We start from the raw sequence: 144179 nt of genomic DNA on the forward strand, positions 1-144179 counted from the left end.
AAAAAAATATTCTTGAGCTTCCAGCTATTTCAACAGCACCTCAGGAACTGATGATTCCTTAAAAATGTTCTGAATCAAAGTGAGTGATATCCAGTTAAAAATATCACTTCTTAGGAAAATGTTCTGTTGGTGATTTCTCAGTGTCACATGGATTCTCTGCATGGAGAAATGAGTACATGAACAAAACAAGGAAGATAGCCCTTAATCGTGAAACAGGCAGGCCCGACCTTGTCTCAGCATTTAAGATGAGATCAAGTGTGAGGAAGGATTTCTCAATTATTTTTTTGTGCGTTTCTTATTTATAGTATGCTGTCATTCAACTGGCAATTAGAAATTCTTCCCCTTGTAATTGCCGCCTGAACCAGCAATTACCTCCAACAGTGTAAGTGATTTAACTTAGCTCTATTTAAAAAGAATAATTCAACAACAGCTGAAGGCCTGATGGAAGAGAATCTTAAATGACAGTACCTGAAATCAAATGTCTTCGATGTACGCGGTGCTGAATATGAAAAAGCCCTTCTTATAGCAAAAAAGCTGCTTTCAAAAAGTATTTACTTGCAGCCGACTTAGACAAGTGCCTAATTCCTATATGTATTACCACAAAATAGTTCAAACTAGTTATACATCTGTATAAGAACACTTTTTATATACATCTGTAGCTGTCCTGAAAAATTCAGTTTGCATCCATGTCTGATAAACAGATAGGTGCATATTTGCATTGTAAATCCTGGCATTGTAGCAGTGGTCAAGGGAATGAACAGCATTTTGAAGTTAACGTTTGTGGTGGTGTGTCGTGAGAGCTTTCAGGAGTATCTGATTTTTCATGAAGAGCAGCAGATACCTACGTCACTGGCAGCGTTACTTTTCTCAAATTCTTCAGTTGTGCTTTTTAAATTAAAACAAAGCTTACCTGAACTGTTCAACAGCATTAAATATGTTACTACACCCCAAGCTCTCCGCGCCGTGAATATGTTACCCTTTCATCTAAGCAGAGAGCAGCTAAAGCGACAGCTCTCAGTGGTGACTGCTCTGACTGCAAATCCTGACTTTCCTTGCCTCCCACCTTAACACATCTGCTTTAAGTGATTGCTTTCCTGATAACTGCCGTGAAGAAACTTTTACTGTAGTAAAAGTGAGGCTGAGCAGGGAGGAACGAATACTACCTTAACAGATCCTTTCTCTCTCACAGTTGGCACGCAAACTTGATGTTCACAGAGAGGGTGCTCTCCCAGAGTCTGAGATGTGTTTATTTGTCGCTGGGGTCACCTCTGGATAGATCTGAGCAAAGGAGATTGGAGGCAGAGGTGAGAATCAGCATTTTGCTGTTCTCTGTGTTACTTTGAAACAACGCTGACATTTCAGTTACACCGTGACCTATCCTTGAAGGTTCTGCTCTATACGCAGACAACTAACTGCATGGCGTGATTAGTAGAAAAACTGGGCACTTTTTGACTTCATTGAGAACTGTGAGTAATTACTGACATTCAAACTTGTATCTAAAAATTGTTTAAATGACGATTTCTATGCTAAACGGTGTAGAACAAAATCCTCGTAAGCCCATAAACCCTGTCTGAGTATAGATCAAAACTGAGGCAATAATTCAGTTTCATTCTGAGTATACCCTTATGTGTTCTGTGCATTGTTAGTGTCTTCTTTTTGGTTAGGACAGAGCCTGCAATCTATAATTGTAAGTCCAACACCTAGTGCAGTGAGGGTCTGACTGGAATACCTTCAATTCAGTAGGAATGTCAAATTAATTTGTTTAAATAAATCCTCACCTTAGTCATGTAAAAGATCAACTGTGAGGCAAAGTTCTAAAATCCTTTCTGGTAACAGGAGTTTATCTGAGAAAAAATATAATAAAAAGTGTTCAAAGTCTCCTAGAATTGGAATATGGTCTGTGAAAACATGTTGACAAATGATTAACAGAAAAAATCCCTATTGGACCCAGGACAAGCAGAAAGAAAATTTTATAACAGCTCTCAGTATGTAGTTGTTATCCTACAATATTGCATGCCTTTGTAAAGAATTTTTAGTTCATTCTTCTTTATATGGAGTAGCAGATGTTAAAAATATCATGCAGAAAAGCCCTGGAATATTTATCTTATATTATTTGTTCTTTAGAAAGAACTCAAAAGGGTAGAGGATTGATCCATTGTTTAGAAGTTAGACCAAATTATAAAGGTAGAGGATGAAGATAATATTGTTCTATTTTTTTTTCCAGAGAGACATGATTACAGTAATTTTTACCAATAGCTGAAAGGATGCAAAAGAGACAAACCGTAGCTTGAGATATGAAATTAGAATCTCTAAAATGAACTTCTGTGGTCAGTGACATACCTGTTAGGGCCTGGCGGAGACAGGTAACTTGTTGGTAGAGCGCACGAACACCAGTGGTAATACAAGGAACATTGCAAACCATAATAAGCGCTGCTGAACAGCAGTCCAGACACTCTTTACTGCTATCAATTTACACGGGTTCAAAAAGTAATGCAAAAAATTCTTGGGAAAAAAATCTATTTAAAACTATTCAGTACAAAAAGGTCTTGTTCAGTAAGTCTATAAGCTGCAGCCTGCTATAGACTGGAGGAGTACTCAGTGGAAGTTTGCCCTGTTCTTATTATTATTTAAGCAAATCTTATTTGCCAGTGTTCAGGATGCTAAGCTAGATGGACTTTTTGCTTGATCTTGTACTATTGTTCTTATATTCTTGCAGAAATTAGATGTTTCAAGTAATAAAAGACCCTGAATTTACATCTTATTGATTAAATTGTGGTCACTGAAATGGAACGGAGTATAATGAGCCTGGATCTCTTACTCAGTTACGATCCTCTCCCGGTTATGATAAGAAAAATATCACAGTCCAGCAGAACAGAACAGCAGTTCTAGGAATAAACAGGAGAAAGCCAATTTAAGATAAGTTGTATGAAATAATTTTCTCTCTTTTACTCGCTTGTTCCGTTACACTTGCTAGAGCTCTTGCTTCTGCAAGTATCCTGTCATTTCAACTCATTTCACTTTGGGGTAGTTTGAAGAATAATTTGGCTAAAGAAAAGTACAAGATACAACTATTTTGCAGAGTTGATCTTGTGGGCAGATGTTATGATTGCTGCTGGTCATTTGGCACTCCATCATTTATTTGTTGTGTAGATGTGCCTTTTTTCATGTCTGTATTGGGTGAGGGATCTCTACCCCTAGAGATTATGGCAGGCGCATTCAAATTGGGTGGATTAATTAAAGGAGTCATAATGAGTTTTTCCATGAACACTGCTAAATGAGAGTTGAGTGTACTACTTGTTTGGAATAGCTCATTTGATTCTGGAATTAGAAAACAGAGTCACATGGGATGCTTAACAGGGTGATACCTTTCATTGTTTTAATTTTTTCAGAGGGAATCATAATTAAAATTAATCAAGAGTCTCAAGGCTCTAAGAGTGTGACTTTTGTAATGAATTTTAAATTTGCTTTCCTATTAAGATTTTTTTAATGACTGAAGTATTCAGGAAATATTCGGGTAATCTTCAAATATTTACAAATAACTCCTGTCTACTATTTGTGATCCTCCTTTTGCACTGTTCTTTAACCCTGTAAAGTCAAAAGAGCCTTTATTTTATTTAAAATAGAACCTTCTTCTATATGTCTAACAACTTTTCTTTCCATACCCTGGAATACTTATTCATAGCCATTGGTATTCTATTTATCTATTATACCCCCAAATTTCTCATTTCTTTCTACATAGAAATCTGTCTTTCTCTAAAGTTATTCTTATTCTTTTTCTGCATAATACCACATTTTTCTAATCTCTTTTCCTCTTCTCTTCTGCATATAATAATAGTCTCTTCCTCTCTACCTCCTTACTGGAATGATGTTTTGTTACTTGTTTTCACTGACCTCAGTGAACCACTCTTGAGTTTACATAGTCATGCTTCCCTCAGTTTTAGTTCCAGAAAAGGATCTCAGGATTTCTAGCCAAGATACCGGACTGGCATATCTCTCCCTGATGGGAGAAGATGCTATAAATGTCACACAAACATTGATAGTGAAATACAGTGACAGAATCACTAAAAGTTCTTTCAGACCCTGGATTAATAAAATATCCTGTGATCTTTTCCCACTGGAATATCTTCTGCCACTTGCCATCCTCTTGCCTCTGACCTCCTAGTGCCAATTATTTGATTCATACTTTGAGCCTGGAAACATTAAACACACATCTAAAGGGTCAAAGACTGGAAGAAGCACTAAAAGGAAAAGACAGTACCAGTTTGAGATACACAGGGAGGTACAGAATTAGCTCAGTTTGAGGATGGTAATAGAATGAAAAGGATGAAACAGGGAATTATGCTTCCCTATACCATGGGAAACCTGATTAAATCCCAGCTTTTCCATAGATCTTCCGAGTGACTTTTGCAAGTTGCTCGGATCCTCAAAGGCACTAAAGCATTGCAAAGTTTCAAATTCATGCTTAACATCTCATGAAGTTCTTGGCCTGATCTATGTGTCCCTCATATAAAGCACAGACAAGGGGATAGCTGCACAAGCTATCCAAGCAAGAAAAACAGAAGAAAGGGAGAGCAGGTTATGTTTCTAACGTGGTATATCTTACAAGAAACATGCCTAATTCAGCATAGGATCTCAAGCCATGAACTCTTAGGTATAGAGGTGGACTCCTTCACTGGCAGCTGTTCTTCCCAAGTGGCATTGTAGTCAAGGTCACCGAGTCTCAAGTAAATGTCTTAAACAATTCACACATCTGTATAGAAAATTGGGTCTTTTGTTATAGTCATGTTCAGAGAAGGCCAAGAGGATCGAGTATTTATGGTGTTCACCTACTTTATTCATCAAGCTCAAGAACCCACTCTGTATCTGAGCAGCTCTGAGTATGTACACTGTTAGAGGAAACTCAGGCACTAGGAACAGAGACAAGTGTGTCTATATAGAGATGCAAAGGAAGTCTGGATAGTGAGCTTGAGCACTAACTTTCTGCATTCAGCATTTCTTAGTTCACTTCCTGGCAGTTTTGAATCTGTCCAGCTAGCTCTAAGACAAATCTGCTATGGAGAGAGCTAGCACTAAGCGCTGTGGATGTAAGACAACCACTTGTCTTCAGTGGCCCTCACGTGGTTCCAATCCCATTTTATTCAGCAGTATCAGCATGGACCTGGAGGACTTAGCACTACAGGCAGGTGAATGAAGTTTTTTAGCATGCTTATGATGTCTAAATAGTGACTAAAGTGATAGACAGGTACACCAAGCGTCCTTGGTTTAGCTAAATCAATGTCCTTCTCTGCTCTTTGGAGAGAGTTAGGAATCTTGAGAAGTGATTCAGGTCTGTGTGACTTGAGTCCTCTTCTGTTTTCCGTAGACTAAGAGAGGGAGCTGAAGTGACTAACCTCCTAACCTCACTGCATCAGCCAGATGCCTGGATCTGGGCCCCTAATCCTCTTGGGGCTAATTTCCATCCTCACACTGGCGCTTACCTGGCTGTAAGAAACAGAGCTATTGGAATGACTGGGACTAGAGCAGAGGATGTGCTGTGCCTACAACGAAGGATGAAGTATTGCTACATTTGGCAAGGAGGCCAGGAGCTCTTTCTCTGCATCTTCACATACAAGAAAAGCCACTGGGATATTTTTGCCTGTATGGGGACGTCATCACATTATTCCCTTTTTTATAGTTTTCCATTTTGTTTACACCAGTGCTGTAACCCACTTGCTCTCCACATAAAGTTCATCACTTGGAAAACAAGATCCACTTTTTTTTCTTAAAACATGCGTGAACTAAACTATTCTTACAAAACAGACTATTATTAGTTTTAAAAAAAAGTGTCTTCTCAGTAGTTAAGAACAGACGTTTATTATAACTGTTCATTAACAAAATGACCATAAGTGTTCCTAGCAAGAATATTGCATTGCACAAAATCTTGTTTCGTTAGCACATTGCTCCCTAGTCCAAAATTGCAGGGCGGAGACCAAATACCCTGCACTATACAGGTTGCATATTCTGGGACTTTACCATGCTCAAAGCATCATCTTGGCAAGTCATACAGAATCTGAAAACCTGACTCAGCCCTTTCTGAGAACAGTGGTAAAAATCCCACTGTTTTCTCACAGGGCAGCTATTCTTTACATATTTCATAAGATGCACCAATGCCTACAGCTAAAGGTAGAAATAGCAACCTGCCATTCATTTAATTTGCCCATACAGCTTTAACATAGTGCTCAAATTTGAAAGCCTTTGAAGAACGCAATAATCACCCGTAATATTTTTACCAAGGAGATGATAGTATCCCTTAACTGCCCTGTATGCAGTAAGCATTTCATAAGAGGCTGCCAGGACCCGTCCTACTGCCCATGAGGGAGCAGGGCACCAGGGCAGCCCCAGCCCTGGCACTGGGCACCACTGCTGGAATGAGTGCAGGCTAAGGCCAGGCCAGGCAGTCTCCATTGTATCAGGGTCCCAATCAGGCCTGGTGAAGGTAATGAGGGATCAGGCAGTCCCACAATGACAGGAAGGTCCATGGCATTTTAGATAGCTAAGTTGTTTAAACAACAATAGCTAAGTTGTTGTTTAAAATCCAGCAGAAAATGGTTTAAGGAATCAAGGTGTACATATAGTACCTGGCTTTTAGCAGGGTGGGACACTGCAGAAGGTACAGAATTGCAGCTATTAGATGTATTTAACACTTACAGGCATAGAGAAGAATGAACTTCCTCTGGCACTTGTGCACAATACTACCATCTATGACCACATTTACCACCATTTTTTTGTGAGCAGCAGGTCACACAGTCCTATTTGGCTTCTCTAGCATTTATATTAGGAAATTGTCACCAACACAATCTAAAGATTTCCTAGATTGCTTGCACAATAGTATCATGCTCTCCCAGCAAATGTCTGGATGGATGAAATCTTTCATGAGGTTTCATGAGGTTCTGTGATTAGAATTTCTGTACTAAGACTGATGCCGTTTGCCTATGTTTCAAGTCAGGCTTTGAGGCACTTTAGGCCGATTTAATCCTGTCAGAATTGTGTTAGAAGGGAAAGAGATTGTGCTAATAGTCTGAACACCCTAAAACAAAAGCGTTTTTGTAAATGTAATGCTGATCTACAAAATACCAGTCAAGCAGTTTAGTGTGGAGTTCAGACCCTAAGCACCCCGCACTCGTATGTATAGATTCCTCTCTCTCAGGTGTTGCTTTCAAACTTTCACTTTTCCTTCAGCGGATATCCTTCCTACCACTGCTGGAGAGGGAGAAATTCACTTGGAAATAGCCACCTGCACTAACAAATAACCTTAGGTCTCTCCATTTCCTTCCACACACTGCTAGCACAGCCCACACTCTGGGTAGTTCAGCACAGTGCAACCCATAACCTGGATCCCAAAACTGGATGTTACCCCAGCAGATGTTATTGCCTGGTAAGCAGCCAGCGTACCCAGTCTGACAGCTATGCTATTGCCCATGCTATGGCAACGCATACAGGCGAGTTATGGCCATCAGCCAGAGCTCTGTGGAATCAGATTCTCTGTTCCTTAAGCTTTTCCTTTCTCTTAGGGATTCAAGAAGATGATTGCCACTTTTTTACAACATGTTTTCTGCTTTATAGGTAGTGAAGCATGGCTACACATTTATTTCAGTTCAATTGGGGCGTATAACTGCTCGCTAGATTTGTCTCCACCTTTTTTCGTTAGTTTCATCATCATTCACTCCTCCCTATGTTTTATGGGCACACCTTAGATAAGCTATCGCTTCAGTCTTTAGTCACCTTAGAGCCACACCTCTGCCGAAAAAGAAGATGCTTGTTATCGTTCAGGTGCTCTTGCACCAGCCTACTTCAAAACTGGCACGTGGCCAAATAAAGCAAGTTCCAAATGCTACTGACCTTCTACTCTAATGCAGCAACTCCGTTAAGAGTTTTATTGAAGTCCAAACACGTTTTAGTGAAGCCCAAATTACCCTCCTTCAAGAGTAAATGCATTAAATTCTTGGCTTGAGATATGCCAGCAATCAGATGGATGGTCTAATTGCAGCTCAGGCTCCCCGAGGTCCCTGAGCTTCAACCAGAATCTCTTGGCGCAGAGCCCAGACAGCTGGTACCAGGATCAACAACAGGCCATCTCCAAACTCCCTCGCTTCACCAGAAGATCAGTGTCCCGCCGCCCCCACAGCTTCCATCAAAGTGACTTGGAAAGTGGTCTGCCACTGTTGAACACCAGGAATCTTCAGGCCAGTGTTCATTTTGGCTGTGGGTACATACTTGTTATTTGAAGAAATGAATAGCATATAAAGAAAAAAAAGGTATTTTTAAATTCTACCGTGGCACAGAGAACATGCTAGCTGTCCTTGTGTTTTATCTCATTTAGGTCAGAGAAAAAAACCCAGCAAAGAGAATTTCAAAAATATCCTTTTTAATATTTAACTAACTTTATCAGGAATAGTGGAGCTGGCAAGAAATAAGTTGGACTTGGAATGCTGCATGCTATTTTTACATAACCTTTATTACTTAATCATATGAAATGTCATTCCAGTCTTGATCAAGAAAAGATAAGTGTGACCATTTATGTGGAAAAAAGGTATTCACTTTCTATCTTTGGATATTTTATGGCAGTCTCTTATATGTGTGTATCAGTCGTGTAAAGTGTGTGAAATATGCTTTATGTTCAACAAGAACAAAAAAAGAAACAGAATTGGCGTATTATTGTCTGTCAACAACTTCCTGTATGGAGTTTTGAGATTTATTTCACTGATAGGATATTGTGAGAGGTGTGTGTACAATACTTTGGGTCAAAATCATTTGTTTAGAATAGAAATACAAACTTTTAATAATGTAAGAGAATTTAGGAACTAGAATTTTCCAAATCCTGGAAAATATTCCAGGCCTTTTCATTATCAAAGTGGATGATTAAAAATACATTAAAAAATAAAAACACATATGTATTAAATTTCTGAAAAATCTACCATGGGAGAAATGGACACCAACTATCCATTGACGGATGGTAAATGAACAAGTGTCCACTGCGAGGAAAAGCTGGCCTGAGAGCAGGGCAGGCAGAGAGCTGGACAGCCGCAATGCTCCTGCCCAGCATGCCAAGCCCTCCACCTACTTGTTCGCTAGCTGGAGAACATTTCGCTATATAGCATCTGCATTTTCCCAGTGTTCTGTTACAGCATAAAATTATCAGCTGCTGTGAACAACTGGTCCTCTAAAATATTAATCCAGAGCAATGTTTGCTCTACAAAGTGATGTGTATAGATTAGGATACTCAAAGGCTGATCTTTCGATATTTTGTTGACAGAAGTAGGACATGGCCAGAAAGTACCCTTTGCATTAAGAGTTGATTCTGTGCTGCTGTGTGGACTGATACAGTTCTAAATAAGAGTTTCTTGAAGTGATTGATTTAATAACAAATGTGCAAGGCTAAAGGACTCAGTTCTTTCGTCCCACAAGTATGATAATCTTCTGTGACTCTTTTAAATTAGCAAAGTCTGTCCGTAGACACAGAGATTTGTTCATGGATTTTCTATGGGCTGTAGAGGGTCATAGGCAGTAAATGCAGTTTGCCTGACAAACTATGGAGACAGTAACATGGATTTATCATTGACTCAGAGGTTTTGAAATGAGTAATTACAAGAGTAGCCTTTATTCTGAAAGTAGAATTATTTTAAAGGAACTCTTGACCAAAATTCTAATCGCAGAATGGAACGGTTCTTATTATCTGTGGTGGAGCACAACTACTGCCCCCTCCGGCCCCGAATCTCGTGCCCAAGGTGTGGTGGAGTACAATTGCCTTATTTCAAGCTCCAGCTGCCTAAAAATAGCTGACAGCACCCAGGGTTGACCAGGAGGAACTGGGCAACACTGCTTGTAAATGGTGAGGCCAGAAACAGGCATGGGAACAGCAAAAAGGGATATGTTTTCCCCTGCACAGCTTGAGATCAGCAAAAAGGTATTTTCTCTTATGTGGCATGAGATCAGTAAAAAAGGTGTACCTCCACACCAAATATTGTATGACCATGAGCAAAACTCCGTGCCCACAAATAGAGCTGCAGCCTAGAGACCATTGAGCTCTCCTGCATGGCAGCTAGCGGCATAGCAGTGAATCCCGCTTCAGCTGGGATGCCTCTCAAGGTTACTCCTCGAGGTCGAGAGAGGTTATACCTGAAACAGATCCTCAGTAAGCGGCTAATAGCATGCTGAGACTTTGCAAACTTTGCTAAGTGTATCTCAGATTGATTGTGAACTGTTGACCAAGTCTGGACTGGGTAGGAGTTTGGAAAGTAAGGGAGTCCACCCTGAACCCCAGGACTCAACGGGAGGATCTTCTTGACGATTTCATCTGACCCTGTCCTCCATGCAGTAAATAACTAAATGAACCTTGCCATTGAATCTCGTTAAACCACTGTCTTATTTACCTTTAATTCTTGTTAAACCACTGTCTTATACCAATGAAACATACAGCTGCTTCTCTCTTATGAGTGTAGTGCATTACTCCTCAGTCATCTGCGACATTATCTTTAAAGAAAATATGATAGGTAACTACTGTAGTTATTAAAGCAGTTTTCTTTCTGTGTGTTGCTCAGTAGGAATAGGTATTCTTTACTAAGTCTCCTGCTGTGCCTTGGCGAGCAGTGCAGAACTGCCAGCCAACCAGCTGCATTTTGTGTAGTCCTGCTGGGAACAACGTGCCAATATTTGTGTAAACAATTTGTCCCTGTTGTTTTACTGGGAAAAAAATCATGTCTCTCTTTTTCTTTCTTTTTCCTTTCTTTTTTTTTTTTCCTCCCTCAACTGTCTCTAAATTTGAGCCTTCCTGCATCTTGAAGAATAATCACATTTCCAAGTAAGCAGGAAGTGGAAACTAATCATTGAGCAATCAGGGGAAGGACCTGTGCTCTAGTAGCATGCCTGAGTTCTGCTAAGCCATAGCTGTGGGAAATGCAAGGATACCAGAGTAACTGCTTCCTCTGAAACGCTGTCTGCGAGACCATGTGATAGCAAGAGTTTACTACAAAGAATGGTCTGCTCACCATGCTGTAGAAAAGAAATTACATCAGATCTTACACCCTCTTATTCAAAACACCTATACTGTAAAAAAAATTCTCCATTTAGCTCCTATAGTTACAAGGCACTGGGGAGCGCCTTTCTTCTTTGGGTTATAGACAGAGGTCACAGGAACACAGGTTTTCGAAATAAAAGTTTCATGTTAATCATCGTTGTGAATTTGTTTAGGTTGTAATTACCCTTTTTGTGTAGGAGTGCCATCAAAAACTGGTATGAACTGCCAAAGCATAAGAATCCCAGGCAAGGTAACTAGTAGACACTGTGTCCAATTTTTCAGAAGGCTCCTAGAAAACCTTAACAATAACAAACCCCTCTTTCCAAATTTTGTGTTCCCCTGGAAAAGTTCAGGATTCCTCTGAAAAAAAATAGAGTCCACTTATAAAGAGAACAAACCTTCAAGCTCTGTTTCTTCCATTTGCTCAGGGTCTCTAGGCAGAAATGTTGTGCAAAGGCCAAAAAAGTTGGTGGGAACTGAAAAGCTGGTGGTTGTGCTGGACAGATGTCCATTTCTCTGAGCAGCAAGAGGCATGATGACTGTGAGCAGCTGGCTGCAAGTCGTAGGACTCCTAGAAGATATAAGGAGGCATAATCTCATATATTTTGGCACAGTTATAAAAAGAAGTAGTGTTATTCTAGCAGTTCAAGTAAGCAAAGTTCTGTAAGGTGAATATTCAACCCCCCACACATATAACAGAAAGCCAGACTTAGAAAGGTTTACTTGAGAGAATGCCACTAACAATAGGAAATAAGTTTTTTAAATCCTTTTTTCCCTTGATTACAGTGGTAACAATGCTGATGTAATAACACAGAAGAGAAATTTAGAGCTATGCTAATGAAAATCGATTCAACTCAACTTGACAATTTAATGGAAAAAAAAAAAAAAAGCATAGCCTCATGCCTCCCAATATCTGCTACTGCTATTGGGAAGCTTTCAAACTCCAAGCTGATAATTCCATTAAAAGATTAAGCCCAGGAATAGTGAGATGAACTGTCAAAATGAAAATCACAACCAGATACTATTTTAAGCATGGTTCTGTCTGTCAATACTAAGGTCAAAGTTCCAAAATTATTTTGGGGACAAGCGCAATCTTACATTCGTCATTTCAGAGCGTTCCTAAAAGCCCATTGTTTTAGAAAAAAATTCTAATAACCTCTTCCACAAAGAGTCTAAGTTCTTCAGAAACTTCAAAAGACTTCACTGGATTTCATGATTAAAAAAAAAATAACAAAACAAAACAAAATCAGAGACAGTCCACACTAAATATTAGTCTATATTGGTTTATAGACAATTTCTACACAATGAGATCACTAGTACTTACTAAAAATCATAAAGCTACAACAACTGAGCATAGCTCATAAACATTTTTTGTAGTTTTGTGCTGCTTATAATAATGAAATGCAGCACTTATTCAAGGTAAAAGCACCAGAGCAACTGTGCTTTTCCAAAGAAAAGCCATTCAATCCCTTTCAAAAGAAACTGAAGATCTCACCTTAAAATTACATTGCCAATACAAGATGCAGCCACTGCTCAGGTGAAACAGTGCAATGAAGTATTCAGACAAACATTTGAAATAATTGCTTCCACAAAGCCCAGCTCCTGAAGAAATATCTAAAATTATTCACCATACCAACTGGAATATCCTAATGGAAAGGAACAGCCAGAAATGTCGTCCAGCCTGTTAAAATTCCCCAAACATGAGCCTTCTTATAAAGCTGTCCTCAGTAGCTGTGCATAATGGGCAAAAAAATCATGAGTAGAAACATTCACTGATTCAGAGAATCACAACCAGGACAATAGAAAATAATCTACGAAAAATGGAAGACCTCGAGCCTTTTTGCAACCAGCAAGAATTAAGGCACTGTATGTAAAGTGTGTTCAAGTTCTTGAAGAAATGCATTGTTAAAAAAGACTGCTTGTTAAACATTCCTGGAAAAGCTACAGATGTCCAGTAATATCCAGCTATGCTCCACAGATGATAGCCATTACTACATTACCTGGTCCTACTGAAATCCATTTAAGTTTTTAGTGAGTGGAGAAAAGGTGGATTCTGGCTGTGAAAAGTGCTCACTGATGTGTTACTTCAGTGACAGCAATATGACATCATTGCTGTCTGTTTGTCCTGGGAAATGGAAAGAGGACCACCTTTCAAAATCACATGTAGGAGTCCCTAAATAACCAGGGACTGGTTAATAACCCCTAAATAACCCAGCCCTGAAGAAAGCTGGGTATTAAAGGAAGGGCCACTGCTGGAATGAAATAGGGGGTCTACTGACCAGTCCTGCGTCTGCTGCAGTCATATGCGTGTCCCTATGCTGATGAGCAAACTCCAACAAATTTCACACTCTAACTCTGTGAAATCTTACACCCTTTCACATCATGTATGCAAACCTCAAGCTCAGCACTTGAAGTGAAGGCTATACAAAGAAGAACAGTTACACAGGCAAGAAAGAAAAAGAGATGTCCTTGTTTTTCAGGAGACAATCACTGAAAAGAGGTGTAGCAGGAACAGGTTCTAGACAGGGACAGTACTAAATGTACCAAACGAAGCAGTACAATGGGTTGCAGTTTTTATGGAAATGTGTGATGAGTTTCCCAAAAGGAAACTCTCATCAGATTGGACTAATACCAACAATCATGTTACTGATTTAGAGCATGGTAAATTATCTCACACTGAGGTTTGCATTGCTGTAAAAATAGATTGTACTTGACATAAAGAAATGATAACTCGAGTAGCCCAACAGCCATTTCTGTCAACCTTATGTTCTGAAAAACTAGAATGCCTTGTTTTCTTTTTATCTAACAGAAAGACTTAGTAGTAGTGATTAAGGTCCACAGTAATATTAACTTGCTTTTGTAGGCAATGGATTTAGTCAAGGGCAAGGTAGACAGTTACTTGGGGAAGTAGATATAGAAAAAAACAGCTGTCCTTCTACCCCTCAACCCTTGTTTATGATGCCAGAGCCTTGCAAAGTTGGTTTGTCTTTGGTGAGTGGGCTGGTGCATACCTCTGGGGAGAGGAAGAAGAGGAGCTCCTCCCAGGCACCAGGCACCATCCTTATTTCCCTGTCTCCTAGGTCGTTGGAGCAGCAAACCCAACTCCCCACATTTTCTTACCAGCTTCCTCTTCCCTCCTGGTAGCGGGAGTTGCTCATCCCTGGGCAACCTCCCTCCCACCCAGCCCCCAAGCCCATTTCTTGGAATAGGAAAATTCAGTTTTTCCTCCAAGGCTGGAGCTGACTCTGATGATTTGGCTGCATGTGTTCAAGGTGGGGGACTGCTGTGCCAAGTAAGCTGTGTACTGAAGAGGTCGTCGTGAGACAGTCCTAAGGAAAAATATTTGTCTTCAGGGATAAACAAATGCAGTGATTCAAGTTTAATGCCAGAGATCTTCCTATGATATGGTATTATACCTAACTTGTAAAATGGAAGATGCAGCACAGCCTGAATTGGAGGAGAGTGTATTGTACCTTTCTCTCAAATTTTCCCTAAAGGTTTACATTTTCCTTACCTACTTAAAGGTAGCTCCCGCTTGTTCATTTAATTTCATATTTCCAGTGGAGAACATAACTCTTCTGTTACTTAGAACACTACTTTTAAAACTCACCCTAACAGGAAACGCTTTTTTCTATGCATTTAATATAAATGTGTTCATGTGTTTAACTCTGTTTCAGTATCCAGTACCATTGAAACAAGTGAAGCAGTAAGTTTTGGGGATTTCAAAACCTCCTTCTCAGACTGCAAACTGAAATTGATTCCCTATCTCTTTCTTTCTTAGTATGAAGCATGTGTTTTGAGTTTGAAAGTATTTTTATTTCAGATCAATTATGTAGTCAATTTTTCCTTTAAATTTTTATTTCAGTCAACTATGATATGAAGACCAGTAAAAAATTCTGATTTTAGCTTAAAAAAATGTTTTGTTGTTTTATGTCTAATCTCATGGCTGTTCTAAGACCAGAACATCTTTTAATGCATTTTAGCAGGATAATAAATTACAACACTAGTAGTCATCTATTTTTTATTTTTACTGTATCATTCTTTATCTGGAAACGTAAAAGAATGTCCAGCTTCCAAACATGCAATCATCAGAAGAGATTTCTCATCCTTTCTCAGTCAATGTAATCAGTACATAGAGGAAACCAGAAAGCTGCCTTCACTTGTACGGTAATAAATCTTTTATCATTGTTCTTTTTTTATTTCATTGCAGTTTAGGAATTTCTTTAAGAAACTAGAACTGTCTATCTGGAAATCAGTGGAAGATCCAGGTCATCACATTAGATAGAAGAAAGGCGTCCTTGTTTTTAACCATCAGCAGCTGAAACTGCCATCAGTGTTCAAGGAGTTTGGGAAGAGTTGTGCTGGATTGATAGTGATCCACTAACTCCAAAATGACCAAAGAAGAACAAACACTATAACCCTCAGCAAAAACCTCAGACACAAAAGAGGAAAAAATATTTGGTGGCCTCCTCGGAGAGTGCTTTTATCAGTTTGGTGTTGGAGGGGAGGGTGGTCAGGGCTGTGGCTTGAAGCACGGGCATGCATACTCCTCCCACTATTCAAACATAAAGTCTGGAAGGTCCTAGAAGGATTTGCATGAAGCTTTTTCCCAAGAATTTAGTAATACATAACATTTGCCCTCATCATTGCTCCTCACTCAGAGGGCCCCATGCTGAGTTTGTTTGAACAAGCCGCAGAGGAGGATGTGGGGAGCCTATAACCTAGATGATGGCAGCATCCTGAATTCTGCTGCTCCACTGGAGCTCCCTGGTGGAATATATGCTGGAGAGCAGCCACCTCTTAGCTGAAGGCTCATGTATTTACTTCAATTCCTCAATTTTCTGAACATAATTATTTTCTGACACACAAGCAGAGAACTACCCCCAGCATTAGATCACTTTCTATCGCTTTCTATCTTCGGTTGTAAGAAACCGAAGCTGGAGAAAAGATATAGGAAACCAGGCAATACATGCAACAAAGGTGATATGTACAATTCTACTACCTCTATACAGTTGTGAATAAACAGGATAACAAAAGGTTCCTGTTCATCCAACCCATTATGCAGGCAAAAATTCTATTACAATCAATGACACAAAATCCAGAATAGCATAGTATAAAGTATTTTGACCATCCAACAAAATGTACCAGAAAAAGGGGTTTGATTGTTATTCTGAACGCCTGTGAATATAGGGGTGTACAGAAAAATTTGGCATGTCCGACAAGACCCCCTTTTCAGGGTCTATTATGTGTTTAAACTAACTTCAGCGAAGCGCTCAATAGCATAACCTGGCAGAGAAGCAAGGGGGAAAGACAGCTGGGTTTCTGCTGGGAATGCAGCTGGCGCTTTTAGATGGCTAAAGCATCATTTGATTTTACCCTTTTTTTAAGGTTCTTGATTAATTTAGACATTGTTATTAATCTAAACATCACACCCATAGGATCAGACTGAGCTTGAAAAAGATTCAGAATTCTCTGTCTATCTCATTGTCTTTGCATTAGAACCACTTTAATGGGCACCACTAATGGTCCAGAGAGAAGAAAGGTGGGTCTGCTGAGATCTGGGTAGTGGACATAAACAGCCGTGGAGGAGCACAGAAAGCTAAGACTCCGTTGCCTTCTTGAAAATAAGAGAATCGTGTTTAAGCAGAGTTGCTAAGGGAAATTGCAGCCTAGAGGGAGCCAGCTGACTTATCCTTCATCCTCTTTCCTTTTGCGCTGCTGTTTGGTCGCATCAGAGCCTCTGAGGGAGACCTGCCTGTAAAGTAGTTGCAGTATTCAGTGTCACCTGGAAGCTCAGAAGCACCAGGTCTCTCATTTTAGATAGAGCCAAAGAGACAGGAGGAAAGTGATTTAGTGTCAGTACGGGGCTCCAAGAAGCCCTATGTTCGGACCTAGTCTAGCAGTAGCCTTGGAAATGAAGGGAGACCAGTATGTAAGGCTGGACAAATAGACATACAGCAGTATTCTTCATACACAGTGTAAACAGATAATTTTTGGAATTTTGAATAATTTTTTTTTGAATTTTGGAGTAATTTTGCTTTCTGGAAGCAAAGTATGCAATTATGCATATAAGTAGCTTTCCAGTCAACTAGTTGCCGTTAATTAGAGGAACCAGATTTTACTTTCTGTGTGTTGTTAGGGACCCATATGCCACTAAAGTTGATTATGTATCTGATGCTGCTGTAGCATTTAAAGGCACCAAGTGGGGATCAGATCTCTTGGTGTTCAGAGCTGAACAGAAGTGCAATACAAAACAGTCCATGAATTACAGCACCAGTGGTGCATTGTGATTATCTTTTCTAACTGGCTGCATAACACAGGACATAGGATTTCCCTGAATTCTTTTTTGAAGAGCTCCATCCTCACAGAACTCACCCTCTAGGCTATTGGAAATTGCAACCAGTTCATCAAACAATTGGATAAGGGAAGGAGGGAAGATCATGAGCTATAAAAAAGGTGAATTGTCATACAATACATGGAGATTACAGCCCACCACCTGCTTTTTATATTACCACCTAAGCAATGTTCTCTGACTTTTGTCCAAATTTCAACAAAAGGAGGAAACAGGCAGAAAGTAGCTAAACAATTTCATTACCTTCATAGCTGTTCTGAAGTCTTAGAGACATCCGTAAAAAGTAAAATATCCCAAGAATTTCTGAAGTTCCATTCATAGGTAATAAGGTAATAAGACACACCCAAATTCATTTATTCCTATTGTGAAAAACACACAGGATAAGATTCAGGCCACCTACTTTGGTGCCTATGATAAATCTGAGGAGTTATTAAGAAGCTTAAGATGAATAAAGAGAATCGTAATGCTAGCTCTCCAGCTTGATGTAATCCTGAACATGACCAAGTTCAGGTGATGAGCACATTTTATGCCGTGAAGTCCTCCAAATTTTCTTGGTCAGAGCAGCCACTGAAGTTCCCATCTAAGTCATTACAATTCAGACCTGAAAAGGTGAGCTTACAAATTTAGCAAAGAAGAGGAAAAACTCTCTTCTGCCTTTCTATAGTTGATAAGCACTGAATAAAAAGAAAAAAAAAATGAATACTTGTTTACTACTGAGCACTCAACCACTAGCTTACATATCCTTCTTAGTGTGCGTCCTCCTTCTTCTTTTCATCTTGTGCTTGTGATTTGTATTATCTTACGCTATGGTTCATGCTCATGCCTCTGCTCAGCACTTCCTTGACTAGCTCGGCCTCTCTCGGGAGGTGACCACCTCCTGCCATCGACTGGACACAGACCCTTGACTTTGGTGCTCTGAGGCACCTCACAGCGTCAGGTGAGTACTCCAAGGCACTGGTGGGCTAATTTAGGTGGTCAGAGTTCACATTTTAAGTTGGGATTGGATCAACTACTGCATGCTAGGGTAACTAGACACTCCTCAGTTATTCTGGATGAATTTTATATCCAACTTTCTGGTTCTGTTACATTTTTTTCTTCACTCTGGGCCCCTTGGAGCCTGGGAGTCCTGTTGAAAGCAATGTATTACCACATGATTGGAGGTTGTAGGAAAAATCCTCAGCCTAAAAAAAGTCTCTGAAATCCTTGTCATTTTCTTTAAAGTAAGCAAAAAGCTATATTTTCATCTGGCATGCATCATTAAGGCATGTGGTACAACATTTCACTGTAATATTCAGAAAGGAAAGGGAAACTATTGTGAGGATCTTTGCAAGTAGCCAAAAAGACTATTTGAGGAACAAGAGGTCACCAAGCAAGCGAAATATGTGAACTGAAACATTCAGACAGAAAATATTAAGATTTACCCTTTACTACCTAGTTCTTGTTATACCACAAGTTATAGAAATGTAAGACTAAATGGGACTTTAGAAAGTGTTCCATTTTATCTCTCTGGGTTGAGTGTGGCTGGATTTAGCATGCCATAACCATTCTCGGTGTGAATTTATCCAGGTTGTTCCTATAAAACCGATGGGGTTCCATAACTTTCCTATATATAAGTTTATAGTTTATAAGTTTATAAGTTTCTATATATAAGTTTAGCTTGTTCGAATGCTAAACTACCATTACAGCTAGAAAGCTTTTCATAAGATCTAAGAGAAATCTTCTTCATTATGACTATCTTTTTTTTTCCCCAACCTGAATATCTGATCTCTGTTCTCATTATAGTGCATGTTCAGTACTTCCAGGCTATCATTCCCACTTTCACACTTCATTTCCTTGTTTGTCTTATTTTCTACACTTAAAAAAAAAAAAAATCCAATTTTTTTTTCTTCCTGATGGCAAAATTCAATAAAGTACTTTAGCTGTGATGTCAGCTTCTCCTAGTACAGGGGAACTATATACCTCTGCTGTTGGTTTCATCAGGACTCTGGGGAAGCCAGAACTTTGTGGTGGATCTGTCTGCATATTTTCTTGGGCACACTTGAAGGGATTTGAATCACAAACACTGTCTTATATTCGAATATGTGTTTGAAAATAGAATGAACATTTAAAATAGAGAAACTGTAATCAGCTAGGAAAGACAGAATTGTGGTTCAGTGTTTTTTGGGGTTAAAACACACACTGCATATCCCTTTTCAGACCCTCAGGGAAGACTTTTTCTTCGGTCACCCCTGAGGCCTGGCTCTGTACCTATAGCTTTCTCTGTCTCTCCCTTACCTACCACACTGCTCTCCAGGTTTCTCTCTGCTAATGCGGAGAAGAAATGCTCAGCTGCTCTCAGGTGAGGTTCCCCTTACCCAGTGCACAGCAGCCAGGCCAAGGCATGCGTAAGTGGGCTCAAAAGTCAGACCCTCTTTGCCTGTGTTTAACAAATAAACATTAAGCAAACAAAACAAAACAAAACAAAGCAAACCGTCTCATGCCACTGTTAGTACCTCCCCACCTGTGATATGGCTTTTTGTAAGGGTATCACATTTTTTACTCATATTCTAGTTGTACTCTCCCACAGCCCCTACGCAATTTTCTGCTGCGTTGCCGGTTGTTTCAATTTTTGATTTGGGCATTTTGCTTCCTCAGGGCTGTACCTTGCACCTATCTTTCTATATTGTTAATATTATGCCGTTTCTCCAGTCTGCCTAGGTCAGACTCATGACGGGCACATGGAGGACCTAGGGCAACATCCTTCCGTTTGACAAGAAATAATTAGAATGACTCTGCCATTTTTGTTTTAAAAGTTGTTGTGCACCCATGTGATGCTGCTCTTATCAGGACTGCACTTTCTCAGTGTGTTTCTAAGAATGGCCTTGCATGTTTCAAATCTTCAGTGTCCAGCCAAGACATATTCATTTTATTTTGATAATATAGAACTTAAGCTCTGACCCTTATTTCCGTAAGATCATTTTTTCTTAATGTTTAATAGAACTTCTTTGTTTTGTAACATTAGTTTTAAAACACCATAACCCCCTTGTATATTCTATATAGATTTGTGATGAAAAAAACACATTAAAACTGTTAAAAATGTAGGAATTTTCATGGCTGTGGCTCCAGGATCTGTCTATTGCTTTAGATAACAATATCAGAAAAATCTGATAATGTCAGGTACACTTCTTGCAAAAACTAGGATCTAATTAATCTATTACTAACTTTTTAAATGTTCATGACAAAGTTGTATTCTGAATCTCTGTTGGCCATTTTTACCTGGCACTTTCCTAATGAATGACAAGTTGTATGTACACTTTTTTTTTTTTTTAATTAGAATACCTTTATCAGAAAATTCTTACCAAGGAGAAAGAGAGCTACTGTTGGACTTTTGCCTCCATTAGGAGCTCCTGCACCAGGCTATAAGAGGTTTCTCTAAGGAGATGGTGGAATTAAACACTATCATCTCATACGAAAGCTCATCTTCTATTTCAGCAGTGTAATGTTATCTTCAGGAACATCTCTCCTCGACTATATTGACTTAGATATTATCAGCTAAAATTCCTTTCAGGCATGTCTGTTATGACAAATCTGCAGCTCTAAGATAGGCATCGTATTTAGAACGTATCTGTACATTCACTATCCTCTTTCTCTTAGTATATACGGAGAACTGAGACCTTCTTTGTTTTCCTTCCTCCAGAGCATCGTCTGTTTTTTTTCATGTAAATTCCGCGTACACCCCCATAGACTCAAAACAATTCAGAACCTGTCCTGTAGTAAAACAGATGTTTTCTATAGCAGACTGTATGCCTGTAAAGTCACACAGCAGCCAATTTTCTTTGCCTAAAATGTTCACATATTTTTTTTTTTTCTGCAAGAGAAAATTTATTTGGGAATTGGAGATTTATTTGGGGTTTAGATTTGCGGGTTTTTGTTTTTTGTTTTTTTTTTAATTTGAAAACTAAGAGTTCTGATAAAATGTTTTAACATTAATGTGTTAAATTAATATTGGCCCAGAGTCCAATGAAGCAGGTAGAAGTTATTCCAGAGAAGGATTTCATTCTTAGTTACTAATTAGATATAACCACTGGCATAGAAATGTCCTTCTTTCAAAGGTAAGACCTAGACTGATGGTTAGACTACACACTTTTTATTGAAATGAAATTAAATGTGCTGCCTGGCATGCAGAATAGAAGGAGATAAATAACCAAAAGAGCTCTTGTCAACATGAAGATGCTTGTGGCTGTCATCACAGGGACACTTCCTATCTCTCATTGCTCCTGGTCACTATTCCTCATTTTGTGGTCATAGATGAGCCACTGGGCCTATTTTAATGAAATATATACTTCTATGGATAAAATCATTTCATCCTGTCATTTCCATTCCAGCGCACTGGAAATCATTACTAGGTCTAGCCATTTTCCAAATTTTTGTCAGGTTTCAAAATTTTTTTGGAGCCACTCATGAGATTCAAGCGTATTTTTTGTCCAGCAGGCCTCGAGTTTATCAGGATGTCTCCAGGGTGACTGCCACTGGCCTCTGCAGCCAGTCTGCAATAACACGTCAACAGTATTCATGCACTAAAGTCTGAAAAGGCTCCTAACATCAAGATCTTTACGCAGTGTTCTCCTAAAATGGGAAATTGAACTTTGGCTCTTGGACTCCCTCCGGACATTGATGACATTGTCATTTGTCAAATGACTCTGAGAAAAACAGTTCATCCTTAGCTTCCATGCTAATGAAATCTTTCACCAAATACCTGCATGAGAGAAGGACGCTATTCAAATTTGCTCTGGAGAACTGCTGAATTTGCAGCAGTGAAAAAAGCTAGAGGGTTTTAATGCAAAATGTGTGCCTCTGATGAGACCCATGCTCAGCACAACCTTTACGAGAATATGAGTGAGAGCATTGCAGATGGAGAGAAAAAAAAAATCTGTCACCCTTACTGAAGACTTTTAATAGCGAAAGATGAGGCCTCTGTGCTATATGCTGCAAGTGTGAGAGGAAACTAAACTCCAGAAGTGCCTATTCTGTTTCGTTACCTATAAAGAGGACAAAAGGTGACTAGTTCAGATGTAGACCCTCCTACACTGCAGGTATCTGAAGATAGGTGCAACTAATGTCAACAACGTATTTGTTTTGACCATTTAACAGTGCTTGAAGGTATTTTAGTCACTTACTGGTGCAGCGACAGAATGTAGTTTTATGATTCCAGCATTCATGATTCTGCATTACAAATGAAGATACTTTAAATAAATAGTTGATAAATAACATACAATGTTAAAGTTATTAATTCATTATTATTAAATGCCTCTACATAATCATGTGCAGATTTAGAACAATATGATACAACCTACATTTTTCTGTTTTCACAGATACAAAGCTGTGCAAGTAGGGTGCTTAAAATGACCTCTTCGATTATCAAATAGTGATAAAGTAAGAGGACCTTTCAGTTCTTCCTTGCATAGTGTCAGACATTTAGAAATGTCCCTGGGGTATATAATGAGCATTTTCCAAAGTACACATATGTCATAGAAATGTCCTCTTCTGTCTTTGCATATGTCTTTCAGGAAGCTTTTAAAAGTTACATTTCTTCCTCCCACTGCAACAGTTTTCACATAATTAGATCATCACTAATAACATCTCTACCTCTGATCACTGGGCCGTATGTGATATACAAAAAGAAAGGAAAAGACCAGTATTGCACAAACTATAAGTCTATGTTCACAGTGATGTATCATCTATTTTTCCTTTTTATTTGATGTTGTTTTCCCCAAAACGCCTTTCAGCCTTGGATCTTGGGAGTGGCAGGACGTTTTCAGGATTTGCCCTTGCTATGTAAGGCCAGATGTTCCAGGATGAAGACACAGGGAGGATTCTGAGCAAGGTGGCTGATCAGCAACTTGAGCAAAAAGAGCAAGTTGTGGGTACTGTAGCTATAAAAGGCCAGAGACAGATTAATAATTTCAACAGAATAGCAGGGGGCAAAGAGGGACCAGAAAGCTCATCATTGCTTGCTCACATCTGAAGACAGTGTTTACTTTTCAAGATGTTAATCTGTCTCAAGCATTCCCCACAAATCAGAGAAGGATATTATGAAATAAACCTCAAGTCCGTGTTTAAAAACTGCCAAAGCCTCCAGACCAAGGAGCTTGTAAGTTATCAACCTTTAGTTGTCTCAGTTTTAATTGCTAAGAATTAAAGATCCAAGATACAAGAATTGTCCAGGGAAAGTCAGGAACACATCAAATTCTTGACTGAGAATGTTCTAACAGTTTACTAGCATATATGATCCCTTTCCAGAATAATTGCCAGGCATTCTTGAGTTTAATAGTATAGCGGCTGCCTATACTTTCAACAGCTAGGAGGCAAATATTGAGTAAGATTTATTTCTCTCTGTCACATGTCACAGGATATTCCAAGAGAGCTGGGTCACTTGGAAAGGCAAGTGGCACTGCTGAGATAGATCAGATATGTAAGGAATGGCTTAACTATGAAGTGGAAATCTGAACAGAATACAGGGTTGAGTATTTATGAGGGGTTTGATCACAACTGTCTGAATCCAGCCGTGAATCTGCAGTTCAGTGGGACTTAAAAACTGAGCCGGTGCAAATGAAATCTAAGACCTCGGCAAAGCCCAGCACTGAGGCATGAGGTGTGACTACTCAGCTAGCAGGACCATGACAGGTATGTGAGCCCCCCTTCTCGGAGCTGGAATCATAAAGGACAACACGTGGTTTCAGGCCAGCACTTCATCCCAGAGGTGACTTTCCATCAGGGTGACTCTGGAGCGGTGGAGGACATGCCGATAAATAAATAGCCTGACAAAGCTGTGTGAAACATCAGTAACACAGTTTACCAGCTGCACAACACTTATTTTAAAGTAAGGGATGGGAGTGACAATGACTCCTGGAGGAAATCTCACCACACATTCCATGAAACTACTTCCACAACAGATTTAATAATCATGAAAACATAAAATGAATTGCCAAACTAAACAAAAAGTTTGGGACACGGAACATGATAGCTTGAAATAACTCAAGTTATCCCACAGAATATCTTAAAGAGCTACACCCTTACAACTAAGTCTCTAATGAGAAAAATGGTCAAATGAGCAAATGGGAAAACAGCGTCATTGTCTAAAAAACATGCAGATTCACTGTTCAGTTACAGGCAGACTCAGACAAAATCAGGTTTGAGACATGGCAAATGCTGGAAAGGGGAAAAATAGAGATAGAGACATTTGTACAAAGTATCTGTAGATGCCAAGAAAACAAGCCCTTAAGGAGACTAGGAATTTTGCTTAGAATTACAACGTTGAGAATAAAACTGGAAGGATAATGTTTAATTCTGGAGGTGGACATGTGGCTTTATGTAATAAGAACATCATTCTTTAAGGTATAAACTATGTGCTGCCTGAAGGTATGAAGGTATTCCCCATATCAACATGTTACTCCATAGTTATCAAATGAGGTTTGCACTTCCTTTTAGGCATTTGAAGTTGGACACCATCAAAGACAGAGACCCACTCACAGTGCTTGTCTACTATGGAATAACACTTAGACACTATTGGCATTCATAAAATGTCTAGCTAGTCCTGTAGTTTCTTTGCATCTGACCTCATTTCTTGTGAGACCTGAGCATTCAGGAGTTTACTTTTTTTCCCATCTACTTATATTGTATGTATGTGGAGTTCTTAACATATCTGCTCAGGATCTCCTTTCCCAAATACCTAGGGAGCCTGAGATCTGTGCTCATTCCATTCAGGAGAGTAGTAAAAGCATTTTGTTTTTGTTTTTCCTTCCCTCTCTAAGAACAGAACATTTTTGGGGTGGAGGCTCAGCTCAGGAAGAAATGCTCAGCTTTCAAGTTCCTCTTTAAGGGGAGTGGGAGCTGAGAAGGATGAGATAATTTCCATTTTCCCTTGAATTCTTTGCAGGACAATACATATTATTCTGGGGGAAGTGTCAGTTAGAGTTGCATGAATTACAATAGTGCTTTATAAGCAACATGGAGAAACACGAATAGCGTTATAATTCTTACAATCCCAACAGTCTGAAAAGTCCTACTACGTCCTCGATATGCTGCATGTGTCAGGATCAGGCACATCATGCTGCTAAGATTAGTTCAGGACACCATCAAAATTGAAATTGCTTTAGGCATCTAGATTGAAGACATTTGAAAGTCAAGCTGAACTGACCACAGAACAAGATGAGAAGGTACTGGACTCAGTCAGAGGCTAAACTGGCTGCAAACCACAAAGATAATGACAGACAGCTTTGCTACTCTGGAACAGCAGTATTTCTTACAGAAGATATGCTGAGCAGCAGGCAGAGCTTTCCTGGGAAAATTTCAATATTGTAGACTGATTTCCCTAGAAAATCTCTCTCTCTTTTGCTGTACCACATTTTGCTGCATCTCTAAAAACATAAAAAATGAGGATCTTCTCTAGATGTGATTATGACCTGGAATCTGAATGAATGAACAAATATCATGCAACAGATATGAGTCAGCTTCCATAGGTATGTGATATAAGATTCCACATAGAATAAAACAGATCTCTTCAGACGCAGTGCAATATCTCAGCAGCAGAACAACCTCTTTCTACAGTCTCTTCCATAGGGGTTATTACACTACGGCAACAGCTCCCATGGAAAAGAAATTTCCATATTTTCCATGAAAAATTTTCCTCTCCAGGCTCTGAACATACCTACATGTTTTCTTTGCTATTCAAAAGTCAAATATTATCCAGACACTACACAGCTATGCTACAGTACAGAGCTGCTCTTACTCCGTGTGAACTGCCCATGTCTGCCGAAGGCACTGCAGTCAAATGAAGGCAAGTCTGCTAGCTTAGCTGGAACATGACTGCTATATTGAAAGGGGAGGAGTGCTAGGTTGCTGTGAAAAACGCATTTTAACCGTTTCCGTATTTTTTGCGTCATATCTTTTTGACACCAAAAGGAAAGGTTAAAATGTTTGTTTATTAGGAAGTTTTACAAGTCAAATTATAATTGTGTGCACTTTTACTCTTTCTTCTCTTCTTGACTGTGCAAAGCACTGTGGGAATTGGCAGGCCTTACTATATGGCTCTACTGGGAACTGGAAATGTTCAGAATGAGATGTTGACAAAATATTATCCCATTGTTTCAGATTTTTTAAAAATATATTGTGTTGACTGTACACCCTGTACTAGAAAATAAATCCTTTTAGCAGAAATATCAGACGTCCCTCATCTTCTTGCTAAGATTCCCTGAATTATTTCCAACAATATAAGATGCAACTCTTGAATCAGGCAGCTGGAGAGTGTCAAACACTCCAGTGAGAAATACAAATGAATCAGTTCAAAGACCTAATAGAATTTATTCAATAGAATGTATCACATTTTGACTGTTCTTTTTAACTTTCTTAGGTGAATTGGCAACAAGGCAGGAGAAAATTTAAACTCACCATAGCAGAGAGACCATTTGCTAGTCTTAGTAGAAGGGTTAGACCCTGAGTTATTCGCTATCTTTGTGTGAGAAATCAGGGGACTACAGCAGCGCTCAGTGCGGTTCATAGCTCTCTCAGATACATCACAGACATCCCATGGGCACCAGCTGCAATTAGAGCATTGATCCAGGAGAGACTGAAGGCTTTGGGGGTTTCTTTTATGGCTTTGCATTGGGTATTTCTTTTTCACTGGTAAGCCAGACCTATTCATTAAGTAACAAACTTTTGGAACAACCAGTTCTTTATCTAGTAGCTTAGCCCTACATCTATACCAATAAACTGACACTTATATCAATAAACACCTATATCAATAAACTGACATAAATTCAGAGATCGCAGCCTGTGTTCAGTTAAAATATTTGTAAACACACCAAAATTATGTGAGTCTCATCTGGACTGATAGCCAGCCAGCTAGCCCCCACCCACCTCTCAATAATCTGCACACACAGTGTCATTTATTCCATTGCATCAGCATGTGTTGCAGATATAGAACTGAGGAAAATCAGTGTACTGAACATAGTGTATATAGTTTATGCATCTCATAGTGATTCTGAGTTTTTGTAAAAAAGGGAAAAAAATTATTAGATATATCAATGTTTTCAAAAAATTCTGTTTAATAGGACTGAAAATATAACAGTTTTTCAATATTTCAAAAATATTTTCTCTTGGTATTATGAATGTTGTTTTTCACTCTCTTCTGCTTCCTTTTCTTTTTCACCTCTGAATGCAATGACGATGAATGACTTCACTTCTTTCCTATTTATTCCTTTATTTCTTCTTAATGTAACAAAATATTCAACTTTGAAAATGTTACAGCATCATTACTGTGATACTATTACAGAGTAAAGGGACAGAATTTCCTTTTTTCTTCTGCCATTCAGTGCTGTTTCCTGGATGGGAGAAGATAGATTAGAAAAATAATTGAAAGGAAAACCCTAGATTTCATTTGCTTGTTCATATCCAGTGCAGAAAAAAGAACGATTAGGAAGGAGCAGAACAAATAAAAAGAATCCAAATGTTCTATATTTTGATATTTTGAGAAAAAAATAAAAAAAAATCAGCTGAGAACTTAAAATATTGATATACTCTTTGCGTTTCAATGTTTATCACAGAAATAGTACCTTTTTCCCCATGAAAACGTTTTTGACTTTTTTTTCCACTTGGAAAGTTTCATAAACCTGCAGTTTAAGAGGAATACTGTTTATAAAGGAAGACTCAGAGCTGAAAACCCAACAATCATATTTTTTCCTGCAAGGCTACAGTTAACAAGGATATTGATCTGTGAAGTGTTGAAGCTGTAAGAAAAAAAGCAAGCACAAAAATTTAAAGTATTGAGAAACACATGTGTTAAATTATTTCTTAGTTAAGCACATCCACTTTTGGTTATCAATTACTACTCATCTCTACGTTGCTATTCCATCGCATGGAAAACATGTGTAATTCATTGTACAAACATCCAAAGCAGTATCTAGAACACTACTGTCAGTTATGTACTATGATGTACACAGCTCTACCGAAACAGCTATGTTTCAGTTATTCTAATTTCCAAAATATCATGAGGAGAGTTATGTAGATTGGATTTTTTTTTTATTCTGATTGAAGTAAGAGGATAAATAGCAGGATTAATCAATAAATGGAAACTTAAGTAAATGCAGATGATTACAAACACCCGCTCTGCAAGAAGCTTGCTTTTTATGTACCAGAACAGTTAAGCTCCTGCAGAATCATGTGGTGCATACAGAAAAGTCTTCACAATGGGTACATAATATGAATAATATCAAGGAATTGCTAGATTCCTTAATAGAATCTAGTTGCCCTTACTTAAATGTTGGTCCATTTCTACAAGAACATGCTTTCAATTGTGCTTGAAAACACTCAACTTGTTAATTTTTTCCACTAGAAAATAGTGCTATTACCCAAAGACTGAATTGCAAGTACGCCTGCATACTGTCCTGGATTATTTTACATAACATGAGCATGGGACAGTGCCTGATAGCAGCTGGGATGCTACAGAGCAGGGCTGGCATTCACAGAGTCCTCGGTAGGCTAGAGGACAAGGCCAACATGAACCATATGAAATCCAAGGACAAATGCAAATATCTCAATCTAGAACAGAATAACCTCATGCAACAGTACGGTCTGGGGGCCAACCAGAAAGTGGCCTTGCAGAAAAGGACCTGGGAGGGTGATAGTGGGCAGCACGCTGAATATGAGTAAGAGTAAGCCCTTAGGCAAGGCCAGCAACTTACCGGGCTGCATTAAGAATATAGTTATCAGATCAAGGGAATCCCTCTACTGAGTTCTCATGATGACACTTCCAGAGAAATGTTTCTGGTTTTTGGCCTACCAATAAAAAAGAGCCTTAACAAAGCGAAGAGCCATGAAGACGGTTCAGAGGCTGGAGAACCTGGGGATGAGGGTGCTGGGTTTGTTCAGTCTGGAGGAAAGACGGCTAAGGAGAGGATCTAATTGTAGCTTTCTATTACCAAAAAGAAGGTTACAGAGATGATGGAGCCAGACTCTTCTGAGAAGTGCACAGAGAAAGGACAAGGGGCAACAGTCACATGATGAAGCAAAGGAAATTCCAACTGGATATATGGAAAAAATCCTTCCCAGTGAGTGTTTAAGCACTGGAACAGGTTGCCTAGAGAAGTTACAGAATTCCCATCCTTGCATATTTCATAATTTAACAGGGTAAAGCCCTGAGAAGCTTGATCTGACTTTGCAATTAGCTCTGCTTTGAGCTGAGGGTTGGACTGGAGATGTTCAGAGGTCCTTTCTAACCTATTTTTTTGTATTATTTTCTTAGAGAAATGGCAACTAGTTTTACCTCAACTGTAAATTATGAAATTGGTCTGGAGTTCTCAAGGCCTCAGGTGACCTGCTACTCTGGAGTGCCTCTTTCTTATGGAAACCCTATTTTTTAATATAAAATAATTTCATTAGAAGACTACTTATTTGTGTGACTGGGATAAGGTGGAGTAGGAAAAGAACCAGCTCTCCTAGATGGTGAGTGATAAGCTGATACATCTCTCAGGCATACCCTGACCAGGGTGTTCTGCTTCAACTCCTCCAGCATAGGTATCTGAATAAACCTTCATTCCATAACATTTCAACCTCTGTCAATGAACACAAAGGATGCCACTTTATAATGGGCACATCCATAAATGGAACCACCAGTCATCCAGAGCAGAACAGGAGAGCTTGATCAGCAACCACAAATTTCAATATATTCCTCTGCTGAAAGGACAGACAATCAGAGAGGATTTTCTGATTAAGTCACTTTATTTTACACATATAAGATAGCTCAACAGAGGGTAGTAGCATGGTAAGATCTAAATGCTCATCTCCATCAGATTTTGTAGTCAACACTGCCCTGCTGACATTGATAGACAAATTTCTAAAGGTAGTGTGCTCAAGGGAGCGTGTTTGGATTCCCCAGTGAAAAACTGAGGAAGTCTGAGCTCTGAGCACCCTTGAATCAACAAGATCAAATGCTTCACATACATGCATTGGTAGAACTGATAGCAGCAGTGCTAAAGAGAAAAATTCGAGAACCTGCTGCCAAAGACTCTGAAAGATCTTGTTCTGTCATTGAGACAGTGATGAATAACAGAAATAATTCAGTCTCCTACTGTCATTTCTATAAACATTTCTAGTAGTATGAATCTGGATAGTATGACCAGCTAGATGAATGTGTCATTTTCACGGTTTGTGTCAGACATCTCCGTGCCATAGTACAGCTGGTCCTGAGACTGACACAACATTCCACTTGGCTTGAGATGTATGGAGATGATTCTCAAGAGGAGCTAGATACTTGTCTGGACATTTTGATGCTGGCTGGCACCATGTCATACTCAAGCTTCAACAGTTCCAATTTTATTACTGAGTCACAGTATCTTGGAAAAAGATGAGAGTCTCAAGGGAAGATAGCTTTAGGAGCCCTCCATGATAAATCTACTACTCAGAGATTCTCCACCTGTTGTTAGTTATTGCTCTGCTAGATTACCAGTTCTGCAGTTAACTATACTGCCTTCTTTCAGGCATATCTAACATTCTTGTTGTTGTGAGTCTGAGAGATCTAAAGCTCACAGAAGGATTGCTGTCCTGGAATGTGTGGTGCATTACTTACCATGGCCAAATAGTATAGGTATGTCTGCACTGGGCAATGTAGATGATGATCCAAACTGTAAACTTCATATAGTGAAATTCAGCCATATGTGGAGAAAGTACCTTAAATCCACAAACAATATAGCCACATGCCTGTGGCCAAGTGCCAGAGATAATAAACATTGACTCTTAACAGGATTCAAGTGTTCTGCTTTTGTGCCATGTTAATACAGCTTGCTATGGATCTCAGCTAGTATCAGTGCCAACTGGGAGCATATAGGAGTCTCTGCACCTGTTTCTTGATGTCTCTAGAATTTCTGTCATTCAGGAGGATGATCTTTGTACATGAGTAGCTGTGAAAGTCTAAATAGACTTGTCGATGTTCTGGGTGTAAGGGGAATCCTTTTTTCACTAAAATGTTGCCAATGGCCAATAGACAACTTTGCAGCTGTCTTCCCTGCTCCCTCACTTTGTGCATCGGAAGCAATTCAGCAACCAACAGAAAGAGCTGAAGGGCTTCCTTTGATTATAACAAATATTGTACTGAAGGTTTTTGAGGCTTCCTTCATTTAGGAGTGTATTGAAAGAAATGTATTGAACGTTCCTATATTTAGAAAATTCCATTCTTACTAAAACTTCCTCCTCCCTCATCAGTGGTATTCGTCCAAATGTTACGAGGGAAAAGGGAAAACATTCATTATCAGGGAAATGTGGAAAACACAAACAGACTGTAATGCAAAGACCTAGAAAGACAGTAAGAGAGAAAAAGTTAGTAGGTATGTGTTTCCTAAGCTATCCTTCTTTTTCAGCAGAGCAGAGTATAATGTTTTCAAAAGAAACAGAAAAAAATAATCAAAATTCACTGAAAGATTCTACAAAGAGAACTACCTATATTATTTGCCAAATCAAAATCCAAGACCAGTACAGCTTTAACCTGTCCAAAATCAAAATTTGGAATTGGAATCAAGAATTCTGCACTATGACTTTTGGAATGATCTTTTGAAAAAGCCTCCAGAAATTCTCTTACAATTTCTCGTGCTAGCTACAAAATGCCTTTAGTGTACCCTCTATATATTAGCACCACCTAGAGTGCATCACCAGAAACGACTCCAGTAACATAAAGCTGATTTTCTTTTCAAAGTATGATTTTATTTCAAAGGAACATTTCCAGACCTACTTCCTCTCAGTGACAGTATTTTTATTTAAATATCTAAAGGAGATGGGGGAAAAAAAGGACATCACAAAACATGTTAGCTTTCACTGAGCGCTCTAATTCAATGCGTGTTGTTTCTGGCTTGACCATCAGTAGTAAGAAAGTTTCTCGATCAGAATATAGTTAATGATGCTGATGATGATGTCCGAAGCCGAACAGAATCCTGTTCATCCTCCCAAACCTGCTTTGGCTTTCCATGAAAATGGGAAAAGATTGTTATGTTTTCCAATAAACTATTTAATTAGGATTTAGATGGTAGGAGTAAGCAAATCAAAAGGGGAAGATGTTAAAGATATTGTAGGTTTATTAATTAGTTGCTTATTATTAGTTGCTTATTTCTATCCACATTTTAATCACAGCCTGTTCATACCAGACACCTAATTTTATGAGGCCAACTCCCGTGTGTTGTTATAGTAGCAATAGAGGCTAGTAGTAAATTCATGCTATGGAAATACTTGATCTTCCATTGCTTTCCACCTAGGGAAAGTGAATGAAAAATGATGCAAAGTTTTAATCTTGATTTATTTACACTCATTTTCTTCCAGTATAACTGAATAAGAGATACTTTACCATTGCTTTAGTCTGACACGGCAGAAATTAAAATCAAAATTATTTATTTATAGTTAAAGAATCACAGAATGAATCACTGAATAGCTGGGGTTGGAAGGGACCTCTGGAGATAATCACAGAATCACAGAATCGTTTAGGTTGGAAGGGACCTCTGGAGATCATCTAGTCCAACCTCCCTGCTCAAGCAGGGTCACCTAGAGCATATTTCCCAGGATCGCGTCCAGACGGCTTTTGAATATCTCCAGCGAAGGAGACTCCACTACCTCTCTGGGCAACCTGGTCCAACGCTCTGTCACCCTCACAGGAAAGAAGTTTTTTCTCAGGTTCAGGTGGAACTTCCTGTGGTTCAGTTTCTGCCCATTGCCTCTTGTCCTGTCGCTGGGCACCACGGAGAAGAGGCTGGCCTCATCCTCTTGACACACCCCCTTCACATACTTATACACGTCTATGAGATTGCCTCTCAACCTTCTCTTCTCCAGGCTGAACAGGCCCAGCTCTCGCAGTCTTTCCTCATAGGAGAGATGCTCCAGCCCTCTAATCATCTTGGTAGCCCTCCGCTGGACTCTCTCCAGGAGTGTCATGTCCCTCTTGTACTGGGGAGCCCAGCACTGGACACAGTCCTCCAGGTGAGGCCTCCCCAGGGCTGAGGAGAGGGGCAGGATCACCTCCCTCCACCTGCTGGCAACACTCTGCCTAATGCACCCCAGGATCCCATGGGCCTTCTTGGCCACAAGGGCACACTGCTGCCTCATGTTTAACTTGTTGTCCACCAGGACTCCCCAGCTCCTTCTCGGCAGAGCTGCTTTCCAGCAGGTCAATCCCCAGTCTGTACTGCTGCATGGGATTATTTCTCCCAAGGTGCAGGACCTTGCACTTGCCTTGGTTGAACTTCATGAGGTTCCTTTCCGCCCAGCTCTCCAGCCTGGCCAGGTCCTTCTGAATGGCTGCACAGCCTTCTGGTGTGAATCTGCTCCAGCTCCCTGCTTGAGCAGGTTCAGCTACAGCAGGGTGCCCAAGACCGTGTCAAGTTTGGTTTTGAATATCTCCAGGGAAGAAGACTCCAATGCTTCTCTGGGCAACCTGTTCCAGTGCTCAAACACCCTCAAAGTGAAGAAGTGCTTTCTTGTGTTTAAGCAGAATTTCCTATGTTTCAGTTGTGCTTTTTGCCCCTCGTCCTGTCTCTGGATACCACTAAGAAGAGTCTGGCCCCGTCCTCTTTACACCTTCCCATCAGATACCCATAAACATGATCCCCCCGAGCTTTCTCTTCTCCAGGCTAAGCAGTCTCAGTTCTCTCAGCCTCTCCTCATATGAGAGGCGCTGCAGTCCCTTAATCATCCTTGGGGCCCTTTGCTCCAGTAAGTCCATGTCTTTCTTGCACTTGGGAGCCAAGAAGTGGACACAGTTACCCCAAATGTGGCCTCACCAAGGCTGAGTAGAGGGGAAGGATCACCTCCCTACACCTGCTGGCAAAGCTCTTCCTAATGCAACCCAGGATACTATTGAGCTCCTTTGCCATGAGGGCACATTGTTGTTTCGTGGTCAACTTGTTGTCCATCAGGACCCCTAGGTCCTTCTCTGCAAAGCTGCTCTGCAGCTGGTTAGACCCTAGCCTACACCGGTGCCTGGAGTTATTCCACGCCACGGCACAGGACTTTGCGCTTCCCTTTGTTGAGCTTGATGAGGTTCCTCTCCGCCCATTTCTCCAGGCTATTGAGTTCCCTTTGAATGGCAGTGAGACCATCTGGTGAATCAGCCACTCTTCCTAGTTTTGTATCATCAGCTAACTTGCTGAGGCTGTGTTTGGTCACATCATCCAGGTCATTAATGAAGTTGTTAAACAGTATTGGCACCACTGTTGACCCCTGTGGGGCATCACTGGTCTCCAGCTGGACTTCATGCTGCTGATCAGAACCCTCTGGGCCTACCAGTTCAGCCAGTTTTCAGTCCAGTTCACTGACCACTTATCTAGCCTGTACTTCATCAGCTGTCTATGAGGATGTTATGGGAGACAATGTCCAAAACTTTACTACAGCCAAGATAAACAACATTCACTGCTCTCCTTCAAGCCAGTGATCTTCCATTTATCCCCCAAGCCAGTGGTTTCATCACAGAAGGCTATCAGGTTGGTTAAGCATGGTTTCCCCTTTGTAAATCCATGCTAGCTATTCCCAATCACCTTCTTATCCTTCACATATCTGGAAGTGGTATCCAGGATTAGTTGTTCCATCCATCACATCACCGTGGATTGCGGTGAAGCTGACCAGCCTGTAGTTTCCCAGATCCTCCTTCTTTCCCTCTTGGAGACAGGAGTGACATTTACTTTCTTCCAGTCCACAGGGAGGTCTCCTGATCACCATGACATTTCAAAGATAATGAAGAGTGGCCTTGCAGTGGCATCAGCCAGCTCCCTCAGCCTTGTAGGTGCATCCCATCGCGGTCTATGGACTTGTGCATGCCTGGAGTAACTCAGTGGTGAATCAGGCCCTGTATCTGGCAACAACACTCTTCTCCATGGTTTGTGGCTGTATCAGTTAATCTGTAAATTCTGTCAGTGTCCAGAAATGCTCAGATGGAATTACTTCTCAATTCTGAATTACTGATCCACATAGGTGCATTGTACATACATGCAGTACTGATAAACAGATGATTGGCACTGATACCACACTTTTGATGCTGCTTATTTTCATCTTTTAAACAAACAGAACAAGTTGTTTGTATAGCTGCATAAAGATCTTATTACCTGCTGTTTTAAAGACTAAACCAAACAGGAATATAGGCTTAACAAAATAGAGCATTTTCTTGCTATGTAAATATATATGTAAAAATTCAGCTGTTAACAAGTGCCTGTTATTAATCCCTGGCAAAGCAAAGCAAGGAGCCTGAAAACATGGTTTCTCCCTCCATTAATTGAAAAGTGTACACTGAAGAAGTACAGTTGCTGATCTGTATTGCAGTATGTGGTCCTTTTTAAGTATGAGAAGATACACACTACTGAACGGGACTAGCACAGGAAACAGCCTCTTCTTTCCTCAGAAGACCACACTCCTGATCAAATGGAACATAGCTCATAGTAACGCAGCTGATCTTTATTCTTCTCTCTCCCATTTTCCACTTACCCAGTGCTGGTTGCCTTTCTATTATAGCTGGGATCCAGCTACTTTGGCTGTAAGAAAAATTCTTTTTTAAAGGATGGAATGAGTTAACCACTTTGTCTCTGGCCCTCTTCCTCATTTCTCTTCTGGCCTAGAAATACATCTGAGGTCACTTAAACTGACCTGTTTCCCTTCCCTTCTGTTTCCCTTAACTATTTATTATTCCTAGGCTAAACCTTATAAAGCTTACGTATTGTAAAGTCTAAGCATTGTTAACTGTTGCTAGTCAATATTAATTAATTATAATATTGTACACCAATAAGATTTATGTTATTGAAATTCCTAATCTGAAGAGAAGGAACCAAAAAGAAAGGGTTTTGGACCCTTCAGTCCTGATAATAATTCTTCTCTTACCCGCTATAACCAGATGTGGATTATGACCGAGCATAATTTCTCAATACTCTCTGACAATGCATGCCAAATAATATGTCCACCAAAAAAGTACTTCTGTATTACCATTGCATTATGACTACACTAAGAGAAAATAATTATGTCAGTGGGGAGACTCCAACCTGTATCACTTTTTACACAAAAAGGAGTATGGAGCTCTCAGCCAAAGCTGACTGCTGCTATTAAAATTATAGAAAAATGGAAAAACATTATGGTCAAGGAATAGCCACACAAAGATATCCCATAGATGTTACAATTTGCAGTGAAGCACCTATAACCATTATAAGAAAATAAATGCACTTTGCATAATATCATGAAAATGCAGAACATGCAGACATTCTGAGTGTAAATTATTTAAAATAAAAACCGATGTCTTAGTTATATAAATCCAAATTTGGTCATTTTTGAATAGAGAATTTATATATTTAGAGTTATGACCACTGAGAAAGAAAAAATATATAGATGCAAATACTTTGAAGGCATATAAACCATTTTCTTGCTTCAAGGTGAACACAGTGATTCACAAGCTGAAAACTTTATTATTGAGCTCAGTCATTCCCAAGTTTATTGTTTCAAGACATTCTGCATATTTCCCTGAACCATATGAGACTGGAACCTGCCTGAACAACAACATAGGACTATCTGGACCTTGATGTTGTTCTAGAATGGACGATTCTACTTCTATGACACCGTAACAGTGCAATCTTATCTCCCTATGTAAATCCCAGACTGTAGCATCTCCAGGTCATGTGACAGATGTAAATTTGGTCTGAAGACTGAATGCAGAGGTCAAATGGGATTTTTAGATTTTCTCAACATGCATGTTTTCCTTCTTCTGAATTTAAGCAGCTAGCCTAACTAGAAGTAACCCAGTTGAGACAAAGAAGGGATTTTATTTAACACCTCAAGATGGGCAGCGGAGCCAGTTCTGAGAGCAAAGAGTCGGCCAGGAGATCCAGAGAACTGGAGAAGAAACTCCAGGAAGATGCGGAAAGGGAAGCCAGGACAGTCAAACTACTATTACTGGGTAAAAAGAATAGAAATTGTTGATAACATTTTTTCCACTGAAGGGTTATTTGGTACTGAAGTTACATTTCAGTAAAGGGAACTTCTCATCTTTTACTATTTCATTTGGAAAAGATAGTCCTGTAACAAATATACAAAACATTTTCTAGTTGCAGACATTCTTTTTTAAATCATGAAGTTGCAGACAACCAGTTAAGACACAAGGTACAGGTTGAAAATGGTGATGTAATTAAGTGTATTCAGTTTTAAATACTACAGATCCTTGACCTTGACAAATGAAAAATACTGTCAGAATAAATATTCTTCTGTTTTCTTATATATGTTCTTCTTTCTTCTTTCTTTTCTGCTTCTTTCTTCTTCTTTCTTTTCTTTTTTCTTCTTTTTCTCTTTTTTCCTCTTTTTCTTCTCCTTTTTTCTTCTCTTTTTTTCTTCTATTTTCTTCCTCATTTTTAATTCCTCTTTTTTGTTAATGGGGCTATATGCATTCATTTGCAGGAGGATTAAGTGAAGAACTGATTAAATAGAAAATACGTACGTACCACCTATTGAACATATTTATTTTCCAACTCTTTCACTTCCCTTTTTGCAGAAGCAGGAAGTGGCTTAGTAGGGCTCTTCTCAGTGTATAAAAATGATATTTTGGATAGGGGAATGGAAGGTGATGAAATGAAATGAATGAAGATGAATATTCTCACAGACTACTATTTCTAATGCATATTATGAACTACTTACTAATAGCCAGCTTGTGCAACAGCAAACCAAAAATTTTTTATTTTCTTCCTTTCCATGATACTGCGCAGACTATGAGGACTATCCAAGAGCATAATAATACTGCTACTTTCTATACCTTTCTTCTAACAGTCTGATGTCTGCTGTTAGAATTTATATTTGTTTCACCAAATGAATAGGAAAACTGCCTTTGACTGAAATGTTTTATTTTTTCTTCACGGTAACCACAACGCTTTACAAATGCTTTTAAACTGACATTTGCTGAGACTGAGCTAAATTCCTTAGCTAAAGTAAATCAGCTTAATTCTGTTGTCTTGTATTTTATGTAATCTGTTTATACCTACTGAGAATCTAACTATGATTAGTAAAAAAGAAAGAAGGGATAAATGTGATCTTGTAGCTTCTTAAATAACAACAGGAAAGTAACAATTTCGTATACTTTATCATCTACCATGACTATCCCGATTGCAGTTTGCAAAGTTGTTCAGTCTTGCGGAGAACATGAAAATCTTCTGTGCCGAATTGATACAAACTATTGCCCTTACTCAGGCAGGCTTAAGTTGGTCAAATACAGGAAGAGTATATTATTCTATGTTTTTTTATATGTTCTTAGGAAAAGGAATCAGCATACTGATCTAGAACTAGGGTCCATCTATTCCAATAGCCTGTCTCTGACATCACCCAATACTGATCTATTAAATAGATGCAACAAATTCTGTATGAGGAATTTATATGACAAGCAGTTCAAGAATAAATTTTGTTCCTCAAACCTTCATGTCTTGGTGGTTGTCTGGAGGTTGTCTTGCACCAGCATACAAACTAAAGAACCCCTCCCAGAAAATGTGTATTTAGTATTGAGAACTTTGAATATGTTTCCCAATATATACAATCAATCTTTTGTAGAATCTATTAATATTTTGGTCTCAAGATACCTTCAGTAATATGCTTTGAGATTAACCGCAAACCATATGAAATAGAACTCTTTTCCATTCATTTCAAAACTGACATATTTCCATTTCATCAAATATATGAGCACTCTTTTATGAGACAAGGCAAACAGCAGAAATTGAAATACTTTAAAGGTTTCTTTATATTACATATGTCTACAATATAATTTTTATTCATATTATACATGATAAAAATTCAAGTTTGTCAATATTTTAGAAGTTTTTTCCTCCTGGCTAACTGTTTTGACATAGATCACAAGGAACCAAACGTCTCGTAAAAAGCATATTAGAGAGGAAAAAAAAAGATTATAGAATTCAGAGCTTGCATTTGTTTAGTCTTGGAAAAAAAAGGAGGAATAAAACATAAGTCTGTTTTGAGCCTAGTACAAAGTTACTCTACTCCTGGCAGTGGGTGCATCTATTTGAACATCTGGAATCACAGCTGCTGAGCCAATGTTCGTAAGGGGCCTCATATATCCCTTTCCACAATCAACCAATGAAATGGCCAGATAGGAGAGGATTAAATCTGCTGCATTCATGTCTAGGTTCAAGGTTGGAAATTTTCTAAATTTTAGATTATTCTGATCTGAGCCTGTTATCTTTCCATACCTATCAGGTGATCTTAGAAATAATTCAGCTTTTACAGTGTGTAAATCAAGGGCAGCTCCATGCAAGTCAACCAGACTACTCCGATTGTGGAAGAAAAGAAAAAAAAACCCAAAAATACTACAGTTTAAGCACTGAATGAAAATCAGTTTAAGCACTAAGAAACATGCACATAGCCATGTTATGCATAAGCTTTTGAAGAAAGTTTAATTTACCTCCTAGGAATGAAAAGGCAGTCAATTTATTATGATATATTCTAATTGTGATTATTCTGAGATTCACAGGAAAGGACAGATGAACAGATTTTTATTCATTCAGACCATATGTTGTTTCTATCTTACGGACCAGATGCCACCATTGTTTCTTTTGTAGTAGGTAGACTGGTAGAAAGTACTCAGAAAAAAGCTGTATATGCATATTATAAGTTTTTCAGTTTGATCACAATGTTCTTATGATCAAAATGTAAAAAAAAAAAATCTATTTTATCAATTTCCTGAGAAGCTAATTTAATAACTAGTCTGGTCTCTCTGTGTCCTCTGATAGGTTACTTTACAAAAATAAAATTATGCACAGAAACTAAAGATACCATATTTGATTAGGTTAAAGTTCCATGATCTGGGCAAATATATTATTCCTGATGAGCTGATAGTTTGCTATTTATAGAACAAGAGCAGGGAGAGGAGGCAACAGGAAAATGTAGTTTTCTGATGTTCTTCACAAATTGTCCAGGCGCCAGAAGTTTTAAGTCTTCCGTGCTAGGTGCACTTACGCTGCAAAGACTGCCCAGTTCCCTGCCTTGTCTGCAAATCTATCCTCTGCATATCTGTACTTTCAAAAAATCTGATTGGCTTTATGAGTCTGGAGTAAACTCCAAGGTGAAAGTTTTATTTCATTTGTATCGAAAAGCATAGTGCGGAGCCATATCTCACTGTGTCACATTGCATGTATGTGTTGTAGGAAACCAGCCTGCAATCTGTTTGTGTGTGAAGTACAATTCGCATGTGAAACATTGTAAAAACAGCTGATAATAACAGCACTCCAAGAACAGTGCCGGCGTCATTTCGCAGTAATAAGATCTTAGCTTCAGTTTAGATAATCATTAAGACTTTGAACTTACTTCTTTTCGAAGTATTATTCCACGGCCTCATTGCCTCCAACTTCAAAGTGGTGAGATTCTTTCCACCCTGGGGGTGGACGGCATCGTACGCCTTCATCTGAGCTGGTCGCTCCCAGCTCGCTTTACCGAGAAATGCTCACTTTTAGAGCAAAGCTCACTCAACTTTGTTTAAACAACTACTTCAGGCTAACAAAAATTGTGTCTCAGAAGCAAGTATTTTTCTCCATTGACTATAAGGGGCTTTCATGACTAGTCTGAATATACGTGTTTACTGTGTAGGCATTTAAAACCAGTAAGATGAATCAAACCCTGCTCACTTAGCACTGTACTGAAGTCGGGCTTAAGTTCCTGTTATTAAAATCTACACTGGAAGCAAAGAATGGACTTAGAGTCCACAATTCACCCAATAATCATATCAGCTGGTGGGGGATGTTTAAGGATGATATGCCATTAGGAGGGCAGAGGAGTTAATAAAGCACTTATGTCTTTTCTGTAGTTTCTTTCTCCCATGAAGAAAGTTTGTTCAGCTTGGAAACACGACGAGCAAGATCGCTCTCTTCTAATTTCCAGTCCAATTCACAGTTTCTAGAGGTCTGAACGGTGTAAGCAAGGCTCAGGCAGATGTGGGAAACCTTTTCTGACTTTTAACTTGAAGATATTCTTTTCCTGTCTGTTGCTGTGTTAGTCAGTGTCAGTAGATTTTTGTGACAGATTTCAAACAAAATATTCAGACAACAGTTGTTTTTTTTGTTTACTACCTTTACTTCTAGAAACTTTCCTAAACCAAACCTTTATTTCCACATAAATAAAAATTACAAAGAGCTAATAGCTCTTTCTCTGAGACAGAAAGGCAGCTTGCTAAACAAAGCCCCTTTCTTCAGCAGCTCAACAGATGCTAGTCTTGAAAGGGGTTTGCACTGTCTTTCCACAACTGTTCAAATAATTTTCTGCTTAGAAAAATAGCAGAGTCAAGTTGTAACTGAGGCTTGGTGGTTTGTTCTCCTTTAAATTCAAGAGATTTTCACTAACCTTCAAGGTCTTCTCCAGTCTGATCCCTATTTCTGCTCTATCTGTATGTTTTTGTGGCCTGCACTATAGGCTGGCCAGACCCAGAGGCAGCTAATTGCCTGTATCTTCACTGCACAGCACTTTTTCTCGAGCCTTCTCTGCAACCTCCAAGTGCCCTGAAACGTAATGGTCTTGGGATTTGGGGTGGGTTTTTTTTTTTTTTAAGTTCAAAATATCCAAAACAACGACAGAGCCAGGTTACAGCTTGCTAGGTTGCTGTTTTTACAACACAGCGCTGAAGGCAGCAGGAACGTGGTATAAGAGCACACAGATATGCGCCGAGGCACACTGCCTGTTGTTATGCACAGGATGCCTGTCCCACAGCAAAAGTCATGTTAATTTGCAGTATCTCTCTGGAGAAGATGTGGCAGCAAACACTATGTCGGCTATTTTCTTCCTGATGGAAATTGTTTAGTGATAGCCAGGAAGAAATGTGGGAGCTAACTAGGGTGTGGGCAAGGCAAAGCTATGGAGAAAAATGGGAAGAGAGCCAAACTGGGAGTGTGAACACACTGCCTGTTCATCTATTTTCCAGCTCACGTCAACTTGGAGAAAGAGGTGGTCAGTGCCACTACCACTGTTTTCCCCATGCTGCTTTGTTAAACAAAAGAGCTGTATTTCCTAGGTATGTTTAGGACAATTTACTCAGGAAATGCTTTTTCTGTGACTACTACATGAGTGTACTTGTTGAGCCTAGCGTTAAACACTTCAGGGCATGCACAGGAACTACACTTCTGGTGCCTTGCTACTGCTGGGCAGAGAAGTCAGTTACACGTTGCATTTTGGTTACCTATGCAGATTTAGCAAAATTACTTTGGATCATCCTTGACTTGCTTTTACAAGAAAATTATCTTGAGTTACAACTCCATTAGCACACAAAATGTTTAGTATCCTGTTAGCTCATCTAAAGATTGTACTGTAAAAATGGAATTAATCTCACCTAAATTTAGGCCTCTCAGTGTCAGGTGTGAAACCGTAGTAGTCATCAAAGCTTTCTACATAGCTGATGGTGGCAACCAGGCACCCTCAAAAGGCCTGTCTTGATAAGTCTTTTAGCTATCTGCATCCCTTTGTGACTCTAGAAAAGCCAATATAACAACCTTCGTCTAGACAACTAATTTCAGTCAACTGAAGTTAGGTGAAATGAACCACACTTAGCATTATGTGCATTTGAGAGGGTAACATAGTAACTTTGGCAATTTTCACCAGCTATGTGAATGTAAGTGCTGATTTTTACAAGCTAAATTCGTAAAGACATATGTAGGTCCATAAATAAGTCTATTAGTGTCATATACATGAGTTGTCGTAGAACAGAGTTCACTTGTAAAAATTACTATAAAAGCTGGTGGTCGTTTCATACCACATAATTTTAACCATCTCACAGTGGTAGCCAGTGGAGAAAAAAGGGCATGTTCAGATGATGATTCAGATTGTAGGTGGATGAACCACTCACTCTCTGAGGTTGCCTGTTTCTCTCCATTGACTCTAGGGCATATCCACACGTTAGGTATTTCCACTGTGAATCTTCCCACTTCTCTTCCCGCAATACCCCCACACCTCTAACAGTGCAAACAGATGATTACGGTAATAGCTATATCTTCCTAATTAGGACTTACATAGAGTTTATCATTTACCAGGAAACTCTGGAACATCATTGCTGTTAGCTACGCTACAAGCTGTGAAATAGATAACGTTATTTAAAACATATTCAGACTGTTTTCTAACTACCTAAAAACATTCAGTTGTTAAGTGTAATGTGTTTATATACACATGGCTAAGCACAACAGACCAGAATTGATGTAAAGACTGAAGTGAAGTTTTTCCACTAATTTCTGTCCAATTAGTTTCATAAGGAATGAATTTGATCTTCCAGTAATTTTAAAGGATCATGCTAATTAATAATTATTAACAACTGAAAAATAGTACAACAAAGTATGAACAATTATTGAAATTCAAAAATGTATCAGCTGGTAAGCAAAGTAAATCCATTCAAGCTTCTTTTTAGCATTTAAAGATATGTGACTTAGGGACAAATACTTAACAAAAAACCCCACCATTCTCAAAAGTCATTGTGCAAATCAGTCTAAAAAAAACCACAATGAGAACCTCCAAGACACATTGTTGAGAGTCACAGGCTGATCTAGCATATCTTTAAGAAATCAGTTATTTTTAGCCACTTATTTTCATTTAAACACAAAGGCAGAACTAAAACCATGAGATTGAACGTGGAGAGAGTCACAGGTTTGGTTCAGAGATGGTTCAGAACTGGTTTGGGGATTTGACTGTCTAGGCAATTCGACCTCTTAACTCTTCATTCCACAAAAATCCCAGGCACTATAACTCATTCTTGCTTTTATATCCAGATATGATTTTAATGAATATTTATGCTAGTGAAAAATGTTTATTTTATTCTCAGAGAATAAACAGCATCCCTATATTTGTGGTATTCAGGTATCTCTGGTGAATGCCATAATCACGGAACTATATAGATCAGATTCTCTCTGCAGCCCAGCGGTGTAGGTTATTGGGCAGACAAAGTGGAAGAGCTCCTGCACGAGATGTGGATTGGTATTTCCACGTGTATTCATATCTAATGAACTGATTATGAATCTGAGAGCTAGGAACCCTCAAGTTTAAATCTTAGTTTTGTCATCTACTCAGAACATTGATTTAGGTAGTCTGTTAAGCCTTTCCTTTTTTCAGTTTTTCAGTTTATCAAAGACCAAAATTTGATTAATTCACTACAAATTTTTGACGGGAAGTGGCATTGGGAGTGCCATCAATGCTGAGATATGCTGGCCATCTCTAGCTGACATTAGTGGCAGTGGTGATATCTTTCAGCTCCTGGGATCAGGGCCAGAATTTCAGGCATACACTGATGTTTCTGCCCCTTTATTTCTGAGGTATCCTTCTTAAGTAATCTTGGCATCCAAATAGAAAGATAGAAATCAAAAATAACATTTGAAAAAGCTGGAAGATCTTAAGTATATGAAATTCAAAATACAAGCTATGGCATGTTAGCACTGGTTCCTGTCAGGCTGAGCTATACATCTGCATTGAGAGAGACGGAGAGATTTTCAAAAGTTAATTAAACTTTCTAAGCTTTGGAACAGGACTGATTTTGGCCTAAGGCCTGGATGCAGTGCTAACCCTTGTATTTTATTTGGAAAATCTGTGCTCTCTTATGGTTGCCCTTTTTTCCTGCCTCTTGAAGGGAAACATGAGTGACTAAAAGCCTCCAGCTCCCTGTGCAGTCATTTACGGGCTATAATGGCACGCAGTCCTCTGTAGTTTGTGGTGGAAGGATGCAGAGAGAGGTAGAAATGTGGTGTTGTCTGCCCTGATGTCTCAGCCTAATGTTCTGGCCAGAGGAGACTGCACATGATAGGGGAGGAAGAAAGGAAGCAGATGCAAAGTAAATTGTTTCTGACCGGTTTCCTGGAGTGCAAATACTGCTACAGCTGACACAGCACTCTGGAGCAAAGCTAAGTCTGTGTTTGGTTTGCTATATTGACTAAGGTACTTTTAGATCACAAAGTACAGATGAACAGACATAGAAAAACACATCCATAATATACAAGTTTTCCTCCTATTCATACAAGTTTTCCTCCTGTTCTATTTTAACTTTGTCTTTCAGATCTAAAAGAGAGGTTCACTTTGATATTATGCTTTCTGGCATCTTTCCATGAGATGAATGTCTGAAGTCTTGGAACAGCTCTCTCTTTTTCTAGAAAAAAATGTAGCAAATGCTGCCTTGCTGATGGGCTTTACCAAGCTCTTCAGAAGAGTACTGGGAGGATAATGAATGATATAGCAAACTTGCAAGTTGCAAATGCAAAACCACTGTTGACAAAGTGGTCATTTTTTCCAAACTGAGGCAGATGGCAGCATCAGCCCATTTTGCATAGGCTTGGTGCTTTTCTCTGGCACTTTCTGCTATTCATATCATAGGCTTTGGAAATGATTTGCATATGGTTTGCTGTTTGTTGTGATTCATCTGTGTGAATTAATCTCTGTCATTTAAATGTTATTAGCTTTACAAAATCTGTTTAGAAAGTGGGCAATGAGTTCATTCCATTCATTGAGAAGCCTCCAGATAGAATATCGTGTCCCAGATTTTACCTTTTGTCAAAAGTATCCGACACTTTGTCCACGGAGGTAAATGATAACCTGCAAAGAGTAGAATAATGAAGAATCCTGTCTCATGGATTCATATCCAAAACTGAATCTTCTTTGAGGTGCTTTGAAAACCTGGGTCAGGTTTGGCAAGTCTTGCCAAGCCCCATTTCTCATCACCTTCACTGATAGATGATAGCCACTCACACTGATTTCCAAAGGAGAAGGCTTATATTGTGCATATCATTCACTTTGCAACAGGCAGCAAGGCCAGACTCATCATATCTAATTCCATATCTGACCAAATCGAAGCCCTAGTTCTGCAACTGACTGTTCAAGTAAATGCCTGTATACTCTGACAAGGACAGAGATTTACTGCAGAACCGTTCCCAAGCTGAATCTATTGCAAGACTATGGGTTTCCCATCTCTGTCCACACTGCTTCAGAGCAGATGAGCATGAGGTAGAAGAAGTGGCAAAGCACCAGTGTCATTTGCTCATGTGCTGCCTCTGCAGCATGAGCCAGAGCACATACAAATCTCTGTACTCCATTTTCCAGTTGTTCAAAGAGACTAACTAAAGAGAACGGAACTGGCTATTTTGGCTTACAAAACATGTATGACACACTTGATTTGGGCAGCTACAAATCATATAATGAATGAAGCAATTCCCATCAACACACACTATGAGAAGGTGTATTTTGTTTCACTGAATTAAACTCTTCCATGTCTTTCAGACCAAACTGCCTAGATGACAGGGATGAAATCAAAATGTGACACATATTTTACTTTTTAAATAATTAAGAAGAGCATATATTTTTTCTTTTAATTAACTAAATACACTTTTCAAATGTTCCTTTCCTTTCAGAATAAATATTTGTACCACAATTTCACTCATTTTAAGTCTTTGAATCAAAACAAGGGAAGATTACAGTTGGCAAAAATGGGATCTAAAACACCTGTATGTTTCTTCATAAATGCACACTTATGTATTCCATGGAGTTATTTTTGATACTTGCTAGTTATTCATGTATCACATTTCCTCAACATTCCCCTTCTGCAGGTGCTGGAGAGTCAGGAAAGAGCACTATTGTAAAGCAAATGAAGTAAGTATATGAATATTCATACGAGTTGTTGGATTTCAATATTTGTAGTATAAGTTATGTAGCTAATATACGATATTTATATTTATGAATAAAATGCAACGAAACATCACTAAAATCAAGTTCTCATTCAGCTATATGAAGAAAAATACCAAGTGACTGAAGACACACAGCTGGTCTGGTAATTAAATCTGTCTAATCAAATCATGCACTGGTCCCGTTCCAATTTTCGTGGTTTCAGTAGAAGTTACAGTACTGTAGTGAGAACATAAGTGTAAAAGACAACCAGCCGTTTCGGATCCACCTAGCCTAGCATTCAGTCTCCGGCAATAGCTAATAGAGGATGTTTCTGGAAGATTATGAGAATAGACAAGCAAGCACACAGTAACATTTTGCCCATGTTACCCTGCCACTACCTGGCGATCTGCGACTCAGTCACCATCCTGAATCAAAGACAGTATCATTGTGCTTAATAGTCTTCAGACAATTTGTTCCCGCATTTCTGCTGAATCTCTTCTTGAACCTATGTAAACTAACAACAACCACAGTATTACATGGCAAGCAATTCCATCATTTAATTACACATAATGTGAATTATTTCCTTTTGTTCAATGTTAATGTGGTCCCTACTTGTTTCATTTGATTTCACTGTATTTCAAGAGAAAATATTGAATATTCGCATTCTATAACAATAGTGCCAAGCCATTTTTTTTCCAAACTGGGCTCTGTAGATCGTTCTTGGTCTCCACAGTACTATTTTACCTCCTTTCTATGGCCAGTAAGATTATTCTTAAGCTTCGCACCGCCCAGACGACAATGTATTTAGCTGCAGGCCTATACAATGAGCACCTGCTACCTGCCATCTAACTGGTGTAGGGGCAGTCATGAGAACTAACTTACTTACAAAGGAAAGAATCACCCCGCAAAGCATTCATACAACAATCAAGCTGGATAAAAGCAGGCTGGACCATCTCAAATGCAGGAATCCCTGTTCAAATTCTGAGTGAGCATATGGTTAGGAAGATTTTAAGACTGTACTATAAATTAAGTGCAAGAATACTTGTGGTAGATGCTTGCTCAGCATGGACTAGGTGCACACAGATTGAAATCAGGACCTGTATTTCCCTTGGCTTCAAAGAGATGCCAAATTCTTTCACTCTCCCCATCCATGTATTTACAATTCAACATCACACTATTTTTCATGGATAATAAAACAGGCTAAAATCTAAATCACGTTATTCTTTTAAGGGTAGACAAAATATTGATTGTGTATCTGGTTTAAACAGATAAACCACCTGAGTTCCAGAGATCAGACTTAGACAGGCAACACAAAATCCTCCTTTACTGTGTAAGCAGCTAAAATATCACTGTTTTATCTAGCCTTATTTTCACAGACAGTGTCCAGGACTGTTTCCCAGACCTGGACAAATGCACGAATAAAGCACAAAACTGCATAGTCACAGTCATTGTAATTGTTTAAGCACAACCCCACTTTGTAGGCACCAATCTATTCTCATACAAACATTAAGTATGGTGGTTTACTAAATAGCTCACATTATTCCTATTTTAAACTCTCCTGGTTATTTCATATCTTCACCAACAAATTTTAAAGAGTGAAGTAAAAAATACTGTGTCATAAGAGCAATTTCCTACTATTTAAGCAACTCATTTTCTAATAAGCCAGATTCAGTAATGGCACAGCAGAGTCCATCAAATACTTTGCTAACCTTTTTTCTAGTTAAAAATGGTGGATGATTTTATTTCTGTTGTGACCTCACATCAGGGAAACTTCCCTATTCAGCAAACAAATGAAATATATATTTAGTCTCATTCAAATTGTACTGAACCCCTCACCATGTAGGAATAGATTAAAGAAACTCCTCTAAATTGGGAATTTTAAGAAGGCTGATAACCCTTAATAGCATGGAGGGAGAAGAAAACTGCAAAGCTGAGAGTTACCATTAAAGCCCTGTGCATATATGACCTGTCAATCGAACTGTAAATATGAATTATTTTCCGAGAAAATTTTTGATAGAAATTATGGCTTTTCATATAAAATGTCGACTTTCAGTCAGGCTCAAGGCCTTTTTTTCTGAAAAGGGAAACCTTTCAGTAAAGAACACTATTCTAGTTTTTTTTTTAAGCAAAGTATAACATTTTCCAGAGAAGGCTCCAAACTGTTTACAAAGAGGTGATTTTGTTGAAAATACAATTTTGCACCAGAATCAACTAATCAGTGTTATTTTACTACTCTTAATATAATTTTCTAATTCATAAACTTCATTCTTTCCAGACTCAACATTTTAATCAAAGTTAAATCCTTCCACTAAGCTTTACACAATATCTTACAATGCATGAAATACAGGTATGCTGTAAGGCTTTAGAAAAGCTAGGCTGGTTGTGAAGGAAAACTGAAAAGGAAAAAATAAGCTTCTACAGAGCTCTCTGGTTCTGGGTGGATCATTTCCAACATGTGAGCTAACTTGTTTAAAGTCAAGTTGAGTATTTCTGTGCTATGCCATAAAATATAGAACTCAGAATTATAATAGCACAACAAATGAAAAGCATGAAACAATGAAATATTTGTTAACTCATCATGCCTGTTGAGACTGAATCACATCCACCTATCTGCTGAAAAATTCCCCTTGCACGAAAAAAAAAAAAAAAAAAAAAGAAGACTAAATTTTCCCTCCAATATAAACAAAATTTAGATATTATGACTGGTAACCTAACATCTCATTCCCTTACCAACCTGCATTTATTTTTTAGCGTGTTTTTTTTTTTTTTTTATTTTTGCAGGGACGATCAATTAACTAAATTCTCAGTTACTAACAAGACTTATTAGGATGGTATCTGGACATATTAAGACAGCATCACTGTTTCAAAATCTTTTCTTAAGAATATTGTATCTCTAAAGAGATCAGCAAAACTCGCTACTGATTCAATAGACTGGTTAACATACATTCTGCTAGAGGACATAAATAATAATAATAATAAATAGTCTCAAGCAAAAACAAGTTTTCTCCCTGTAACTACAGAATCTAGTTTTATTTCAGGATTTTTATTTTCTTACTCCTTTTGTTCTTTAAAGAAAAAGTATTAAAAAAACCTTATAAAATAATCATTTAGGGTTTGTAAGTGTTGAGGCTTTGCCTTCACTCTCATCCCAGATTTTTGCAACCGCAGCCAGAACGCCACATCTTCCACATAGATCCTGTTACTTGCATCGGTGTGAGACACACAAAGTATTTAAGCCAAGCTCAGGTTTGCTTGTTCTGGGGTGCTGAGTTTCTGTGCGTTTCTTTCCACTATTTATAGAAAAACATTTGCTTTTACAGGCAGTAAGGGTAACAGTGAGGAGAATACACTTCAGTACCGGTGTATACACTTCAGTACCTGTACAAGGTTCAGCATTTCTTGATGACAGCTGAAACTGATGAAAGGCAATCTGACCCATTAAAGGGGATCACCTACATCAGTGGGAAGCTCTGTGCTAGCTGGTACTTGACACACAGCCAGCCCACAGACTAACCACAACTGATAATCTAAAAGTAGCCAGTGCACTATTATTTAGCTACATTAGTTCTCCCGAGAGAATAAGCCTCTCCGCTCAATAAGTCTTTTCAGCTCATTCAGAGCACTGTGTTGACACAGGGATACGTGGATGTTTCAGGTGATGGCAAAAAAAAAAAAAAAAGTCCAGCAGTATATCACCTTGCAAAACATAGACAGCTCCTCTGAATCTTTCTCTCGAGTTCAAAAGGATTTATCTGTGTCTCGCAGATTTATTTGAATTCATGCTGAAGACAGCATTCAAAAAACTGAGTTTCAAAATGGAATTTACACATCTGCCTGTTCTAAAAGTGGTTGTCAAAACACTTAGGGAACTTTTTTTTTTCCCCCCCTGCAGCACTACAGATGCTATTCCTACAAATACAGGAATGTATCTTTTGACTTTTGTAACATTTGTGGATCATAGAGGTGTTAAGGTTCATGCACATTCTGCTGTGATTTTCTTGGGGATTTTTAGGAGGTGCGTGTGAACTATTTTGTGACAGGGCAGACTTCTCCTCCTGCAGAGAAAGTTGCCCCATGACAGACATCTGTACTGGTTCTGGGCTAAACAGTCAGATCCTTTCACATTTTCCCTTTCTGCTTATATAACTGTGTTCAGACTATATCTCTGGCAAGAGGGGGAAAAAAAAACGCAAACCAGGAATTGTTTACTGAGTTAAGTGGCCTTCAGCGTTGAACTGCTGAGGTGAGCAACAATAGAGCCCTGGTTCTGGGAGGTACTTCCTAGCCCAAGCAGTTTGTACTCTGCTCATTGAAAGTAAACTACGCCAAAACAGATTAAGTTTTCTTCCTTTTCACAACTAACAAAAAAAGCCATCTCTCTAAGTCATGGTAATCTCTGCATACTGATCTTAGAGCATTTTAACCATACGCCATTCCCCAGTCAGATGAAATTATAATCTCTCTCTCAGAATTAGATTAATTGAATTTAATTATTTAGTTTCTTTATTCGTGATTTAGAATATGGGACAAGCCCTCTGGAGTAATACATACATCCCCAAACCTTACAGATAATGAAAGGGACACCTTTCAGTAACTGGAATTTTTTATTACATAGTGAAACCGACTTACAAAGAAATAAGAAAAACAAAACAATTATTTCTTGAGGAAGTACCCCACAGTGTAGAAATATCACTCAGTAATTTTTCTAGTCTAGATAAGATTCAGGTGAAAAATGAGAGTGACTAAATAAATGAAGTGAGAACCCAGGACAAAAATAATAGATTCCCAGTAACAAAAAGAGTAGGGGTCTAAGTGCAACTAGACATCTTGCACTGCCATCCCACTCACAGGAATGGGTCTGGGACTTGTTCTCTCTACATACCATAGGTTATCTTCTATTGACCCACAGGTAAAACGGTACCTGTCTCTCAGACTGGGGAGTCAAAACCTAGCCGCATAAATCTAACCACATAAGGTTACAGAAATTGTTGTTCATTAACTGTGCCAGCAGAACAGGTAGATCTACTCTTACCTTTGATGAATGCTTTTCCAAGGGCCAGACAGATTCAATCTGTGTTTTTTTACACACACCTCAAAAGCATCTGATCCAATTTTTCTTGACTTTCTCCTTTAATGCATACCATAAACCCTTTTTTTTCTGTTTTCACAACAGGATCATCCATAAAGATGGTTTCACATACCAGGAACGCATGGAGTTCAGATCTGTGATTTACAGTAATGCATTGCAATCTATCTTGTCTATTGTGAAAGCAATGACTATGTTAGGGATCAATTACGAAAACCCAGCTAGAATTGTGAGTATGACGTCCCTTCTCTTGAAATAGGCTTTTTTTTTTTTTTTTTTTTTGTAATATAATATTTAGGGACTAGTAGAACAGAGTAAGAGAGTTAAGTGTTTGCTTGATTATAATGAAAACGATGTATTATTTGAGTTATACCTGTGACAAGATATCCTTCTTTATTTTTATTTTCGTAAGACTGACGCCTGAGGTATAACCTTTGTATAAACTTGCATTTCTGCATTAATTTAATGTATTGAATGCATAAATTGCCATTTCTGTTACAAACAAAATGTTCAACCTGCAAAGACATAAGAAAGAAAAAAGCCTTTTCATAGATTCTTGGCCATTTATTCATTGCTATTGGGAAATGTAATGAGTATTTCCATTTTATGAATAAATCTTGGGGCTGAGCCATGTAAGGAAGGGTCATTTAGACATGTTTGGAACAGTTAAGTTTTACATTGCTCCTGGGGCAGAGATCTCCCCCACTGTATCGAAGCAGCACTGTCACTGGCACTGCACAGAAGTACAGATTGTCCTTCCTTATGTCATTAGCAACTCTATGCGCTAGTGCACAGCGGAAAAGCCACACTTTCCTTTCTCTCCAGCCTCTTTAAAGCAGCATGCATTTTAACACTTTGCAGATTTTACTAAGAGGTTTCAAATATGATGATCCATGCAGTGTTCAGGGAATAGTTTTAATTAGAAGTTTGATCAGGGATACTAGAAGTTTAGGGAAGCTCTTTAATTCTATCTTTTGTCTCCCTGCACAAAGGCCAGCTATCATATAGTTGTATTAGGTATGAACGTTCCATATCAGAGAAGAAAACTTTTGGCTTCTTTTGACAAGTCAACTGTCAGTGCCTGCTCCTTCCTAGTAAGACGACCTGCTACCTTCTGGCTGTCACGCAGAACTCTCAGGGTGATCAGCTGGAATTGCAAGGACAGAAGTAACAGGAAAACACATCTCTTTCTCTTCAGTGTGATGATCAGGCTACTGCTTGTAATACAGATCTTCCTGAAAATTTCTCAAAGGCCTGCCACAATATCAACTGATTCTAGTTTTGGCAAATTCTGCCAGTTCCCTAGAGGTTTACCTTAAAGTGAATTGCATGTACTTATCTGAAATGCGCTTTCGGTTCCAGCAGTTTACATTTCATTACAACTGGACCTAAAAGTGTACTGCCTAGGGACCCATTTGCTAGATTGTACACAGCCTAAGACAGCAGAAGCTAGCAGAACCTAGCCACAGGTCCTAGCTCAGAGTTTCCAACATTCACTATCAGGTCCAATTCTGCGTTTAACCTCTGTGCTTGAGACATGTTCTGCCTATGTCCAGATACTTCAGCCTACTTTCTCAGCCCTACCAAACTTTTTGAGAAGTTTATACATGTTCACTCATCTTTTTTCCCTAGGGTTATCATTAGCCAATACAGACTTATGGTATACCAACTTATCAAACTTATTTCTTTAGTCATAGAAATCATAAAATCAGAGAAAAATTCAGGTTGGAAGGGAAATCTTGAGGTCCTCTGGCCTAACCTGCTTTGAGCTGGATGAATTAGACCAGGTTACTCAGGGTCTTGTTCAGTTGATCTCGATAAGGATGGAGATTTCACATTACAGCTTTTCTGGGCCCCTGCTCCAGATTTTAACCACCTTTGCCGAATTTCACAGGATTCCTGTCAGCTCATGTTTGCAGCCTGCTTAGGTTTCTCTGAATAGCAGCCCTGCACTCCAGTGTAACCACTCTTTCCAATTTTGTGTCTTCTACAAACCTGCTGAAAGTGCATTCTATCCCACCATCCAAGGCATTAATAAAGACAACAGTAGTGGCCCTAGTATCACTTCCTGAGGGATGCTACTGGTAACTATCCACCAGTTGGCCTCTATACTGCTGATCACCATGATTCTGAGCCCAAGGAGCAAATCAATTTTTCACCAACCTTACTGCCCACTTATTCAGTGCGTATCTCACCAGTTCGGCTGTAAGGGTATTGCATGAGAACGTGTCAAAGGACTTACGGAAGCCAAGATATGCAACATCCGTTATTTCTCCCTTTGTTCACAAAGCCAGTCATCTCATTGTAGAAGGTAACCAGGTTAGCCAGGCATGATTTGCCTTTGCTAAATCCATGCTGGCTGTTCCAAATCATCTTGTCTTAAACCATGTCAAGGGCATATGGAAAGTTCTAAATTCACATTTCTTTAGTCCAATATGAGGTAAATGCTTGATCAGAGTCCATTGGGTTGGGCAGTCCTTACTTAATCATGTTTTTTCCCAGCACTTTCTCTTTACTTGGAGCAAACAGTTACAGAGATTATCAAAACTGTAAAACTTTTTTCCCAGGTATCCAAGCTGAGAACTTGCAGCAATTTCCTGCTTCGGGTTTTGTATAGTGTGGTCAGTGTTTCAGGAGTTAACCATAGAGCAGCTTCTCAGACATAAACATCAACCGAGTATCAACCACTTCTAAAAGGTGATTGCTCTAAGCCACATTGTAAGCAGCAATATGACTTGAAGACTACAATTTCAACATGAAATTTAAAGTGTGAAATGAAACCCATGCGAAAAAGAAGTCTTGCCAGTTTGACAAATATCCATAGGTGGCCTACGACTATGCAAAATAAATATACACTTTTTTTGTGTATACACTTGTATGCATTTACTTTTACAAAACTGAAGTTGCAATGATGACTGCAAGCAGGCTACAAAATTCTTTGCAGAAATCCATGCTGATTTCAAAGAACTGATTTTTCTAGGGATTTTACAGCCTTGAGAACTGGGAAAATGTGTATTAAACAATTCAGTTTATCTTTAGGCATTATACATAACCAAATGCAAAAAATACTTCTATTTTAAGTTTATCATTTAAAGCATGAGCCTAATCGTACTTTCGCTGACATTGACAATACTCCTCTAGGAATACAGCTGACTACAGCTGTATAAAATATGTGCAGTGCCTGCCTTCTTTTGCCCCAGAACCACATACGAACAACCTAGATCTGAGTTTTAATGAAACTGGAAAATTCTATCGCATATAGTCAACTGGCAACCAGACATTGCCGCTTCTTCCAAAAATGAAGTTAATTTACATTTTCTGTAAAATGATGACGCATGATTTTGTGTGGTTTTGATATGAGCCTTAATTTCAGCTGAACTTTGTTCTTGCTCAGTTCTGGTCCAGATTCAGCTGCCTAAAGTCACTGAGGCATTGACTAAGCCTTTCTTGGGCGCAGGAAACAATCGGTTCTTCCACATTCCAGGGCTGCCTCTAGTACTTCTTAGCGAGCCTTACAGTTCCTCAGTATGCGACTGTTCTGGAAAGAAGGATCCATAGCAATCTATTTTTGCTAGGAAAACCATCTGAAGTCTCTCTAAATGCCACAGAAAGTCAAAACATTATATATACACCAGGGTTATGATAAACTAAATCTGCTGCTATCTTTCTTTTTACGTAAGCAAAAAAAAATCTGCAATTACCAGCTTTTGCGCAATAATCAATTAACTCATTAGCTGGAACACTCTGTGCTCAAGGCTTGTAGGCTACTCTGCTTTCAAATCCAACATGTGATGATATGTGATATCCTGAATGACAGCACATTCTAATTCTTATCTTGAAGTTGAACAACTATGCACCCTGGAGAGCATTTGCGGAGAGCAAGGAGGCACATACACAAGAAAACATGAGTCAGTTCTGTTGGTCAGAGCACTGAACTAGAGGATGAGTGTATAGAATGGAGCTGTTTTTGTTTAATATGAAATGGAACATTTTGTTGAATGCATTCCCCTCCTCCTTTTTCAATTGAATGCATTTTTCTAGAGTCTTTCTTTCTTTTTCCTTTTTTCTCCATTCTGACTTTTAAAAATTTTTCCAATTTTTTGAAAACCTATAGTATTTTATTTTTGAGCGGTCTCTGATTTTTACAAAGTTTCCAGGAACTGCATTTTCTAATGAAACATAGAGAAAAATTACATTCCTAAAATAAATTAGTTACAAATTATTGTGAAGATGTCTTCTATTTTCGAATAAAGCATACTTCCTGTCAAAACACTGTCTGTCAGAACATATTTCTACTATTGAGACTATTGACTAAAAGTCACTTCAGTTGTCTACTCATGGCTAGGAAGCAATTATTTTCTGTAATTATCCACTGCTGTGACAGTGTAGCAAACGATCCTATTTTTAATCATGCTCTTTATGTAAAATATATTTCTAAGCCATTAACTACTGAAAAGAAATATTTTCAATGTAATGAATAGCCTGAAGTCTTTTTAGGTTGACTGCAAAAGGAAGAAAATAGAGAATAAATCACTTAAAATATTTGGAATTGTTTCAATTACAGTTTTCTTCTTCCCCAAAGAAATCACATAGGAAATGCATTCACTAGCTATAGTCACTTTGCCACATTTCTCATTGTGCTCTAGAGCTAGAAAAAAAAAAAAGATCAAATATATCCAAATGTTATTTTTTTCCAAATATATTCAAAAAAATAGGAATATATTTCTGCTTTAATATAGTTAAGATATATTTAAGCATCATTTTAAATTTACTTCATGATACATAACTATTCTCATTTACAATAAAAGCCTTCCTTGCAGGTTGGACCTTTTGTGAACACCTGTGGTAAGATGAAACAGCCCTAGTATGCACAAAAAAAAAAAAAAAAAAGGAAAAAAAAAAGAAAGAAAAATTCTGTATCATGTAAGTCTAGCCTTGGTACTAACTAAAGGGCACTGAGTTTGTAAGAGGATGCACAGGCATGTTTACATGCACAGGCAAGGACAGCTAAATGGAAAAAAAAATAAGAAAATAAGAAATTTCTCTGACCCTGTATTTCATTGTAAACCAAGCATCTTCACAGAGGTGGAGAGGTACAGTATATTTCTACAATACTTACTGAAGTTTATCTTTAGGAAGATGAAAAACAGCTCTGTGCCATGGCAACAGCTATGGAGGACGGTGACATGTCTTCCAAATTGGTTGAACTTATTAAACAACTGTGGAATGACCAAGGGATCCAGGCCTGCTTTGCAAGGGCAGCAGAGTATCAGCTCAGCGACTCAGCAGCTTAGTAAGTAACACAAATTCCAGGTGTAGAGCACCTAGGTATTACCATGATGGAGAGTGTAGAAGCTGTTATATCTAGAACGCTTCCTCAAATGTAGGACTGTGCATGAAAACTATTGACTGTCAATCTGAAAGAGAACTAGGCCTATTGCTGATGGGTTTATAATATATTAGAAACATTTAACTGAAAGCATTTATCAGCAAAAACAAAGAAAAATTTCATTCTGTGAGCATGCTTAAACTGTAAAAAAAAGTCTTCTACTCCTAGCCAGTTCTGATGAAATAATTCAAAAAAGTGAGTTGAAACAGCTTAGATTTAACCTAGAGTAGTACTTTGAATTCAAGTCTAACTGGTAGATTTCAAGCTTCTAAGAAGTTTGACTAAAACTATGAAAAGGTTCCTCTAAGCCAATCTGCCTGCATGCTGCGGTGTACCCTGGGCAGCTACCGTCTCAGCATCCTGATGGGTCTTGGTCAGCAGTGCTGTAGCTGATGTCCTAATGCATTGCCTCAGTTTCCTTTCTGTGACTAGGAGGTGGCCAGTACATAAGTCAGGGACTAGGGCTGCTCAGTTCTGACTCGGTGAAGAATCAGGATTCAACTGAGGTACCTCTCCCGGTTTCAATGTAGTCAGGCAGCCCCCGGTTTGGTTGCTTCTGCAGCTATTCTTACAGGCCGGAGCCTCTGGGTAGTTCTGCTCTGCAGTTTTTTCCACAAGGTCATACAAGATCTTGAGGAGAGGTGTCATCTGGGTCTTCATTTCCTGGAGTGCAAAAGTCAGGCTCTGGTACTGGGGAAAAGAGCAGTTCCAGCTCAGGTCCGTTTTATTTCTGCCTTCTAGTAGCTGCAGTTCTGAGTTTTTGCTGCTCTTATAGCTCCTCCTACCGGCAGGAGGTACCTGCATGGAAAAATTGCACAAACTTTCACTTAGAAGAGAAAAGCACGATAAGAATCTGGGCAAGAGTCAGGCAAACTGAATGTAGTAATAAGTCACTCATTTCAGTTATTAAAGGGGATATACCATGAAAAAATACCTATAAAATTCCCCATCTCTTTATATCTTCAAAGTAAGAAAGAAGACTTTTCTGCAAGATACTAAACAGAAGTGACTAGGAAATATTGTGTGTGTTGATTTGTGCCTTATTTAGCAGTATTTTATGGTAACATTGTATTCCTAGGGCAATAACTAATGCAAGTGCAGACCAATCTTCTGTTTTCTTTCATATACTTTCTGATGGGCCACATTGCAGTTTCCAGGACTAAAAGCTCATAACAAGCCAGTAATCGTAATTAGAAGGAAAAACAGAAATAAAAAGAAATAAAAAGAAATCAATGTAAAAAACTAAAATGATTAGCTGTTTATTAGCTAAAATTTTAGAACGTGCAGTATGCCCAATAGATTAAGTTTTGCTGTCTAAAAAGAAGATAGGATATTCTAAAATAATTCCCTGCCAGTGTTATGGGCTGTGTCATTTTTTAACTTCAGGTAGCTTTAAGAGAGCTAGTCATACTCTAGAGGAGCCACTCATCATTTATTGCAGCAGTTCCATGAAAAGCAATAGAGTGATATGCTTTGCACCTGTTTGGGTACTTCTGAGAATCTCACTAATCATCTACCTTCATCTTTAGGTGTCTAAATGATCTTTGAAAATCTAGCCCTTGGCTTCTGAATCATTAAAATTAACTTCATTTTTGCCATTGTTACTGGGCTTCTAGTGATCCATTCAATATCAGTTAGAGTCAGTCAACCACCTGATGTTACTTTTTAATTGGTTTTAAAACCGAAAGCCTGCATCTCAGGTCTTGTGAATCATCAAAGCTCCACTTGCTCCTACACAGAGTATTGCTGTATACTGTGTAAGTTCTGACCTTCTGTGAGTCTTTTCATTATTAAGTCTTGCTAATAAGTTTGATTACTATATTTTCTGACTGTTAAGTTTGATTACTATATTTTCTGACTGTTTTTATCAAAAAAATGAGATCTTCTGAGTAATGCTAAATCTCCTGTCTGTCAAATGTTGCTAGAATTTCCACCTTATATTCTTTAGCAATTGATCTAGTTTTAAGGTGAAATAATGCAGTAAATGAAGGAATGGGCAAAATCAGCATTATAAATTGTGGCCTTAACTCTCATATAACTACCAATAGCAAGTATATGGCGCTTCTTGACTGCTCAGCCATGCCTTTCAGGGTGCTTCATGTCACCTAACTTACAGAATCACAGAATCACAGAATCGTTTAGGTTGGAAGGGACCTCTGGAGATCATCTAGTCCAACCTCCCTGCTCAAGCAGGGTCACCTAGAGCATATTGCCCAGGATCGCGTCCAGACGGCTTTTGAATATCTCCAGCGAAGGAGACTCCACCACCTCTCTGGGCAACCTGGTCCAACGCTCTGTCACCCTCACAGGAAAGAAGTTTTTTCTCAGGTTTAGGTGGAACTTCCTGTGGTTCAGTTTCTGCCCATTGCCTCCTGTCCTGTTGCTGGGCACCACGGAGAAGAGGCTGGCCTCATCCTCTTGACACACCCTCTTCACATACTTATACACGTCTATGAGATCGCCTCTCAATCTTCTCTTCTCCAGGCTGAACAGGCCCAGCTCTTGCAGTCTTTCTTCCTAGGAGAGGTGCTCCAGCCCTCTAATCATCTTGGTAGCCCTCCGCTGGACTCTCTCCAGTAGTGCCATGTCTCTCTTGTACTGGGGAGCCCAGAATTGGACACAGAGGAGCCCAGAATTGGACACGGGCTTTACTTCCGCAAAGTAAAGATCAAGCATCTAAATTAATCTACTAGTTTGTGTTCTCTCTTGTGTCAGTGGCGAGCAGGCCCACCGAGGGTGCCGTTGTAGTTGCCTAAAGCTGTAGGAAGAATCTGAAGACGCCTTTCTTGCTCCAGTAACTAGATAATTAACTTGGACTAATTCTTAGGCAACTACGATTGGGTGTGCTGACTGAATTCAGGTATTTGTGGCTTGAAGCTAGTAGCAGATGTTTATAATGAATTGAAAGGGTTTACTGTAGTGCTTCCATGCTTTTTAAGTTACAAAATTTATTTGGTTTCTGCCTCCCACAGAGTTAAACTGAGATAAGCCTGCCTCAGGCTCTGCTCAGAAAACTGGAGTTACATTGCAGTGTTAAAAAATAGATTGTTTACTGGGCTGAAATGATGGGTGAACACTGAATTACTGAGATCAACCTCAGCACTCCTTGCTGAGTGGATTCACATTATTCAATTTAAAATATGAAAATCCCATTTCTAAACATTGTTTATTAATCTAATGCAGAAAGATTCTAGCAGTTTCTTTTATTTTTACTTTTTTACTTGCAGATATATTAAATTTTGCAGGCAAGGATGATGAGCTGTGAGGTTTGTTCTGATAGTTTTCTAGCTAAACTGTACAGCAATACTTCCTGCTGGGTAGATGGTGCGCAACAGAAGAAAAAAAAACATAAAGCCTAAGAAAACATTAGAGAGACTTACAGGGTTATTTTTTTTTTATAAGAAGCAAACAAGGGACAGATTACAAATGGAAAAGAGCCAACTGAGACATTGAATGGGCTTGAAAATGGCTCAGCTATTGTATGTGGTTTCTTTTTTTTATGATTTGAGTATCAGTTGTTAAGAGTATATTTCTAAGTTACTCCAACTTCATCTCTTCTTTTTGCCAAATCATAACCATTTTCCACTGATTCCTAGATCAGCCAGTAAGATTCATTGGCTCTATTCAGTCATTTCTAGAAAGTTGCTTGCTCCTAGAAGAGACAGCTGAAGGGTTGGTGGTGACTGAGAACAGAATTCAAAGATCTGGTTCAGTTTCTCGTTTCACAAAGATTTCAAGTCTGAGGCTAGGCAAGGCATTTTATCTCTATATGCTTCTATTTCATTGGACATAAAACAAGATAACTGACTGCTTTCCCAGGGGATGTGAAAACACTAACCTAGTAGGTCCTCGTCTTGTTTGAAGCTTCTTGTTATGGTTGCAAAATAAAAGTTTTAAAATATATAATAAATATTAAATAATAATGTTAAAAACAATGTATCTTTCTCAGGTAAAGTTATCGGTCTAAGTAAAAGAGCTCCTACCGGTGATTTCCTCCAGACTATTATGCCCTCTCTTTTCATTTAGGAAAAAGATATTTTTACAACCGACTGGTGGCATTGTCTGATACGATGAGATAATTTCTAGCAAATCTACTTCTAAGAGATGCTTGAGGTTCTTCCCCTATGATGGCAATTTCCAAGTCAAATGGACAAAAACTCTTTCCTGCTAAGATGCTTTCTTAGCATTTCTGAGGGAGATAAGGATTTCCCTGAACTCAAACTGTCTGAAGCACATTTATTGTATAGGACCAAATTACCACTTCTGTATACAAGAAAAAACTGGATCTAGGTTGTGGCTCTAGATCATATAAAAAACAATATTTAATTTAAATATGTAATTCTCATAAAATATTTAGAAGTGGCCGAATACAAATGGATAAATGACCATGTCACCTTTTAAATTCACCAGATACTATTTCTTCTTACTCTCCTTAGTTATCTCAATGACTTGGATAGGTTAGCAATGCCTGACTATGTGCCCAGTGAGCAAGACGTTTTGCACTCCCGAGTGAAGACAACTGGAATTATAGAGACTCAGTTTTCCTTCAAGGATTTGAACTTCAGGTATGAGAGCCACGTTTAATAGTGTTTTCTCTGATTTTAGCTTTTTAAAATATTTTCTTTTCAGTGAGGTTGACCTATTATAATATTGCTAATCCCATTGTGATGTCCTTGAATCCATTCTTATTTAGTAGTTCGTAACAGTCAAAAAAGGAAGATATTTTAATATCAGTATTCCACCTTTAAGCATATAATGGACTGTTACTACGAGATCTCAGAATATCAGGCTCTAAAAGGATGTATTTACATTTGTAAGTGTCTAAAAAGCATTATTTGTATCCTGCTATTTGAATAATTATTTGTGACATTTATGAAATTTGCCTGCCCTTAACAGCATGCAAAACATTTGCTGACTACTAATTTGCATATACTCTCAACCTTTCCCTCTCTTGAGAAAGGAAGTAACTGCTCATAACACTGGAATTCATTACAGTTATCAAAAAAATCATAATTTCTGTCCCATGAGAGATTTCAGTATTAGCATACATGCCTTCATCCTCATTTAAGATGAAAAGCAAAATGTAAAAAAAAAAAAAAGGAAAATAATGTCTCTGAGAAATTTGATTGAAAATAACTGACACTTTCAAATACTCAAGGTGTTGTTAAGTTTGGTGATCCAATTTAAAACACTTAATTCCACACTAAATCATGTTGAGTGAACTGTGATAGTTTCAACGCTTTATAATTCCACTTTGCTCTATTTCCCCTTTCCATTTAATCTTTAATTTAAAGGCTGCAGTGCATTTTGAGGAAAGCAGTATAGACACGAAACTGTCCATAGAGATAGATGGACATATGAGGCACCAGGATTAAAGTTTTGCATTTATTTTCAGTGGTTTTTTTTTCCTGCATGTGGTAACTAAACACCCCACAAACCATCTATCCTACCAAACAGATGCTTTGAAACAACTGAGTTTACTTCCAAAATGAGATTCTGAAGTAGATGACCAACAAATAAATGATTATCACCTATAAATATACTGATCACTCCTGAAAACTCAACACTTATCCACAAATGCTATGTTACAATGTCACAGATGCCATGCTCTTTTTCTCCAGTTAACATATTTCGGATAGCTTGTACATTGGAAATCTGATTACCTTCACAGTTACAATCATAAAGCACTACACAGGGAGGGATTATCAGACTACAAACCCTCATGACCTAAATCCTACCGGCCTTAATATTAGAGTTAGTGTCTAGGTCCAACTGAAATGCAGCACAACTAATTGTTACTATTTGAGTGTCTGAAGACAACAGAAAGGTTCACAAACACTAAAAAGCACTCACTATATTTGTCCTCTCCGTTATGCATCACAGTGGTGTATATGATTAAATTCATTGGTGTCTTTATGCACTTAAGTAATGTTAGGTAAAATCACTATAAAACAGTCTGAGGGTTTTAAGCTGCTACAGAGATGCAGAGCAACTATAAATCCATCTTAACCAGCAAATTACTGCTACTTTGCATTGCCAGAGCAATGCAAAACAGCTGGAGTATCCTGATGACTCTGCATTTACTTTGGTAAGTGCCATAGGGAAATCTACAGAGAGAGGAACATTTGCATATTCAGAATGAGTTTTGGTTGATGTACTTAAATGAGGCTTGGGTCACAAAACAAAACATGGATAAAAAACATGCCTCATTCGGTAAACACTTTTTCATCTTCCAAACGGAATGAGGCAAAAAAACATTTTGCATCCAAAAGTCTAAATTGTAATACTGCTCCAGGTACTGAATTACAGTTGCATGGGTATCATCACTTGGTATTTGTTAACTTCTTAGCGGTTGCTTTGTTGTTTTAACATGATTTAGCTTTACTGCGTTCTTCAACTTACTTCACTAATCACCCTGACTATGACTTCCAGAGCTGAGAACATATTCAATATTTAAAAAAGGAGGTCTGATATTCATAGGTCCTCTCTTGCTGTCGTTCTCATTGATGTGCCAGGAATACTCACTGGTATCAGGCAAGTTTTAATTTAGTCTTCAGGTCTCACCATATGTAACATTAAGACAAATGCACATACAGTTAGTCCCGTATCTGTGGCTAGATTTCTCAATACTGACAGAAAAATACAGAGCTTCCAAGATAAACTTTGACTATCTTGGTAAAAGAAAACACAGTATCAGAACTACACTTTATACTTTTCCCAGAGTGACTTCAGTTTTATATGTATACATGTTAAGTTCCGAGCTGACATGAGAAGAGGTAAGCAAGCTAAGCTTAGCATAATAAAAAATGTCCATAAGCATTTCTTCTGGCCTTGATCTTGTCCTATTTTAACTGACTCCTCATGAATATTCACAGTACCATATGCTAAAAACTTGCAGGAAGTGCATATAGATTCATATGATTACGTATGCTTGTGAAACTAAATTTTGAAGATTTTCTTTCCTTAGAAACCTGATTTAAGAGTTCCATACCACAAAACAAGGAAGACACACAATACCACGTGACTTTTGGGCACTAATCTCAGCCAAGAGTCAAGATGCTTTATTCTTTCTGGCCTCACTCCTCAGTAGGCCTACCGAACTCAGTGAATATATGGTTGAAAGAATGCCATTACTGATACCAAAATCCTATTCGACAATAGCATCCTGATTTCCTAATAACTCACATTCATAGACACCTAATGCTCAGACAAAGCGATGAATGTACTAGAAAAAAATCATTTTCTCTAATTATCCCCTCAGCTGCAGAAATAGTTCATCAGTATCATTGGGAAGGGCTTTACACCTCCTAAGCAGGATGAATAAGGATAAGCAATAACCTTTGCTTCCATGAGCTGCCTTGCTGACGGTGAAGAAAAGAGAGGATCAAGATACTGCAAAAATGGTGTTTTAGTAACAAATTACTCTTGCTCTGTTTATTAGTGGCTTGGTTTTCTCATATTGAATCTCAGTATTTGCATTGCTAGAAAAATTGAGCTGTGTTTAATTCTCAGATCCTGCAGGATGTACACCCAAAGTGTAAGATCTAATGCATTTTTTTAAGGAAAGGATAAGGTAACAAGGGATTGGGAGGTTTTGGAGTTTAAGTTCAACAACTCACAGCACATAGAAAATCATTATGCGCACAAGAAAACACAAAAAGTAAGGATAGGATTGGCGACACAATGAGTAAGACCAATTAGGACATACATTTGGCTTCTTACATGTTTTTTTCTCCTTTCTAATGCACTTGAAAAATATCCAGGTTTTCCTAATTTTATGTCGGAAGAATAATGAAGGGAAAGTCCTATCCTTTTCACTGAAGAACAATAAAAATAAGTCAGAGTTTTAAAGGCTAGTGCTAAGTAGAACAATGGTAGCTTTGACAACAGATCCAGCTCTGCTGGGCCTCAAACTTCGTGTTGCATTGAAAGTCTAAACTAGACATGCTCAGTTTGTTTTGGACCCCATATAGAAATCCCTATGACTTTACTCAGAGGTGGTAACTTCTGGTAAAGAATGAGATAGATAATGCAGAAAAGGACAGCCCTGCATTTTCTTCTCTACAAGTAAATGCATTCCTGCTCCCCATGAATTGTTTGAACAGCTGATGCAACTCAATGAGATTGATAGGGCAGAGACTTGCACACACAAACACATGCTGCAGATTATACAAGTATCTAAGCAACTACACAAGGACATTGAACAGATAACTAAACATACATCTATGCCAGTCAACTAAACGTAACCAGTGGGTTAACCAGTAACTGGCTTTCAATAATATGTTTTATTGATCAACATGTCAGTTCACTACAAGGAATACTAACAAATAAATGATTAAGGGGTTGAGGGTCTTCTGTCAAAATTTAATGTATGAACTCTGTTCTGAAAAAATCCTTGCTTGCAGGGTCTAGTCTGCCCTGGCTCAGTCTGCTCTCAGCTTTTGTACAGAGCCCCACTCCCTCAACAGGGAGTGTTGCCTGACAGTATCTTCCATATGCACTTATTTAAGCCTTTACTTTGCATTTTGTGCCCGCTATAAAGTTGTAAATAAAAAATACCTCTCCTTGACCTGTTGGGACAGAAGTAGACTAGCATTTGGAAAAGCTAAATACTTTAGTGCCATTCATCTCTAGCTGCATTCTGCACGTTGACGGCATGACTATACCCTTAATAGTCAGTGCTTTACATTGTATGTGTTATTTTTCCTGCAAAGGATGTTTGATGTGGGTGGACAGCGATCAGAGAGAAAAAAGTGGATTCACTGCTTTGAGGGAGTTACTTGCATCATATTCTGTGCTGCACTCAGTGCCTATGACATGGTTCTGGTGGAAGATAAAGAAGTGGTGAGTCAGAAGGGACAAGCAACCCTTTTTGCTACTAACTTTTACTGTACTCTCTGATGGCATATCAGAACTATTCCTGTTCCCTGATAACAATTTAAATGCCATTATGCTGTATTGTAAGAATATTACAGTAAAAATGACATATGAGGATGAGATTTGTCAGACTGTCATGCTCACCTTTGGCATCTCAACAGAATCGAATGCATGAAAGCCTTCAGCTGTTCAACAGCATCTGCAACCACAAGTGCTTTGCAGCCACTTCCATTGTGCTGTTTCTAAACAAAAAAGACCTTTTTCAAGAGAAAATAACAAAAGTTCATCTCAATATCTGCTTCCCTGAGTACAATGGTAAGTTTGGGATTTTCAGAAGAAAAAATATGTAAATGATTAGCGTTGGCCATGTAGTAAAGGCTATGTCTCAGGTCACTGATATAGCATCTTGCCCAAATATCTAGCCTTTTTCTCAAAAGAATGGAAAGGGACAGATATTGCCAGAATTCGGTTCATCTCACCTACTCTTGAGGCTTACCTGAGGGTAGGATGAATTCTCTCTATAGATTTTTTTTTTTTTTCTCCACCAGTTTATACAGGGAGGCTAAAGGACTAGAAGGTTTAGATGGCTAAAGTCAGGTGCGATAAAGGCAGGCAGCATTATCAGGGCAAGCCAGTGGCCTATCGCTCACACACACTGTATCTGAATCCAGGTCTTTTTGTACCTGTTTTGTAGACACGTTCCATAAAGGAAGTCTGCCTCTTTTTATATGTCACAGTATCTACTAGAGATAGATAACAGCAGCTGTTTTAAATTCATGTAAGAGAATATATAAAGGTGTGTCACAAAGTGCCAGAGAAAAACAACAAGCTGCAAGTATTTCAGTGTTAACCTAACGTATTTGTGATGGGGAGTGTCCGGAATGAAACATACTTAAAAATATATATATTATTAGAAGATGGGTTGCGTGTACTTCCTAAAAAAACAGCTGCCCCAATCCCTTTTCTAGGGCGTGTCAACACAGCAACCTAGAATTGCTCATTGTTTCATGGGATAATCAATCATCATGTGCTAAACTCAGTGCAGCTATGGCAGTTTACACTAGCTGAGGCTTCAGAGACACAACGGGAGTCACCAAGGGCCCTCAGCAACAAGTATCTGATTCACAGCACGCTCTGTACCTACAGTGATTCAGTATTCAGACCCATATCAGTATCAGTACTCAGACTCGTTGTTGCAAGGAAGTACTACTGAAAAGCAGGAAAACTGTGTAAAGAGCATATAAGCCTCTGAATTTTTTGCTTTTTCCTTCTTCATTTCTTTTTTGCTTTTTTTTTTGTCCTTCCATCAATCCTGTCTGCTATAGAACCATTTCCCTTTGTATTTTTATTTCTGTTTCTCTCACTTTCTGCCCTCTCTCTAAGGTACTTAATTACTTCACACTGTCTTACTCAATTGTGAGCATTTCACTTCAGAAAGGAGGCCTTCTGTTTAGGCACTGAAATTTAAATTTGAGTGGGCTGTCTACACACAAAGCTTCCATGCATAAGGCCTAAAGTTAAATTCCTAAAAAATCCCCTGTTTCTTAGTAACTTTAAGGACAACCAAGCTGAAAAATTTCTTCTCTCTTACTATTATCTTCAATAGGACTAAATACATTTGAAGATGCAGGAAATTACATCAAGAAGCAGTTCCTAGACTTGAACATAAGAAAAGAAGACAAGGAGATATATTGTCATTTGACATGTGCCACAGATACGCAGAATGTCAAGTTCGTTTTTGATGCAGTCACAGACATCATAATCAAAGAAAATCTGAAAGACTGCGGGCTTTTCTAGCCATTCATTCCCTTGCTCCCAGTCTGACTTCATCTCTGCGCACTTCTTCGCTCATCCTGTATGCTGACTGAAGTAAAAAATAGTAGGGAAGAAACAATATTATTTAGGCTCTAGTTAGCTGTCAATTGAAGTTTTGGGCTTTAGTTAGCTTTATCAATTGAAGCCCGAGCACTGTAGAACAGTAATGACTTTCTATAGGCCATAAGAAGATTAAAAAACATGTTCCTGCTCCACAGAGATGCTAGCTGCTGATAATTCCTGCTGGAATCAAAGGGAATTTCTCATTGAAATTCATACAATTTGAAGGTAACCAGCACTTCTTGGGAAGTGGGGGATAACTCAATACCCCATGTTTTCTAGTGGGGGGGAAAAAAAGCATATAACAGAGATTAGATAATGTGTTTTTATTTGCATTTAAAGTCTTAAGAAAGCCATAAAATAAAAAACAGTATCACTAGATAATTTCAGCTCAGTACTTTTGCACTGAGCTTGAGTACTTGAGTACTTTTTCCATGCTACGTTCACAACTAAAAATGACATTACATTAATCTAGCAGAAGCAAACCCCCAGACCTATCTGGTTTATGATAAAGAGCAGTGCAAAATCTACATGTTCTATTATACTGTTTTGGTAGAAGAGCTGAGGGACACATACACATAAACTGTACACATGTAAAATTCACAAGGCCTCTTACCCTGTTTGGAGAAAAAACAGTAAGATGTAGGCAGATGGCAGGCAATTTTTTGGAAATATCCCTGAGGGAAAAAATATTACAGTAACTATCAATTCCTGCATATGCCATAAGGATAAGTGTAAACATTTTTTTAATACTTAAAGACCTAACTTTTTTTAATAATTAATAGTCTCGCTGCTAGACAGCTTCTCTGGTGCTCTGGTGAAAATGACTATTGAAATAGTGTAGAGCAAATGCAATCTACCAGTCCCAGTAGCAAAAACACATTCTTTAGGCTCTGGTACAGAGGTCCATTTTCTATGCAAAGAACTTGCTAAGAACCGCTTTACTCTTATTCTGATTTATTGTGACTATAACTCTGGAAAATATTTAACTGTTTTAAATGGAATGGGAGTTAATAAAAATAGTGTACTGACTTTTGAAATTTGACCTTGAAACAACTCTCAGATTTTGAAATCTGAACAATGATAAAATAAGCTGATTTTTTTACGACATTTCAATATAATTTTCAGCATGTGTTGATTATATTCTGGTCAAGCTAACTATTGAAAGACCTATAATAAGGAATCTAGTCTGTCCCTGAGCAGCAGAATCCTGCAAGCTCTCCACATAAGCAAAGACCAAACTGGTCTGTGCTGGTCACTCACCAAAACTAGGAGCTGATGCTAAACACTATAAACAGCACAAATCCTGAGGTAGAGCCCTACTGTGAAACCCTATAATACCACAATCTTGGAAAATGCAGCCCAACCGTCTACTGAATTTTAAGACTTAAAACTTGTCACTACTGCCTCTTGCTGTGTGCAGACTCACAGCTTCAGCAGTCTTCCTGTCAGTGTCCATCTAGAAATCAGCTGTTTAACAACAAGCACTTCTGATCCAGTGGTCTAAGCCAGTGGACTGCCAATGGGGCTGCCAGCAATGAGGATGACTTTGATGGTGTGAAGACATGGGAGTCCTCAAGTAGATACAAGGGACTGGGATAGCTGAATCTTAGCTGAATCTGAGCTACCAAAATAAATGTGGAAAACTACTGCCTCCTACCAGGAACATGTTTGACAGTTGAGGATAGACTAAAGGGATTGATACTGGTGTCAGTTAAATTGCATATGAACTGCATGCAGACAGCTGTAGAGATTAAATAGTATATGAAAGGAAGAAAATGTGAAAAATGGTGAGAGTTTAAAGTACAGTAAGATAAACTTAATAGAAGGGATTGTTAGGCCTTGGTTTGGGAATAGCACCTTGACTGACACCTGCCAGACTAAAGGCCAGCTTCTCCTCACTTGATTTGGAAAACTGTATGCAAAGCCTTAGCTAGAGCTGTGCAGGGAGCAATCCCGCGTGAGAAAGATGGCTAAATACAATTTCTACTGTCTAGATTTCTATTACTGCCCGATCTGTAACGCTTTACTTGACTGATTCCTTGTTTGTATTGAAAATAACAGATTTCTAGTGCTAAGGTTTCTGAATTCATTTCCTGCAATAAATCTCGTTTGAAATGGACAATTTCAACTGTGGTGGCAGCAGCATTAATTTCTGGATGGCTAGATGGCATAATAAAAGCCAAGGTCTTACGAAAATAATCAATCTATGAACAAACGCATCTCAGTCATTGTTTGTTTTTTTTTTTACTCCCTTAATCCACTTCAAGCAAAAGGCTAAGAAGCTGGATGGACTTTACATTGAAGCCTGAAAGTTAATAAATACAAACCTGCACACGATAGTTTTCCTTACTTCGTGCTTTAGGAAGTTAGGCTGGCCACTAGTAGAAACAAAATACCTAGACATATTATTGGCCTGATTTGCCTGTTTTTTTGTTTTATTTCTGAACCTGAGTTCCTGGCAAATCAATGACAGGAAGGAGTTCTAGACTTTGCGGTCCTCTAGGGGGAATAACTGTGGGAGATGTCACTGCAGTCCCTGTGCCAAAGGGGCTGGCGAGGCTGTGAAGCTGCAGGGCAGGGCGCAAGGTGAGTAACTTGAGCGCTTTGCGGTATGCAGAAATCCCACGGATGCTCCAGCTCTGTTAGGTAGAAGGCCTGGTAACAAACATGGCCGGCGAGCCCTTGAAGCTGAAATCTGTGTGTGGTGAGAGATGCACTGCCTGCACTGCCAGACCCCTGGTGTCAGGAGCAGGGCTCTCCCTCAAGCAGAAACATCAAGACACAATCTTTGCAGTCTTTGCCAGACATCAATTTTCCACAAAACAGAGCACCTCACTGACAAACAAAACAAAGACAGGCCCCACTTCACCTTGCCTTCTGGGCAAACTCATCAGTATGTTTAAATTTAACACAGGGAGAGCTTCGTTTTGAGTGTGACGGGTTGAGGCTCGGAGGAGCTTCCCCTGTCAGTAAACCAGCCTTCGCCACAGCAGCAGCAGCAGCAGCAGCAGCAGCAGCAGCAGATTGCTGCCACAGATGGGGATCGCTCACGGGCCCAGCTCCGTGCGCAGATGCACTTAGGAGACTTGCTGTGGCCAGACCAATCCAAACAGGCAGCTAAATCCCAAATAATCATTTTATTTTTACATTTAAGGGACATAATTTACGCCACTGACAACTACCGCGGAATACTGATTCACGCTCCACCGCCTAGCGATCGACACCCGGGGAATGTTAACTGCCAAAAAGTCTAGACAGGCTCATCAGCATCCTCACATCTGCTCGCAGGCACATTCCGAAACCCCAATTTAACGACCAATAAGCAAACAAAACCCCCACCTAAAAATTCAGGATAAATAACAGTAATCAGAGACGCAGAGCAAGCGGGGGGCCTGAGTCGCTATCAGCCTGCCTCACGCTCCCGTCCCCCCCCCCCCCCCCCCCGGCACTACTGCCTGATTGTGCGTTTTCCCCCCCGTCGCCGACCGCGCCTCAGGCTCCCGCCTCGCGGGCGGCCGTTAACGGCGGCGGCGGCGGCGCGCGCCGCCCGCAGCCGCCAAAGGGCGCAGCGGCACCGCCTTCCGCCAACGGCCGCCGCCCGCGGGGCCGGGCGGGCCGGGAAGTCCCGCCCCGGCTGCCGAGGTGTCGCCAGCCCGTTGCCAGCTCCTATTTCTTCCTGCCCGTAGCGGAGAGGCGTAGCAGGGCGCAGCGGTGGTATTCGCTGCTGGGATCTCAGAGAAAAGCAGCCCTCGTTGGGACAAGTGGGTGCAGGCTGCGGAGCCTGCCCTTGCCTGACTTCCGCCAAGCTCCGCTACAGGGTGCGAGCTTACTCCGCCCACAGAGATTTTCTTTTCTTTTTTTTTTTCTTTTTCCCTGAGGAAGTCTTTCGTACTCCCAAAGCCCGCATCTTCCCCGGGGAGCGGCCAGCTGCTGTGCCCACAGGGCTGCGTTTGCCCTGGGAGGTGGAAAGGGGTGGCGAAGAGGGAGCGCTCTGTCCTAATGACAAAGTGTACATCTTAATTTTCATTTTTCTGGAATTATTTGTGAGCCACAAGAAGATTTAATGCCCAGGAGTGCGAACATGGTGCTCTCACCAAGTCTAATGTCCTTCAGGTGAATGGCAGACTAAAGGAACGTAACATTCCTAAATAAAACTCTTACTCCATGTGGAGTATAATGCGGTTCACCTCTTTCCCGCTAGAGATTTGAGTGCCCCCAACAGCAAGCTAGATCACTCACTCTTCAAGACTGGCTAATCCTTTAAGTGCCTTAATTCATCAAGTGTCTCCCAGCTTGTGGAGTCACTGAGCATCTAAATTCAGGTACCTACATGGGGTTAGCAGTGCCAGATCTGCAGTAACAGCACTTGCCGTTGATACCTAACTCTGCTTTAGGCCAGCCAACTCCGACAAACTTCCCAGGAAGGCCCAAATGGCAGCATGCAATAAATAGGCTGTAGTTCGGGGGGGAAGAGAGAAGATCATGTTATCTGCCATATCCTTTTTGCATTTTAGCAGACAGTCTGAGCATTTGCTCAGAAAGCAGAACACCCATTTCTAAGCTCTCTTCCCGGATGAAAGACACTTCAGTCCACAACTCCAAAAAACTGTAAATGACTTTGTTACCAGGCTGTGAGTTCCCACAGAGAGAAAGCCTCTTCCCGTTTTTGCTGAAAAAGGCTTATTATGCAGAAAGAAATCTTTGAGACCAGATGGAAACAGGAAACGACTTCTAGAGAAAAGATAGCCAAGGGTTTCCAGACAATCCTCCCAGAAATTTGTCTGCATTTTGCATAAGAAAGGCATTACATAATAGAAAACAAGAACAGCTCTATATGGGAGATCTGAACTTCGGGACCCCTTTGCTCCCAGCAGAGTAGGAGAATATCTGTAGTCTGACAGACAGGAAGAAAGCTATATTCAGGGCAAAGATGGAGGTTGGAAAATCACAGCTTTAGGAATCCAGGTGCCGGCTGTGTGTTGGACGGCCCTCAGACTAAGAATGGAGAGCAGTGTGCATATCACCCAACTATGTCTTCTTTCATTGCTGGTTCCTGTCGCATAAATTATGCCCTCTGGTTTAGATTAGGGCCTGAGGTAGGGTTAGCGTCTGGAAAAGTATAGCCTTAGAAAACCAAGATCGTGGTGCATTATAGAGCTTCTGTTGGGTATAGTAAACTACATCCTCAGGAATGGTAGTCCGTTCTGAGGCTTGGAGGTCTCTCAGAGGGAGGACTAAAGATGATTTCAGAAGAATCATTCTCTATCGAAGACATAAAGCCAATACATGGAAAACTTAAAGCCAATGCACAGACTACGACAGGGGTATGGTTTTAGAAGCCTACAGACTCTTCTGATGAGACTAGTTGGAGAACATCATAGTGAGAAAGAGGTCAAAAGCAGAAAATAAATGTAAACAAGTGTGCTCTAAATCGGAATGCTCAAGTAAATAATATTGAGAATGTTAGGTACAAGAAACAAAACAAAACAAAACAATGAAAAGGGAAATTGAAGAAAAAAACATGACGTCTTACGAACTGAAAAGCCCTGCAGGACACAGCGGGATCAAAGCTTCTCAGCCTACACTCTGTCAGATTGTAGCTGTGACCCTAACTGTATGCTGAACCCGTAGGCTAGAGGTAAGTGACATAGCAGGAGTCAACAAGGAATGAACGAAGGAGGAGACACATAACCTCCAAGCTGCAGGAAGAACTGGCCTCCTAAGCCTGTACTGTTCCAGGCAGAAAAAGCCACCTTCAACAGTTTGAAGCTGTCGCTCTAATTCTCAGGCTAAGTATAATACATTTCAAAGGAGCAAAATAAATCATTAAAGTTAAAAAAAACTGGATCCCTTGGCATCACTTCTGCTTCTTAGAGTGCCCTGTGTAGCCCCATAGCCTCGTAAACACAGCCTTGCCATTGCTGGTAACAGACCACAGACTTTGTATTAAGTTAACACAGGCTTCAGGGCTTGACAGGTATTGTCGGGACTTGTTTGAGCTTGCTGGAGCTTTTTATTGGCTTGTTTAGCTGTAACAGCAATTGTCTAATAGGCAGGTGGCTGTTAACTCATTTGTTATAGTTTTGCGTAGCTTTTTATAATTGCATGGTGTAATGCCTATTGTTAAAAGTTTTGAAATCAATAGGAATAACAAGTAATTGTGCTGTATAGAATGAACTATCTATGACCCTAGACCAGTGATGCAGCATAAAGAAGTAAATGCATGGTGCAATAGCAGTAGCCTTAAAGGTTTGGACATGGGATGATATTAGAGGCCCCAGGGCTCACTCACTGGTGATGGTACTGCAGACTTAGGAGCTGGGCAAAAAGAGTTTTAGGGATAACAGGAAGGACAAGAAACAAGTGTCTTTATATATGTAAACTCCAACATATATAATAAAGACGGAATGTAGAATTGCAGGCCAATGAAGAGTGTAGAGTATATCAACAAAAATGACCCCAAGTGGATCCTAGAGCAAAGAGGAAGTAGCCATCAACATCACGCTCTTCCTAGGAAAGAGGAGGAAAAATCTGCTACCGTAAACATCACAGTCCTCACAGCAAATATCTCAGGTTGACAGCTTGCTGTGACATTCCCTCCTACGGACTATAACCATTGACATTAGGACCCAGAGGAACAGTGGAGGAGCAAATGAATCCAGAGGAAAAGCCATAGATAATGGAAAGGTTTTTTAGTACAACTTCGATGAAATTTATTTTTTTCAGTACAACGTCAATGAAATTTATTTTTTGTTAAGTGGGTAAGTTAGACTCTATCTAGACTAATATTATTAACAGTTTGTTGTACTTTGGTTATACTGTTGACTGTTTAAATCAGACACTAAAATCTTGGCTTCAAATATAAGATATGATCTCTTTGTTCATAATAAGATTTTAAGCACAGCATGTGTGGCATAGACACATTTTCTGGGTTGCTGTGTATCCGACCGGTAATCTCACCCCTGTCCCTGTGCTTTCGATGACTTCTGGGAATGTATGCATTCCAATGGGATGACAGAAAAGATTCACCACCTTTGATATCACAGCTCTTCATAACTCTTTTTGACCTTCTCTTTTTAAGAACTACGGTTCTGATTCTGCATAATTCCATTTCTTCAGCATTCATTGTGGTATGGACTCTTCCAGAAGGTAAAAGAGAACAGAAAGAATTTGTGGCAAAGATGATTATTTCTTTTACTTACTTTAAGGACTCTTCAGTGTGCAGCATTAACCTACTTAAGGAATGCTCAAGGCTCATAGTTCGCAATGCATTGCCATTAAGTTGTCATTTGTAGTTAGTGCTATTATTACAATACTGTAAGTGTGATTTTGATAGTCCATGAATGCCACTTTTATTTTGATGTGAAACTAGCACCCAAAACCTCACAGTCTTTTGTGTCAGGAAATGTAACGACTGGTTTAGCTTTCTCTGTAGAATTAGAAATCCAACTCAGCTGGCTATGTGAGATCATTTTGTTTATGCGTTGTACTACTTTTACTATATTTACATCAATGTACAAATTGTACTGACATTGTATCTCGCCGTTACATAAAGGACATGAAGTACTGTGCCCCAAACTTAAATATTTCCGAGAAGGCTTCTGTGTTTTCAAGGGCACTAGGGTTTTACTTTTTATATCTGACTGATTACTAATATCAATATCCCCACAATTTCAAGAAACAAACTAAATCTCAACTACTTTTACCTTTTCTGAAATTCAAAAGCTACAACTGAAATGCCTATGAGGACAGTTTCATGACCACTGAGCTGTGATATGCATCACTTCGGTGACAAGATATATCTACACGTATTCTATATTTCCCTTACATAGATTTCTATCAGTCTTTATCTTCTTTCCCCTTTAATCGTTTATTTTTCTTGTCCCTGTATTCTTTCATCTATCTTTGTGCATCTGATTCTAGCAAGCATACAAAGAGATGAAGAGACCAGTACCAGCACTGGCCTCCATTTATCATAACAGAGGAAAAACTTCTATTCTGCCCTTGAGAACTGGTAATAGATCATGTCTTAGAGAAAAAAAACAAGTCACACTGTGATGTACTTACTTGTGCACAGCTTTGTCTTGAAAAACGAAACACTTAACCATCCCGAGGCCCTGATACAGCAAAATCATCAATTACTGAGAATGTGAAAAGACCCATTGAAATCAGTGATATTATTCTGGCATTTTTTGCCCTGCTCTACTAGAGCTACTGTAAAGGGGACCAAAATGGCAAAAGAGGCCACTCAAGAAACACCCAAGGAAGATTTTTCTGCTTGGGAATTACAAAGAGTTTTTCTACATTGATCGTAGGAGCAAACAGCAAATGTCAAAAGGTCATGCTCCCTCTCAACCCTCAGTCAGCCGCTCATTCTAATCAATTGAATTAAGGACTTTGCAGTCTGTTTTTCAGTCCACTAGGACATGTAAATCTTATTAGTGTCAATAAAGGTTATAAGCATCTCAGAGAAGATAGTACACCCTCCTTATAATATATATCCGTAAGGTGCACTACATGTCCTAAAACCATTTCTGTAACGTTATATATGACCAGCCATAAACACACCCCTTTCTATAACATTTTAGAAACATAGGAATGGCATATACATCACAAGAGAGCGAGACTCGGATGACAAACTTTGTGAAAGCTTCTTATGCTTGCTACAGTCCATTAAAAAGAAAACATAAATTATGAAGAAGTACATGGGAGGATTACCCAAGACCTAAGACCCAAGGGCATTTACATACTGAAAACCCACTGATCAAAACTTCTAGCTATATTTAACCAGGGGCACAAATCCTGCCCACAGAGGAACAAAAACTGTACAGTAAAATGATACAAACAGGGAATGCATCCGTATGGGATCTTGCTCAGGAGATACAAAACTACAATTGGCTGCCTAGCAGCCCTCTTCGGTGGCTATGTCTGTGATAGTGGATGTATAGAGAGGGAATGAGATGGACTGATATCCTACTTAGTTTATAAGGGGAAAAACATGGCACAGGTGGGGATATTTCTGCAACTTGTATGCTATAATTGTAGCTGTACTGAAGAGCTGCACTCCAAAGAGAAATCAATTCATCCCTCTTATCAACTCCATTTACCAGTAATTCAGGCTCTACCATGCAACCTGTTGTTCTTTGCATCATAGAAATAATTCTGAATGCTTTGAGTCTTTTTTAATAGTATCTTAACTAATATAAAATTAGTTATTTTATTAATGTAAAATTAATGTCAGTAAGAGCTTAGGTGCAATGCTGAGGAATTTAAGTTCTCATCGCTAGGGTGGCATTTAATTCACCCAGCAGTTAACATCCTAAATTCAAGCATCTTGCTCATTCCAAGCATGTAGGCTTCCTCTGCGACAAAAGGAAAAAGGCAGGAACGTCTGTGGAGCTTCTTGGGATGTGACAAAACATGCTCTACCCTGATCATACCATCTAACAAGAAGTTGCCACAAAGTCAAACATAGTTAAAACTAAGATAGTGTACTATTGTGAGTTCAGAGGAATTGAGGCCAGAGTAGCATGTAAGCATTTATCTGTAGCCTCCATAATCCCTCTGAGGTATGAGGTGTTAGTCATTATCAGCACAGCACCTGGCTTTGAAGTAAGAAACCTAAAAATGTTTCTGTTTTTTCTAGAGCACAGGTAACCTGGAAGACATTTCCTACTTACATGTGTTCTGTAACCCCTTCTAGTAAGAGAAGAAAGGGCTCGTCTGATCATATTCATTCATATTACAGAGATTTGTAAAAAGGGAACTTTAATGTCTCACTTTTCTTAAATATATTTTTCTCCCTTTAAAACGGGCACTTTCCTAGTTTGTGAGCTACGTCACAGAACCACACAGAATAGTTGAGATTGGAAGGGACCTCTGCAGATTATCTGGTCCAACTCCCCTGCTCAAGCCAGGTCAGCTAGAGCAGGTTGCCCAGACTGTATCCCCAAGGATGGAGACTCCACATCCTCTGTGGATAACCTGCTCCGATGTTCAACCACCCTCACAGTGGAGAGTGTTTTTTTAATGTTCAGATATAATTCCTTGTGTTTCAGTTTGTGTCTGTTGCCTCTTGCATGTGCACTGGGCACCTCTGAGAAGAGTATGGCTCCATCTTCTTGACACCCTCCCATCAGATCCCCCCTTCTCCAGGCTGTACAGTCCCAGCTGTCTTATGCTTGACTTCATATAAGAGGTGCTCCAGTCCCTTCCCTTAATCATCTTTGATGCCCTTTGCTGGACTCATGTTGCGGTTCGTCCCAGGAGAGCAGACACACCCGTTAAAAGGCATATGGGTAAATAACATTTAAACTGGGGGGCATAACTAGACAGGTTCGGGATGGCGGTGTAGGAGTAATTACTGTAATGAAGGGGTTTACAACAATGTCGATATTATCAAAGGTAACCTTTTAATAACAATAATAACTATAACCAGTGAACAATGTACAACTATTCTATTATGCAAATATTTACAGTAGGTTCTGGAATAGGATACAATAATGCAAAGGTGCGCACGTACGCGAACAATAGATCTCAAAAAAAAAAAAAGGGAGGGAATAAGAAGTTGCCCGAACAGGCCGCAATGGGTAGTCACGCCTCTCCTGGTACTAGGACCATAAATATGATAGCAAGGCCATATGGATCAGTGCGTCATCCCCCGGTACTGAGACTGTAAGTAATCAGGCCACACCTGTGGGTGTGCCGTCTCCCAGTGTTGCTACCTATGTGCTTACGGCTCCGCAAAGTGGGCAGAGCTCCAGGCCAGAATGGCGAGGCGTTCGATTCCTTCGGGATCCTGCAGTGGCTCCTGGTTGAACGTCCCAAACTGAGAGGTGGTGGGGTGAGCCCAAGGGAGAAGTCTGCCGCTCCAGGCCTTCTCGTCTGCCGTCCTGCGGCTTCCGACGAAGCCGTGATAAAGGCTGCTGAGCTTTCTTCTGCATGGGTCTTCTCAGCTCGCGCTTCTTTCCGTCGGCTCCAGTATTCACTCCTCCTCCCCACACACCAGCTAAACTAATGTTCTTTTATAGCTAGCCAAAAGGCGAACGTAGCCATACTCATGCCTCCATAACGTGTTCTGACTGGTCACTTTTAGATCCTTAATTAGACTGTCTCCTGGTGGGGACTGTCTCCTGGTGGGGACCTGTTTGGGGACAGCTGCGTCTCTTTCTAGAATGTTGGCAGCAGCGGCTACGACCGTGTGCTACGGCTCCTCCGATTGCTTGAGGCCGCTTCATTCGGGGTCATGGAAAGGTCAGTTTGATTGGCAGGACCTAACCCCCATGATACTCTATGGGCAACAAGGGTTAACCGGCTACAACTCGCTCCATGTCCTTCTTGTACTCTGGAGCCCAGAAATGGACCCAGTACTCTAGGTGAGGCCTCACCAGGGCTGAGTAGAGGGGAAGGACCACCTCCCTCGACCTGCTGGCAATGCTCTTCCTCATGCAACCCAGGATACCACTGGCCTTCTGTGCCACTAGGGCACATTGCTGGCTCATGATCAACTTGTTGTCCACCCCCAGGTCCTTCTCTGCAAAGCTGCACTCCAGCAGGTCGGTGCATGAGGTTATTCACCCTCAGGTGCAGGACCCTGCACTTGCCTTTGTTGACCTTCATGAGGTTCCTCTCTGCCCATTTCTCGAGCCTGTCCAGGTCCTTCTGAATGGCAGCACAGCCCTCTGGTGTATCAGCCACCCTTCACAGTTTTGTATCACCTGCAAGACATCAGCTGTAGTCACAGGTGGATCATGTCACGCCGCTGAGTTTTGATTAGAGCTTACCATGGATTAAAAGTTAGTGGATTGTTCAGCTCAACATCAATAACATGATGTATTCTAAGGTATTTTTCCTCATGCTTAGGTTGATCTAATAACTTTTTTTTTCTCTCTTACTGGGCTATCATTGGAAAGCCAATATAAATCTCATTTAGCAGTTCTGTTTAAAACTGATGTTCAATATATATTGTATTAGTAATAGAATAGCAATTAGCAGTTAATATATATGTTGTCTCTTTGAGAATTTCCACTGAATTTTTATGGATATATGCCTGTCAGTGCCTAAGTTTATTCTCTTCCCTATTTCCTTGCTTTTATTTTACATGGCATCAATAATGACCCTGCTGAATAATGTGCCTGTTTAACCTGGGTGCTTCAATTCAGTGTTTACAATAGAGAATAGTCAGAAAAACAAGGGCCATTTGTTTCTCCCACTGAAAAAATAAGCCAGTAGTTAAACGGAGACTGTAAGTAGTGATACTGGCAACATTTGTGTTTTCCTATTAGGTTTTTATAATATGAAAGCTAGATTTTAATGAAATACATTACACATTTTCTCTGCAGTAAAACTATTATTTACTTCTGACAGCTCGTTTATAACCAATTTTTTATTATAAGTAATCTTAAATTCTAAGTACATTTTTATTTTGTAAATCCACAGGAGGCAGAAAAAATACTTGGAATGCTTTATAACAGATATGGGGCTTTGGACAACAGGAACTAGAGAGACAAAGTGAAATTAGCAAGACTCAAAGGAAAGGGAATGAAAAGAAGGACAGGTACATTCCCAGACTAAAATATACCTATTTGTCTCCTTCGAAAACCATTTTTATTTTTGTAATTGTGCATGTTATGACTTTAAAAATCTCAAAACTGAGACCAAGCCTTTTGTTTTTGTTGAAGTGAAACATTTTGATGGATCTCAGTTTCCCTTTTCATATGTGAAGAACTTCCAACATCTATTGCAAACTTAGACAAGGACAAGCGCTGAAAATTGCAGACCCTTCAGTGGTGAGGAATGTCCATTCTCTGCATGGCTGTAGTGAACAGCACTTATTTTCTCAGTGTCAGTTTGCATGCTATTGGAATGATCTACGTGGGCAGAACACATTCAGAAATGTTTCGATAACTCTGACTTTGCACCAGCAGAGAGCAGTAGTACCCCCATCATTAAGGGCTAGATGCTGAAAGGTGTAATCACTCTCTGTTCAGTGTAGGTACTTCATGGGGCCTGTAGGCACTAACTCACTGGTGGAAACTGGAAAGCTCTCTCAAGATCAGGTTTAGTGCTTTATCCTAGTCCTCTTGACTCAGGATCAGCGTAGGAGATAGTGCTCAGTATTTTGCTGTCCTCAATTATGTGTTTCTTTAGGTTGACAGGAACAGTGGGGATTTCTGCTCACAATATTTGCTTAAAATGACTGAGCTCACAAATATGAAAGAATTGCTGCTTTCCCCTTTCAATATTTACCATGGAATTGCTTTTATAGTCTATTTACTGAATTTAGGTTTATTACATCTTCATCCATAAAACAACCTTTACATATATATATAGCTTGGTGTTTATATTAGAGAAAGGTTTCTACCTCTTGAAAAGCCTGTTCATGCAAACAGAAATCTTTTGGTTCCACCGGGCCCCACTAAATGCCTGTTTACATTATCTCTGTGATCTGTAACAACAGAACACCCAGCTGAGCCCTGACAGATTTACAAGAGCAATGAATCCTTGAGGTTAAGATATCAAACATCCACTTGCTAATTGTGACATTAATCTCACCCTGTCTGCTGCTGAGATGTTAATGCTGTGCTAGAGCCACATTGCCATTTAAAGTCATTTCATCCTGTAGTGCAAGTCATGTGGTTCTGACTACTGGTACGGATCCAACAGATGGATTGTGAAGGAGGCAAAAGCAGAAAGCAAAATGCAAATGGACTTACTGATTTTAAAGCATAGCATATTAAAAGATTGCCTCTGATTTTAGATCCCTGGTTCTCAAGCATGCAGAATAAGGTGACAGCTCACACTGTAGTGTAATCAGGTAGCTCATGCAGACATCCAGACGTGGGTGCTGGGAAATGCTTCTCTCTTACCGTTTACACAGGGCAAAGGTATTTAGACACAGACAAGCGGCTCCTGAAGCAAAATACACTCCTCTGGGTAGAGTGGTGAAGTTCCCTACAAAGTGAGAGGGCAAAATTGAGCGAGTCAGAGTGAGATTGCAAAAGCCGGCATTCTTAAGATGCAGCTCAATGCAATTGGCAGGAAATGCCCTAGAAAGGTTTTGCTAGGAAACAGATTGACTTTTTTAGACTTAAGTGGTGGCCCAGACACCCCTCTCAAAATGAATGTAATACTGAAAAGCCAAACTGTTCTACCTAGGTATGTTTGTGAAGATAAACAATGCTACTTCTAGCACTTTGCTACAAGTAGTCAGCACCTGCTAGAGTTGGGCCCTCGAGTATATTCACTTGATAAATGGGTTCTCCAAAAAGAACAGTGCATAGGATTCGTGAAAATAAGAAAAAGTGCTATAAGTTTGAATATGCCTAGATATTTTCATTTTTTTATGTTAAAATTTTTCATGCTAAAATCACATAACATCTACCTAATGAGAGGGAACAGCAACTTATCGTGTAATTTACATATCCAATCAAAATAGCTCCAAAATCTCCATATTAAGTAGTTACCAAGAAGGGAATGGTTGACAGAAGGTAACGCAGAAAACACATTTCTGAGGAGATGGAACATGTGGTAGGTTTAGAGATGACTGCAAGAATATTGTCATAACTGAAAAAAAAAGGCTTACATATGCTTTCATTGAAAGTTCATATATCAAATTCTAGCAGACATGAGACCAAGACAGAGAAGTCAGGAAAGCTAAAGCCCATTCTAGGGAAGCAGCTGCTTACATCTGGATTTGACTGAGAGCTGTCATAACTGAAAAAAATGTTAACCAAGAAAATTAGCATCTCTTAGCATCAGATTTCTGAAAGGTTCATCCTGTTCTCTTTCTCTTTATCCCTTTGAATAGTTTATTAAGAAGTGGGTCTTTCCTGCTCAAATTGCAGCAGGCACGTGTCATTTTTTTTCACATACGCGTTAATGGATTTGTCTTGTTAGCCTCACTGTTTAGCTTCTACCTCCTCAAGGTTTCAGTGTTGTATGGTATGGTACAATACAAAAGAATAATGTTAATGTAATCAGTCCTGTGAAATGAGATTAATAATGATTGCTTAATCTGGCAGGCTGAGCTAACCACTAAAATAGAAGGTTCCTCATGAATAGAAAAGATTCTATATTGCTGACACTGAATCAAGCTAGAGTTTTTCTTTCTTAGGTTCATTACCTTCCCTTTCTTCCTCAGAGCAAATTGATTTGCAGTGAAACATTCTACACTTAGGCAATTGTGTTTGTCAAAGGAAAAAACACGCAATGGGATGAGGCCAAATCTTGCCTTCAGTTTCTCCCAGACAAGCCTGCGGCCTTCAGTGCAACTGCATCAAATCTCCATTTCGTGTTTTCAAAATGCTAAACAAACATTTGCCAGGTAACCCTTTCAGCTGTATGGGGAGGGATCCAAGTCAGCAATACTAGCCGTAAAAGAAAAAAGCTCAAGTAGAGCTGTAGATTAGTGGTTTCTCCCAAACCTTGTGAAAAGCAATCCAAAGGTTTTTTAACCTTCTGGAAAGGATTTTTTTTCTTTTGCCATTTTCCACTTCCCGTAGGGGTAAGATGACCTGGATAATCATGCTGAATGCACCGGAATCCTAGCACTGATTGAACGGAGAGTCTCTGGAAACTGTATTTTTAACTTTGACCTCTCAGCAGGCTGTCCAAAGTGAGGTATATATTTTAGGCCATCTCTATCTGGAAAAGAACTGGCTAAAACATCTTCGCCTACAAGATGAAACACAGAGAGTCACCTCACATAAGTCAGAACAAAGTGGTGTGCCAAAATGTGCATGTGTGCATACATTCAAACATCTTTATATGAAAATATGAAAGGTTTATGGGTTGCTCTTGATATTTTCCATTACAGTGAGCCTTCCCAGGGGGAAAAGAGGACCAAACCCTCCATCTGTATGTAATAGATATTTTCTCCCAAACAGTTCTGAACTGTAACATCCCATTTTCTACAGCCACAGAAATTACAGAGCAGTTAAGAAGCTGCTAACCCAGCAACATAAACAACACAAAACTTAAAACTCATAATGGCTGGAAGGTTTTTCTTAACTGTAGCTAAAGTGTTTCTTGTGCTTCTCATAACTTATAATAGCTAAACTTTACAATCCAAAATTGTGGGATTTAATGAGATAAGGTTCTTCATTTGCTTTAGAACTTTCTATTTAAGGGATGACTTCCTTTCACTAGTGCCTTGGAGGTTTAGGATGCAGCAGAACAGGTTTGCGTAAGTGTGTACCTGTCTTGCATGCTAGTAGAAGGAGACTGACGTCTGCTCCTAAAAATTAGGTTCCTCGAGTCTACTTAGAATTCTTTTAACATCAACCTCAGATATAAGGAAGCATTCTAGTAAACCAGAAACCCTAGTACAATTCTTATTAGTTTAAGGGGCACTGCATATAACATTAAGTGTAGGGAAGCTGGCTTTGAATGATATACAGACTGATAGTCTGAGCTGGAAGTGCTTATGACTGATACCAGTACTCAGCACTATTCCTGTCCGTGACTATATCCAGTGCTGCCATTACCAAAGGCAGTGTCTATCAAAAGTGTTTTCAAATTCCTGATTAAGAATATTGCAGCTGGAAACATTTTAAGCAATGAGTGCCTTTCCCACTACAGATGAGCTGTGAGAATGGAAGTGAGATTTCAAAAGAATTTCAAGATTTTAATGTTTGACTGCATTCTGATAGGAATCAGTGTTCCAGATTTTTCCTTGAAGAACAGTTTCAAAAGTAGACAAACAAAAAAGCTCAAGTCGTTCTCAATGTTTACTTTTGTCAAAACTGAAATATTTTCACACTGACTTTTTAAGTTATTATATTTTGATAGTTAAAAAAAAATCTCTTAGGAATTAAACTAAATAAAACAAAAATCAAAATGCTTTGCTTTGAAGCTGTCCAAACAAAATGTCTGAACATAACGGGAATCCTTTTCATTAGAGAAAGTCTGGAGAGATCAATCTGATTTTACAATATATTTTGGATACAATTGACAGCATATTCAAATGCAGAATCAGTACATGAAAATTGCTCTCAGCAGTTCTGCTTGGGATACAAAAGTTCATCTAATTTACATCTACCAGGATGCTTATTCACTCATTCAAGACGAGAGACCAATTTACAAAGCAAAATTACATCCTCTGAGTAGAATAAGAACCCTGACATGAGACTCACCTTTGCAATAAGTATTTTCAATGCAAATAAGGTTTCAAAGGACTGTTCTGAAAAGAAAAAGAAAAAGACGTAAACAAGCTTCTTCCTGTCTCATTCTTGAAGTGTACTATATGGCAGTTTAAATAACTGTATGAAGAAGGAAGGCAAAGGAAATGTTCTTAAAATTAGAAAGGCCTTTACCTCTTTGTTTCTCCCTGTGCTCAGTGAAAGTGCGAGCAAAGTGTTGTCAGTGAGTTCACGCCTTATGAAATGCGGGTAGAGTGAGCGGGCTCTACTGTGCTTTCCTGGTCAGTGGCAGAACAGGGGTGATGATTGATTTGAAAGTTTAATTAAATTCCTCTCAAGCCAGCATAACTTGCAATGTGAACCTCTTTTTATGAGTTTTACAGTATCGTATAAATCACAACTGCATCTATTACACAATAACTTGTGATTATTTTATGACTTGTAGTAGATCTCTTATCTTTCTACAAAGACTGCTTATGATAAAATTGTATAGAAGATAGGCCTAATACTGCAAGTATTATAGTTCAATACCTTATGCTTATGTACCCTTTGCAGTATAATTAAAGCAGACTGCTCTTCTAGGAGGCGTTACCAATGTTTATCAAAAGGACTTTTTGAATTGCTACGTTGTACTTAACCTTGTGTCTATACTTAAAGAACTACTCATTATATAAACACCCTATTAATACCACAGTCATCAGCTTGTTCTCATTGTCACAGAGAGGCCCAGCACAGTACATAAACAGAACAGAAAACAGACTGGAGAATAAGGTGCATGTATCTATAATAAATCTTCATGCTCTCCTTTTCCGCACACTAACATTTTTAGGAGCCTCCATCCTGGCTGAGATAAAGCCCATATTTTGCTGATGGAGGAAAAAAGGAGGCAGTGTTTCTTCTTGCTTGGAAGGCATTCAGATGCTATGGTGACAGGCATAATAGAAATGCCTACATAGATTAGAGCAAGAGAAAGACAGAAGGGCTGCAGAGCCAGAGCTCTGCAGATAATCATAACCTAATAGGAATATTAGATCACTGTAACTTTTTCTCTCAGTTCCTCTGGCTGAACTGCCGGACTCTTTGTCAGGGCAAAAGTTTTTAGGCTGAAAAACTATTTTCCCTCTTTTCAGTCACAAGAACATACCCTTAACATCTGAATTGCTAGGAAGGTGTTCTGGACAGATAGCCATCCATCATGCCTTGAGGCTCTCAGTTATATCACACAACCTGTGCTGCCTTCAGGGAATATTCTGGGCATGATAACAAATGTGCAGCTGTAAAGTCTGATACAATTGCTGATGTTATTTTACAGTAAGACTATAGGGGGAAGAATGTGAAACCAAACTTGCATCAAAATATTTCAAGTATATTCATGATTTTCTTTTATTTTCACACAGTTTAGTGGGGATTTTGCTGTTGCTATATTTTCCTTAAGCAGAAGATATTTTGTGCACCTTGCTGCCTTTTCTCATCCTGAGTTGTGCTGTAGACATAGACCAGATTCAAGGGGCCTGCTACCCAGCCACTACCTGAGTTTACTCCAGTCCTTCTCCTCCTTGTAGCACAGAATGTGGGTTCCTCCTTCCATGGCCATTAGTGAAGCTCAATTGCCTGTACACTGCTGTGTAAATCCTAGATGATTACAGGGGATTTAGGAGAGTTATTCTGGATTTACAGCAAATTTGCCGATAGCAGGATGTTCTCCTTCACCCCTAACATAAAAAGCTGTAAAGCAAATAAATTTCCAAAGACAATTCAAGTATGTGGCTAACTTTTCACGTTTAGGAACTTTCCCTTTGTTTGTAATGAGATGACCCACATGAACAAACTTGAAGCCATGCGTAAGCATTTGCAGGGATAGTCTCTGATGTGTTATGTAACATAGTAACATAGATGTCCAACTACAGAACTTCACGTTTGCAAGACAGAAAGGCAGCTAACACTACATATGATGTAATTTCAAATGAATAAAAGCAGAGCATATAATCAAAATAACTGTGGAAATTAAGAACATATTTTATATGCAGTTCTTAAAAATCCTTTTTAAATATTTTATAAAGTAAATATAAAAAATATACTGCTTCCTAGCAACGAAATTCCTTCCAAGCGTCTGCAGCTCTCAAGGTCTGATGTCTGTCTTTCTGTTTCACTTACCAGAATTTCAGTTGTCTGAGGACCCAAAGGCCTCTATGTTTTTGTAGGCATCAAGGACTTACCATACATTATTTTCTACTTTTCTCAAGAAATTGGAAAGCTTCATGTGGCTAAGGTTTTTTTTTTTTTTTTGGCTTTGTTTGAATCTATTTTATTCTGAAACTGGAGAAAATAACAATGGAAACAAAAAGGGATCCAGCCTTACTTTAATTCAGTGCACTTAAAAAGATAAACCCTCTGTTAGCTGACTGCTGGTACCTTCAACATATAAGATGTTGTAATTCTGTGTCAGCATGCTGGGAAACTATTCTTTCCAAAATAACTTGTGTATAAAAAGCTGGATATTGGCTACTGAAGGAACATGATGAATAAGAGAAAGTACATCATAATGGATTTTTTTTCACATTCACGCTTTCCACAATCTCCAAACTATACATGCAAACAAATATATGCCCCTCCCCCCAAATAAAAATACAGGTTACAGAAAGCAAAGTAAAAATTTCTGCTTAGACTGTTTTATAAGAAGAAGAGGGAAAAATCGCTCCTCAGAAACACCTTCAAAACTAGCAGGAGTTTAACTGAAAGTAAAAGTTGGAACATTCAAACAGTGTAACAGGAGTAAAGACAAACGGGCCGTTTCAGAGATCAAAAGTTACATCAAATTATACCTCTGTCATCAGACAGGTGTAAGGAAGAAATGGGTATGTCCTGTCGTAATACACACCATACTTCAGATAGGAAACGTCTATAGCATGGCTCGTTAGCTTACACTCATCAGCAAATGGGCTGTATTTACCCATCTTCCAGACCTCAAATGGGCTTTTGCTTGGGTATTCACAATATAGACACAAGGGGAGTACAGCCAACTGCAACTGCATGTAAAAAGATACCTTACAGTTGGAAAGATTTAGGTAGTTTTGTGAAAAACAATATCCTTAGCTACAAAACAATGAAAGTCTGAGACAGGATCTGTTACTTCCTTCGTTAGGGGAACACTGCACCTCCCAGGTATGAAAGGTCAGAAGAAAGCTTGCCCTGGGTCATGTTAATCTTCTTGTCTTCTATAGTTCTTTTTTGAGCTTGTCTCAAGGTTAAGTTCACAGTATTGGAGAGAGGCTGGTAGTTTAGATAGGATGCTGGTCTGATCCAGAAGAGCCATTCCACTTCCTGACCTGAAGACTTTCCACTGACTAAAGTCAGTGGAAGGAGTCTTACTAAGTTCAGGACTTTACAGACCAAGCAGCCCCACAAAGATTAGCGGTTCCGCTTTCCTTTCAATAGGCCTAAAAGCAATGAACAAGACTTCCACTATTAATTTCAAGTTATAAAATATTCCATGCCTGAGGCGCTTCTACTGTGTCCCTGAAACCTCTGCTGCTTTAGTTTGATGCTGTTCAAATCATGCACATTCCCTGCTTCCTGACGGGAGACACAGTGTTTCTGTCCTCGAAATTGTGCTAATGGTGAGTCAGAAAACTACTAGAAGTACAGTCTACTGCAAAGTGATACATATTTGTCCATATCATTATGACTATAATCCTTTTTATGATCTTTTACATATGCATATATCCATTAAACTTGTATATGGATAAATATATATATATATACACACACACACACCTTTTAAATGCTAATTACTTTATCTGAGAAGATAGAAAATGTATTACATTTTCATTTACATGTAAAACTATAAACAACAGCCTCTGGGGGTTTATTTTCTATTGTGGTACACTTCCCAGAATCCAATACTTTTGTCTCCTTTTTGACTCAATTGTAGAGTACATCATAATGGAATTTTTTCATATTCATATTTTCCATGATCTCCAAAGCACTGTAGCAAAAATAAAATCCTCAGAATGACTAGTATGACCATACAGCTAAGTTTCAAAATGGTTTCTGCTGGCAACTGCTCTTGATATAGGCCACTGCAGAAGAGCTTTCCCTCTTTTAGGACTAGCTTCATTTGGAAAGTTAACTCTTCGCTCAGTGATTTGTAGACTCCTACTGAAAACAAAACTACTATTGAATATTAAAATATTAACATATGACTTTAATTTAAACATTAGTTTTCTGAAGGTGAATTCACTTTGCAGTCTGGTATGTTTGGATCTCTGCGTACAAGGGTTTGCACACTTTATTTCTCATTGACAGAACCAAGCTTTTTAGCTAGAATCAAGCTTTTTTCCCCTTTGTAGATGAAAAGAAAGGAAAAATGAAGCACACACTTCACTTGAATATCTACAATGAGATGAATGGTGCCACAGGACACAGAGATCATAATTCTAGTAACGTTCACTTAGGCTTCACATCTATACTGCATTCTTTGATTTAATAAAGACTTTCATGAGCCTGACTTACTGATGTCTTCCCTCCAGATGTGTTTTTACTCAATGTATTTAACATTTTCTCCTAATCGTTGAAGAGCTACTGCCATTAAATAGTTCCTGGCATGTTATTTTAACTCTTTGACCTATGGAAGGACCTGTATGAGAGTTTATATAAAAGGCTCATGAATACTCAGTCTTCAGTCTCTTCTAGAATTCCAACCTGTAGTATATGCACTGTGTGGTACATGCAGAAAGTTTACCAAAACAGAATGGAAATGCCTTCTGAAGAGCTAAATGCCTCTTTCTGGGCAGGAGTACAGCTGCTTTATCATTCTTTTTCCATTTCAGATAGGGGATAAGATGTCATATGACTCTGATTATTTCATTTTGCTCCAGTCGAAATTCAGAGTTGCCCACTAGAGATACAAGAAGAATAAGGTCCTTACCTTCTCTTATTTCTATATGAGAGAATAGAGTTTGAACCATATCTTAATTTCCATCTCCCTTCAAAGGTATGGGGATTTTTTATTCTTATCAAAAGAATAAAATCCCCATACCAATGAATACTAGAGAGGGAAAATGTTGCAGTCTAAATGTTTTCCTTGACTAAACGAAATCACCTAGAGCAAAGGAAGACAAGATCAGCAGATACCCTGTAACATTTCCTGCATTTGAAAGGTAACCCATTCAGCAAAATTCCTCATTTGAAAAGGCAAATCTTTTCAGATACAATGAGGTCTTTCACTGCGGTAGGAGGCATTAGTGCCACCACAGTTGCAAGGCAGCCATCCTAAAGGTCCCTAAGCAGAGCAAAGATGGCAGACAGCAGTGTAATACCCATCACAGAATAATCATTTTTGGTGCTAGTGGAAAATAATACCCAGTCCAAGAAGCCTCCACATTCCACTGTACTTCTCAGCAGTATCACATACCTTATGGGCAGAGAGACACTAATTCTCAGCTTCCTCATAGGGATCCCTTTCAGTGTCAAGAAACAAAAATACTTTCCTAATATTGCTAAAAATAAAATAGGTTGTAGCTTTAGATAAGAGTTACACTTTATGCCCTCTTATGCCTAAGAAAAGAAAGATGCATCTTAGACTTGAGACAAGCAAACTGATCACTTCTCAGTCTTCATGTGCTCAGCTATCCCTATTAACACGAGGAAAGGGTATAGACCACTTAGCTCTTGTAGTGATCCTAACCAGAAGACTCTCGTAAATCGAAGAGTTAGTGATCCGCTTAACAGTTGTCCTGAGTAGAGAGAGGCATGTGCTAGGCTGGGCTGAGCTGTCATCTACCAACTTTCTAGCACAAACTCAGAAAGTAGTTCCCTGCCTAATGTAACCCTAAGTGACTAGTTATTTGAATATTCACGCTTAGACATTACTGTTCAGGAGAGAAAGGCAGTTACTTCCTAACCAGGTCTCTAGAGCAGACAACCATCCAGATTCTACCTACATCTCCATCAGCAAACCTTCCTGGAATAGCCTTGTCCTTGAGAAATCACTTGTCCATAGAATCACATTACAGTGAGCAATAAATAAGAGCTATAGAAACTATCAGCTTTCTGCATATTCTGCTGAACTTGCTGATCACCCATTCAATTTTCAAACCATATCTTCTATGACTGTAGGGACTCATGATATCTTTTACCAGGTAACTTTCAAAACAAGCTGTGTTTTAGCGAGTTGTCTTTGCTAATTCAAATCTCCTGACCCATGAACTTCACCTTTCTTTGTCTGATCATCCTAATAATAGCAGATGTCGCTCTTGCTCTGCTGTCTAGCCATAAAGCAATAGCTCCTCAAATTCATCATTCCATCAAATTCACTGATCCAGCTAAAGACATTAAGGTCATATCAGAACATCTATGTGATCAGAGTCTTACCTGCAGGCATACCTCCAGAGCATCTTCTACCAAACACCTTTCACAGAGTCATCTCTCAAGTCTAGTGATTATTGGAAGGCAGCTCTAATGCCAACTTATTATTGAGTTAAACATGGCAATATCACTAATTCTGTGGTCTCTAAAGGGAAACAGGCTACTAAAGGCAGTATTATCATCCAGGATAAATGCAGCAGGTAAGTGGAATTTTCTCCCTTCTAATTTTTGAAGTATAGATGTTAACCACTTCTCATAGAAACCAGCAGTGATTTTACCCACTTTTAATTTACTAACAAGAAGAAAGTGCATCAATAGCTGTTAATGAATGTGAGAGAATCAGTCATTTCCATGTGCCTTGTCCTGCTAGCAGATGAGGAGGGCTATGTTGTAGGGTGCCATTTCAGAGGTTAGAGAAAAGGGCAGATGGAGCTAGAAAATTTTGTCAGAAACATTCAAATTCACCTATTTCCAGATTAACAGATTTCCAGATTAGTTAGTCAAATACTCCTGAAGCAGCTGAAGGAATCTTGTCCATCAAACTTCTCTGAAATGTTTCTTTCTTTTGGATTAAGGAGGATTGAATCACAGCATATATATATCTCTATATACATTCTAGTTGTGACTGGAAGAGAAGCAAGTAATTTTTTGAAAGGGGTTAGTGTTATTGCATGCAGAGTGAAGGCAAGGAAACTATCTTAGGAGCGGGTGACTATGGGAAAACAAGGAAGCTGAGCATGATGAGAAGGTGAATTACTGCATGCAGAGAATGTGAATGCATAATCAGTGGGTCTTCCCATGGAGCAGCTGATTGAAATATAAGTTGTGTTCCTTTTGTTATCTGCATTATCAAACCAATGTGTCTTGAAAGCTGAAGAGAAACAAATGGAACACTAATTTTGGAAATTTTAAAATTCCATTTGATTTTAACTCCATTGCTTTTATTTCTGTGCAAGAACTTGACAGCAGCACAGAGACAAAATAGACCTTTAAAAGAACCTTTGTTTATAGGCCTGCTAATCAGCATGACTCATCCACAAATTCATCCCTACAGCTAATCTTATTCTTTGATGGTTAGTTAGCTTACCTTTCAGGCTAGCATCCAATTTTAATGAAAAAGGGATAGTGCTTTATTACACCTCCTAACAATGGTAATAATAGACATTTCTCCTCAGTCTCCTGTAGGATTGCCTTTGACTGCTGCTAGAGCTGTCACTCATTAAAAGAGAAATGTTCACATCTGTAGGTCAACAAACATAGAGATTTTTAATTCATTAAGAACAGGATGTTTTACTTCACTGCTTTACTATACTCACCCATCTTTCCCCTTTAGCCTATCAGTCATCTGCAATTCTTTCTGTGCCCTACTATATGAAAAGACATGTTCTAAATGAAATGAAATGTTCTACTGCAAAACTTGATTTTTTTCAACATATCCCAAAGCTTTACAGGAATAATCTATTTTCTATCAGTAGCTTAAATATATCTTAAGTTCCTCTAGGCACATACGTGGCTGGGAGGAATTTCAGGTTCAACTTTATTGAGCAGAAAGTATCCAGTTAATTCAGACTTCCATGAAGCCAAATATAGATCTTTCTTCTTTCACCTCTTTTTATTCAATATAGCCAATATGGTTAATGTTTTCAGAATGGAAAGAAATACAGCAAAATAATGCATGAAAGCACCACTTTACAAGACCCACTTGTAGTATGTTGTTGATAAAAGCCATAGATTCTAATGTGACCTTGAGCAGAGCACAGGATCACAGAAGCCCTTCAGCCTTTCAAAGCTCAGAGATGATTTAACAGAAAGTGGAAAAGTAAGTGAGAGTGCTAACTGTCACTCATATGCATTTCTAGCCTTAAAAAATAAGGGGCTAAAAATGAATGCTCTAGTTCACTAATTGCTGATATTGAACAGTATGGTTGGCGTCCACTTTGCAATAGTGGAGAAGGCACATAAAGCTTTCTCTCTTTGTGACCCACACAATCAGTTTCGTCATTATTCACATTGCAAAATCATTAATGCACCTGAATCAATAAAATATACTACAAAAAAAGACCAAGAATCTCTCACCCGAAAAAGCTTACATGCGAGGAGATAATACAAGTAGACCATCTCACTTACGCATGTAACTGGATAAGCTATTTTCTACCCCTCCCTCCTCTCTCTTCAAATGGAAGGGTCATTTCAGGCACAAGTTGAAACAGAGAGGAAATGTGGTTAGAAAACTGTGCACTTAGCTAAAGCACAGCTCAAAATTTTTCACTGGGAACTCTAGCCAGCGGATGTAGTTCGGAGCAGTGTCCTAACCAGCTCACAAGCCGGTGCTGGCCAAAGAACTAGGAAGGCACAACTTGCTGTCTAAAGATCTTGCCGGTAAAGTAAAAATTTGGCCCATTATACTAAAAAATGAACCATGTATATTTTCAGTATTGTTACTGATTGGAAATGTAACCGATGAAACATGTTTAATTTAATTAAAGAAATCTTTAATAGCACCCTCCAGTTGGCTTATCTGTACTGTTTTCTTATGTTTTTTTCAATGACACGTTCTGTTAATTGCTATTATTTTTTCCTGAATTAATAGCCATAACACACTCATATTTATCTGAGGTACATGCTCTCTCTCATAATTCAGATAGACAAAGAAAAATGTGGTAAGGCTGACTATAGGTTCTACAGTGTACCCTATGTTTGGACTCCCAAATCAGCTACTATCTTGGGAATTGAATTTCCACACTCTCCACACCTTCCCACAGATGTAGAGACGACGACAAATGGCGGTCTAGTGAAATCTCCTTTCTTCATGTTGTTCTCCTAAATTGGAGCTTTCCCCTTGGTTAAGGTGGCATTTTGGATTCCCTTTGCACATTGGACAAGCAAAATGTGATCCAGACCTGGTCCTTAAATTACAAACAGTTGTTACACAGCTAGCAGGAATGATGTAGTCACCTTAGTTTCACAAAATGATATTCTAAATATAACTCTCAAGGTCTTGGGCTGTGCAGGATCATTCCATTAGCATGTAGACTATATCTTCATGCTATTTTGAAAGCCTTTTCATTGTGACAGTGGCATCTGTAGAGGCTATTTTGGGCTTGCTGGAGATGCTAATGGTAGTGTTTATTTTAAATTACTGGCTTCCTTCCAATTAATTATGGCTCTTTATGATTCATTTTGTTTGGAAATCTCTGAGAGAGATTATATGAATGTGACAGAAGGTCTTCAAACAGAACATAGCAATTATAAATTGCCGAACCCAGTTAGACTGAATTGTCAGCACCCTGGCTATGAACAGATATGATCTTTTAAATGCACCTCAGCAAGACAACAGTCTGGTTATAGTCCATCTAGTGTGATCTCAGCCTTAGTGAGAAACAATTAGGAATTTAAATTAATTTAATGGAAAATGCTGTAATTCTTACTGGTATCTGACGCAGGCATCACTGAATGCATTTTTATGACAGATGATTTCCACATGTAAACAGTGGTTGCCATAGGAACTGTTCATTTAGATTTTAGTACTCTATTATATTGCAGTCTGGAAAACATTTTCAAAGCTAAAGGTATTTTTGGGAACCAGTTCAACTCCCGTAGAGTTGAATATCCCATTTTAATGGATACTTGAACAAAAAGAATGAGGATTACTCGATCACAGCTGGAATGTTACTATTACAGTAAAAAAATTGAGGATATTAATAGCAGAAGTGTGGTATTCATGAATTGCAAAGAAATACAATGTGTGATAGATCTCAATTGCAAGGTTGCATGACTATCTTTTTCATATACCTTGTGCATCATTTCATCCAGGTCAGCAATGCTTATTCTTCCAAACATTTTGAAATTCGGGGTCTGAAAAACAAAAAATCTGAAACAGAAATGTCATTAGAATCACTAAATTTGGCTTGGCTTAGAGAGAAAAATTAGGCAAAAATACAATAAAGTTCATAAAAAAGTTTAAAACAAGGCTTGTTGGATATGTTACAAAAGGAATTACTGGAAAGAAGGCTAGCAAAACAGCTAAGTCTGTAGGCAGTTAATCTTACTAGAAGCTCCCTTTCTTACCCGAGATTGCACCATAATCACTTGCCTTAAGAGGATGCCTGTTACCTAGAGAACTTAATTTTATATCTAAGTTGAAAGCACAGCAGCTGGATATCAGATACCTACTCAGATTCCAGCTACATCTTCCAAACTGAGTAATTGTTTGCAGTGTTGACCACTATTAGCTTCCTGAGACTGATGGTGACTGCTGTGAATACTTTTTGGATGCCAAACTCTTTGTCAGGGCACTACTCTAAACAGGGTAAGCGTAGGTCCAAGCCCCCTCAAAAAGCAAAGTTTCAAAGGCAATTACACAAATGGTAGCAGGGCACAGGCACTGTATTTTTCAGCGCAAACTCTCCCTCATTATGTGCCTGCTTTCAGAAGAATGCTGACTGGATATTGCACCTAACATTTCACATTGACTCACTACACTGTCAATGAAGAGAAACGGGTGTAAAGTTTAGGGGAACCATATATCCTTCTGGACGTCTTCAGAGAGACCTAACTTCTTCCATTGAGAGCACAGGGAAATTAATCAGAACTAAACTCACTATTGCCCTCCCTCTACTGCTGCCATGCCTGTGGTAAGGCATGTGAAAACGCTTAGTGCTTAAACGTGAGGCCTGTTTTAGACTCACTGTGTCCTATCCCTCAACTCCTCTACTTTTTAGGTTGCCAAGTCTAAACATACCAAAGAAAAGATTGTATGCCCTAAAAAGACATTGAAAAGATAACCAGTGGAGCTCACTTCTGACAGTCAGCACCAGGAGATTGCCCAGTGGAGGGAAAGGATGTGTAGCTGCTTAGGATCCTTAATGATAAAGCTTACTGACTCTCCTCTCCTTTCACCAGTTATGCTGAAACTTAAGGAAAATTCAAGTGGGGATCCACCTGAAATTACAACATCCTTTTTAAGCTTACATGTATAGCTATTAACATAAACTCTACAGATCTTTTAATCCAATGTTTTAATTCCCTAATTAGTCACTTCAATTCCCTGAACAAAGCATTAGGATTAGTTCTCGTATGTCCTAAGGACAACGCAGCCCGTAACTCTCTTCCAGTAAAAGCCTAATCCAAATACTACAAGAGCTGATCAAAACATTGACATCATTTTTAGGAGTTTTATTTTCAGTCACCAGTGACCTATTAAGTCCCACATCATCTCACTTTGCTCTCTTGATTTAGGTAAGCTCAATTTGCTAGTTTCTTGAAGATTCTGCACGACTGAATCTGGTGAAGTTTTGGGTTCCCCTGGTGTATCGGAGAAGCTGAGGGGCTAGTGCCAAACAGCCTCTTTAAGTAGGGACCTATCTCTGAGTTTCAGAGAGTTCAGCGACTTCACCATGGCTGTCTATCCATAGCTATACACACAATTATTCCAAAATAACTATCTTGCTTTAAATTTGTGTTCTCCTGTTATCAGGAATAAAGTCCATGAGTAGACATAATTTCAGTTAGATTTCACTTTTAACGGTTTGGTTCGTTTGTTCTGAGAGACTTTTTTATTTGGCTATTTCATTCTGCCTGTCTCCATCACTGAGTACCTCTTGGTTTTGCATATTTGAATTCCTTCATAACTCCTGCAGACAAGCTTTTGCGTCTAATGGGTCTCTTGCTTTCTTCTGTTAGCCTTTCCATCTCAGACCCAGAAATGCTACCAGAACAGAACTCAGCAGCTCTAAGTGCTTAGAGAATTCTCCTGTTTTGCATTTACCTACTTAGGAAGTCAAGAATGACAAAATACAACCACCTCCTATTTCAGCTCCTTCTCCTTGAATACTTATTCTTCCTTCGGTAACAGGGCATGAAGAATTCCTACACTTGAAACAGAACAATAACCCTCCTGTCACTAGTTTACTTTCACAACTCATATTAAAGTAATCTCTTTGCTTCTAGTCTTGGCATGAGGGTATTCAATACACAGACTGATTTTCCTTGCTGTGTCCCATATAAGCACAGTTATCTGCATAAAATGCATGTACAGCACCTGTGTCCAGATATGGCATCCAATTTACTATCTGTAAACAATTATACCAAGTACAAGGCAGAGGACAAATTTAAACTAGACCATTTTAAGTGCTACTTAGCATTTGAAGATTCATCAATCCGATTCATCATGGGAACTTTCACAATATTTAAGGATTCCCTGAAGAACCTATCTAGATGAATTAACTTAGGAAGAAAACTATCTTCAGACTATCAATAAGCCTGTCATATTTTATCAGTCAAGTTAGGTATTGCAATTCTCATGACACAAAAGAGGAACGTCACTACAAAATGTCATCTTTGTTAAGCTGTTATTTTACCTTCTTATTTGTGAATTCCTCATTTGAAACCTAGGAGGCATTCTCCTCTGCATGAAAAATATATTTGAGCAACACTGTTCAATTAGTCGAACCAGAATTTGGATACGGCTATTTGAAGAACTTTGGAAAAAACTTTTGTACTGAAAAGTGGAATTTTATTAAAGCGTATTGATTTCAGCATGATAATAACATTTGACTAGGGTCAAATCCTGCTGTGAATCAAGAACACTAGAGTCAGGGATGGTCCTAGCAAACAAGCTATGAGAGTGATCCTAATCTCTTGTGGGAACTGGACCACTAAGCATAACTTATTAAATATTAATTATGGCATGAAGCAATACTCTGTAGTTCCTTGGGCACTATTTAAACTAGGCAAAACAAAACCTATAAGTGTTTTTTAACAAGCTGCCTAAACTACTGGATAATTCCGTCCAGCAGGAGGGGGCAGGGTCTCTCCTTTCATCTGAGTCCCAAAACAAATCACAAAGCTATTCACAAAAAAATGAGGTAATGATTCACCTGTAGCTAGAACCCAGCTTGTTAGATGCATAACAAGACCATATGGAAACATTTTTTTTTGCCTATATTTCTTATCCAGGAGCTGGATAAGTTGATGAGCATATATGAGAGAAACCCTAGTGAGAAACGGTGCCCTTTGGTACTTCAGAGAACAGCATGAGCTATAGATAAGAATTGGTTGTGATAGGGATCTTACTCTGCATCCTTATCAGGATATGGAATGTTTCTGGCAAAGTCTCATAACTGTTTCGTTCATTTTCATGCAACTTTTTAAATTTTCCATGCTCCTTAACTTCTCTGCATTCATGGTTTTCTGGTGAAAATAGAGGAAGCTGAGGGATGTCGGACTGATGCTGATGGGATAAAAATCTTTGTTTATCCATAACTGGCTGACTCTCCCCACCATCCTTACTCAGATGAAAATCCCTCTGATGTTTTCCAAGTAAGGAATGTAGCTTCGCACCGAAAATAGCATCAGCACTGATCACTTCCCTCCACTATGCTTTAAGGCAGTGTGGGTAACCAGAACGTACTGGTATCTCCAATCGGTCAGGAATCTCTTCATTAGGTGTCAAGAAAGAGGTCAAAGGCAGTGGAATTCATCCTGTCACATGCAGACATCCACAGTATAGAGCCAACCATTTAGACTGTGTAGTACGCAGAGAGAAATAGGCACTTTTGGAGCACACTGATATAGACAGTTAAAACAGGTCAGGTGACTCATGTTGTAAAGATGCCTATTTCCTCCTTTGGCTTTAAAGGCAACTCCAAGGGTGACTAGCTCTGATAGAAGCAGTGCAGCTGTACTGAATACAGTTAGAGTAAGGGGATATTAATCACATTCCTCTTCCTAATATCTTGAGATGAGATGATTCATTATTTTCTCCTGTCCCATCAAATATCTATGACTTACCCCGGCTCAGTTTGAATCAGTGACTTAGGAAATGATTGGTATTTCTGTGGGTACTGAGCGCTTAAGGATGAGCCACCTTTATTGTGGGAACATTGTGATAAGGAAATAAAAATATGTGAACTCTCATCTCTGCTCATTTCTCTTTATTGAATGCTACTTCACTCCTCAAATACGTGAGGAAAAGCCACAGTGGCAAAAAATGCAGTGCTGCCAGGGTAACAGCAATTATCAAGAGCAAAGTGCAGTAGTGGGTGCTGACAGTTCGTGAATCGGGAAGCTCCATGGAAAAGACTTTGGAATGAAGCACAGCCTGGTGGGACCACACATGGTTCTGCTATGTCTAATTCTCTGCTGGCATATGGCCCTTTGCAGACCTCCAACAACAGATGAAGTAGGACAGTAGGATGTCTGCCCAGATTTCCTCTGATACTGAACAATTAAGAGTTTGTGTTTCGATGCTTTGAAGCTGTCACTCCTGTGCTGTCACACAGTTCAACCATAGTACATTATACAGAAGCTGAGATTTGAGACATCTGAATTCTCACTTTTCTTTAACCCATCACAGCATATTTGAAATCAGTATCAGAGCAAACAAAATAGGGCAGAAAGCTTTAAGAAACATAGAGGATCACGAAAGATTTAGACGTTTCTTTCTACAGCTGGCATTTTGCAGGTTCTTTTAATATTTATATTATCTTTCAGCAGCAATAACTTTCAAGGCATAAATTTGGATTTGAAATCATGGTCCAGCACATTACCATAACAGATTTTCTTTCTTCTGCCAGTCTTATTTAAGCAAAAAAGCTTGGAAGCTTGTTTTACTTCCATTTTATCAGTCTGCTGCTAATCTGCTGCCTTAGTCTAGCTATTTACATCAAACAAGTTACTCCATTTCTTTCTCAAAGCATACCCATTAACTCCAGTTTTATCTTAAAAAATGATTTACTATTTCTTAATAAACCTGGGTACTTTAAAAAATTCTGAAAGCAATGTTTGCCAGCAAAGCTCCCCAGTTGTCCCAGTAACAAAACCAGGAGGTGCAAACAGTAACAACTGAATTTTGGCTAACTTTCTCAGGCGCTATGCAACATAACATAATTTGCATGTACAACTGAAAAGATGCGTGAAGTATCAGATACTTCGTGCGTACAACCATCCATATTTGTACATGTCCATTGAAATAGGTTCAGCATCGCTCACAGGCATTAATAAAGAAAAGTTTGAAATCCACATAAGATCTGAGTCTCACTGCTGATATCAGTGACAAGGATTTCACCCTTCATTGATGCATGTAAATGCATAACCGAAAGCTTGAACACAGACATATTTATGACATCTATTTTTATAAACACACCTGTTGCAGCTATATTGCAAGTTAGCTCATAAAGGGGTTTTTCCTGAAAGAGGGCAGGTTTGTGTGCCATACAGGCAGTTTTAAAAATCAGGATGAAGATTTAATCTTTAAACCATAGCATGGCAAATAATAAGACTACCTTTATCTGTAAGAATCTGGATTCCATTAAATCTGAAAATGGCAATAGGTGCCTTTCTGTGGAGTATGAAGACAGGACGAGTGCTTCCAGAAGTGTTGAGGGAGCCTTCTTAAATACATCACCATTACCACTATGAACAGGAGTTGCAAACACACTTCTTTTCAATTTCTAATACCAGTAGATGAATAGACACGTGGCTCCAGTACAGACTCCTCCCTAGCTTTGAGAGCGGCTGAATCCCTTTGCATCCACAAATACCAACCCAGTACTCACAAAAGTCTGTGGAAATCTTTCCACTGGCTATCCTAGAGATTTGAAGAGCTCTACAAATGCTGATGGATACTATCACTGTACTATGAGGAAAATAATCCTCTTCTCTACATCTATCTTTTTATTCCCAACCCTGCCGTCATTTTATTTAAGGTGAGATAAAACAACCATAGTTTAGGCTAGTGTAAGGGATGAAGCTGATCCCTCCATCCTGGCTCTTTTCATACAATGCTGCGGAAGAAATCATGTAGTTTCCTTGACTCATGATACATTAGTTTTGATCTTGATGCGTTATACAAAAGTGGTTAAAGCAATTGTGATGACCTGCTCCACAAGTGAAGATACGGTTCTGCCATCGTTAAGTGTTGTGTTTTTTCTGCTTTCCTGAATGACACTGCTGTATTTTCTCAGTACAGAATTGGTCGGTATCTGCCATTTACTTAAAACACTAACAAAACCAAAGCTGTAGAATCTTGCTGTTATGTCTGCCTGTATGGGAAGTGTCTTCCTCTAAAAGACAGAGGCCCACTCTCACACTGACTCGTGTCCACCTTCATATTTTTGCTTACATTCTTGAGGCAATGTCAGAAAACACGCTGAAAAACAGACAGTAAGGAAAATGACAAAGATGATTCTGCAAAATTACCTGAGTTTAAGTTATCAGCCTCACACCTTTTTAGCCTAACCTACAATGCAAGCTCACGCACTAGAGATATATATATTTTATACTTTTAATTGAATCACTTCCCATGCACTGTGTTGGCACTTTTTCTTTGTTATTAGCTTAGTATTAGAAACAGTAGCAGAATCATTAATTAATACTTCTAAATCAGATTTGACTTATACTTTTGCACCTTGGAATAAATCAGTGATAGTTTCTCATTATTATTATCTTGTTATCATTAACCTTGTCTTTATATAACTTGCTACATAATTAGCATTCTTCAATGTATTCATTTATTAAAGTGATCATGTGTGTGTCAAAAATCTGGAAAAAAAGTGGAAAAGAAACAGTACAGCACAAATAAAATTTATACGAGGCACAAGAAGCTTTTCAGCTTCTGGAATTGTTCTTGCAATGCAATAAATTCATTAAAGCATTAACAAGTTCACACCTAGTGGTACCTGAAAGTAGAGATTTTGGCAACTGAGACCAAAGAATTAAATTACGATGGATATCTCTACAGCTAAGAAACATTCTGTTTCCCCTTCTGGTTGTTTTTTAATCTCAAAATGATAATGACATCCCTAGGCTACAGATAATGCTTTTTTGCTTTTGCTTTTTTGCTAAATGCTCTTATGCAGATGGTCTCATTATTTTCTTCTTTCCTTTACCAGAAATAAGAAGAAATTCAAAAAGCAGTAAAGCTAAGTTTCAATAAAAGCCCCTGTGTTGTACCAGTCTTAACATTGAAGATAGCTGAAGATGAATAATCAATACAGTAATAAATATACCTAAATTTCTTAAGTGTTCTCTCTTGTAAAAGGTAGCAATAACATTTTAATGTTCAATATCAGGAATTTGGCACATTGGGCAGTGTCTTGAATCTCAAAAATTCATCTCATCAGAGTCAAAAGTGTAGCACTTGCTTATGGATATAATGTCCTGAGCCCAAAATGTGTGACTCTGATGTCTCAAGAAAGAACAAAATATTAGCTCATGGAGAGCTTGGTTTTCAGCTTACAGAACTTGCTCAAATAGTGGGTAGGCAACCACAGATACAGGGTGAAACAGTAAAAATGGAAAATTCACTGCCATGGAAGCCACAGTGTTATGTGGAAACTGCCTTCATAAGTGGTTGCACAATAAATTGCCGCAAAAGAAAAGATGTGAACAAAATTCCATGAAGCACTTACTTTTTTATGAAAAAAAAAAATGTTTGCATGGAAAGAGTGAATTAGATTTGTTGTGAGGGAATTAGATTTTTTCCATGTAGTTCACTTTTCTCCTGAGATCTATATATTTACATACACTAGATGAGGGTGCTCTGAGGGGTTGCCTCAGCCTGGGCAAAAAGCATAGGAATTTACAGCTAGCAGCTGCTTCAGAGCACAGGAAGCTGCAGGATGACAGAATCAGTGCTACCAACTAAAGTAAATTCAGCTAAAACATGACATTGATATCCATCAGGATGCAATATTTTCACAGTATCCTTGGTTGCAGAGAAATAGTTCTGCCTCTCTGTGAACATTTATGGGTTTTAAAGCTAGTAATACATCTAAATAATCCCAAAGTTGACTCATGGGATTTCTACAAAGCCTACCTTTTCACTTCTCCAGGCCCCAGTAATTTTTAAGAGGAGGAAGGTAAAAGTAATTCTGAGACTTCTAATGGTTCATTTGGCATGCAGGATTGCGGTGTTTCACAGAATTCAAAGAATGACTGAAGCTGGAAGGGACCTCTGGAGATCACCTAGTCCAACCCCTGTGCTTAAGCAGAGTCACCTAAAGCGTGTTGCCTATGATAGTGTCCAGACAGCTTTTGAATATCCCCAGGGAAGGAGACTCCACTACCTCTCTGGGCAACCTGGTCCAGTCACCCTCATGATAAAGTTTTTCAGATGGAACTGCCTGTGTTTCATTTTGTGCCCGTTGCCTCTCGTCATAACGCTACGCACCACTGAGAAAAATCTGGTCCCATCCTCTTGGCACCTTCCCTTCAATGTACTTATATACATTGATAAGATCCCCCCTCTGAGTCGTCTCTTCTCCAGTCTGAACAGGCCCAGCTCCCTCATAGAAGAGATGCTCTAGTCCCTTAATCATTTTAGTAGCTCTCCGCTGGACTCACTCCAGGAACTCTGAGTCTCTCCTGTATTAAGGAGTCCAGAATTGGACACAGTACTCCAGAAGTGGCATTACCAGGGCTGAGGAGGGGGGGGGAAACACCTCCCTTGATTTGCTGCCCACACTCTGCCTAATGCACCCCAGGATCCCATTGGCCTTCCTGGCCACAAGGGCACATTGCCGGCTCATGCTTAACTTGTTGTCCACCAGCACTCCCAGGTCCTTCTCTGCAGAGCTGCTTTCCAGCAGGTCAACCCCCAGCCTGAACTGGTGCCTGGGGTTATTCCTCCCTAGGTGCAGGACCCTCCACTTGCCTTTGCTGAACTTCAGGAAGTTCCTCTCCGCCCACCTCTCCAGCCTGTCCAGGTCCCTCTGAATGGCAGCACAGCCTTCTGGTGTGTCAGCCACTCCCCCCAGTTTAGTATCATCAGCAAACTTGCTGAGGGTGCACTCTGTCCCTTCCTCCAGGTCATTGATGAACACACTGAACAAGACTGGACCCAGGACTGACCTCTGGGGGACACCACTAGCCACAGGCCTCCAACTTGACTCTGCACCAATCACCACAACCCTCTGAGCTCGACCATCCAGCCAGTTCTCAATCCACCTCACTGTCCACTCATCCAACCCACACTTTATCCAACCCATCCATGAGGATGTGATGGGAGACAGTGTCAAAAGCCTTGCTGAAGTCCGGGTAGACAATATCCACTGCTCTGCCCTCATCTATCCAGCCAGTCATCCTATCACAGAAGGCTATCAGATTGGTCAAGCATGGTTTCCCTTTGGTGAATCCGTGCTGACTGCTCCTGATCACCTTCTTGTCCTCCAGATGCTTAGTGAGGACCTCCAGGAGGAGCTGTTCCATCACCTTTCCAGGGATGGAGGTGAGGCTGACAGGCCTGTAGTTGCCTGGCTCCCCCTTCTTGCCCTTTTTGAAGACTAGGGTGACACTGGCTTTCTTCCAGTCCTCAGGCACCTCTCCTGCTCTCCAGGACCTTTCCAAGATGATGGAGAGTGGCCTAGCGATAACATCCGCCAGCTCCCTCAGCACTCGTGGGTGCCTCCCATCAAGGCCCATTGACTTGAGGATGTCAAGTTTGGACAAGAGATCTCTAACCCGGTCCTCCTTGAGCAAGGGAGAGTCTTCCTTTCTCCAGACTTTCTCCCTGGTCCCCAGGGTCTGGAATTCCTGAGGGCTGGCCTTAGCAGTAAAGACTGAAGCAAAGAAGGCAACTCTGCCTTCTCTGTACCCTTCGTCACCAGGGCACCCACTCCATTCAGTAGCAGGCCCACATTTTCCCTAGTTCTCCTTTTGTTGCTGATCTATTTAAATAAGTCCTTCTTGTTGTCCTTGACATCCCTTGCCAGATTTAATTCCAAATGCGCCTTGGCCTTTTTCATCGTGTTTCTGCATACTCGGACGACATCCCTACATTCGTTCCAAGTGGCCTGCCTCTGCTTCCACCTTCTGTATGCTTCCTTCTTCTGAGTTTTGCCAGGAGCTCCTTGTTCATCCATGCAGCTCTCCTACCGCTATTGCTTGACTGCTTGATCACTGGGATGCACTGCTCTGGAGCCTGGAGGAAGTGATCCTTGAATATTAACCAGCTTTCTTGGATCCCTCTTCCTTTTTAGGCCCTATCCCCCAGGGCTGTGATCCTACTCATTGCCCTGCTCCCTCCTCGCAGGATCCTGAACTCCACCATCTCATGGTCGCTGCAGCCAAGGCTGCCCCCAACCTTCACATCTTCAACCAGCCCTTCCTTGTTTATTAGTACAAGGTCCAGCTGTGCACCTCTCCTCATTGGGTCCTCCATCACCTGTGTCAGAAAGTTATCCTCAGTGCTTTCCAGGAACCTCCTAGATTGCTTGTTCCTTCAGCAAATGTGAGGGTGGTTGAAGTCCCCCATGAGAACCAGGGCCTGTGATCGTGAGGCTATTTCCAGCTGTCTGTGGAAGGCCTCATCCACTTCCTCTTCCTGATCAGGTGGCCTGCAGCAAACACCCACCACTGTGTCACCCATATTAGTTTGCCTTTTAGTCCTTACCCATAAGCTCTTGACCCACTCATTGTCCATCCCTAGGCAGAGTTCAATACATTCCAGTTGCTCTCTCACATAAAGGACAACTCCCCCTCCTCACCTTCCTGACCTGTCCTTCCTAAAGCACCTGTATCCATCCGTTGCAGCATTCCAGTCATGCAAGCAATCCTACCACGTCTCTGTAATTGCACTAAGATCACAGCCCTGCAACTGCACACAGATTGCTAATTCCTCCTGTTTATTCCCCATTCCCTATTTGTATACAGGCTTTTCAGGCAATTCAGATAGGTATTTGAGCATGCCAATTTCCCAGAAGAGGTGCAAGAGGTTTCCCCCTAGTCTTATCTTGTAGGTACTTCCTTAGCTGCATGCAATTGCTGGAGGTTCCTTGTCCAGCTTCTAAGTCCCCTGGCAGTTGGTGATACTGAGAGCGCAGTGCTGGCCCTGGGCAGAGGGGAGGCCCTCTCTTTTTTGTTTCTGTGTAAATGGTACCAGTCAGCAAGGCAGGTACTGCTAGCATGTGGCGAAGCATCTTTGTGCATGGTGACAGAAACACTGCCAAAGAGACAAAGCTACAGCAGTAAATATTTAAAGGCCTAGGAATTCAGGTTGGCAAACGTTTTGTGAGTTTTAGCAGTGGCCAGACACTGTGCTGTCCTCCCTGAATCTAGCACTAGGCTCCTCTCATAAGTTGCATGTATCTAACAATGATTAGGTATCCCCCCAAATTAACCCTTCTCCCAAAATAAACTTCATTGAACATCATCCCCGGTAGTTTTGGCAGAACTATGCACCAGTCCATAGGTAATGGTAGCCTGTCATATCCCATAATTTGTGCTTGGTCACAGAAACTTTGCTTTGAGATTATTCCCATAGCCATATTATGGGAATGGAGAAGGCCAAGGTATATTTTGTCACAGGAGTGGTTTCATCAGCATATGTTATTAGTTTGAACTCCCTGAAGCTAAAATCAAAATGATGCACAAAGTGACTAGGAATATAAAGGCCTAGAAACAGTATTTCTCACAATTATTCATTACAGAGAAACAGTGGATGTCCTTAAGATTTAAACCACAAAAGTATGTCTAAGCATCAGACACTAAGCACCAGAAATAACAGCAACAATAAACTGAAATCAGGAATGCAGAATAATAATTCAGATGTATTAGTATATCAGGCAAGTAAAAAGCAAGTAAATTAATAAACAGTGCCTTAGCAGTTAGTGACTTTACACGCCTACTAGCAGAGACAGTTGTTTTGCAGTGTATGATTTTTATAAGTAAACCCTGGCCTTTTGTCATGTTCTCAAGGACGCTGTCCAAAATATCACACACTTTTTTTCTGATTCTACAACTAATGGTAACAATGTATACGGGTTGGGTTCACTGGGAAGATTCACCGGTCTTGTACAGTTCTATGGGCAAACCATTTCAGTAGCTTTTTAGACCCAGCTCCCGTGACTCGCATTTCAGGACATGTGACTGATGTTCAGGACATGTTATCTGATGTTTTGTTTTTTATAATGATGTTCTGGTTTTCATGGACAAATAGGGAAAGGTCCAGAACTCAGAAGGCAAATCAAACGGGGGGGGGAAGGGCAGAGAGGAAGAGGGGAAAAAAAATAAGAGAAAGAAGTGCGTGTGATTATACAAACATCAAATTTGCAGTTCTGGAAGGGGGATCAGAGCTATCCCAGTCTGCCTTGAGGTTAGCACTAATGCTGGTATCACCTGGAGTCAACAACGGGTGCATTTTCTTGTAAATAAGCTGTATCTGTGGACACCATCTTTATATACCCATCTTTTACAGACATGCTCACCACTCTGGACTGATGAAATACTTCTGATGGAGCTAAAAGCCTTTAGACCTCCAGCTGCTGCAGACACCCAACTAATATTTTGAGAGAAGAAAGTAAGCTGTATGTCTGAAGTACATAATTTCTTAAGCAATTACACCTGTGTTTGAGTTCTTCCAACCTTGCCTGTCCCTTTCTACACGTCCCCTTTCAACTGGCCACACACTGTGCATGTATGCAAAAACACTCTCTGACTATTTCAATGAAGTAGTCAGCAGATTTCTTCAAAGAGGTCGCAAGTCCCATAGTGAAACTTCTGCACTTTGAAAAGCAGCAGATCTTTGCCAGAGCCTAGGTATATATTTAGGATCATTGTGATCTTTCTGTGCTATTCCTTCATATACGCTGCTTTAAAAAAAAAAACTTTTTTTTTTAATAAACAGTGAGACCAATTAAGATAATGAATGTTTGTAGCTAACATAACGCGTGTTCTTTCCATGCTTTTGTCAAGGACTGCCTGCTTGCTGCTGCTGTACAACATAATGCTTTCTAGTACTAGAACTAGAAACTAATACTATCTATGTACCCAACAATAGCTCCTGGGACATACACTCTTCTACAGATTGACCTATTTGTTCAATAGCTTAAAATATATGAAGCCAAAGTAGGTACTTTAAAACTAAATCTCCCTTGCTTCAGGCACTAGTTTCACAAAAGGTAAACGAGGTCAAGAAGATGATGTGGCGTGAGTGGGTTTAACAAGCCAGAACCTGGCAGAATAAGTCACAAGCCTGAATCACTGAGTGCTGCTATATCCTTGGCCTGGATGCAAACTTTGCGTGAAAAAATCTTGGGAGTTGTATGCCAAAAAAAAAAGACATTAAAAATAGATCAGCATGCAGTATGCAATTCATAATGCATATTACCTTAAGTATTTCTTTAGACATGGCCATAAATATAAAAAGAAGAAAAAATTATTCTCCAAAAAAGCACTAAAGCACTTACACCTGCTGCATTTCCCTAGGACAAAACCCTACAATTTAGCTTTATCCCAATGTCACACGAGCACACAGTGCTCAAAACCTACAGGGAGAAATTCAAAGGCTAGAATTCTGGGCAAGCAAGAGAGGGGCTGTCAAGTCATTATTAAAATGAAAAAAATTGTAAAGTGCATTTTTATTGCAATCTACACAGAAACAAAATCTGTTTGGCTTTTATTAGAGTTGTGAAAACAGAGGAACTGTGCATGCTCTGAATTAGCAGGTATTTAGATGGGCCTGAGGTTTACAAATAAGAACATGTGGCTAGAAATGAATGAGCTTATGAAATGGGAGGTGAAGTGCAATTTCTCCATTTCATATGATTGCAGTATCTTTCCTATGGGCACTCAGATGACTATGATTTTTGTACGCACTGATGTTTGAGAAGGGGCTTTTGTTCATACAAATAGGAATAATCATGTTTTAAAAATCTGCTCATTCAGAGAACATATGCTGTCCAGATGCTTTATGTATGACTCATGATGAGCAACAAGAACACAACTGAAGATGCCAAGCTGAGTCTGCAAAGGTTAGGAAGTGACAGAAATAAGGTTAAAGCCCAAACAACCTTAATTCAATTTCCTTGTGTAAGTGCAATATTAGATAATCTTAATTATATAATCCTGTACTCTTTTTTTTTCCACAAATATTGCAGATATGAGTGCTAAAAGAGCTGAGAGTGACCTGATTTTGTTTTATCATAAATTAATTTCTGTTTAGAGACAAGTTCCTCTTTTGCAGGCCTGATTCTCATTGTATTTTTGAAGTACGTTTGCAGGAAGGTTACAACACGACTACATGGGGCAATCTAGAATAATCTGCTGAAGAGTTCCTCTTCAAAAGAATTCTTATTTTATAAGTGAAATCGTCCATTTATCATGACAGTAGTGCAGGTCCCCGCAGCGCTATGCGTAGTTTATTTGCAGACTAGGACACACGACATCTGCATGGAGTTCAAGAATGAGTGCATAAAAAGCCCTCTTCCTAACCAGAGCGGGGTACAGACCAGATCGCAGAGCTCAGCAAATCTGGAGCGCTCAGTGGCCACCATGTGGCCCTGCTTTCTGTAAAGAGTGGCCAAGCTTTTCCCTTTCAGCTTTCTTCACAGGAAAGAGTATTTTAAACATTTATTCATGGTATGTAAACAATGGAACAGAAGCAGTTCTTCACGGCAGGACATGCGATTTCAGTTCAACATAAAACTAAATAACCGATTTCCAAAATAACATCCATTAAGGCTATTCAATACCAACTAAGGTGGTTTTTTTTTACTTGCATACAGTTAGATTATAAATCCTAGACCGTATAAATGTTTAAAAGTGCTGTCAGGCAAAGGGGAGGGCTAGCAAAAGGCTGTTTGGAGCAAGAAATATACCTCAATCTTCTCAGTTTGTTTTATAGCTGCCTTTGAAATGTACAAGTCTTTGTTCAGATCCAATAGACAGAAAGCTACAATGCAGGCTTCTGCCATCCTTCCTGAAGACTTACAACAAAGGAATCTTTCACTAAAGCGTTCTTTTTTTTTTTTTTTTTTTTAAGCAAAAACTCCAGCAAATTAATGGAGGAAAAGAACAGAATGTTTAATTCTTTTGTGCTTCAAGAGAAGGTCAAATATCTGCTGTCCTCCGTGTGTGTGTGAGTATGCATGTTTGTGTGCACGTAGGCAGTTAGTTTACATTTTACTCAGATATTTAGAGAGATATATAACATAAAGAAAAGTTTTAAACACGGTATATTTTATGACTTGTTTAGGAGAAACATATATTGTCAATTATGTTCTTAAAATAAATTCATTCATATTTCCCATCATCCCCATAAGATGATCTCTGTGCTGAAATAAGGCCAAAACCTGACCCTTTCCCCTACCTTTCAACAAAGGAAAAAAAAAAATATTAGGAGAGAAAAAAGTTAAATGATTTGCTTAAGGTCACATTAAAAAGCTGAGAGTTGAATCAGGAATTAAATCTGCATTATCTCATTCCCTGAGAGCTTTAGGTACAAATGCATCCACTTTTCCTATATTTCACTTTTTCTCCGTTCTCGTGTTTGACATTTCAAGCAGCACATTTCTACAGCCTTTCATTCTTAATCCTCAGAAGCCTTACAGAGTCACAATAGCATCGTATCAAATATCAGCCATGTATGAAATAATAATAGCTGTGCTCACACAGAGCTCACAGTTAGATGAGAATAAATGAGCACCATGTCTGATGCTTAGCTAATTTCTGCTGTTTGATGTAATATAAAGTTCAAGTATGACCAAGATGGTTAACCGAGCCTCAAAACTTTAAATACAAAGAATAACAACACAAAATATTTTTTTTCAAAATCTTGCCATACTTTCCCCAAGCATTTGTTGTTGGGTTTTTTTATGTTTTCCTCTTGTGTTTTTTCAGCAGACAATCAGCTAGCTGGATTTGCTAGAAACAGACATTCTCAAACAGCCCACAAACCACTAAGAATAAAGGAACTGGAAAAGCTCTTAGCTACACGAAACAAGTAAGAAGGGTCTCATTTTTTAATCCTCTTTTTCTAATCTAACGTGACAGACTGTGACTGAATCTAACTGACCTAGGTGTACAAAAATGAAAGCGGCAGAGGAACTTGCTTGTAATTCCATGTGGTAATTAAGGATGTATTTAGCAGAGTCACTTTGATTAGGAGCGATTCTAGAATTATCTTCCATGCTCTTGATTTGCTCCTTACAATTAAAAATTCATGATGCCAACTAAAAGAACCATTACTTTAGACATTTGTTGTTGTAGCTCTTTAAACAGGATTCTTATTAAAGTAAAGCCTGCTGCTCAGACCAAACACATTTTACAGGTGTTTCAGCATGTCGTATTTGCCTTTGACATAGCGGATTTCCCTTAAAATAGAGATCAGTTTTAGGCCTTCTTCTCCTCAGGGGAATGCTACTTCAATTTGTTATTTATTGTGGAGTTGCAGTTTGCCTGCATTAGACTATAATTACACCCTAGAGCCCAGAATTCTGAATCCCTTTCAACTTTCAAGGATTTTTTATTGTTGAGTTTTAGTTTCTAATTTTTCATGCTTATTTGCTCTAAGTAGCAGAAAATCAGATAAAGCTTTCCGAATCTGTGTGTGTGATTTAGGTTGAAATGGAAAAACGTGTCCACTTTATCGGAAGGTTTTCTCAGCTCTTACAACAGCACATGGCAAGCTGGTTTCTTTGCTGAATTCTTTCCCCCTCTTTTTAAAACATAAATTATGCTGGTTTATTTTAATACAGATAGACAAAGACCTTGTACTTTATATAGAGTACTTCATCTTTGCATTCTCAGAGCATTTTATAAATAGATAGCAGACATCAAAGAAGAGTGCCTAAATGCAGAAGTATCAAACCATGGCTCTTATTAAAGTAGTAAACCATCCTCTACTTAAAGGGACCATCCCCTGTATCTTTTACTTTTTTATAGAGTTAATGCCTCTCCTAATTTAATTCATATGTTATAGGAATAAGAGGAGGGCTGCATCAGTCAGTCAATCCTTTGCCCAGCAACAGAAAATTACTTGACTTGATTAAATCTTGTTTTTACTGTAGAATTCTACCTTCAGAGTTTTCTAACAAAAAATAGCCACAAATTTTCCCTCTTTCTCCACCAAAAACTCACCATCTCCCGCTCTCAAATATGCTACAAATCTGTAGCTTCGTGACTGAGACTCTGCGAGCTATAGGTCTAAAACAGGATTTTCTACCTGATATTTTCTCCTCTTTTAGCTGCCACGTTAAAGAAAATTAATACGTCTTTTAACTGTATCCCAGTCCAAGCAAAATCTAATATTCCTCAATAATAATTTTAAATCTGATTATTATGCAAGTATTTTAACATTCAAAACATGTTTTACTGAATACCTCCCCTTCTGAAGAACAAACTCCCTTTGCTTGGCTACGCAGTACTGGACTGTAAAACAGCACACACCCATTACAGCAGCTGCTTTAATGAAATCCTCAAAGAAGAGAAGACAGCAGAAGAGTTTGGAGATGCACTTTGTAATTACTGTCACTGGAATGCAATCTAAGTAGCAGGAGCCGCATCTTTACTTGCGCAAAGCTTCACTGGTTGTTTAGTGTCCGTAGGTAGCTAAGACACTGACCAGTTAAAAATGTACTTGTCAAAATCAATATAAAATCTGCTTTTTGACTAAACCAAGATCTCGCTATTTTAAAAAGTGACTGCTTCCCATAAAACTTTTTTGGCATACTGCCTCACACACATAAAATAAAAATACTAGGCTGTACTATCGAGATTTGGAAATGCTGGTGTAGTGCTTTGAGGGAACGGCAGTTTGAACAATTTGTGTGTCTCTTGTACTACGAGAGCACAGAACATGCTAGTGGGTCATGATGCAAATGGGCAGGATAGCAAGGAGCTGAAATTGTGGCACGCTGTGGGAGGCACGGACTAACAGAAGAGGGAGGAGTTTCATAAAAAGCATGATCACGAGCTGCCTTTAACTCTCAGAGGACCATAGTGCATTTTCTAATCAAGATTTCCCACTCTTTAATCAAAATGATTTTGTTGTATTTTTATGGCTGAAAAGTCAATATTCTGCAGAATTTTCTTGGATTTCCATTCACATTTTCTACAATCGAAAAAAAAAGGAAATGCTAGATGGAACTAACCAGAATGTGCTTCTTTTTATCTTCAGTGTGGAATAATTTTATCAGAATTATCACATTTCCCCGAGACTTCCTCCTCCCTCTCAGAGAGCTGTGTGCTCAGCAGCTGGCTCTCCAAGGCACAGGCTGCAGAGCGGCTGCATGCGTTGCTGGTGTTCAGGCTGGACATCCTTACTCCACTGGATGTATTCTGCTTGCTAGGCTATGGTACATTTCAAGTTATTTTTTAAAATTTTTCTTGAAAATCATCTAACCCCAAAGATTAAGGAAGGATGCTTTAAAGACGCCTGAGTAAATTTACCCTCAAGCCATAGCTCAATCAAGAGGATAAATATTTGCAGCCACATCTATACAGTGCATGACAGTCCTAGAATCTGGTAGCCGAGCCTGAATGGCAGCTGCTCTGTGCCTGACCCCTTTGCTACCTATTCTAGCAGCTGACTAGGGCTGTCCCAGAGCAAATATTTGAGGCTTGGTGAGGATATGCTGCTTTCCCTGCGCTTCCTGGATGGTGTGTTTGCTCTGAGCGAGTGCTTGGAATGGCAGGGTAGCAGACGAATAGCTAGGGATAGGACTGCATTCTGCATCTATGCAAGATCCAGCTACTACCTCCTGAGGTGGTTAAGAAAATGCATGTGTTTTTGTGCTAGACAAGTTTATCTGTCTGACGTATCTGGCTGCTTATTCTATGACAAAGATAAACAGAACTGTTTATGTTGCCAGCTATTCTCTTAACTGTTAAAAGCAAAGAACTCAAATATACAAGAAGAGAGAACAAGGTGGAGGAAAGACTAAGAAACAAATCATAGCAAGGATGTTATGCTAGTTTTTATTAACAGTAATCTCAGTTTATTAATAAAACACAGAGACAAATGTATGGTCCTGAACTCTCAATAGAGGCACTTATCAAAAGCTAGGCAGGGAACCTCCAGCTTATCTGAGAGCACTTCAGTAACAGTCATCACTGAAATCTAATCAATCTCTCTCTAAGTAATTTGAGTTGATGATCTGGTCCGTATTCTAGATGTACAGGAAAATGTGTAGGGTCTCACATAGCACTGTATGGGTTAGCAAAGGGTTTTTTTTATAATCCCTATATCATATACATTATAATCATCTACTCTACCACATCAAAAGATGCATCATGGTTTACACTAATAAATTTAATGATATGAAATTTGCCAGTAGAAATCTTGAACCATTTCTTTATACAATAGAGCCATCTCTTAATACAATAATACTATGTTTCAGCAATAAAACTTATTACATCCTGCTGCAGAATAGTTTATTAACACACATATTTCAGCAATAATAGTGTTAAAAATCAATCCATAAAATGAGAAGATTTGTAAAGAAAATTTGAAAGATAAGCTCTTTGAAGCCTCGGTGAAGGCACTGTCTTTCAGATATCACATTATCTTATAGGCCCTTTTACAGACCTACCTGAGCATAGGCCCACTAATAGAAATGGAGCTACACAAATTGATTTAGAGGATAAAGGAAAGATACTATTCTTTAACTAATAAAAAAAGAAAATTCTGAGTAAAAACAGTATTCCAGTGTTTAAATTCCACTAGGTTTTAAAATAAGGGCATATTTATCCTGTTTGGGGAGCCCAGAATAGAGATTTCTGAACTACGTATCAGTAGGCTAATAGGTCTTTGCAGCACAACGCAGCAAAGGCCACAAAAGACTTTTAGTGACATGAACAAGGAGTCGCACTGGAGTTAACACACCCAGCCTTGCAACAGGACTAACAGGGCTAACATCTTTTTCCAGAGCTAGCTCAGTCACAGCAAAATTGGGGATGTTTGCAAAAGATATCATTGTATGAAACAGGCATTAAGCACTAAAGTTACTGTTATTTTCAGTTATCTTGGCTGACCTTACTTACCAGACTGTTACATACGTTAATGACTTTACCAAATATTACCAAAACCAACAAAAGTATCGCGGGGGATTTCCCATGATGGTGGTCAATTTACTTGTCTCAGAGCATAATTAAATTTAGGGCATTGGACTTCACCAGCACAAATTCAGCATGTTCAATCTGAATGAGAAAAAGTACCAAAGAAGCTATCAGGTTAAGTAAGAATAGGATGAAAATATTAACTTTCAGCTCTATCCTACTCACCTAATCCAAGCAACCATTCCATTCAAATCAGTGGTTCAGTTCAAGGGAGGGAGACTAAAGGAGCTGTTGTGTCAAACCATACTGGGATGGAGAAGGATGGGGCTGAAAGCTTCTAGGGCCTCACTGAAGTAATTGCTTTTTTTTCCAGTGGTATGTCCCATCATCAGCTTCACCTGAGACTTGAAGTCTGACCAAAAAGAATCCTCCTATTTGACTCAGCTCTCCTCATTTTTTTGTTATTTTGCTTGCAGAGTTAACCTTAACACGGGGGATTCTAAAAGGCCCATTAAAAATTAACTAATGAACAAACCAAAAAAAAATCCCAGACTTGAAATCTCACGACCTTAAACCAAATAATCTGTGACACTCGATATATCTAGAAAGAACAGTTTGCAGGAACATATGATTAGGAATAGAACAAAATGAGGAAGCATGGAAAAGAAGAGGAAGACAGGAAAGCAGATAGGCAGAAATTACTCACGAGAGTCACTGAACTGGCAGTCAGGACACCTGGGCTGAGATGTGGAATTTGTTTCATTCGCAACATTCAGGGCAAAAAAAAATCCCATAAAGCTCCAGTTAAAGACATTCTCAGATTTCATTTAAGTTTTAGTCTTTATTTTCACAAAGTTAAGCTTAATTTCAGTAATCCTAGAAGGAAAAATAAAGAATAAGACTGCTTTGCTTGTGAAAATCTCATGATTTTAAGCTAGATAATTTTTTATTATTATTATTTGTGTTAGCTATACCAGGATGGGGAAATGTGAGGACAACTCTCATGCTGAATCACTGTATATAGTATCATACACAAAACAGCCGATTTTGCATTATTTTGGTGAAATTAGCCCTGTTAATTGCAAGAATTAACATTCTTCTGACAAATTTAACTAGGAATGCTGCCCAAGTTTCAGATTGCAATTAAGAGCAAGAGCAGCAGGTCTGTGATTTTTAGTTTCATTACAAACAATTTCCATAGTTTTATTTTGAAGCAGAAGCCAAGGTTACAAAATGTTCTTAATGTGCCCCCCACCTCCAGGCAGATCTAGAGACTTGAATTTATATACTAATAGCTTAGGAAGGCAAAGAGTTTGGAAAGAAAGCTTCTATTTTTGTGACAGGGGGTTCTTGCAAGCAGACAAAGTACTGAGAACGTTCCTTGTTAGTTTATAGAGCCTAATCTCCAGCAAGCAAAATTTGAACTCAAGTTCTCTCAAAGTAGACCTGTTATTGTGTGTGTGTGTTTTTTTTTTTTTTTTTAATATTCAGCTAAGTTGCCAACTGGCAACAGGCTAAATGTAATCACACTGATCTGGCGAACTAGCAAAAGAATCTAAAGCAGATACTGAAAGTATATTAAGAAAATAGAGTAAAATTTTCCCACAGTCTGAATGGGAATAGCCAGAAGCTCCATCATCTGTCAGCAGGCACTTGAGGGGAACTGAAGAGCAGCTGGTGCATTTTGGCCTTTAGGCCTCTCTGTAAAACTCAAGAACACTAACCTGCAGGCTTACAAAGTAGGCTGGCCAAAAAGTCTCCAAGCTTTGATGCAGAAAGTGCCTATGCATAATTCTCTGAAGTAAAAGAAATATTGAAAATTCAATTTCTAAACACATTGCCTGTGAAGATTTCCTTGAAGCACTTATTATTACTCATCATTCCCATGCAAATCATGGGGCCTAAGGTACATAATCATATGTACCTTTACAATTTGTCCCATTACACAGCTTTTATTCTTTTATGTATATAATCTGAGATAGTTTTGTTTTCTAAAAGATATTTTAAAAAAATTTTTTTGAAGTCTTTTGCAGTTTGTCAGTCCACGATTTATGCTTGTGCTCAGAATCTGACAAATAGCTTTTTTTTTTAATCGTTACTTTTTACTTGTGAGCGGTCTGACAAGTATATATTGATGGCTTACGTAGTTTTAAAAGGCTAAATTTTAGCGATCTTTCCAGTTTGGTTTTTTGAAAATTCTGGAAAGCATCAGTCATTCAAAATTCTTAGAAATAAAATAAATTCTATACAAAATTATTTTAGCCAACTGGTTAAAAAACAAAAAAATCAAGAAATTAAGAGCATATATTGACTAAAGGATGTGACTAAACTCTTTTAGAATGAAGTGAGACTAGTGTAAGTCATTGTCAAAGGGTCCATTATACTGTGTAGGCAAGACTTAAATCAAGTCTCCAGTTTTGAAGACTTTCCATTCAGTTCAATCAGTGAAAATAAAATGAACTATACTGGAGTAATTTCAGGCATGATCATGGAAAGTTTGGCCTGTTACTTTCAGATACATGCTTAAAATGAAGGAATAGTGGCCAAGATTAAGAGTGTTTTCCATATACCTACAACGTCTTGATACATGACTGCCTATGTTGCAAAACCTTAGTCAAAGAACAACATATAACAAGACAACATAAAAGATTACAGTGACCAGCAAAGTAGGAGACTGTGGGAGGAGGACAGCAGAGGTACAATACAGGATAATCAAATGTTGCAGAACATTGCTCGGTCATCATCTCATAGCAACGACCTTCTTCCTGACAGGGGGTAGTAAAGGTTAAACTTCAACTGCTCCTCAGTCAGCATGGGCTTTTCCGTGGGATGCAGTTGCTAAGCTCTCCACGACAGGCATCCACACATGTGAATTGAGAAAGCAATGTGAATCATGCTGAGCTATGATAACTGAAGAGACATCAGGAATAAAACAAACAGTCAGACTTAGTGAGGCACTTTTAAACTTCATGTGGGAAAGAAAAAGAAAAAGAAAATCGTCAGCCCTCAGGTCCTTAAAAATAACCACTGAAGAGTACTGCTTCAGATACAGAGAAACACTTTGCTTCCTAAGGTCTGTGCAATAGGATGCAGGCTGACAAAAGAAACCACTTAGATTGTCAGAGGGTGGATACATTTGACTTTGCACACGGAGAATTCCTTAGTTATATTTGTAGAAACAGAAATATTCATAACTAGTGCAAGCTCTCAAGCCATGCTTTTATCCAGTAGAGCTGGATGGCATCATTCAAGATCCAGAGAAAAAGAAATAGAGAAAACATCATTCTTTTCATAATGCCTTTTACGCTCCAGCATAGCCTGTGGCTTTAGCTAAGTCAGCTGTGAATATTTTGCAGATGTTTTTCTGGTAAGATAAGCTGCTCTGTGAGAGACCTTGTTGATCAGAAAAACAGTAGGCAGTTACCTCTCAGCAAGGGTTCAATCAGCTCAGAAACTCCTAGCCAGCTTAAAAGGAAGGACTTACAAGCAGGAGGTTAAGTTTAGTGCAGTAAAGGCTGTGAACAAATGAATGAAACCGGATGAAATACAAGAGATGAATGAATGACACAGGGAGCTGGAATTCATTTTGCTAATCATAGCCAAAGCAGGACACCCTGAATAAACCAGAGAAGCCAACTCAGTTCTCTGGGGAGTTGCATGTTTGCTGAATGTTGTAGAATGAAATTCAGGACGTTCTTCAATCTTGGGGTCTTGAGATTAATAAATTTGGTCATATCGCTCCAGAGAAATTGATATATGAAAACAGGATCCAAATGGCAAGTGTCAAAACTGAGCTGTCATTTCTCCCTCCTGCCTCAGCCTCACCCCTTACCAAGCTTTTCATGCTGAACAGGAGCTATCAGAAGCAGAGAAAGTTGTAAAGGAAGTCTGAGAGAAGCAACGTCCTATAGCAGAAAGGAGGATGAATTCACAAGTTCTGCAGCCCTCCTCTTCAGAGAGGCTAGGTGGAACCACAGCCATTTCAGATCCAACAAAGGGGAGATATGGATGGAAGATTAAAAAGAAAAAAAAAAGTAATTTACAGTAATATGATTTTAAAAAATCTGTTCAGAGTAATATGATTTAAAAAATACATCTGTTCCTTTTTTCTCCCATAGAAAAAGAATAATTGAGTCACGTGGACCTGTGGCAAATTTACTTTATCAGCAGCTCATCTGGAAAGGACTAGAGCATAAAAATGAAAAAGTAAGAGAGGATGCCAGACTTATAGCATGGAGGACCTAGCACTCCAACTAAGAAGTGTCAGTACTCCTCTCAAGTAGTGCCATCTACGATGGAAGAGTTATTACTTCATCAGTTAAAACTGGCAATATAATGAGCATTTTATAGATTAAAGAGGAAGGATCAGAACAACAGACAGTTCAGATGTTAAGATATACATTTTTAGGGCTATGCAGTAGGAGGGTGACATTCAAGAGAACTCACTGAGGACACAGACCTCAGAGAAAACAAATAAATGCATTGAAATGAGTTTGAAAGATACTAATGCCAGAACTGTTTGTTTTCATCTAATAGTTCCTGCAGGTGGTGGGCAGATCCTGAAGGCATGAGAACGGGCATGACAGCTGTGGCTCTAGATATAAACAATACGGGCAGGTCCAAACTTTCTATTCACTAGAGAAAAATTCTGAAATGTTCCCAAACCCTGAAACTAGCTATACTCTTTGGGGCCATTCTGTCACTCGATGCCATTTTTTATAATATTAGTTGGGTGGATATACTAACAGAATCATTCACAGTACCTATGCCTGTGAAAAAGAAGTGCTGCACTTCATTTCTGATCTCCTAATCACGAGCCTGCACACTGATGAGGCATTAAGCAGAGAAGAGAGAAGTGCACTTTCATTCACTACAGCTGAGAAACTAGAAGTGGTAGCACCTCTCCATCCATGACAAAACAGGCGTCTTCCCATTCTTTGCAATGCGGCTTTACTTCAGTGACAGTTTTCTAATAATAAGGTGGAAGTGGGACACAAATCATGCAAAATGTTTCATTGCATTGATAAGATAGTATTCCACAATGCCTGGCTACATAAACAGAGCAATCACAGGCTTAATATTAGTAGTAAGGCAGTGATTTTCTAGCTAGAGTCACTGTACCACTATAAAACCACGCTTACAAGTCTGAAAGATGACTAAGGACAGCAAGATTATACATGCTCACACAGTCTCTTATATAAGAAATATCTAACAGCTCAGCATATCCACAGGAAAACCCCCAAGTTGAAAAAGGTAGAAAAAAACACTGATAAGAAATATAGGATTAAAGGAATGCAGTCCTAAGACAAGTCTGGCCTGTAGGCTATATTCTGAGCCTGTTCGAGAATGAATACATCTATAGGAGGAAAAGAATCCATCTTAGCAAGTTAAGGAAATGTTTAAATTTTATCCAGAATTTGACAATAGTTGTTGCTACTCAGCTTGGCCAGGTCCACTGGCAGTGGCACTTCAGCAAGGAATAAACAGTAATCTGGAAGGGAGGTATTTAGGGTTGAGCTGAGCTACTCAAAAACTTCACATATCTTTATTTTTAGCCTATGCATAATAAACTTGAAAATCTGTCAGATTAGAACTGTAGCATTTTACAGTAGGGTAAACGGCTGCCAAAAGATCAGAGCAAAAGAAAAACAAATTTTTTATGATAGCAGATAACGATGAGAAATCCAGTGATTAATGCTGAGAATTGCATAGCAGAACAACCTTGCTCTCTTTAAGGTTATCCAACTGCACCCTTTAAACCATTAATTGCATCCTTGTCTTTACTTTTGGAGGAAAAAAAACAGTCAGCCGGTCAACAGAGAACTGTCTATTTGTCTCTGTGGCCAGAACAGATCCAGCTGAAAAAAATTAACCTGATGAAATATAAGTATAGTGACTGCAGCAACCCTGGTACTGTGATAACCGCTTGGGTAAGGAGAACAGGTGGAGGCTGCGGCCAACCTCCAGCTGAAATGTGAGCTTCAGATGGATTCATTGACAGTGCTGCTATACCTTCAGGTTCTCCTACCTCTATCTCCAAACACACTCCCAAACAAAAGAAGTTTGTGCTCTCTTGCTCACGGGCTCGAGGTCTTAATCAGCCTCAACTGCCAGTTCCCACAGCGAGCAGAAGGAATTTATGATGCTGCTTTATTTCTTGCAATCACATGATCTGAGAGATACTACCAACAAAGAGAGGGGATGGATCTGTGCCTACTTTAAAGCCTGATCTCACCCTCTGACTGACATAACTCTCCTCTAAATCAAGATTAATTTAGTTCTCTTTGGAGATACGCATTTAAATGCGGTAGGCCTGGAACAATCAAAGAGCTGAAACCAGCTCATTTTTTGGCATTCTTCAGAGGAAGAAATACATACATATTTAAATTAGGAATATTCTTTCTAGCAGAAATGAAAACTTAAGGTTTTAAAAGCAAGCCCAAATAAAAAAGACACTGAAAATCATCTTTGTCTAGCACTACCTCTCAGGTTTCTACATCTCCTGCAGTCTCCTTTAATAAGGACGTGAGACTCGCAAGTTCCAGAGAATTTTTGCTCTCTTGCAAGGAAACTTCCACTCAGTTATTACAGCAAGTACACAACGATCTACCCGGAGACAGCGGCACCTAACAAATATTAAGGTAACCTGTTACCAAAGCAGAAGCTGACAGGAAGTACATCTGCTGCGTTTCGTGGATACCAATAACAGTATCTCTGTTCTCTTCTGTGAAAAATAGCTCGGTTGAAAGAACATGTTTGCATTAGCATAACCCTAATGACTGTGGAAAAAAACACACGTAGTGATTCGGTACCACGCAGAAGGGCTGCTCAGGACAGATACTGGAGCGTCATTAGCAGATCTGGGGGTTGGGTGGGGAGGGGAGGGCGACAGTGGCAGGCTTCTCGGGCAGGTTTTCCACCTGGGCGCACCAAAAACCACTACTCCGCTTTGTTAACGTCGTAGGTTTTTTCCTCCCTGTAGCAAGCAGGGCGAGGAGGAGGTGGCAATATAGAACTTAAACAGTATCGTGAGTACAATTTTCACTGAAAGCAGTATCATATTCCAACAGCTATATATCCCTAAGCAGTAAGACAGCACGCTCCAGGCAAGTCATGGGTCTATAACAATTTATGTCTGCTCAAATGTTGGCCTTTGAGTCTCATTGACTTCTCATTTCAGTGGATATCTAAATATCTCTCTGACGCCCCATTCTCAAACATTAATTATACCTCTCCTGACATTTTTATACCATATGCATCAATAATTTACACTTTTTACACCTGAATTCACAGTGCAGGCCTAGAGATTTAGCAGGGGAGAATACAGAGACATTTCTTTGGATTTTTTTCTGCATGTCAATAGTGAGATATGTAAATGTGAAAAGAGTTAGAGTCCTACCCCAGCTTCCAGCTGCAGACACTCATTGCATTGTTTCTTTTGACTCAAAAATTCGTTTATATGCACCAATTTATTTGTCCAAGCCCACTAAAAAGGAAAAAATAGCAGAAATATGATGAAAACTGGTAATTGCGTTGGCATTGGCAGCTTCCCTCTACACCAAGAGGAATAGCTATGGGCCTTGGGGGACTTCAAGACCAGTCAGCTATATTACAGAAAGAAAGGTCATATGCAACTATTTCACATCTAGGAATCCCTAGACAGAAACAAATTAGGATGAATCCAAAGCTTGCAGAATTTATCCTTTTTAAACTGTGTGTCATTCCCAATAAAGCAGAAGAGACTGGAGGTTGGCATGAAGGGTTAACGCTAAACACTTGGTTCCTCCAGGGTCAGGGAGTGTTCACCCATGCCAGTAACTAGAGGTGGGTGTCACTCTGCCCTCCTGGAAGGACAAGGAGCTGCCCTCTTTGAGATAGCTAGCACATGAAGACAGTCACTGCTGCCAAAATTTGGAAGTGTTCTAATCCAAAAAATCAATTCCTGCCACACTAGGTGCCTTGCCACATGTAGGATGAACAGTGTGATGATCTAATTATTGCATCATTCATTCCTTTTAATTAACACGCTCATATTTTTTAGCAGCATGGGAAGAAGAAAAGAAGGGAGGAAAGGGCAAGAGTCTGCAAACGGCTGCCACTAGTTTTAGTTGCCAGCATCTTCCCTATTCAGTTTGTTAAATATGGCTCTGTGTCACGTTAGCCAAATGTCAGGGCTTTGGACACGCAGCGCTAAAACAGACATGTAGATGGTAATTATGTTTAATATGAAAATATATCTAGCTAGCATATCAGTACAGGGCCAGACCCTGCAGCCACGATTGTTCTCTATGTAAAAGGTGCCTGCAACACTGACAGAAATTCTAAATCTTGGCCAGTTTTCACCATCTTGAAATCAATGGGACAGAAGTGATGAAACAAGGAACCACACAATATAAGAGGCCTGGGGGCGGGGGGGTACAAAAAAATTTAAAAAAAACAAGAACTTAATATCTGTAAGGTCATTAATGAATGATCAATAGTGGACGGGCTGATACTCATATGATTAAATAGGTTGCAGAAGTTAGAACACGTGTTACTGCAGTTAGTAAATACTTGCTGAGCTGTGGTGCACCACATCTCCTCCTTTTACCTTCTGCGCCTTTGGAGTACCTTATTTTAAGATCAATATACAACAGTCTGCTTTATGTTTCACCATGCTTCTGGTGACACCTGTTTGCTCTTGCTGAGTTATCTTATGCTTCTGATTATGTTCCCGATATTATTGTGTATATGATCTCCTCCCATCAGCTCTAAAACTGTGACAAAAAAATGAAACCTGGATGGCTTAAGGTTATTATTAGAGGGCAGTTGTTTTTCTCAAGCAAGAAATACAAATGTGGTGGAGTTTAAAGGGAACAGATGATGCACTGCAGCATCTTTTACTAACTGCCCTAAATGACCTCCACCTTCACATTATTTTTGTGCTGCTGTGAACTTTATATGTCCACGTATAAATACGCTTTACTGTCTGCAACCTAAAGATACAAATTTCCCTTCTGACCACCCAGAAGCTTTCAGCACTTTGTCCAAAAACCTTGTGAGTCAAGGCACGAGACCTTAGCGTCCAATAGCTCTAACAGTATTTCAAGAGAAAGAAAGCCAGAAATACCATTCCTATTTACGGTGCTAAAGTCAATAGCTCAAGGGCAGCGTTGCTAGTTGACTGTAAATATTGAAAGTCGACGATATTTTTCCGTAGGCAAACACATTTTGAAAGTACTTAGGCCTATATTCATTTCTAAATTCAGTATAAAAGAAATAGGACTGCTGTAGTGATTAGTGATCCGATTATATATAAAATTTCTCATCATATGAATTTGGAACAGAAATAACAGTTTTAAAAGTGATTTACCAAAAAAGTTCAACAGTGTCTAGTCTGAAATATTACTTTATTTTGCATTTACACTAAGAGCAAAATTCAGATACTGAACATAGTGATTTATTTTATATTCCCTTTATTCCCAAGCACTTTTAAATTATCATGAAAAATACATTATCCATTTTGCTTCCCATCAAACAGCTGAAGATGGTTTACCAAACAATTTATGACCAAGTAAATTTGTAGACAGCAGCAATTTAATAACCTACCAAAAGGTAACAGTATAAAACAGTACAAAAAGGTTTGTGGGGATAACCTGATATCTGAAAGTAGCCGATGATATAGTAAAGAGCCCTCTCTTTTGGAAGCCAACCAAAAACCTAGGGAAAGGATTTATTAATTCTTTTGTTACTAAACCCAACATTTTCTCACTATAGCAGAATTACTGGAAGGTTCCTATACAACAACAGTAAAGTCATCAGAGAATCAACAACTACAGTCCCATCTCATAAGCAAGGTTACAATTGTCCTCCTCTTTTTTCAGACTGCTGCCCTAAGAATTAGGTTTCCTATGATCCTTTCTGCTGTCTCAGCCTTATGATTACCACAAAAAAAAAAAAAAAAAAACCTATTTAAATTATTGCAGAGTGCATCACCAGCACAACAGCATTATTTATCATTACAGGAATACAGACATATATGTTCCCAAACTGTGAGCAACACGAGAATACAAGCAGTCTGACACAGCTTTCATTAAAGTGAACGGCAACAGTTATTATAACTAACTACAGCCTCCGCATGAAGCTTGCTAAAGAGCTGATATATTATTTGACAATACTTCCATTTTTGTAGTGTGATAAAGTGTAAAAATGTTAGTTGAGGTCAAGGACAAAGTGATCTTGATATAAAAGACTATAATTCTTACTGACTTAGTAGGAGTTGTGTGAGCTTATGCGAAACCTCTCACTGATCTAACCAGTATGCATTTCCAGATTTCTCTTTTATAAAAACTATTGCATATTTCAGTATCTCAGCATATTCTATATGATTTTTATTGAAATATATTTGGCTACTGTAGACCCTGAATGGTAAATAGGAATTTGAGTGAGGTTTGATTTGACAGTTTTTAGACCTGCACCACTGAATGAATACAGACACTTTCTGGAAATGCCCTTGATAGAAGCCTGGAGCATTTCTTCCAGAATGTCTAGAAAGCGCCTTAACTAACACAATCAGTTTGGAAGATTTCTTTTTTCTCATGTTGTACTTTAGGAAGGTTGGATAGCGAACAGGTCCCAGAGGTAAGAATCTAAAGTGCTGAAAGTAGTTGGACCTCCTGAAGAAAGCAGAGGGGACAGTCTGAGCGGAAGAATTGCCACTATTTTACCTCTGGCCAGTGCCTGACTTTGACATTGTAGAAGGTGAATTCATGTGAAGGCAGAGGTGCAGTTAGTTCCTAATAGTCTGAAAATCTAATTTAGATGCATTGTAATATGATCCAAAGCCAACTGAAAACAAAGATGGACTCTAAAATAGGTTCTTTCTTGAAATATTAGGATATATCATACAGTCTTAATCAAATTTCCTCTGCTCAATGCGTAAACAAGAACTGCTGAACAAATAGAGCCTTATAAGAATTTTTTTTTCCTCAGTCTCTCAGTTTAAAAAACATTATTCTGGGAAATAGTTATAACGACACAGCCAATACATTTTGCCCCCATGATACTTATTTTGCAAAATGAAGACCAACAGTTACAGCTTTAAGAGGTAACGAGCACAGCAACTACTTAACAATTTGTTCTTGGCAGGATCTCACCGTGTCCCAATACCCTGCAGATTAATGTTTTTATAAAGGAAAAATGCAGTATTCAGCAGGGAAAGAGATTATTGCTGGCTGGAGTATAACACAGAACATTGCTTTCTCTGTTCGGTTCTGTCACAGTATCACTCACAGAAACTAAGCTATCCCGTCACGTCCAGAAACCTGCGTTGCAGGCACCCTTCCAAACAGCAGGTATCCCAGTTCCTGGCTTGGAAAACGCTTTTCTATGGGAGGGGTTTGGCCTATTCTTACTTGTTAACCATATTTCAGGCTCGTTCATATGGGGCTACCTGTGCGAGACGACTGAGGATGACGCACATCTGTGACTTCTGTCAGCTCAGCACCCCATTCATCCATCCCTTCGGGACTTTGATCTTTACCATGTGCCGGGTGCCAGAGCCAAAATAAGCATGCACGAGCAAGGTTTTCATGCTTTGCCAAGTTTGATTTTGTCTTTTCTCCGCAGGAAGAACAACAGCTACTCACAGAAGAGACAAATGGAAGGGAGTAAGTCAACCCCGAGATCCGGCCTCCAGTTTCCAGGCTGCCGGACAGTCCCAGTCATTGGCTTTCCAACTGTCCCTCCTCCCTTCAGTTGGGTAACCCCTCCAGCAGCAAGGTCTGATGCAAGTCCCATCACACGTCAGGAGGATGCACAAAGGGTGAGAGGCCTTTTCTCTGCGCTGAAGCAGGGGCAGCAAACTTTGAGTCGACCCTGCCACAGGGCAGCGCAACCTGCGGACCAGCAGCAGGCTACTGATAACTTTGAAGATTACCTCGATCCAAGGTCACAGTGTGGAAATGACTATTCAAAATAGTCAAAGTCAGCAGGTGAAAAAACAAAAACAAAAACACCGACACACACAACGTAATTCCACCACACAGCATCACCTTTTACTGCAGTGCTGTCCCAGCAGGCAATGCCAAGCCTACCGATCCTCTGAGGACAGTAATTTACTTATAGATACACAGCTAGGTTTTTGTCAAAAGGTTAAGAATGTATTGTTACAATTTTTCATTAGTTTACATTTATACAGGGAGAAAGAGGAAAAAAACACTTTTTCAGCTGGACTTTGACTGCATGGAGAGGAAAACAAAGGCATTTTTTCTATATTTCTGGTTTTACTTTTATTTTAAAACTTCACCCAGAATTAAGTCCCACGACCCTGCTGCTTCAGCTCTCGCTAAACTGACATGCACCACAGACAAATAATGCTGTAGTGTTAGCCTTCCACTGGTAGAATAATGGAAGAGAAGTATTTTGAGGCAGAGTTATGTACATTGATACAGTTCCAACTAGAGAATACACAGAAAAATCTGGAGGTATTTAGTTTAGGAGAGACTGACCTTCACTATAGGATAGGGCAAAATAATTATAGCCAGGGTTTTAAATTTATTCACAGCACATAGGATATTTACCATTGATTTCAAGGAAAACAAACTGGACCTTGGATATGCTGAGGCTAAGAGCGACAAAGGACAGATACTTCTGTGAGCTGCCCATTTAACATGCAGAGATTTGCCACATCAATATCAGAATAGTTTATTTTTGAAGCCGTGGGACTCTCTCTGCTTAATATGCTGGTTTGATTAAACAGTTACTTTTTATACACACTTCCAGTACCTACAGAGATGGTATCAGGAATAAAACCCACCAAGATTGCAACTAAGAATAGTTAACCTTGAAGGTTATCGTTCTCTCAGAGTGGAAAAAAAACCTGACGGGATCTTCAGGAAGATTTTTTTGTTTGTTTAAATCTAGATATGATCACAGCAGTACCAAAACTATTTGAAAGAGAAATAAACAACACATTTAAAACAGCAGCACTATTACATGTTTTAAACCGAGTTTTATATGACCTTTGCCCATGCCATGCAAGAAGGGACTTTCCGAATGGCAAGGCTGGATTTTTGACAGCCTTTAGGCTACAGTCCATGCTGCACTGTGTGCGCATCATCCTGCAGCAGGAAATACTGAGAGGAATTAGTAACGAACTAGATGGCTATGGCTGCCCTTAGGCCTTCCAGGAAATGTGCTCTGGAGCAGCATTTGCATTGAACCTCTCAATGTATTTAGGATGTTTGCCCTGAGAGATCTACTGGTCCATGCAAAAGGATGAAGAGACAGCAATGCCTCTTATTTCATTTTGGGGTAGTCAGTCCCTATGAAAGATGTCAGCAAGGCATAATTAGTTGTTCTGAAGAGCAGAATGGTGTCCCCTCTAGGGGAGGAGGCAGCTCATAAAAGAAGATCTTCTTCGGAGATTTCTGATGTTTTCCACTTCTAACAATGCCAGAAACGTCCTGAAAGCCTTACTTAAAGGATTTTAATTTTCTAGCTCTACACAGATATTAAAAACCCTGTGGCTCTTGCAAAGAATAAGGGCATATCTGTGCATATCCATGGTGATGCCCCTGAAATCAGTGAAGCTGGTCTGTCTTTATAGACCACTTGTTCTGTAATATCACAAATTAAATACCCTTGTCCAAACTTAATTGGTTTCTTTCACCATTCTAGAAACACAACACTTAAGTTATCACTCTCACAAAAAAATTATGGAGAATCTTATTTTGCAATAACGTTATTTAACATTTCTCTAATAAGCAAATTTCACCAGTTCATGGTTTTCATTTCCTCACAAAAACCTCAGTAGAGCACATAATCTCAACCAAATGCATTATTGGCCCTGCTCCACCTTCTTGTTAACTGCATATCTGCTGTACTTCTAGTAGTGAAAAGTAAACTTAATGTACTTATTGAAATAGAAAGAGCAGAAAATAAAAGTAGTTGAAATATTTCAGGTGCTGAAAAAGAAGGTTGCAAGGTTGAATTTTAATCCTTAATAAGCGATCTGGAGCACAGCCAAAGCATGTGCTTAAACACTATGATGCCTGCTGAGCAAAGGCTTTTCTGTTCCTAGTTTACTGCCTGTGACAGCTTCACTGATGAGCCCTCCTAGGTGTGTAATGCTGTACTTTGGCTTTAGTGCTCCAAACAGTTTGAGGATAAGTGCTATCACCCTAAGAGTGTTGATTATAAGGTTCTCAGGAATTAATTGATTACAACCTCCTGTTCTTTATTATCTGGCACATTACAGATACGGTTTTCATTTAAGACCTATACTCTACTGAACAAACGGCTGCCGATCCCAAACTCCAGGGGTGCTGTGCCTGGACTAAAAGGACAAATGTAATGCGGTATAAAATTGACCATGAGCAGACAGCTGCTAACTTCTCAGTGAGCCAAGGAAACACAGAAGCTGAAGAAGAGCCAGACTCCAGCCTGCACAGAGAGCAAATTCAAGGGTGCAGACCCAACCAACAGATTAAAACTGCGATGAAAGCAACCAGGGTAGTAAGGAAGAGATGTAAATGAGCTTATGCAATATATTCTAGGTGGGCACAGTATGCTACATGTTTTAAAAAAGCCTTATGTTCAGATGGTTGTTGAAGAAATATGTCTAACAAACTCCTCTGAGATGCTGGGTATATTAACTTGACCATGGCAGAGCCATGAAACTTGGTCAAGTGATTTTTTCCACCAAGGAACGCAGACCAAGCAGGCTGTCTGCCCCTGTATAAAGTATAAACGTAGAGAAGACTTAGAAGACTCTCTCTCCCCCTTTGCTCCACTGACACTGTTACAGTCACTGGAGGTGCCAGAGTTGTAACCATATGGAAAGAGGAGAGAAAGGGACATGTCTGAACCGCTTAACATAAACATATGCTTGAGGAGCTAGGCTCTATTTAGGGCTTTGAAGTCCTCAAATGAACATCCAAATCAAAGACTGCTAGCGCAGACAGAGGAGCAGAAGGTTACTGACTCAGACAAACACTGCTTAGCAAGCAGGCAGTTCAGTTCTGCATCAGCTACAGTTCCAAGATGGATTTTATCAAAACATTACATGGCCAGATTGTTTCTTATCCCAGCACAGGCATACACAAGAGACCTGCATACTTTTGGGATTATCTGTTGGAGTTAAAGAGTTTTCCTCTTACGCTTTTGATGAGATCCAGTATGTGCTGGAAGCAGAAACAACAACACCATTTGCCTCCTTATGCATTATAGTAAAGCCCACTGAAGTCAGGTGAAAAGCAAGTGAGAATAAGGTACCTTATTAGCTAGCAGAACGTGAATAGCCAGCAAAATGTGAAACAGCAACACAGACTGAACAACTAGGAATTTTTTTTTGTGGGGGTGTTATTTCTGTTATCCTGTGTCTGTTTCATGCATCCTTAAAAAATAAAAAGGAGATGAAATCCTGGTTACCAGTAGCCAAACTTTAACTCAATTAAAGTCCTAAGTTGCAAGGACTGGGCCAACTTGCAACCTGAAAGAGAGGAACAAGTAAAGCAAAAGATGAAGGAGAAAAGTAAAAAAAGCAGCAAAAAACAGGGAGAAAATCATCTCCTAATTTTAAGCTGCAGCTTCTATCACATCCACTACCCCTTCTCCTTCCTTGCAATGTTTCTGAGCAATGCAACTAGAGTAAAATATTTAAGCTGGGGGAGGGGAATCTTTTCCTTCTGCAGATAACCTGGCAACTTATCTATGCAAATTTAGAGTGATCAATTTAAAAAAGACTTGACCTTATATTTGCAATAGGAATGTTCACAGAGAAAAAATTAACACAGTTCTAAAGGGAAAAATGAGTGATTTCTGGTAGCCTGAGGGCAGGAGAAACTGATACGATGTGTTATCGCACGCTTTATGCCCATGCAATATTAATGCAATTGCCATGACAACTGTGACATCCTCTGAAATTATACACCTTTAGAATTACAGAGCATCTTGTGAAGGAAAAACACCTCTGCAGCTAGCAGAAAGGCTGTTGTAATCTAAAATGTATCTCCTTTTTTATAAGCATTCAAACATTTCTTCAAAAAATAAATTTAAAAAACAATTAGTCTACTTGTAAAGCTAAAGCTTAGGTCAGATAAATTAGAAAATCCAAAGAATTATTTATGGCTGTCTTTTTTTCCATAGTAAAACACAAGTGTATGCCTTAAATTTGCATGATTATTGTTCATAGCAACAAATCGTACAAGAAAAAACAAAAACTCAAGCCTTCCAAAAGGAGCACAATGTTCATCTCCTCATAATAGACTGTACAGAGAACTGTTGCACAAAAGCAGCTGGCAATTCTTAAAAAAATTAAAAGGTTCAAAAAGCCAAAAAACATTGACTGTGACATCCACCAGGCACCTTGCTTAATCAAGAGTTAACTAAGGCAGGATCCATCCTTTAACATATCTAGTGTTATTACAGTGTTTTCAGTGAAAAAATCTGAGTCACATTGAGAACAATATAGGAAGCTGTGTGTCTGGGGGGCTGAACAGCAATCATATAGCAGTTATAATTGTTCAGTAAAGTAATATAAAGGTGCCAGATGCCACGTCATGAAAACATTATCCTTTTCATAATGTATTCATAAAAATCAAAGTGACATAAGCAGGCTTCAGTAATGATGTTTCATTTCTAGCAAAATGCCTCAAGTATTGCATATTTGCATCTTTCTTTTTATAGTTTTATTACAATTCTCTTCAAAGTGAAAACAAGCTATTATTCAAATTCAAAATTAATTCCTCCACTCATTTCAATATCAAATGAAAGCATCCAGTACCTCAGGTTCATTAGAAAGAAAATGAAGATCTATGAAACAGGGAATAGTGAAACAAAGGCTAAATGCCTTTCACACCCAGTAGAACCTGAGGTGTAGGTTCAACATAGCAGTTTCTTACTTTTATTGCCCTGTCATTCAGTGAAAACTCTCTGGATGGTATCAGAGAGATATCAGATTAACTTTGTATAGTGTCTAATAGCTCCAATCTGAGAAAAATACGTTAAAAGCATTTCAAAGCGTCAATATACCTATTTATCTTAATAAAAGGCTGCAGATACAGAAGGAAACACAAACACACACAAGGAGCAGAATCCTTAGTTCATTAAAAAGCTCAGAAATCCAAATCCTTTCACTGGATGAGGTTTTCCTCGCTGGATGTGACTGGGTTTTACACATTTCTCTAGCTTTCATCTTCACCATGTCCTAGTTGGACACACCCACGTATCTTAACCTTTATTCCCACCTGTTCAGCCTACGTGTCTTATAACTATTATAGCATAAACCTCCCCAAATAATATTCAGAATTTTTGCAGATGCACATAGAAGTATGCAATCATAACATACCCACTCTAATAAATTAGCAGAATAAACCTGCAAGTATTTATTTTCTTTACAGTCCAAGCAGGCTATGGCAGCATCGGTCAAATGATGCTCATCATACAGAATCAGTTCCAACTCACTGGAGCAGGAGTAGTCTACTCTGGCTTGGACAAGAAGAGGGATGATTGACCTTGACTAAAGCATACAGCCATTAGGAAGCTAGGACACTGATCTCAGTCATGGTCTCTACATGGTGTAACACAAGTTTCTAATAAAGACAATCCAGCATCCACAGTTATACCCAACTAAAATACGAGCTCGGTCATGCACCTATTCTGTGAACAAAGTTAAAACCACTCAAGACAACCTCTGTGCAATTACACGACTCTAGTTAGTAGAATATAAAAAACCACTGCCTTTCAATTCCCTGATATCAATCCTGATATCACGAAAATTGTAGCAGATGTGAATCTGGCCCAGTGACACAAATTGCTTAACATAACTTAGGTCTTATCCTGAGAGCAGCTGACTGCACAGCAACTTGAGCTAAGTGATTCTAAGGACAGAGTGGGGAGCCTTAGAGATTGATGCTGGCTATATTGCTCAAACCTCTGTATGCTTTTGGACAGTAAGAATAGCAGCACAGCATGTGTGATGAAATGTGGTGAAAGTATAAAGATAGTCAAGTCTTGCACTTTCTGATAACACAGGATAAAAATAGCATATAACTATCAAAGATGGGTACAACCAACCTCTCACCTCTGCAACCCTTCCCCTGACAAAAAAAATATGTTGAAGTAAACGACGTGAAAACCCCTGAGGACAACACATTGTATCCCATACTTAGTTAAATTATTAATTGAATTACATTATTATATATTCAAATGACCTGTTGAGGTTGCAGAACCTTTGTTGGAAAAATACTGCAATCTATCAAATATCAGGCTTATGCATAGCTCAGTTCCAGTGACAGCATGATTTTATTTAGCATGCTGACTTCCACAATTATGCCAGTTATAACCACTGACCTACGCACGGTAATAAATCATTACACCATTTATTTAGCCATGTTTTCATAGCTGTTCCTTGTATATACATTTACGTACTTTCACTAAAATGAAACCACTCCCGAGACGGAGAAGAACAAACAGAAGACACTTTTAGGGCAAACTTCAGTCAAGTCCTGCTCAAACTGGTGGCAGAATCTAAGGCAAACATCACCAAATCTTTAATTCTGAATGGGGTAAATCAGGCTTCAGTCCTATCTAAAGGACACAGATCTACAGAGGGTGACCCCCTAATCCACAGCTTCCAGGTAGAGCTCAAACTCCTGTCTTGGGAGCCTATTGGAAACACCAAACTTCAATCATGACATCCTTCCTCTCCAACTTAAAATTTACCCTGGAACGTCTTTTATTATTATTAGGATTATCATAACAGCTAGAAAGACTGTAAAGAAGCAGGACTGATAGCACAGTAAGCACTGTGAAAACACACACAAAACACACCGCAGCCTTGAAGAGGTTATACAGTCTGAACATAAAGCATGAATCAACAGATTACACAGACGCTGGTGTGTACAATGAAACAGTACTGGTCAGCACTACTAGCAATGACCTCAGCACACCAGTGGTCTAACTGTTACAAATTAAGTCAGTGGAACTGTGCTGATTTACTGAGAAAACATCCCATAGAGTTTGTAACTGCTGCTTCATATTTAATTATACAAATCTTAATGCAACACAAAAGCCTACAGCAAAAAGTCGAAGCTTGCTGCACACCAGCTGTCCGCATTGACAGAGCACGACATACAGGTCCAGCTTTTGGGGTCTTAAAGGACTAAAGCAGTCACTGAGCAGCCAAAAATATTGGCTTCCCTATGCCTTGCAATCTTTGCTGCAAGAGTACTTTCCCACTGTGCCCATTTCCATCATTGGGAAATAATTACTGTAGTCAGGACTGATCCCGCTTTCATTTACTTCAGTGCAAGGAAAAACAGGTTGCACACCGTGAGAAAGAGGCTACAGGGTTGGGATTTTAATGCTAGCACATGTTTTGAAAGACTGAAGCACAAGCTCCTCTGACCTTGCCAGTGTTCGCCGTGTGATGGGCACAACAGCGTGCCCCTTCCCCGGGGCTCGCTCCGTCGCTCTGTTACTCCATCAAGTTGCAGAGCGCACAGATGTCAGCGCTGCGCACAGCTCCGCTCCCCGCAATGCCGGCAGCGCTCCCGAGAGCGCAGACGTTAAGAGAGCAAATAGGTACAGGAGACAGAAATCTTTCCTTTCAGGAGAGGAAGCATGGCAACAACAGCCAGGTTTACTTGCAAGAGCTCTCGATCGTTGCAGGTGTCTGGGGAGAGGGGTTGGTCTTTGTTGGGTGGTTTCTTCCAAGGACTCAGATTCAACCCTGGATTTGTGTTTTCAGTGCACAAAAGAAACCCAAAGTGCTATTTTTGTCCACTTCTGGACAATTTCGGTGAAGGTATTTCAGCAAATTACTGTCATATCTGCAAGCAGCTATAAGCCTGGGAAAAAACAGAGGTAGTCATATACTGAATCACACTGCCAGGACTCTGGCAACAGTGCTTAGTATTTTAGAGGAGGAGGAAAGAACCTTATAATGCCAAACTGTGAAATAACCAAGCAGGTCGGAAGACTCTTTCCCTTCCGCCTTCCACTGCCGAAGATGAGTCCCTGAAGCCTAAAGCCCTAAAACATTTCCTCCCCTTTCCTGAACTCCCTCCCCCACCCGGCCAAAAAAACAAAAGCAAAAAACTTTTTTGGCTTTAGATCTGCTGTGCAGAAAGAGTTTAACAAGAGTGCAAAGGAGAGGAAGTTAATGAAAGGGGGGAGGGGGTCCAGCAGAGACTATCACTCTTAACTTGGCCATTTTATTTCCAGCCTCCCCTTCAGCTGTTTATCACATTTTCCATCTGCTTCAAGAGAGTGTCTCTACAATTTTGGAAAATCAGACGTGCTAAAATCATGCTAAAAATATTTCAATTGCAAAATATGATGCTTCACAAAATACCAGAAGGACAGAAATAATTCACAAGAGAAGCTTTCAATATAAACGCTTCAAGAACACTTCTGGATGAAACTGCATGCTGAATCATAAAAATCACTAGGAGACACAAAAGATCCCAAAGACATTTAAAGCTTGCTGAAACTTTTTTGTGTGTGTGTGCATTAACGTTTAGAAATCGGAGAAAGGGGAAAAAACATCGATGACATATTTTAAAATGTTTTCTTTATCTAGAGAGATCCCTGATTGGATGTTCATATATCCAGTTCATATTTTACTTTTAAATGTTCAGATGAGAGCGAGACATTTCAGGTGGGTTTTTAAGAAACTTGCAACACATGTACTATCAGAGCAAACACTATTATAATGACATGCTGCCATGCCACCATTTGTGTGTTGAGCCAGATAAAATGACTTTGTGCTACTCTGACAGAAATGCAAACTAAAGCATATTAGCTGAAGACACCTTGAAAGTTTACTTTGCATTTACATTTGACTAGCATTGCACTGTGGTTAATCACATGGCTCAGCTGACAGTGATAACTTAGGGCAGCTAAACTGGTACGCTGACTACATGTGAAGGTGTGAAAGGCCAGTTTCTACCAGTTTCTATTTTATCTCAGCCAGCTGACTCATTGCTACTTTGCAACCAAAAAAAAATAAAATAAAATAAAAAAACACAGTACTTTTAAGTTCCTGACTAATTCTCTAAATCATAATCTCTCTATACTTTAGCATGCTAATTCTTCTGAGCCTTTGGAGGAAAACTGTTTTTCACATGACATGAAGACTGAAATCCAGAAGTAGATTTGTGCCATTAACAGTCATGTATTTTGTAGCATCATTTCATAGTATCGGGAAGCAGTCTAGTGTTCCTCCTTATCGAGCAGGGCAGTAAGAGGATATTATAAATAATCTTGTAAAACACACTTCAGTGTGCTGTGTTTGAACTGCCCTAGTGCCACTTCTGGCAGTTAATGCAAAAGCAAGAAAATCATGTGCCAAGAAAGATTTATATCAGGAAGAAAACAAGAGCCATTGAGCCATTACATGTTCTATTATTTTTGACAATTCATTCACTACTCAGTGACAATGCATCTCCGTTGCCTTTCTTTCACTGTATTTTATTTTTAATGACAAGACATGGACAATATTATACTGCAAGACTCAGTGAAATAAAGTATTTTCAGCTAAATTCTCAACTTACAGAACCCAGTAAATATAAAATTACTTTAATGTAACCAAACCAAATTACCTGGCTGAGAAACTTGGCTCTTTATGTATTTAAGAGACCCACAATGAGGAGCATTAAGTTTAAATCCATAATTTCATCCCTTGCAACTATACACACCAGCATTTACAGTTTTATATACCTTCCCCAGAAGCAAGTGGTCAGCATTGTGACCACATTGAAAGTGTTTCTGAGAACAAACTAACTAAAATCAAGGAGAAATATAATAACCCACTAGTCTTCACTACATGTGACTTGTGCTTTACCACAGTGCAATGACTTTTTGCTCTTAACATGGGTATGTCTTCCTAGGCGGGAGCTGCACTCCAGTACCACACCAAACTTCTCACGTGCGGTCTCTAACCAGCCTTACAATGCCAAGAAAACATAAGGTGCCAAGAGACTTGTCATAACGTTTGCTCCTGGTAACTCCACTGCTGCCTATGCTGTTCTTCAGCTAGGGTAGCTATGCTAGACTTCTGCAATTCATAATAAATTATAACAATGAAGGGATTGTCTGCGGATAATCATCTGTGAGAACTGCTGAGAGAGGCAGGAAAAAAGACTCCATTGCGTCAAATCCAGCTTAGAGCAGGGTAGGAGGAGGGGGAAGCGCGGAGCCAGTCCCGGTTCGGCTTACCATCCAACAAAAATGAGAGCAGCTAAGGCTATGACCTTTGCCATGTGGCAGCAGTTTTCAAAGCACCCTGCCATGTGCCAGCCAACTCCCTCCCTCAGCTTACCAAAACTCTCTGACACGCCCAAATCGGGAGACCAATTAAGATTAAAGGCCGCCTATTATGCTACTAGAGCAGCTCTGTTTGCTGGCGACTCTCTACATAAGAAATTGTCCAGCAAGGAAGAAAGGATTGGATTCCATCTACTAGTCTACCAGACTTTCCTCTCCATAAACAAGAGAAAGAGGGCAGAAAATATCACCTCTGTATCATCATCTGTATTATGAAAACGTTTGTTTGGCTTATCACAAGACCCACTATTTTCCCAGGAACATCAAGAGGAACAGTATGGTGAGACCTACAGGACAACATCCATTCCTTGTAACTCATTCACTTATTTTCAGTGTTATTTCTCCATCCACCAGTCAGCAACTCTATATTTTACACTGTGTCCTTGAAGGATGTTTTAAAATACTTGTTGTTCTAAAGGTATGTGGACTACCCTCAGCAGAAAGGAAATTTGTCATTAAAAGTAGATAATAAACACAAAAAAAGGTGCAATTTTCTGTGTTGCATTCGTTGGTGCAGAAGTTGTGCCATCTTACTTCTGCCAGACGTATGTGGTTGCTGTGAAATAAAATGTTGCTGGGCAGCAGTAGAAGGGAGAAGCGTTCCCAAATGCCAGAAATGTCAAAACTGGTAAGTATGTCGATTTTAGAGAATGCCTGATCTAGAACACTCAGAAGAGCACTTGATCTTTGCTTTTATTCCCCCCATCTCACCCGCAGACAAGCACCTACAAATCTTGGTTTGAAAAAACAAGTGATCAGTTACACAAATAAAAAGATGTTCACTTTCACAGTTGTTTTGTGCTTTTCATTGCTGACTGCCGGACATGGCAAATACTTGTCCAGAGTACGTACTTATTCTTTTTTTAAAATATAGGGCTTGATTCATTAGCACACCCTACCTGCTTTATAGTACCCTGAAGATGAAAAGCAGGCATAAACTCATTTGAAACAAAAAAAAAAAAAAAAGATTTTACTTGCTTTGTGTGGACAGAATGAAATAAAACAGCAAGAATACACCAGTCAATGTAGCCATAAAATCTGTCTCGACTGGTAATAGACAATTTCCCTTCCTAAAGTGTTAAGCTTTAAATGGAAAAATTTGTATCTTGGCTACTGATGAAATTTCCATCTTTCCTATAACATTGAGATATGCCTTAAAAATTGCATATTCTGATAGTAGTTCATGTTTTTCAAAGGTCAGATATATCACATGCTCAGATCTGTTGATGATTGAGTTTAAACACTAGGGGAATGATTCTTGTAATGACTTCAACTGTTCTGTGTCATTTTCTCTCTACTTCCTGAAGCAAATCAAATCATGAGGAATATTTAAGTCCCTGATCACATATGCGAATGTTTCAGAAGTGACTTCTATACTTATCTTCCTAAATGGAAAAGGGATTCATCACCTCTGAATTACTCTGTTATTTTTACATTCAAAGCACACAAAAGTCAATGGGCTTAATATTATTATTCAGGAGACTTCCAAGATCCAGCATTAAGGTTGTTTAATGGAGAAAAAAAAGTATCCTATTATGTCTGTGTTTCTCAATCCAGTCATTGAACTTGTTCATTATAAGTAATATTACTGAAAAATTCAAACATTGTTTGTCTTCAGTTTTACTCAACTCCTGATATAGGTGAAATTAAGATTCTGGAAGGTCATTTCATTTCGACATCGAGGAGCTTATTAATCAAGATGAATAGGGCTGGCTTCAGGCATCCAGAAACTGTTAGAGTTCTAGAGTTTGAGAACAAAGTCAAAACTTCACTATCCACTTCTTTCCAAGTCAAAAAGGAAATAAAATTATATATAAAAAGGACACAGGTACTTCATGAACGGCACAAGGTATCCAAAATACAAAATAGACATAAGCCCTCCTAAAGAGGGAGCTGCACATATATGGAAACTTCCGTTTTTGGCTTTTTGTTCTGCAAATTTGGCCTAATCTACAGGATTTTCATCTTCTGGGTAGGACGTTAAGTGACAGTCCTTAATATTGGGAAATACTATTTTTACCCATTGCCTACAGATGTAGTGTCACCAATACAGGATATACTGAAAGAAGATTCTTAAAACAGGGCAGTTTTTCTGATTTAAACAGTAGGCTGATGTATTGCTCTGGCAACTCTTCTCACCCTCTTGTGCCTCAATTTCCCAACTGCAGAAAGAGAATAACTTTGACTTCTGATATTCAGTCCTTTTTATAAAGTATTTTGAAATATATGGATGAATTCTGTAGGATAAGAATGGTATATATATTTATTTAGATTATATAAGAATTTATTAAGTAAGCCATTCATATGAATCTTGATGAAATGGTTCAGCTTGCACCAAGGTTAATTTCTTCACTCCCATTATGTTAATAGGTACAATGTAAAAGGTAGATTAAGGTTATTAATGAAATAGGACAATCCCTTCTCTCCCTTTCAAAGTACACGAGAACAAACATTTTCCAGACACTAAAAAATTTCCATCTGTAAAGAGCAAGCAAGAAGTAATATGAGATTCTTCGATACTGAAACTTCATCACTTCTATTAGGAGTCTAGTGTGCAGTACTTAACACGTTTAAACAGACCTAAACAAGAAAGCCAGCAAAGTAAAAAAAAAAAACAAAAAACAAAAAACTCACCAAAATTTGGACTGTAGGTTAGAAGAGCAAATCCTTCCCCTAATATAAAAATTTAATTGACTGTTAAAGCAACTACTCAAATAGACTCGGAGGCACAAGTTTCATTTGCCCACTAGGTTTAGCATATAATAATATTCTAACAATAATAGTTTCGCTATTCAACCTTTAGCTTGAAATCGGCCTGAGTAAAGGTACTTCAAAAGAAAATTTTTACCTGCTAAACCGTTAGAATCTTTTTCTATAAAACAGGAAATTACTAATTGAATAGACCCTACACTTCCATTAACAGAGTGATAAAGGAATTTTTATTTTTTCACCATTCTTAAGCAGTAAATAAAAATTATGATAGCCCAAATTAAATCCTGATTTGAGTTACTCATCAGGTGATTTCATTAAACTGGAGAAATAAAGGAAATAAGAGCCAGCAAAAACTTGATTTTGTTAGCTGTATTGGCAGAAGGAACACCATTAGACACATAAGTTTTATCACTGGTCCCATCACTGAATAACAAAAATGTACATACTTTATTTTTTTCCCCTCCAAGATGACAACAGCTGCCCTAGAAGTGTCAGTCAACCTTGCCTTCCTGTTCTGAACAGCGTATCAGCTCAGCCAAATTTCTAAGCAGAGATCTTTCATTCAAGCACAGCATGGTGAAATAAAGAAAGTAACTATTCTTGTTCTTAGTATCTAACCTATATTTTTAAAAAAGTGACATCATTGCCAACTGCTAGTAAATTGAACGAAGATTGAGGTGATTTCCTGTTACTTAGTGTGCCTCCCTTAAAGATCCGTTTTACAGTCCATGTTTGCAGCCTTGCAGGAAAAGGATGTTTATTTTTAGCAACATCCTTAAACATTTCTACCAGTGAGCAGATCTACAAGCAAACAGTACAGTTTCTAAATCTCATTGATCCAACTGCTTTTCATTACTGAAGAACAAAACTAAACAGACTAAAGTAGTGGATTTATGTAATGCAATCAAGGCCAAAGACTGGAAAGAACAATATAATCATCTTATGTTTTTTATTACGCTTTTTATAAAAATGAATATAAAAAGAAATTGAGGTCACAGCTTATCTTTCCATACAGAATCACTCACATCTGGAGTTATGAAAGAACTGCAAAACCCAGTCCACGCAACTGAGTCCTGTGGTGTAGACAGAGACAAGCTTCAGAAGATACAGCCTTAGAAACCTCCAGCAGCAAACCTGCCCTTTTCCTTTTCTTTGCATGCCTAGAGTTTCTGTTCTGCCATTTTACCAGCTAATTTTTTTCTCTGACAGCATTTCTGTTCTATTTTACTGGCTCTTTCTTCACCCCAGTTTGAACCATGACAAGGATGAAAGTTGAAATCCTCATGTTTGCAGCTCCTTGCCATACCAGAATCCACATCTTCATGGTAGCTTTCATTGGATTTGGGAAATTCTAAGTCTTCCCTATCTTCTGTATTCTATAATTACATGGGCTCATTACCCCAGAGAGAGAACCTGCTACATACTGATCATCACCCGTCCTGCTGCTACAGTCAGACTCCTCACCTCCAGACACTTTAATGTAGGGGAAAAGGTAGAAATATAGCTCTATTGTGTGCCTTGCTTTGATCATGCTTACTTGAGGCAGGAAGAAGTGCCAATATGGGCTGCGCATAGGCGATATTTGGTATGGAACTGCAAGCAGCTGCTGGCACCTAAGAGACAGATGCCAGAAAAAGCATACCATCGACAGTCTGGGAGAAGCATCCAGAGCTGTCCCACTCCCACCTTCCCTGCCCGCTGTCCTCAGGTTCCCTAAATAAGAAGGCCTTCATGCTTTGATAATAAGTGTTAGCACTCCTGGATAACATTTCCATAGGGAAACTAAGCAGCTGGCCGATTTGATAGTAGGGTACACAATCAGAACTAGCTACTTTTGGGCAAAACTGAATTTTTATGGGCTAACCAACCCTTCACTGAATACATATTTGCTCCTCTTTAATATTCCCAACCATGGCAACAATCACAGCAATTGAAACGGTCCTGAGCAGCCTTAAAATATAAATCGTCAACCTCTTATATCCTTGGAATCAACAACAAATGACTACAGTTTACAACAACCCCAGCTGACACAAGAGTCACAAGACATTCTCCACTCTGCTCCCATGCCTCTCCTTCCTTCTTCCACAGGACCACTAAATTCCTAAGATTGACGACCTCTAGTGGAACAGCCTATCCAGGGAATGGGTCCCAAAGGCTGAACTTCTCAGGAGAAGGTAGGTAGGCAGATATTCCTACAGCATGTACCCCAGGTATTTAACCAACAGCAAGAGCAGTAGATCATATAATCTCAGTCCCAAGTTTGATTTTAAGAAGCAGCAAAACTGAGAGCAACTACTCACCAGAAGAAGATGGCTTCTTATAGGATGACCTGACCCTTGTGATTAACGGTGGAGCAAATCCTTGAAACAGCACAGAGTAATCAATCCACACCACCAGGAGCAAGCAACAGAAATATCAGGGCTGCACCATTAGCATCATATCCTTCACACAGCAGACCCACACCAGCTCCCACTGTCCCAACTGCCATTTTTCATGATTGCAGGAAAGCTCATTCTTGAATTCTCATCTTTAGCTTACTATCAAAATAGAGAGTCCATCCAGGCTGAACCCAGGGCCCTGGCATCCTCTTCTCTTCCAGGAGAAAGTTAATCAATAGTTAGTGGGCAGTCTCTGTCAGGGCTGTTCTCCAAAAAGTCTTCTGGTATGGTCACCAAACTACTGGCTCATACTAAAAATCCTGGTTTTGAGGTTCCAAGAAACTAAGTAGAGACACAGGACACACAGCACAACTAACAGAAGCAGCAAACAGATGCAGCAGTTTGCACAGCAGCGTCTGGGCTCTGCCTGGGCCTTTTGTGGGCCTTGTTGGAAGTTGTGGAGGCTTTCTGGGGACCCCCGAGGAACTAGACAGTGCTTGCTGCTAGCAGGAAGGGAGAGCTGGGCAAGGACAACTGCAGGGGGCCTTGACTTAACTTCTCCTGGGAAGTTCTAGCTAGGTGGGGCTGCTGCTAACGAGCTCTCTGGGTTGCCCTGGTCAGAGGGAGTTGGGGCTTTTGATTCAGGTGGCTCCTGATTGGGTGGGTCAAGCACCCTTGTGAGTGACTGCTAGGCAGAGGCCTATATAAGAACCAGGCCTAGAGCACAGCTCCCAGAGTTGTTGCATCACCTATGTCTGAGACTTCAACCCAGACAAATCCTCTGACAGCAGATGCAGCTCTGCAGGTGTCAGGCTGCAGGGAGTGCCTGGGGCCTCTCCATGAGGCCTAGGCTGATAGTCAGCTCTCCTGCACAAGGTGTGCTGTGGCTTATCAGTTCTATTGCCAAGAAAAGGAGTTATAGGAAGAAGTCAGTAGGCTGTGTAGCGTCTGAGAAGATGAGCAGGAGATTGACAGGGTATTCTCAGAGACTGTGCAGTTCCTGGAGTCCCCACCCCCCACTGCAGTGGAGTTGCCAGAGGGCTCAGCACCGTGTGTAAAGGTACATCATAACACTGTTGAAGAAGGCTGGAAACTGGTGACCTCTCGTAGAAGGAGAAAGGCTCTGGCTCCTCCTCAAGACTTACCCTTGAAGAACAAGTTTAGTGCCCTCCAAGCTGAGGAGGAGCTGGGCATGACTCCAAGGGAGGCAACTGGCCTGGCAGACCC

General features: G+C 39.3%; 1 protein-coding gene and 1 long non-coding RNA gene across 11 annotated transcripts; one reads left to right on the forward strand and one right to left on the reverse strand.

The window, feature by feature from the left end:
- Nucleotides 1–1209: 1209 nt before the first annotated feature.
- LOC104147644 (guanine nucleotide-binding protein G(t) subunit alpha-3) lies at nucleotides 1210–70397 on the forward strand. Of its 10 annotated transcripts, XM_009680407.2 has the most exons (10): nucleotides 1210–1466; nucleotides 18239–18342; nucleotides 37161–37338; nucleotides 46982–47024; nucleotides 52213–52354; nucleotides 57261–57418; nucleotides 61951–62079; nucleotides 66229–66358; nucleotides 66553–66706; nucleotides 67998–70397. In XM_009680407.2, exons 3-10 carry the CDS (start codon nucleotides 37221–37223, stop codon nucleotides 68186–68188), a joined length of 1065 nt encoding a protein of 354 aa, XP_009678702.1. In that variant the 5' UTR covers nucleotides 1210–1466; nucleotides 18239–18342; nucleotides 37161–37220; the 3' UTR covers nucleotides 68189–70397. The 10 variants fall into 10 exon arrangements, with proteins under 10 accessions (XP_009678702.1, XP_009678703.1, XP_068780034.1 ...); XM_009680408.2 differs by lacking the exon at nucleotides 18239–18342; XM_068923933.1 differs by lacking the exons at nucleotides 18239–18342; nucleotides 37161–37338 and adding an exon at nucleotides 22757–22817 and having other exon boundaries at nucleotides 1213–1466.
- A 9001-nt stretch (nucleotides 70398–79398) lies between these two features.
- LOC104147643 (uncharacterized) lies at nucleotides 79399–95654 on the reverse strand. Its single transcript, XR_694933.2, has 4 exons — nucleotides 95569–95654; nucleotides 85405–85451; nucleotides 82070–82222; nucleotides 79399–79986 (listed from the first exon to the last, which is right to left on the reverse strand). It is a non-coding gene; the product is annotated as an uncharacterized lncRNA (long non-coding RNA).
- Nucleotides 95655–144179: the final 48525 nt, after the last annotated feature.

This window comes from Struthio camelus, chromosome 1, assembly GCF_040807025.1.
Source record: "Struthio camelus isolate bStrCam1 chromosome 1, bStrCam1.hap1, whole genome shotgun sequence".
In the NCBI taxonomy this organism is placed as follows: Eukaryota; Metazoa; Chordata; class Aves; order Struthioniformes; family Struthionidae; genus Struthio; species Struthio camelus.

Coding starts and splice junctions, on each gene's coding strand:
- LOC104147644 (XM_009680407.2), top strand. CDS start 37,221: ATGGGCAGCGGAGCCAGTTCTGAGAGCAAAGAGTCGGCCAGGAGATCC. Junction 52,355..57,260: donor ACGAAAACCCAGCTAGAATT/GTGAGTATGACG, acceptor GTTTATCTTTAG/GAAGATGAAAAACAGCTCTG. Junction 66,359..66,552: donor TGGTGGAAGATAAAGAAGTG/GTGAGTCAGAAG, acceptor GCATCTCAACAG/AATCGAATGCATGAAAGCCT.